The sequence below is a fragment of the Trachypithecus francoisi genome, unplaced genomic scaffold, assembly GCF_009764315.1.
Source record: "Trachypithecus francoisi isolate TF-2019V2 unplaced genomic scaffold, Tfra_2.0 Lachesis_group11, whole genome shotgun sequence".
NCBI lineage: Eukaryota > Metazoa > Chordata > Mammalia > Primates > Cercopithecidae > Trachypithecus > Trachypithecus francoisi.
The window spans coordinates 103805678-103927573 of record NW_022681456.1 but is presented as its reverse complement, the minus strand read 5'-3'; the positions used below and the strand labels follow the sequence as shown (position 1 = coordinate 103927573).

General features: G+C 39.9%; 2 protein-coding genes across 12 annotated transcripts in view; both read left to right on the top strand.

The window, feature by feature from the left end:
• The first annotated feature begins 659 nt into the window (after window positions 1–659).
• Window positions 660–75261, top strand: ARNTL2 (aryl hydrocarbon receptor nuclear translocator like 2). 11 transcript variants are annotated; one of them, XM_033222587.1, is made up of 18 exons: window positions 660–939; window positions 29743–29893; window positions 31614–31715; window positions 37487–37528; window positions 38265–38372; window positions 41042–41199; window positions 46919–46998; window positions 48670–48762; window positions 49911–50028; window positions 50829–50972; window positions 59343–59583; window positions 60074–60180; window positions 60341–60491; window positions 61434–61492; window positions 62254–62362; window positions 65387–65465; window positions 67606–67714; window positions 75037–75261. In XM_033222587.1, the coding sequence occupies exons 1-18, from the start codon at window positions 909–911 to the stop codon at window positions 75087–75089; spliced, it is 1935 nt and encodes a 644-aa protein (XP_033078478.1). In that variant the 5' UTR covers window positions 660–908; the 3' UTR covers window positions 75090–75261. The 11 variants fall into 11 exon arrangements, with proteins under 11 accessions (XP_033078478.1, XP_033078477.1, XP_033078479.1 ...); XM_033222586.1 differs by lacking the exon at window positions 75037–75261 and adding an exon at window positions 69712–70517; XM_033222591.1 differs by lacking the exons at window positions 660–939; window positions 75037–75261 and adding exons at window positions 30406–30479; window positions 69712–70128 and having other exon boundaries at window positions 29764–29893.
• Window positions 75262–118923: 43662 nt separating this feature from the next.
• Window positions 118924–121896, top strand: part of SMCO2 (single-pass membrane protein with coiled-coil domains 2) — a 38239-nt gene continuing 35266 nt past the window's right edge. Inside the window, exon 1 of the mRNA XM_033222585.1 lies at window positions 118924–119105. The gene's annotated coding sequence lies outside the window, so the exon portion shown is untranslated. The remainder of the gene's footprint in view (window positions 119106–121896) is intronic.

Genomic DNA, 121896 nt, shown 5'->3' with positions numbered 1-121896 from the left:
GATTTTCACAATGGCCTTAAGTACTGCCCTGAGGACACATAAGGTGCTGGTTAAGACGTTGGAATTGAGTCCTTGTAGGAAAATTATTACCTTTAGGCCGGTTGCAAAGTTTGATTTGGTGTCTTCTCTACTGTGCCTTCCCTTTACTCCTACTAGATTACCAAGGAATGGGTCTAGGGACCAGTGGGAGGGCAGCAAACCAGTGTATTCTAGACACGTGGCCATAGGATGTAGGGCTGTCAAGTGATCCCCAAAAGATCTTGTTTCTGGATTTACCCAACCGTTCCAGGAGGCAAAACGGCTTCCTCGGGACCCTCTCTCTGTTATTTACACCCTCGTCTCTGCAGCTAAGCCCTTCCTTAAGCAGAAAAGAGCAGAGTCTCTCGTCCAGCACCCTCCTCCCCAACCCAAGCCCCGTGCCCTCCGCTAACCCACCGTGCAAGTATCTTCATTCACCCTTTACCTTTGCCCCGAGGGTCTACAACTGCAATCTTCGGAAAGCTGGGACAAAGCTTACTATGAGCATGGAAGCCTGTTTTCAATAGGGCGGTTGCTAGAAGGACTCAACTGGCCTTTTCGCGCTGTGCCGCTCGCGGCAGGGCTCGGCGGGGCGGTGTCCGCAGCGACTCCGCCCTTGGCCCGGGCCTCTTTCCCGCCGGGGAGCCCAGCGGCGCCCAGAGCGGCGAGCGGCTGGCTCCGCATGCTCAGTAGCCGCGGCCAGCCGGGCTGCGGGGCGGCGTCGGCTGCGCGCCTACGGGCTGCGGTGGCGGCCGCCGCGGCACCCGGCAGGGCCAGCCAGTCCCCGCTTCTCCGCTCCAGAGCCGCCGCCTGGGACAGGGCAGGGCGGGCCCGGAGCTCCTCCATGCTGCCAGCCGCGGGGCTGCGGAGCCGGCCGGGTGGCTCCTGCGATGGCGGCGGAAGAGGAGGCTGCGACGGGAGGTGAGGTTGCCTGCGGCGAGGCGGCGGCCCCAGGTGGGCGCGTGGCGCCTGACGCGTTGGGGGCGTCCCCGCGACGCCAGGTCGGCCCTCTGCCCCGAGGGAAGCGCCTGCGCCTGTCCCCTCGGGCCCGGCATCGCCTACCGAGGGGCGCTGGGACAAGGCCGCCCCGTGGGGCACAGGTGCGGCGTGGCGCCCAGCGCGTCTTCCCGGGGAGCGGGACGTGGGGAGGGGAGCCGGGGTTGCCGCCGGCGCTCAGTACGCCGTGTCTGGGTCCCGGGCCGGGCGCATTGGCGAAAGGGAGCCGGAGGGGGACCTTGCACCCGGCGATGGGAGCATCCGCTTCCACCCGCCGCCGGGCGCCCGCCTTGGCGTCGGCGTGGCATGCACTGCTGAGGGGACTTCCTACGTTTCTTTCTTTTGTGTAAACCAGTTGTCAGCAGCCGTGGACGGAGCTCGGGTCCTGCGAACCCCTCATCTCCGAGCTGAAAATGCTCGCGGCTTCCCAGCTTGAACCGCTGCCCCGCGGTGGAACGCGCAGGCGGGCAGGTGCGCGTGGACGCGGGGCCACACTCCGGTACCGCAGCCCGCACCGCGACAGCCCCTCCGTAAGCGACAGGCGGCTCGTGTCTTTCACCACTGCAGCTTCTAGAAAGCCGTCAGTGGAGTTAGCTTGTTCGATTATGTATTCCTGAGGTATTTTTGTGAATGGAGTTGGAAGTTTGCGGTGCGTTTTCCTTTTCACTAGTATTCACTGGCAGTATTCTGTGGTTTCTTAAAACGGTGCTTTTGGGACCACTGCTCACAATTACGGAATGAATACAAAACAGCTGTTGTTTAAGACAAATGAGAAGCAGGAAAACAGAAATTACTAAAGGAAGACTGGCAGAGAAGTTCAGGGAAGCTGTTAATTCTCTCCTTTCCTTTTGGAATAAGATGGTAGAGTTTCAGATTCTTCTCTGAAATAAGGCAATGAGAGGAGGTGGCTTTCGAAATTCTAATATAATTGTAGGAATTTACATCGTGGGGAGATTTCAGAAATTCGACCATTTGAATATTCCTTCTCTTAGGTAAACCCTTTGTTGAAAATAGAAGATGGCAGGTGTGGTGTTAAGCTCTGACACCCCTTCTGCTCCGTCTCGGGACTGAGCTCTGCCCTTTCCTGTCTGTCACCCAGGTTATTTGAAATCCCTTAGTCTGAGTTCCCCCATCCGTAAAATGGAGATAACTATGCAGTCTTGCCTTACAGGATTGTTAGGAGTAAATGAGATATGAATGCCAATAAAATGCTTAGCCCGATATTTAGGAAATAGTAAGTGCTTCATAAAACATTAGCTTAATGTAGTTACTAATTTACAATTGCAATTTGCTTTGTGAAATTAGTGAGTCCTGTCTGGTCCATTAAGAAAGTGTTGTCCCACGTGAGTTAAAATTGGCCAAACTGAAAGAACGAACAGTGAAAATGCACCTACTAATTCAAAGAAAGACTTTCCCCAGATAAGTGTTACGAACTTATGGCAAGCTTTTAGATGAAGTTTATTGCTATTTTTCTAACTATTTTAGATAAACGGTTTATTGCTCTTTGCATACCAAATGTAAAGTTGGGAATAATAAAAATTAAATTTTCTTAGTTAAGGGTAGTAATGTTTCTGTGGGGGCTGGGAGAGCCCGCAGGTATGAGTACCTAAGATGTCCCAGACATTTCACAAGATGAGAAAACTGAGGCTGGCTGACAGTTATACAGCCAGGACGCGACAGAACTAGAGTTATAATCCATGGCTCTTGCCCATCCTGCTTTCATTTCTTTCCCATCAGACTTGGTGGTGCTAATGAGCAAGTGTGCTCACTTCCAGACACCTGTTTATCTAAAGAGTAGTAAAAATAAAATAAAATTCTCAACGGAGAGCTCTGGGAGGAAAAAAATGTATTTATATTTTTACTATTTCTCCCTATTCCCAGAGGTAAAACAAAAACAGGCCTCTGGGCCAGTTGGTGGCCGTCTACAAAACTAGCCCTAAGGTTTTTTTTTTTTTTTTTTTTTTCAAACAGTGTAAGCCAAACTATGAGTTTCCCCACCCTGTCAGTTTTAGATGGTAAACACCGAAATTGAGCATGTTGCCAGGTGACTGAGTGTCCTCCCGATAAATGATTCCAGAATCCTTGGAGTTAGGAAGAGGGCGGTCTTGGGGAGCAGCACATTTCCAAGACTCACTGCCAGAGATGGTCTGAGGTCGAAGCCTTTGTGGGGCAGCTTTCTCGCCTTCTGTTTTCTTACCAGCTCGTGTTTTCACCTGTGATATTATAAGATCTGACTCTTTAACGTGTAGTTCTGCAATTACAGTAGTTTAAATTCATTTTGTGAGTCAGAAATCAAAAGTCATGTCCAAGTCAACATAAGCTCCTGTTCCTGGCATGGATCCTTGGGCAAAATTTCAGCCAGAAATGCATTACTCAAGATGAACCAGGATGAGCTAATTACTTTTCACATATTTAAGGGGGAGGAAAATAGAGAAAGAAAGAGTGAGAGAGGAGGGAGAAGAAGGAAAGAGGGGAGGTGTGAAGTAAAGAGAGGAGGAGAGGGGAAAGGGGGAAAAGGAGGAAGGAGAGAGTGAAGGAAGGAGAGAGTGAAGGGAGGAGGGGAGGGACTGCCACTCCATGAAAGGTTTACTCCAGGAAAAGCAAAAACTATGTTTAAAATATGTAGGGAAACCAAAATATCAGTAGGATAATACAGTGATTTCAATGTAATTTGTCCTCATGAAATGATTCCCTAGTTCTAAAAAGCATGACGTTCTGTGCTATGAGCATTGAGGTAGCATCCTTTTGAAGTCTCCCTTTGTGTCATGTTCAGGAAATCGTAAATCAGCAAATAACAATTCATTCTAGTAGCCCCAGTTTCAGTTGTCTCCTTTAATTGAAGACCTCCACTTCTCTGCAGTGACTACTGAGTTACTCGGGTGCTTGGGATTTGGGTCATTAGTCAGCATCATCATGGTCATAAGCATTATCAGGGGCCTCAGAGTGTGCCATGAGCCCTACAGGAGGCAAGTGCACCTGATACATCTGCCTGTTTTGTGAGACAGTGATTTCCTGCCCTGGTTTTTGCAAGTTTACTACCTGGAGTGTCTCCCCTGGTTCTCAGCATCCCAGCCCTCTGTAGCCCCTGCCTTGCCCAGTGCCTCACCCCTTCCCGGTGGCAGGAGCCGGTGGAAACTAAGAGCCTTCAGTGTAAGCCCTTATTGGAGCTGGGACTGCAGGTGAGATATGTTCTCTGTAGTGGCATGTAGTATTTCTAGATATTTACTGATAATTTATGCAATATTTAGCTATGAATGCCCTGCCCCACCTGTTTCCTTCTCTTACTCAGGTGCTGTCACTCTTTCTGGTCCCTGACACATACTATTTATATTGTATCACACTAGGCTATAATATCCCATTTACCCACCAAATTTTTTAACTTTAAATATTTTTAAACCTGGCTGGGTGCAGTGGCTCACGCCTGTAATCCCAGCACTTTGGGAGGCTGTGGCGGGTGGATCCCCTGAGGTCTGGAGTTCGAGACCAGCCTGACCAACATGGTGAAACCCTGTCTCTACTAAAAAATACAAAAACTAGTCAGGCATTGGAGGTGCACGCCTGTAATCCCAGCTACTCAGGAGACTGAGGTGGGAGAATCACTTGAACCCGGGAGCAGAGGTTGTAGTGAGCCGAGATCGTGCCATTGCACTCCAGCCTGTGTGACACAGCGAGACTGTCTCAAAAAAAAAATTTTTTTTAAACTTAAAACATTCTTAAACTTCTTAAAATCAGTTCAGTTATATGATGTTAACATTCTCACCTGAAAATACTTAAATGGTTGGCATGATAGGAAATTTGACATTTATGTAGCTAAATTATTTGTATTTCATTTCTCTAGTCTTTAATCTTACGGTTTAAATCTCTAGATGGTATCATTACAGAGAGATTAAAAACAAAGAAGTCTAAAGGAAAAGGAAATGTAAAGAGAATCATTCTACCACTCTATGCTTTGCATTAAAGGATATTTAGAATTGAAAGTTAAGACTATTGTGATAAAACAATAATTTCCAAGACATTAAAGATGTTTTACTTACAACATTTCATACATTTTTAAGTAGATTAGAAATACACTTTATCATATTTTTCAAGGATATCACAGGGAAAGTAAAGAATCATCTACTATCCTTCTTGACCAAAGTGCTTCCACCTTGGCGCCTCTGATATGTCCTATACTCAATTATGTGAAGGGACCTGCCTTTCCCTAAAATAATGTACATTTTCCCACCTCCAGGCCTTTCCTCAGGCTGTTGGCTGTTCCTGGAATACCCCTGCCCTCTCTCTAAATGGGCCTGGAGAATCTTAACCAATCAAGCTTGAAGGCTGAGCGCAGATGTCACTTTTTTGATGTGTGGAGGAGGAGAACTGGTGTAGGAAAATAGTATAAGCTTTGGAACTAGGTCATTGGGCTTGTGATTTCTGATTTCATTACTTGTCAGCTATGTAAACTTGGTCAAATTTGAAAACTTCTCTGAGCCTCAATTTCCTTATCTGTAAAATAGGGGTAAAAATACCTAACTTGGAAGGTTGTTGTGGGAATTAAAGGAGATAATGATTACAGACTGTTTAATGAACTCTGACCTTCAACAAATGATTTTCCCCTTTTCCTCATGCAACCTCCCCAGAACCTCGTCACCCACATTGAAATTATTCTCCCCTCTTATTTTCACACTGTAGTTTTTTTGTGTGTGTGCCTGTGATAACACTTGTGCCTGTTTGCCACAAGTTATTTGGTTTCTTAGCTCCACACTTAAGTTGCACATTCCCAGGTGGCCAGAATTAGTTCTCACTCAGCTTTATAATCTCCAATTTCTTGCACCTATTAAATGCTTAATAAAGGCTTGCAGATTTTGAATGAAGGGTGGTTTGTTTAAGGTGTGGAAAGGGTTAGTTCATTCTTAAAGAATCCACTTACTAGGTAAACAGAGAAGCAGACGTGGATAAAGCAGGAGAAGGGGTTAAAGAGCTTACAAAATCTATTAGGCTAGGTGAGAAATGCAGCCAAAATATTTGTAATGTAAGATAGGAACATGGTACAATATATGGGCTGTTAGGAGTTAGCCCCCTCCCCCACAGTTGGGAGAAATTATATCTGGTTCATGAAGGAGGGAACCACAGAAGGCTTTCAGAGAAAGGGCTAATTTTAGTGTTGATGGAAAGATAACTCTTGGAGAAGCAGCAAAAAAAAAAAAAAAGGCAGGGCGGGGGATTTCTTCCAGGGAACAGAGTAGGCATGAAAATGGAAATCACCAGTGACATGCACAGAAGAACTGATGTTAGTGTCCTTTGGCTTTGGATAGGAAAACTGAAAAATAAAGAATTGGCCCACGGAAAAGTTTCATCATTTTCTCTTGGGCTTCCCCTCCGAGGTCTGCAATGAGGCGTGGATAGTGAATGCAGGCAGCCTGTCTTACACATAGGTGATTTTCCTACTCTACAAAAGGAAAGATACATGCATCTTCTTTTTGGTTCCTGGCAGGCAACAGAGCTTTTAAATCACCTTGAAAGGCAAATTACGGCATATTTCTGATCAGTAAGAAAGCCAGAAAGCTTACTGCCAGATAAGGTTGTCTCTTAGCTCTTAGTCTTCACTCCAAGTTATCTGGGCCCCTTCTTTCTTTCATCCTCTTTTCTTTGCTGAAAAGGGAACTACTACTATCTTTTTTTTTTTTTTTTAACTTTTATTTCAAGTTCATGGGTACATGTGCAGGTTTGTTATATAGGTAAACTCATGTCATGGGGTTTGTTGTACAGGTTATTTCATCATACAAGTATTAAGCCTAGTACCCATTAGTTATTTTTACTGATCCTCTCCCTCCTCCAACCTTCCACCTTCCAATAGGCCTCAGTGTGAGTTGGTTCCCGCTGTGCGTCTATGTGTTCTCATCATTTAGCTCCCACTTTGAGAACATGTGGTATTTGGTTTTCTCGTCCTGTGTTAGTTTGCTAAGGATAATGGCCTCCAGTTCCATCCATGTTCTGCAAAGGACATGAGTGCATTCTTTTTTATGGCTGCATAGTATTCCGTGGTGTATATTTACCACATTTTCTTTTTCTAGTCTACCATTTATGGGAACCTAGGTTGATTCCATGTCTTTGCTGTTGTGAATAGTGCTGCAATGAAATATGAATGCGCTTTATAACAATTTATATTCCTTTGGATATATACACAGAAATTGGATTGCTGAGGTGAATAGTGGTTCTGTTTTTAGCTTGTTGAGGAATTGCCACACTGCTTTCCACAGTGGTTGAACTTCTTTACACTCCCACCAACAGTGTATTAGCATTCCCTTTTCTCTGCAGTCTCACCGGTATATGTTTTATTTATTTATTTATTTATTTATTTGAGATGGAGTCACGCTCTGTCGTCCAGGCTGGAGTGCAGTGGCGCGATCTTGGCTCACTGCAAGCTCCACCTCCTGGGTTCACGCCATTCTCCTGCCTCAGCCTCCCCAGCAGCTGGGACTATAAGTGCACACCACCATAATAGACGTTCTGACTGGTATGAGGTGGTAATCTGATTGTGGTTTTGATTTCCTCTTCTCTAATAATCAGTGATGTTGAGCTTTTTTTTTCATATGCTTGTTGGCCGCAAGTATGTCTTCTTTTGAAAAGTGTCTGTTCATGTCCTTTGCCCACGTTTTAATGGAGTTGTTTGGTTTTTCCTTGTAAATTTAAGTTTCTGATAGATGCTGGATATTAGACCTTTGTCAGATGCATAATTTGCAAAAAGTTTTCTCCCATTCTGTAGGTTGTCTGTTCACTCTGTTGATAGTTTCCTTTGCTATGCGGAAGCTCTTTGGTTTAATTAGATCCCATTTGTCAATTTTTGCTTTTGCCACAATTGCTTTTGGTGTCTTGCATGATGAAATCTTTGCCTGTTCCTATGTCTAGAATGGTATTTCCTAGGCTGTCTTTTGGGTTTTTATGGTTTTGGGTTTTACATTTAAGTCTTTAATCCATCTTGAGTTGGCTTTTGTGTATGGCATCAGGAAGGGGTTCAGTTTCAGTCTTTTGCATATGGCTAGCCAGTTATCCCAGCACCGTTTATTGAATAGGGAGTCCTTTCCCAGTTGCTTGTTTTTGTCAGCTTTGTCGAAGATCACATAGTTGTAGGTGTGTGGTCTTATTTCTGAGCTCTCTATTCTATTCCATTAGTCTATATGTCTGTTTTTGTACCCCTTCCATGCTTTTTGGTTACTCTTGCTTTGTAATATAGTTTGAAGTCAGGCAATGGTGATACTCCCAGCTTTGTTCTTTTTGCTTAGGATTGCATTGGCTATTCGGGCTTTTTTTGGTTCCATATGCATTTAAAAATAGTTTCTTTTGGTTCCGTGAAGAATGTCATTGGTAGTTTGGTAGGAATAGTATTGAAACTATAAACTGCTTTGGGTAGTATATAATCCATTTTAACAATATTGACTCTTCCTATCCACGAGCATGGAATGTTTTTCCATTTGTTTGTATCATCTCTGTTTTGAGTAATGTTTTGTCATTCTCATTGTAGAGCTGTTTCCCCTCCCTGTTAACTGTATTCCTATGTATTTTATTCTTTTTGTGGTGATTATGAATGGGACCACATTCCTGATTTGGCTCTCAGCTTCACTGTTGTTTGTGTATAGGAATGATTTTTGCACATTGATTTTGTATCCTGAGACTTTGCTGAAATTATTTATCAGCTTAAGGTACTTTGGGTCCGAGACTATAGGGTTTTCTAGATAAAGAATCATGTCATCTGCAAAAAGGGATAGTTTGACTTCCTTTCTTCTTACTTGGATGCCCTTTATTTCTTCCTCTTGACTGATTGCTCCGGCCAGCACTTCTAATACTTCGTTGAACAGGAGTGGTAACAGAGGGCATCCTTGTCTTGTGCCAGTTTTCAAGGGAAATGCTTCCAGCTTTTGCTCATTCAGTATGATGGTATGATGTTGGCTGTGGGTTTGTTGTAGATGGCTCTTATTATTTTGAGGTATGTTCCCTTAATATCTATTTTGTTGAGGGTTTTTTAACATGAAAAGGTGTTGAATTTTATCAAAAAACTTTTCTGCATCTGTTGAGATAATCACATGGTTTTTGTCTCTAGTTCTGTTTATGCAATGAATCATATTTATTGATTTGCATATGTTGAACCAGACCTGCCCCCCAGGGATAAAGCCTACTTGATCATGGTGGGTAAGCTTTTTGATGTGCTGCTGGATTTGGTTAAGGCAGCTACTTCTCTCTTTAAATACATTTCACGTTCTTCTGAAAAGCATAAGTACTATTTCATTTATTTCCACGACAGCCTGTTGGGAAGCAGGTATCTGCACTTTCCACATTTATTCAGCATAACGACCTGTGTTGTTCTACCATCCCCATCACTCGGTGTCCTTGATGTGGATATGTGCTCCAGGCATGCTCACAGAAAAGAACCTGCAGCACTTACAGACTTTTCCTGTGCCGTTCCATGGGACAAAGCCGAAGACCCTCAGCCTTGACTTCCAATACAAACACTTAATGAAGGTTTTTAAACAATAAGAAATCCAGTGCCCTGCATCAGAACAAACTCCTAACATGAAAAGAGCACTCGTGGAAACAGCTAAGTATGGTGACATCAGGAGATGTTTTGTTTGTTTGTTTTTAATTTTTTTTTTTTTTTAATTTTTGAGACAGAATCTCACTCTGTCACCCAGGCCAAAGTGCAGTGGTGTGATCTCGGCTCACTGCAACCTCCACCTCCTGGGTTCAAGCAATTCTCATGCCTCAACCTCCTGAATATCTGGGACCACAGGTGTGCACCACCACAGCCAGCTAATTTTGTTTTTTTTTTAGTAGAGATGTGGTTTCATCATGATGGTCAGGCTGGTCTCAAACTCCTAGCCTCAAGCGATCTGCCCACCTTGACCTCCCACAGTGCTGGGATTACAGGCATGAGCCACTGCCCCCAGCCAGTTGTTCTTATTTCAATTCAGTTACAGTGCAGAGGATCTCTGGCTTAGAAGTTACTTGTAAAGAAACTCTCTCTGTATATCAAAATACATAATCTCTTTTTCTTAGAACAGAGAATATAGGGAGAATATGTTATTGTGCCAACAGAGTACTTAAGCTATAAGTGCATTTTATAGAAATGCAGATTTTGAGTTAGATCAGTATACATCTGATCTGTAGATTGAATCTATGCCATCCATACAGTAGATGGGATTGAAATTGATTACTTGACAGAATGTGTTATCAATAGATGTTAAAAGGAATAGAAGATTATCAAGATTAATAGTTGTTTTATTAAAGATCTAGAGAAAAGTTTTGATGAAACAATGAGCACAGTATCCAGCTCTGTCTTCTTTCCTTGAACACGTACCAGCTCCCTGGTTGGAGAATTAAATTTCCTCTCTGAGTTTACATGGCACCCAAAGATAGGCTGTGCTTACACTACCATGGAAACAAACAATATTGCATTGTAGGTAGGCCATCTCTTCTATAACAGGCAACCACTCTGACCTAGAAAAGAGAGACTAAATCCAGTTTTCCGTGCATCATGGTGCTAGTGGCTTCTTTAGGACAGTTCTCCTTCTCTTTAGTTTTCAACTTGAAATGCTAACACTTTTGGCTTATCACTTCCTTTCAACAATAATCATAGCTACCTCTGGGGTATGTAGTCATAAGAAAAACAGCCTGACCTTAGAGGGATGTTCAATTCACACCTCAAAGTTTAGAAGGCATCTGGGGCAAATTATTTAGCAAAAGGTTTAGAAACAATTTTCTTTAGCTATTTCTCTAGGAAGCACATGGAAGCAACTTTAGGTTATGATCATCATTGTCCGTAAGCCATGTTATGTCTAGATCGTATTGAAGCCATTGGGTTTTATTGCTTTTAAAATCTATATCGTGTTTAAACATTGCCCTTAACATCTGTATTGTATTTGTAAAACTTTAACATGTGCTTGTTGCAGTGTCCCGCTTCTTTTTAAAAAAGGCTCTTTCCTTTTTTCTAGAATAATCGCCATTCAGTGAAAAGATACACCAACATATTTATGAACACTGATGTATTTTTTCCCCAAAGTTAAACGGAAGGTGTCTCATCTTGTTGCTACTTGAGTTGTCAGGAATCATGTATCTTTTATAGGCTTTGTGTAGAATTTGGCATATCCGCCTGACTAGTGTGAATCATGATAATGGCCTACATTGTGTCTCCTATTTGCTCATAACCTGCGGGAATTATATTTTGTTGAGCTGTGTTTTCCAGCAGATAACAATGATCTCAGTGTAGACCATCCAAATCTAAATACGTTTTTGTGCCTTTGGAAAAACCTGCTGATGTTGAAAATGTTAAACCCTGCATTCTTCTTTTGTATCAGTCAGGCCTAGAACAAGTTAGGGGACTTTTCTGTGTTGATATGGAACTGAAATTCTGATGAACTGTGGTTTCTTGCTTTTGCCCATCCCTAGATTAGGTATAATGCCTATGAAATGCTGGCCTTTTCTGGAATGCTCATAGTCAGGGAAGCATTCTTCAGTGCTTATATCACTCTGATTACATTCTGCATCACAAATGAGTGCTTTCCCTTGACTCCAGTTTCCTTATAGTCATCATGAGTGTTTCTCCTCCCTCTTTGCCCTGTTTCAAAAGCTCAGCTTCTAGAATTCTCTCTTTGGTTCTGTTAAATAGTTAAAATTCTTAATCTTTATTGAGTATTTACTATGTGCTAGGTGTTCTAAATGCTTTGCATGGTATAATTCATTAGATCGCCAGCAACTTATGAGGTAGGTACTATTGTTAATCCATGTTTCAGATGAGGAAACTGAGGCATAGAGAATTTAAGTACATTGCCTAAGATTAAGGTGGCAGAACTAGGGCTTGAACCCAGGCAGAGTGGCTTTCAGAGCTTGTAACCTTGCCCTAGGTTGCATTCGTTTAGTGTCTGCAAGGCATTTGGATATGGTTCCATTTCTGTGGAGTGCTGATGTCTAAAACTGATCTTCTGGGAGGGAGTGTGGAACACTGGCCTACTTTGACTTTGAGAGCATCTGAGGTCTTTCACCTAATAATTGTGTGATGTTTGCCATGTTTATTAGCCAGGGTTCAACCAAAGGAGCAGAACCAATAGGATATATATATTAAGAGATTAATTGCAAGGGATTGGTTTATGCAACTGTGGGGCTGGCTAGGCAAGACTGAAACCCACGGAGCAGGTTGTCAGTAAGGCAGGCCAAACTCCAGCACAGGCGGACGCTGCTGTTCACAGGTGGAGTTTCTTTTTCCTTAAGGAAGACTCCGCTCTGCTTTTAAGACCGTTCAACTGATTAAATGAGGCCTACCCAGATTATCTAGGATAGTCTCCCTCACTTGAGGTAAACTGATCATGGGATTTAATCACATCTACAAAATACGTTCACAGCAGTGCCTAGACACGTGTTTGACAGAATAACTGAGGACTGTAGTGTAGTCAAGATGACATAGCGAAGTTGCCTTATTTCTCTGAGCCTTGGTTTTCTCACATGCTGAATGGGGATAGTAAACGCCATAGGCCTGTAAGGATTGTATAAAATACGTAAAGCATATGGTGCCTGGCATGTCAGGATTCAGTAAAAGATGATATTATTTGTGGCAGTGGTGGGGATGTCAGCAGCTGCAGCTGTGGTCCTGCCTACAGTAGTGACGTGGTCCTCATTTTCATCACCCTCTTGGTCATTCTTGTTCATGGCAGTGGATGGCTTCCTAACTAGTATTTCTGCCTCAAACTCTTTTAATCCATCCCCATTTTTTTCTCAAGGCTATCATGAAAGGCTTAAAGTGTAGCACACTACTCTCCAGCTTTGAAAAATGTCTTGTTGAAATCCAGGTACACTGTGTTTATAGATTTCCTCAACTGGTGCACACTTCCACTGCTTCCCCCCCAAAAATGCCGCCTGCTCACTTGCTAAAAGGTAGTGCTGGGGAGGGCAGTGGCATCGAAATTCATTCTAAGTGTCTTTCGTTCGTTTTCAGTTTCTGCAGTAATTGAGGATGGGACATGCATGAGAACTGTTTTAAGTTCTGTTTTTTTTTATTCTTTTATTTAAACTGAGATGTAAAGCACAGCTGAGCGTATTATTTCACCACTCTGAACCTAAGTTTTCTCAGCTTTAAGATGAGTAAATTGAACAAGATAATTTTTTTTTATTGTTTATTTTATTGAGACAGGGTTCAGTCTTTTGCCCAGGCTGAAGTGCAGTGGTATGATCACGGTTCACTGCAGCCTCCATGCCTTGGGCTCAAGTGATTCTCCTGCGTCATCCTCTGCCTCTGGAGTAGCTGTTATCACAGATGCATGCCACCCTGCCCAGCTAATTTTTGTACTTTTTTTTTTTTTTGTAGAAACAGGATTTTGTCATGTTGCCCAGGTGGGTGTCCAACTCCTGGGCTTTCTGCCCATCTGGGCTTTCTAAAAGTGCTGGGATTATAGGCATGAGCCACCACACCTGGCTGATAATTTGTTTCCTTCTTTTTCCCTTCTGTTAATCTTTTATTGCAAAGTAAGAAAACCAGATATGTTTTTAGGATTTTCTCCAAATGTTTTTTAGTAATTTTTATCTTTAAGAGAAATTTATTTTTCTAGTTTACTTTTCCATATTGAACCAAATATTTAAAAGGGAGTACTTAATTATAGTTGAATCAAATAATAGATTAAAAAATTAGTGAAAAAACCTTCCACTTTTGTATTCCATCAGATAAGAGACAATGTGTGAACAAATGAGTGAACTTGGAAACCATTTTAGTCTATTGGACTTGGTAACTGTTTTGGTCCTTATTCTGAACTGCTTGTGCAAATCCAACGCATACTAATCTTCCTGCCATGTTTCTGATCTTTCTGTCTTATGAACTTTGATTTACCTTCCTACTTATTCCCACTTCATCTTATCTCCTGAATGTGATGATTAAACCTTTTTTTGAGGCAGAGTCTCACTCGGTTTCCCAGGCTGGAGTACTGTGGCATGATCTCAGCTCACTGCAACCTCTGCCTCCCAGGTTCAAGCGATTCTCCTGTGTCAGCCTCCTGAGTAGCTGGAATTACAGGTGCACATGCCATCACGCCTGGCTAATTTTTGTATTTTTAGTAGAGATGGGGTTTCACCATGTTGGCCAGGCTGATCTGGAACTCCTGACCTCAGGTGATCCACCCACCTTGGCCTCCCAAAGTCCTTGGATTACAGGTGTGAGCCAAAGGTTTTCAAAGTGTTACTCCCACCCTTTGCCATGATTCTCACTTTTCCTATGTGGCTGTTGTCCACCAGTGCTAGAGAAGGCGTTCTGTTCCCATAGTCTACTGTCAGATTGTGGCTTCCAGTTGATGTCACAGTTTTTGAAAATATACTTTAAGACTCTTAAAATTCAAGACTATAGGTGAATAGTTGCGATGGTTTGGATGTTTGTCCCCTCCAAACCTCATGTTGAAGTTTGATCTCCGGTGTAGGAGGTGGGGCCTAATGGGAGGTATTTGGGTCATGGGGTGGATCCTTCATGAATAGGTTAACGTCCTTCCTTGAGAGTAAATAAGTACTCACTCTGTTTAATTGTTTGTTAAAGCTGGTTGTTAAAAAGAGCCTGGTGCACCCTGCCCTCTTGCTTTCTCTCTCCCCATGTGATCTCTGCACACTCTGGCTCCCCTTTACCTTCCACCTTGAGTGGATGCAGCCTGAGGCCCTCACCAGAAGCAGATGTCCCGTGTTGAACTTTCCCACTATTAGAATCATGAGCCAAATAAACCCTTTTTCTTGATAAATTACCTAGTCTCAGGTATTCTGTTACAGCAACACTAAGTGGACTAAGAGTAGCTTAGTATAGTAGTCAAGTACGAGATAAACCCAACATCTTTGGTGTTGAATGTCACACAGGGAAGTGATACGGCTATTTTATGTACATCAAAACTTCAAGGTTATGCGCTGCATTTTCTTCACTAATATGCATAAATGATATCATTTCTCAATAATTTTGGCCTTCTCCTTCATTTGCCCATACCACCAGAGGCATTCAGAGCCTTTGATTAATACCTGGTAGAACTCCAGGATACACAGGAGGGTGTGTTAGATTTTTGAGTTCCATGAAGGATTAGTCTCTTTTGTCACCATCATATCTCCAGCTCTCGGCTCAGCATCTTGTTCACAGTAGGTACTTGAGGAATATTTACTAATTGATCTGCAAGACATTATAGGACCACAGCAGACAAGTACCACTCACCAGGTGGCCATCCATATAGGGGAATAGGCTAGCTTTTTTTTTTTTTTTTTTTTATATCCTTTCAATCAGGTTGTACTGCAAACTGGAAAATGGTTTGAATATATTCTAAGGTTAAAACAGAAACATCATTTTTCTGATGTTCACACCCATGCAGTTGGTTTGTGTTTTATCCTGAGTGCAATGCCCTTAGGATCAGCTAGGAAGAACCAACCTTAGTATGTACTGTGTAAGAGATCCAGGGCATCTGCTGATTTTAAGGCCATCTTCAGTACACAGTCCAGTATGAGCAATACAAGCAAATCCACATCTTGCCTTAAACATGCTCTAAAATATATGTGCATGAGCCACCACACCCAGCCTCCTTTTTTTTTTTTTTTGAGACAGGCTCTTGCTCTGTCACCCAGGCTGGAGTGCAGTGGCATGAACCTGGCTCACTTCAGCCTCGTCCTCCTATGCTCAGGGGATCCTCCTGCTTCAGCCTCCCGAGTAGCTGGGACTACAGGTGTGTGCCACCACACCCAGATAACTATTTGTTTTTTGTAGAGATGGAGTCTCACTATGTTGCCCAGAATGGTCTCAAACTCCTGGGCTCAAGCAATCCTCCTGCCCTGGCCTTCCAAAGTGCTCGGATTACAGGCATGAGCCCCTGGCACCTGGCCTTATTTTTCTGAATTAAAGAAGTAATATGTGTTAGTTGTAGAAAAGGAAAAAGTAAATTAAGAAAAATAGAAGTGGCTTAACTATGTCTTTTATTTTCTGTATTCTGATGCTTTGATATCTGGGACTCGCTGACTTTGGAGGGACTGTTGCTCCTAGGATTAGCCAATACCTAGAGATAGTAAACAATTTGCCCTCGAATGCGCTTTTCAAACATAAACCAGTCCAGAGCCCACTACCGAACCATCTCTTTTATTGAGCTCATACAGTCTCAGCTACTATCCACCTAACCTAATCACCCCAGGGCCAGATACCAGATCCCTACGTAGGGACAGCCCCTGTTCCCCAGAGTCTGCTGAAATTATTCAAAGTAGCCAATTCCAAGCTTGTTTAGCCTGCCTCACCTGTTCCTTCAGAAACCAGAATCAAGACTCTTGCCCTCGGTTCTCTCTCTTCCTCTGACTGACCCAGTGCTTCCCCTGTGGCGCCTTCCGTGTTGTGGCATGCCCATTCCGCGTGGGAACGGTGAGTAACAGTCTGTCTTTTCAGTGGCAATAAATGTCTCCTGAGTGGTTGACCCTACTTTATCTCAAATTTCTACTAATACATTATATTGTAAAACTAAAGTGAACAAGATACCGTACAAAATTTAATATTTTTAGAGCATTTGCTATTTCATAAGTAATTTGAAAACATTGTATTTAAAGACAGCAGAGGATTCCATCAGATAATTGCACCCTAATTTTTTAGCCATTCCCTTGTTAAAGCTGTTAGATTTGTTTTCAGGTTTATGCTGCTGAAGTATTTTTATTAATTTCTTTGTACAAAAGTCTTTATGTATGTCTTCAATAATTTTAGGATAAGTTCAAAGAAATTGAATTGCTAAATCGAAGAACAGCATGTGTTTGTGTCCCTTGATGTAATTTTTCAAATTGCCTTCTGGAAACATTATATACGATGAGCATCCCTAATCTGAAAATCCAAAATCTGAAGTGCCAGAAAATCCTCAACTTTTTGAGTACTGACATGACACCACAAGTGGAAAATTCCACACCTGACCTCATATGACAGATTGTGGTTAAAATGAAGTCAACGTCAATAAACTAGGCGTCGAAGGAACATACCTCAAAATAATAAGAGCCATCTATGACAGACCCACAGCCAACATCATACTGAATAGGCAAAACCTGGAAGCATTCACCCTGAGAACTGGAACAAGGCAAGGATGCCCACTCTCACCACTCCTGTTCAACATAGTCCTGGGAGTTCTAGCCAGAGCAGTCAGGCAAGAGAAAGAAATAAAAGGCATCCAAATAGGAAATAGGAAACTAAGTCAAATTATCTCTCTTCGCTGACAATATGGAAAACCCTGAAGATTCTGCTAAAAGGCTTCTAAGCTGATAAATAACTTCAGTAAAGTTTCAGGATACAAAATAATTGTAAAAAAGTCAGTAGCATTTTCATACTGCTAAGCTGAGCACCAAATCAAGAGTGCAATCTCATTCACAAAATCCATTAAAATAATACCTAGGAATACAACTAACCAGGGAGGTGAAACATCTGTACAAAGAGAATTACAAAACACTGCTCAAAGAAATCAGAGATGACACAAACAAATGGAAAAACATTCCATGCTCATGGATAGGAAGAATCAATATTGTTAAAATGACCATACTGCCCAAGGTGGTTTACAGATTCAGTGCTATTTCTATCAAGCTACCAATGTTATTTTTCACAGAATTAGAAAAAAACTATCCCAAAATTCATATGGAACCAAAAAACCCAAACAGTCAGAGCAATCCTAAGCAAAAAGAACAAAGCCAGAAACATCACACTACCCAACTTCAAACTATACAAAGCAACAGTAACCAAAACAGCATGAGACTGGTACAAAAGCAGACATAGACCGATGGAACAGGTTAAAGAACCCAGAAGTAAAGCTGTACACCTATAACCATCTGATCTTCGACAAAGCTGACAATTACAAACAGTGGGGAAAGGAATCCGTATTCAATAAACTGTGCTAGGATAACTGGCTGGCTATATGCAGAACACTGAAAGTGGACCACTTCCTTTCACCAGATACAAAAATCAACTCAAGGTGGATTAAAGACTTAAATGTAAAACCTAAAATTATTTTAAAAACCCTAGAAGAAAACCTAGAAAATACATTTCTGGAAGTAGGCCTTGGCAAAGATTTCATAATGTAGTTTCCAAAAGCATTTGCAACAAAAACAAAAATAGGTAAGTGGGACCTAATTAAACTAAAGAGTTTCTACACAGCAAAAGGAAGTATTAAAAGAGTAAACAGTCTACAGAATGGGAGAAAATATTTGAAAATGATGCATCCAAAGAAGGTCAAATATCCAGAATCTATAAAGAACTTAACCAGCATAAAACAACCATATTTAAAAAATGGGCAAAGGACATATACAGATACTTCTCAAAAGAAGACATACATGCAGCCAACAAACATGAAAAAATGCTCACCATCATGAATCATTACAGAAATGCAAATCAAAACCACAATGAGATACCATCTTATGAAAGTCAGAATGGCTATTACTAAAAAGTCAGAAAGTAACAGATGTTGGCAAGGTTGTGGAGAAAAGCGAACACTTACACACTGCCTGTGGGAATGTAAATTAGTTCAGCCACTGTGGAAAGCGGTTTGGAGGTTTCTCAGAACTTAAAAACAAAACTACCATCTGACCCAGCAATCCCAATTCTAGGTATACACCCAAAGGAATATAAATTGTTCTACCAAAAAGACACATGCATTCAAATGTTCATTACAATACTGTTCACAATAGCAAATACAGGGAATCAACCTAGATGCCCATCCGTGGTGGACTGGACAAAGAAAATGTGGTACATACACACCAGGGAATGCTACACAGCCATAAAAAGAATGCAGTCATGCCCTTTGCAGCAACATGGGTGGAGCTGGAGGTTATTATCCTAGGCAAATTAACAGAGGAACAGAAAACCAAATACTGTATGTTCTCACTTGTTAGTGGGAGCTAAACACTGAGTACACACGGACACAAAAAGGGGAACAATAGACATCGGGGCCTACTTTCTGAAGGTAGAGGGTGGGAGGAAGGGTGAGGGTTAAAAAATTACCTATTGGGCACTGTGCTGCCTACCTGGGTAACGAAATAATTTGTATACCAAACCCCAGCAACATGCAGTTTACACATATAACAAACCTGCACATATATCCCTTAAACCTAAATGAGATTAAAAAAAAACACACACACACAGTTAAAACCTTGTTTTGTGCAAAAATTACTTAAAATATTGTATGAAATTACCTTCATGTTTTGTGTATAATGTGTATATGAAACGTAAGTGACTTCCGTATTTACACTTGGTATCTTACTAGGTATCTGCAGATATTCCAAAATCCCAACAAAATCCAAATTCTGACACACTTCTCCTAAACATTTCAGTTAAGGGATGTTCAACCTGTACCAATTTTCCTTCCTATTAGAAATGTGTGAAATTATGAGGATGTCTTCTCACCCCTTCCCCTTCTGTAAGGCACCTTTGCCAGCTCAACAAATCATCGGTCTTAATTCATTAAATAGGCAAAAAAAAAAAAAAGATACTTTTGTAATTCAGTAATTACTAAATTAGTAGTAATATGATCAGCCCAAATTTTAAGGAATTAAGAGACATTGTGGAAACAAATCACTGTCTTGTGTATTTCAGCAGTAGGAAGTGAAGTTGACCTCATTTTTATTTGAGCCTCACTGCTATTTCCAGACGTTATTCCTCACTGTCATTTATTGTCTTCATTTTGGTTTTCTTTTTATTGCACTCTCCTCTTACACCTGCTTTTGCTTAGTCTTCTGCTGACCTTCAGGGTGCTGCTGCATCATATTCTTAGAGACATTTCCTCTCTTCCCCATCCCCTCATGTTACACTAGGCAACATGGATCTTCTCTTTTTTAACACGCTCTGTCCTCACTTCACTGCAAACAGTGCTCCATAGACCCTTTAATCAGCTGGAAATTCCTCACCTCTGAATCCCCAAGTCTGAACTTCTCCCTGCAAACCATCGTTTCATGTTTTTATGGCTCTCCCACTGACACCAAATTTCTTTGTCATCCTAATGTTACTTCCAAGCACTCCATTCACTTCCCATTTCCTTTTTCGGCTCCTTCTGTGTATCTCTTGCTTTCCTGCCCAGCCTGTGATCTGTGATGCGCCATTTAACTGTGATGTGATAGACACCACTTACCTGTTTATCTTTTTGAACTTCTACATACTTCGCTGTGAAGTTGCTGGCCTTGGGCAACCCAAAACATCTATTTTCCCTGCTTCAGTTCTCCAGCTGTTATGTGATCATGGACAAAACCACATGCCAGCCGAGCTGTGTGTCCTTGGAATCTAGGATTGTGTGGTTTCCCCTTTACTATTTGGAATTCACGGAAACTAACAGTCTTAAAATAAAAATTCACAGAAAATGAGGCTAAATACATTTGAGTTTATGGAGGCTGAGACAGTTATGCTTTGTCCCAGGGACTTCCACCTGGGTTCCTTTCTCACCATATGTGAGCTTCACTCCCCTAAGATGATTTAATCTTAAGAACCATCCTCAGTACTTCCCTTTTAGACATCTTGCTACTTCTGAGGCCAAGGCCAGAAGAATCAAATCCTTCTGTGATGTTTTAATATCATATCTGAGATGTGATATTTTGGGCTCCTGACCCCTGCCTGAAATGATTTTTGGCCTTCTCTGTCCAGGCTTAGCAGCAGAGCCATATTTCTCCAACCAAGATGGAGAGGTTTTCAGTTATACAGCTTGGAGTGTAGTCTTTATTACAGAAATAAACAGATGAGAGGCCATTCTGTTTAGGCAAAGATGAAATGCGTTATGATGAAAGTTGTAGCTTTTGCTAGGAAGACTAATTCCAGAACTGATTTGCTAGGAGAGAGAACATTGTAAATGTTCCCCCTGCCTTGGTGAGGATTGGCCTCATTAGTGAATAGGGCTGAGGCAGTCCTAGGTAACTATATTAGCTTCCTGCTACCTGGATATAAAGCTCAGACCCCTCGGTATTACATCCAGGGCCCTCCATGAACTAGTGCAATCTACCTTTCAAGCTTGATCTCACATCAGTTTTACATTGTGGCCAGCCATACTGATCTTGCTATCCTCCGATAGTCCATATGCTTTCTTTTCTCTAAGTTGTGTGTATGTCTTACAAAAGTAAGATGTGATACTTAGAAAAGTTTGGAACAATATAGGAAAGTAGAAAAGAGAAAAATCCTTTGATTGGCTACCGAGATGAAACTCCTAGAAACATTTCATTGTGTGTGTTTTTTCTCTCCCTTGCAGACGGCATTATTTTTGTTGTTTTTCCATAGTCTTTCATCCTCCTTTTTAAAACTAAACATTATATAAGCATTTATTTTTTATTTCCATAGGTTTTGGGGGAACAGGTGGTGTTTGGTTACACGAATAATAAGTTCTTTAGTGGTGATTTCCGAAATCTTGGTACACCCATCACCCAAGCAGTATACACTATATCCAATGTGAGGATGGATTGAGCCCAGGAGGCAGAGGTTGCAGTGAGCTGAGATTGTGCTGCTGCACTCCAGCCTGGGTGACAGAGTGAGACCCTATTTAAAAAAAAGTACTAGCAGCAGTAAAATGTAAAAGAGAAAGAATTTAGCACTGAGAAGGGCACAGCATCATTTTTCTGGTATTCTTGACAAATGTGCACAATCTAAATTTAGTCATGAGGGAATATCAGACAAACTTAAGCTGGAGGACATTCTAGAAAATAACTTCCCAGTACCCTTCAAAAATCTCAAGAAAGACAAAAGAAGCCTGAGGAACCATTACAGAGGAAAGGAAACAAAGGACAGGCGGCAGGTGCTAAGTGCATTGTGTGATCCTGGACCAGCAAAGGACATTAGGACAATTGACAACATTTGTATAAGGTCTCTAAATTAGATAATAATTGTATGTCAGTATTAATTTCCTGATCTTGATGATTATGCTGGGGTTAAGACTGACATTATCATTTGGGGATTATTATTGAAGGGTATATGGGAATTCTTTACACTACCTTTGCCAACCTGCAATTATTTCAAGATAAAAAGGTTAACAGCTTTATAATTAAAAATAAAGCAACAACATTAACTCAATGTTGTTTACCTAACTGACACCTTAGGCATCTACAGTGGCTCACCAACAATGTCCACACATTTTTGCTGGGCTAGTTACTTAATTAGCATCAGTAAGCTTCTGGTTTTCAAACAGATTTCATGTACTTTTTTTTATTTGATTCTGAAACAAACAAATGTAGTTTGTGGGAAATTTCCTCTATCTTAAAGAAACAGGGTTGGTTATGTTAAGTGATTTGTCCAAAAAAACCAGTACTAATAAGGTAGTAGGTAGATGGGACCACAAAGATTTTCTGGGTTTGGACTCTCAGAAGTTAAAAAGGCCACTTTTATTTCTCAAGGAAGTAATTTAAACATTTACACAGAATAAATTATTTTTAACCAAAAGTTATTTACAAGATAATGAAAATGTACACAAATTTTAAGATATAGCACACTATTGGCTGTGAAAGTAGGTAATGGAACAAAAGTTTTAAAGTTCTATGAAAATTGAAAAATTTTCCCATCCTGCCATGGCTTCTGTGAATGTGTGTGTGCATATGTGCGTATATGCAACGTGTATTCTCTTTCAACCACAATGCCAGATTCCAAATTTGAACGCCTTTGTAACTATGAGCCTAAACCAAGTGGCTACTTGGCTTCCCTCGGTTATGACTTCCAAACAGCTGCTCATTTCCCATAATTTATTTTCCTCCTTGAGGAATTGATACTAAATAGTAGACCTTTGAAATATTGCAAGATGGATTATCATCACCAGTGAGACAGACGTAGAGTGGAGTGAGATTTAATGCTAATCTCATTTTAAGTAAAATCACAAACTTTCTTTATAAAAAGGCAATCACAATATCTTCACTTAACCTAAATTCTGTATTATTTTGTTGAGTGTTAAAGAACATACATTACATTCACCACTGAGAAGTCACTCAATTTGGCGAGGAAAGACAATATCAAAACATTTTAAATCATATACCTCCACAATGAGTTATATAAAAGCAGGGCTGAACTTCAATTCCTAACACATGGTCTCATCTTCTGCAGATGTATATGTAGAGACAGAAAGTCAAGCAAACTGGAAAGTTAAAAATGAAATTTTTACTCCTTAAATTATGAATCACCTACTAAGAAAAATAAGAATCTGCATCATGGAGATTATTTCCAAAGAACAGATCCTTTCAGCTAAAACTAACTAGTCTCACTAACCCATATTTTCCTTTTGCTTACAGAAAGCCCTTTGTTTTGAATATACTTCTACTGACATAGTCAGAGTCAATGGAACATAGCTAATTATAAGGCAGTACTCCCCACCCATTAAAGAACATAAAGACCTTTAACGCTTCACATTTTTATTTTGTCAAGAGAAGACTATTCTGCCTGTCTGGAGATAATTCACATTTTTTATTTAAAGGTTAATAAGGAAGTAGGATAGAAACATGTGAAGATCATGCTTCCCAGAATGGGAGGCAAAAAAAAAAAAAATCTTCATTTTATTTCTGTCTCTGAACTTATGTGAGGGAAACAATGTGCTTGCAGAGTGTGTGTTGGAAGTAGGGGGAGTGGTTGGGGTCTGGTATTATATATTCCAGGGTATGCTGTAGTTTAACGGGAGTGAATTTTTCCTTTGGGTTTGTCATTTGGTGAAACAAATTCCGTGCACTTTTCTGTGGAGACAGATGGTAATCTGTCATTCAAAATCCATTAGAATGAAGTCTAGAAGCTGAAGCCATATTTGATCTCATGTGGTATGTGGTGATCCTGAACTGGTCCCATTTAGAGAATCCAGGCCTAGAAGTAAGTCTTGGGATGTTGTAGACTGGAAACTTAATTCCCAAGTGCGCTATGGTCACTGGTAAAATTATTCTCCCCACTTCTTTATCGTGAGGTCTATTATACCTGTGAAGATGGTAAAAATAATGTGTGTTGTTTAAAGAAGAAAGATAAGACATTGATCTGTGAAAGAGGTAGAACATGAATTCCTTAGAAGTCCCTGTGTGTCCTTCATGGTCATACCCCCCTTTCTTTTCCTGAAGAGAACCACTGTTCTGACTTTTGTCTTAACTAGCCCCTTGCTTTCTGTATAGGGAGAGATCTCTATACACAAACAAACAAACAAAAAACCTCTGAAAAAAACCAGATATTCCTAAAATTGATTAGTTTTACTTTTTTTTTTTTTTTAGTTTACTTGTTTTTGAACTTTATATAAATTTTTAAAAACATGCAATGTGTTTTTGACTGTGACTTTTTCCCCTCAGCATTATGGTTTTTCGTTGTTGTTGTTGTCGTTGTTGTTTGTTTTAGAAGACAGGGTCTCACTCTGTCACCCAGGCTGGAGTGCAGCACGCTCACTGTAACCCTCAACTCCTGAACTCAGGCGATCCTCCCACCTCAGCCTCCTGAGTAGCTAGGACTATATGTGCGCACCACCATGCTTGGCTAGTTTTAAAATTTTTTATAGAGACAGCATCTCGCTGTGTTGCCCAGACTGGTCTCAAACTTCTGGCCTTACGTGGTCCTCTTACCTTGGCCTTCCAAGTCTTCATGCTGGAATTATAGGCATGAGCCACTGCACCTGGCCAGCATTATGTTATTTGATTCATTCGTGTTGAGTATAGCTGGGCTTCATTCATTTTTGTTGCTGTTAGTATTCCATTCAGTGACTAAGCAATGGACCCATTTTGCTGATGAAAATTTAAAGTTTCCAGTTTTCTCAAGTTTTTGTGGCTGTTGTTTAATTACAAGCAATGTTGCTAATGCATTTCTTACACCTGTCAGCTAATACACAGTAAGAGTTTTTCCATATGCCTAGGACGGCAATGCCAAGTCATATATATGTGTTCACCTTTATTATATATGGTTTCCAAAGTGGCTGTAGCAACTTACATTCCTGCCAGCAGAGCATGAGCCTTTCCATTGCTCCACATCCTCACCAACACTTGATGTCATCAAATTTTTCGATTGTAGCCATCATATATTAGTATATCACTACAGTTTCCTTAGGATTTTCCTGGTTACCAATGAGATTGAGTATCTTTTCATCCATGTGTTGACAACCGGAATTTCTTTTATGAATGCCTATTCAAATATTTTATCCAGTTTTCTATTGAGTCATTGGTCTTTTTCTTATTGATTCAAAGCCATTCTTTATATAATCTGAATACTAACCCTTTGCTGTTTATATGTCTAACAAATATCTTTTCCCAGTTTGTGGCTTGTGGTTTCATTCTCTTTGTAGTGTCTTTTGATCAACATTAACTTAAAAATTGTCACATTTAACAGTCTTTTCCTTTATTGTTTTTACATATTATGTCTTGGGAATTTCTTTCTATGAAATAAAAATACTCTCCCTCCTTTAGAGTTGTCTTAGTCTATTGCTGCTGTTATAACAAAACACCTTTGGCTGGGTAATTTATAAACAACAAGTTGTTATTTCTGACAATTCTAGAGGCTGGGAAGTCCAAGATCAAGGCACGGGCAATTTCACTGTCTGGTGAAGGCTGCTCCTTCTGCTTCTACAATGGTATCTTCTTGCTGCATCCTCACTTGGCAGAAGAGGCAAAGGAATGGAAGGGACAAACTTATCCTCTCAGCCCTTTTACGATGGCACTAATCCCATCTCTGAGGGTGGAGTGTGCATGACCTAATCACCTCCTAGTGGCCCCACCTTTTAATATTGTTGAACTGGGAATTAAGTTTCCACATGAATTTTGGAGGAACACAAACACTCAAACCATAGCAAAAGTTTCTCTATTCTATTTTTGTTTTTTACATTTAGGTCTCAAATTCAACTGGATTTGTTTTTGTATTTGGTGTAACACAGGGAGTCCGGTTTCATCTTTTCCATAGAGAAAACCAATTGATCCCAGACCATTTATTAAAAAGTGATTTTTTTCTCCCACATTGATCTGAAATACCACCTTTGCTATTTAGCAGATGTCCATATTACATGTCTGGGCTCTTTGTTCTCTTCCATTCATCTATCTATCCTCATGCCAGTACTACACTGTCTTAATTACTGTGCCTTTACAAGTCTTGATATCTGATAGGGCTAGTGTTCCCACCTTTTCCTTGGTTATTCAGGACCCATTGTTCTTCTGTATACAGTTCGCATAGTTGTATATTCCACTTGACAGCTTCCACCAAAAAATTAAGTATTTTGAGAGGAATTGCACATCTATTTTAGGATAATTTACATCTTTAGTATATTGAAGCCTCCAATTCAAAAGCCTGGCATAGCTTTCCATTTATTTGGATCTTTCAAAATATTTTAAATAAAGTTTTAGTTTTTTCCATAAAGACCTTATACATTTGTTAGGTTTATTCTTTAGATACTCTGTATTTTTGAGATCATTATAAATTCTATCTTTTGAATATCATTTTCTTACCATTTGTTACTTTGGATAGAAAGGCAGTTGATTTTTACATATTTTTTATATACCGCCAACTTGCTATATCCTCTAACTTTAATGATTTATATGTTGATTATTTTGGATTTTCTATGTAGTCAATCATATCGTTTCTCAATAAGAGCAAAACAATTTTATTTCTTGATTTTATATTTCATTTTTCTTTTTCTTGCCTTACTCTACTGTGAGCTCTTCTAATATAGAATTAAATAAGGGTGTTCTTGTTTCTGATCCTAAAAAGAACACTTTCAATATTTTTCATTAGTATTTCTACATTTACTGAGATGATTGTATAGTTTTTCATTTATTTGTTATTGTAGTAAATTATATTCATTAGTTGCTAATATGAAGGTACTCCTGCATCCCTAGGATGAAACTATCTTAGTCATGATGGATGGTTATTTTTATACATTTCTGAATTTTGTTTGATAATGTTTTATTAAGATTTTTGTATTTTTGTTTATGAATGAGATTGGCCTGTAATTTTCCTTTTGTACTGTCATTGTCAGGTTTTCATATCAAAATTATGTAAGCCTCCTTGACAAAGAAAAGTTGAGGGTCAAAGTAGTCCCTCTTTTTTCATATAGTGGAATAGTTTGTGTAAGGAAGGATATAGGAATATTCAGGTTTTTATTTCTCTTGGTTTCAATTTAGGTAAGTTAAAATTCTATAGAAAATACTCCATCTAAATTTTTAAATATTTAGCATGATTTTTAATGATATTTTATTATCTTTAAAATTTCTTGTGCATGTAAATTATGACCCCAAATTTATTATTTTTTTGTACATTTTTTTCTTTGGAAAATCTTGCCATAAAGTTGTTAGAGTTTCCAATCATTTGGAAGAAACTTTGTTTAGCTTTTTTGATCTACACTCTTATATGTTTATATTCTATTTCATTATTTCTGGTCTTATTTTTATGATTTTCTTTCTTCTAGTTCTTTGGATTTATTTTACTGATCTTTTTCTGATTTCTTAAATTATTTACTTATTAAATTTCAATTTTTCTTTTTTTAAACATTGTTAAAATTTCACTCTAATGCTTATGCATCTCTACACATTTTTGTGTGTGACATTTTATTAATATTTAATTGTAAATATTTTGTCATTTTACATTTGAATTTCCTCTTGTCCCATAAATTATTTGTGGGATTCTTGATTTACAAAGATATAGGGATTTTCTGGTTATCTTTTTGTTACTGACTTCCAACACAATTACACTGAAGTCAGAAAATGTTTTATGTATGATACCAATTTGTCAAAATCTTTGAGACTGATTTTTGGTCCAGTATATTGTCAGTCTTTATAAATGCTCCATAGTTGGCCAAAAACAATGAACACTGGTGTTTCAAGCTGCTAGGCATAGTGCTCCATATATGTGTGTTATATGAAGCTTGCCGATCGTGCCAGATAAATCTTCTACATCATTATTTTTACTACTTGATCTATCAGTTACTGTCAAAGATGTGTTAAAAATATTCCACTATTGTTGTAGACTTATTACATTCTCCTTGTAAATATTGTTACATATTTTCAATCTGTGTTATTGGGTTACAAATTACCTTAAACTTTTTATATGCATATTAATGTGAGAAATATAATTAATTACAGAGGCTCAAATTTAGACTATAGGTTATTTTGGTTCAGTGATTCTGATTTTTATATTTTGTAAAACATTTAATAAACCTCACTTGAGACAAAAAGGATTTTTTAAAATCACACTTAGCAATTCGGAGTTAAAAATATTGGTGTCTCTTGACCTTGTTAACCCATTTCTGGGATACTGTCCAAAATAACCAGAAGTAGATAAAAAGCTTTATGTACCAAAATACATATTTGTACTGGCAAATAAAATAAAATTAAATGTCGGTTCTAACAATAGGAGAGTGGTTAAATAACTGGACACAGCTACATGATAATGTATTATACATCCATTAGAGTCATTTATAAAGAATTTATAATAAAACTGGAAAGTTATTATGTCACAATGATGCATAAATCTGACTATAGTCGATCCCCCTTACCCATGGGGGATATGTTCTGAGACTCCCCAGTGGATGCCTGAAACTGCAGATAATACCAACCTCTACATATATGAATTTTTCCTATACATACATACCTATGATAAAAGTTTAATGTATAAATTTAGCATAATAAGAGATTAACTACAATAATTAATAATAGAACAATTATAACAATGTGCCAGAATCATTACTCTTGTGCTTTGGGGCCACTATTAAGCAAAATAAGGGTTCTTTGAACACCAGCACTGTGGTACTGCAACAGTGGATCTAATAACCTAGCCAGCTACTAAGCAACTTGCAGGCAGGTGACATATACAGCGTGGATATGCTAGGTAGAGGGATGACTGTGGTGTGAGATTTCATCATGCTACTCAGAACCATGTGCAATTGATAACTTATGCATGCTTTATTTCTGGAATTTTCCACTTAATATTTTCAGACCAAAGTTGTGCATAACTGAAACCACAGAAAGCAAACTGCAGATAAGAGGGGACTACTGTATACTGTATGATTTCAATTACCTTAATGATAACTATAGAAAAAAATTCTAGGAAGAAGTATCTCAAAAGCATTGTAACATTAATTGGTGTAACATTAATTGGTGTAACACTGGGGGAAAAATGGTTTTTCCCCCTTCCTTTCTATTTTTCTGTGTTTTCTGCATTTTCTACCATATTCAAATTTCTTTTGCAATATAGGAGGAAAGCCTTAAAAGCATGGACTAAGAAATGCTTATTTAATTAATACTTGAGTGTACACAATTAGTCTTTCATTCTATGTTATGCTGGTTTTGGCTGATATATATATGTAATGTGTGTATATATAATGTGTATATATAGATATAATGTGTGTCTGTGTGTGTATATTATATATATATATATATATATATATATATATATATACACTTTTTTTTTGAGAGGGAGTCTTGCTCTGTTGCCCAGGCTGGAGTACAGTAGCATGATCTCAGCTCACTGCAACCTCTACCTCCCAGGTTCAAGGGATTCTCCTGCCTCAGCCACCGAGTAACTGGGATTACAGATGCCCACATTGCGCCTGGCTTATTTTTGTACGTTAATAGAGATGGGGTTTCACTGTGTTGGCCAGACTGGTCTTTATCTCCTGACCTCAGGTGATCCACCTGCCTCAGCCTCACAAAGTGCTGGGATTACAGGCATGAGCCACCGCGCCTGGCCTTAGCTGGTATTTTTTAAATATCAAGATAGAAAAGTCATTTAAAATGTGTGATATGGATATGTACAAAGTAAAAGTTAATGTTTAAAATAAATGTCTTGTTGTACTCTGCTGCTCGTAGGTAAAGTGTTGAGAGAGGAGAACCAGTGCATTGCTCCTGTGGTTTCCAGCCGCGTGAGTCCAAGGACAGGACCAACAGCTATGGGGTCCTTCAGCTCACACATGACAGAGTTGCCACGAAAACGCAAAGCAAGTGATTCAGACCCATCCCAGTAAGTGAATTTGTTCCTCTAACCCAGTGAGAGCTTTGACTCTAGGGAGAAGAGGAAAATATTCCTTTTAAAATCTTTAATTATTTCCGAGTTCATGGTAACATTTGGAGACAGGAGAGTACTTATCCACTCAACTGCTACCTTTGTCAATGACTGACTTGGAACTTTTCCATCCAGCTCTGAAGAAAGGTATCTAGGAGGGTCAGCTGGAGTCTGAAAGAGACATAGGAACATGAGTTTTATTTGGTTAATGTTTATGGTCATGGCAAGATACTTGCCTTCCTTACTGAAATCCTTATAAACATGAGGAGAACACCTTGGATGTTTGACTTAAAATAATAATGACTACTTCTCACCTTACTCATCATGTATAGAATAACCAACCCTTGGTTATCTGTGGTCAGTTTAATCATATAAAACTCGTGCTTTCCATATTTATTAAGTCAAATTGATAATAAAGTCAATGTTAAGAATACCCACTGTCTCCTTATTTATTTTTGTTACCCCTGCAGCTTCAGTCCTAAATATTCTTTAATGACTTCCCCAAAGCTGGAGTTTATATGGTGAAAACATCAGGGCAAGCCAGGTACAGTGGCACACGCCTGCAGTACTGCTTAGCTACGCGGGAGGCTGAGGTAGGTTCATTTGAGCCCAGATGTTTGAGACCAGCAAGACCCCATCTCTGAATAAATAGGTATAAAATTTAGAAAACATTAAGGAAAAATAAAGATAGCCGTCTAGAGCAACTCATCATAGGCTGGTACTTTAAATAAATGTGAGAGTTGATGACAGTACTCCATCATGAATGAAGGGAAAAATCCTGAGTTGGGAGTTGGAGGTCAAGATAAGGACATAATAAAACATCCTGGCTCTTTTTTGTTGTTGTTGTTGTTGGGGGATGGTATTCAGCTCTTTATTTACAAAGTGGGCCCATGCTGGCTCTTTTTAACTCAGTTCTTCCCAATACACTTTATAATTTAGCTTCAGTTCCCAAGACAGTAAATACTAAAGCACTTCCCACGCCACATATAAAGGATTGGAAGGTTTTCTACTGTTTTTAGTTGTCTCTGTTCCCTTAGTCTCTTCCATTAACATGGATGCTTCTGAAAACTATAGTTGATGAAGTGACAGTCTTTTTAGACTATCTAGCTGTTTTCCATCCTAAATTATCAGTCAATAGCCCCCACTTAACTTGAGCTAAAAGTGACTGTTAGTTCTTTTTATTTGCTTCTTTATTCTTCAGAATCATAAGCACCGCTGTTCTTTCTTGGTGTCTAAATATGATTTCAGCAATTGCAGTGGGAACAGTGAATATAGAGGTAGCCCAGCTTCGTGCCACATGGCGGGGCACAGATGAGACCCTGCAGTGGTTTGGGGGTGAAATGGAAAGTGGGGTCTGTGCAAAAATATAAGAAAGATGCAAAGTACTGACAGTACCGACATTTTTTTTTGTCAGCAAGCAACACTGAAGATTATTTAGGCAACTACTCACATTTTAGAAAAGGAAAAAGCTAGAACTCAGAAATGTCAAGCAGTTTGCCCAGCATCACACAGCTTGTTAGAATGCCTGATTCCAGATGTGGTATTTTCTCCACTTCACCCAGCTTCCTGTCACTGGGTCGCTGGACAGAGTGGACTGCTTTCTCCACTTGAGGACAGGCTTGCTGTCCATTCCCAGAACATCTGGGTAGGGGGTGACCCAAGGCCTCCTTCCTTCCAGGTCAGGAATCATGACAGAAAAAGTGGTGGAAAAGCTTTCTCAGAATCCCCTTACCTATCTTCTTTCAACAAGGATAGAAATATCAGCCTCCCGTGGCAGCAGGTAAGTCCTGGACCATTTTTGACATACTCCCTCCCCTACTTGAAGAGGGCATAGAGTGGTAGTGAAAACATAATACATGTACCACTGATTTGCTCATCATCTATCCCAGAGCTTCTCTTTTCTGCCCCAATGCTTCCTTTATCCTACCAGTTTCCGTTCCCTTTAATGAAATTATGGATGTCAAAGTAGGTGGTGCTGACTATATAGTGTCGTTCCCCAGGACTCAGTGCAGGAAAGCCAGTCAATAGGTGAGGCTGATTTCACTCACATAGCCTCAGAGTGCTGGATATTTTTAAAAACAACGAATATGTGAGAATGTCCACCCTTTCTGTGGCACTGTTGGTTTTGAATGGAGAGCTGGTTCTTTTTTTTTTTTTTTGAGACAGAGTCTCACTCTGTCGCCAGGCTGGAGTGCAGTGGCGCAGTCTCGGCTCACTGCAACCTCCGCTTCCTGGGTTCAAGTGATTCTCCTGCCTCAGCTTCCCGAGTAACTGGGACTACAGGCGCCTGCCACTATGCCCGACTAATTTTTGTATTTTTAGTAGAGATGGGGTTTCACCATGTTGGCCGGGATGGTCTCAATCTCGACTTCATGATCCACCCGCCTCGGCCTCCCAAAGTGCTGGGATTATAGGCATGAGCCACCGCACCTGGCCGGAGAGCTGGTTCTTTAAAAGGGTCTTTGATGAATCTGTGGAATGTAGTCATTAAACATTTATTGGGTTGCTACTATGTGACAGTCAGTAGACAAGGAGAGATAGAGACACAATGGTACAGGAAACTTGTGCAAGTGGAAAAGATACAAACAATTATTTTACATCATCATAACTGCTATAATGGAGACCCTGGGTACTATGTCAGCAAATAAAGTTAGGCATTTAAGTAAGATTTAAATGTTTCCTGGAAAAGTTGACTTAAGCTAAGTTTTAAATGAAAAAGAGAAGTAAGTCTACAGCGAGGTATGATAGCTCATGCCTGTAATCCTAGCACTTTGGGAGGCAGAGGTGGGAAGAATGCTTGAGCCCAGAAGTTTGAGGCTGCAGTGAGCTATGGTCACGCCACTGCCTTCCAGCCTGGGTGACAGAGTGAGACCCTATCTCTATAAAAATACATTTAAAAACAGAAGAGAAGAAGTGAGTCTACAGAGCAGGAGTGGAAAAGATATTTTAGGTGAAAAGAACAACCATGCAGGCATACAGGTATGTAGTTGCATACTCCTGATCAGGAAATGAGTGGTTGTCACCATAGAGCAGAGGGTGCACTTAGAGGGAGGTGAGCTATGAGATTTGAGGGATAAACACGAACTGAGTCATGAAAGATCTGCTGAACTGAAGAATCTGAAAACTGTCTTGACTGCAGTAGGAAAACTGAATAATTCTAAGCATGAGAAGAACTTGATCAGATTTATATTTTTTAAAGAATTGATTGCCTCTGCACTTTTTCACTTGTTTATTATGGTAAATACACACACACACATGTATACGCAAACACACATATATATAAATAACATGAAATTTGCCATTTGAACCACTATTAAGTGTACAATTAATTGGCATCAATTATAGTCAGTATTATAGACCATCACCTCTATTTCTAAAACTTTTGAATCACCCCAAAGAAAAACTCTGTGCCCATAAACAACAGCATTTCCATTCTCCTCTCTCCCAATCCCTTGCTAACCTCTAGTGCATTTTCTGGCTCTATGAATTTGCTTATTCTAGATATTTCACATAAGTGGGAGTCCAAGGCAGTTGGATTGCCTCAGCTTAGGAGTTTGCAACCAGCCTGTGCAACACGGTGAAACCCTGTCTCTACTAAAATACAAAAAATTAGCCAGGCGTGGTGGCAGGCACCTGTAGTCCCAGCTACTTGGGAAACTGAAGCAGGAGAATTGCTTAAACCCAGGAGGCAGAGGTTGCAGTGAGCCAAGATTGTGCCACTGCACTCTAGCCTGGGGGGCAGAGCGAGACTCCATCTCAAAAAAAAAAACCAAAGTGGAATTATATGATGTTTGTTCTTTTGTCTGACTTATTTCACTTAGCATAATGTCTTCAAGTTTCATCCATATTATAGCATGTGTCAGAATTTCATTGCTGTTTATGGCTGAATAATATGCCACTGTGTATATATACCATATTTGATTTATCCAGTCCTCTGTTGATGGGTTATTTCCACTTTTTGGCTATTGTGAATAATGCTGCCATGAACACTGATGTACAAATACCTGTTTTAGTCCTTGCTTTCCATTATATTGGATATATGCCTAGGAGAGAGTTGCTGGGTTATGTGATAATTCTGTTCAGTTTTTGAGGAACTGCTATACTGTTTTCCACGGTGACTGCATCACGTTACATTACCATGAGTAGTGTACAAGAGTTCCATTTTCTTCACATCCTCACTGATCCTTATTATTTTCAATAGCTTGATTATAGCCATCCTGGTAGGTGTGAGTGGTACAGTCTTACAGTTTTCAAAGAATCACCCTGGAAACAGCATGGAGGATGGTTTGAAGGAGGAAGATCCAGTAGGCAGAGAGAACCACAGAGAATAGCTCTTGCCAAGGTTGAGGTTTTCTGAGCTTCAATCAAAGAGAGTGGCCCTGGATAGGAAGGGGAGGGAAAGGAAGGGACATATGACACACTTAGAAGATAGGATCAATAGGACTTCATGATTGTTCATTGGGAGGAGGATATAAAGTGTGCCCACGTTTTCTGACTTGGGCTCCTAGATGGAGGGTGGTATTTTCATTCACTTATATGGAGGCAAAGATGATGAGTTGAGTTCTGGACACACTAAGAATGGGATATTTATAGAACCTTCAAGCAGGAAGATGGACATGAGGATTTGGAGCTCAGGGTGGAGGCCTGGCCTGGAGTTAGAGACTCAGACATCATTAATGCACAAAAAGTACTTGAACTGATGATGTGGGTGACGTCACTGGGAGAAGCTTATGGAGTGGGGAGACTGGGGGCTGAGGATATACTCTGGGGGTGCTGACCTACAGATAGTACAAGATGAGGGGAAGCCTGCCCAGACTATGTGAAGGCATGGCTCTGAAGTGGGAGCGGCACACAGAAATCAAAGGAAGCACGTTTCAAAAAGAGGAACGCCTGACAAGTGGCACATCTGGGGAATATTTTGAGATTGCATCTGCCTCTAACTTTGTCTTTGGTTGATTTAGAAAGAATGCCTACATTTCATTCAAAATGCAGTGAAAATAGTTTTCAAGAAAACTTTGCATTGTGTTTGAAATTCTATTACTGTAATGTAAGGTGCTACACTAAGAAAATGTATCCCAGTAATGTGAACATTATTAATATCAGGAAGCTTATTAAAATACATTTATAAAAATTTATAAAATGTTAGGATTATAGACCAAATTTACTAATTATCTAGATTTGTCCTACAAACAAAAAAAAGGAACTGTTTGACTAACAAGATCTTGCCTTTATTCTATTCTGCCAGGGGCCATTAAATAGAAGAGTATTTGCATTTAATAAGTACAGTATATTTGAATTTCACCAAGGAGACAAATTCACTCAGTGAGTTCATTTGCTAAAATGCCAATGATCAAAGCAAAAACATGATCTTAAAAGGTCAAAGTTTACCTTTTGAAATTGAAGTAATGTACATATATATAGTCAGTCCTTCATATCTATGGGCAACCAACCAAAAATTGAAAATATCCAGAAAAAAAAGCAAGTCTGTACTGAACAGATCCAAACTTATTTTTCTTGTTATTATTCTCTAAACAGTACTGTAGAACAACAATTTACATAGCATTTGCATTGATTAGGTATTGTAAGTAATCTGGAGATGATTTAAAGTGTATGGGAGGATGTGCATAGGTTATATGCAAATACTATGAAGAGACTTGAACATCCACCGGTTTTGGTATCTGCAGGAGGTTCTGGAGCCAGTCCCCCACGGATGCTGAGGGACAATTATATATAATTCCAGACTATTAGGAAGAAAGTTATTGACCCGTATAATTGTTTTCTGTTCATTCCTTTAAGATGGCTAAAAAGAGAAAAGAAGCTGACTTAATCTGACCCTCTCTTTTGCCTCAGAGAAACCGTTTAATTTTATTTGTACCGCCACACAACAGGCTGACAGTGGTGAGAGAAATGACCAGGTATGGTGGAAGGCACACCAGGTCAAGTATAGTGGAAGGCCAGCCTGTGTTGAATAGTCTTCACTTGGCCTCCTACTAGTTATAGGACCTTGGACAGTCATAAACTTTACTCAACTCCTTCATCTGTAAAATGGGGATAGTAATAACTTCATCACTGTGCTGTGAGAATCTAGTGTGGAAATATTTTTGATAAAGTACCATAAATATAAAAGCTCTTCTTGATTGAAATTGTGAAAAGGAAAAGCACCACTTGATTAAGTGTTAGTCTTTGTGGTCTTTTTTATTTGGAATATTTATAAGCATCTCTTTATAAATTTGATTAACTTTTCTATAAGCGTTATCTTTTTTTAAGTAGAAAAATATTAAAACTTCAAAAGAGTTCAACTGAATAAGACAGTTCTAAAGTAGGCCAAACTTTTTTCAAAGCCTGAAAAATGTTCATTGTTAAATATCTGTAAAGAAGGAAATTTGTTAAGATGAATCAGAAGTCTTAAAATATTTATCCATAAATTGTACCCCTAGGAATTTATCCTAGAGTGTAATTGGAGATGCACACATCACAATATTCTTAGCCATATTATTTATGATATTGAAAATATTAGAATGTTGAAATATCCAACAATAGCAAGTGAATAAATTATGATTTAACTAATCAATGGGCTACTATTTAATCATTTCAAATTATGTTCTCCAAGAATATGTGAAACTATGCAGAAATATTCATGTTAGAGTGTTAAATGAGTAAGACAAGACATGAAAATTATATACTATGATCTGAGTTTTATATATTCTATATGTAGAACACACAGAAATATCCACATGGTACCCATGCACCATGGCTAAGTTAAATAATCATTGTATGTATCTACATGTTTAGGAAACGCAGGAAGGAGACATGTTAGAATATTAACTGTGATTACTTCCAGATGGGATTATGGGTGCTTTTCCTGGAATTTTTCAAATCTCTCACAAAACGATACATTTGGAAATATGTCTTTTAAGATTACATATTTTTAAAAGCTATGCAGCCTGCATAATTTTTAAGTGCTGACAGTCTTTTATCACCACCAATGTTTTTCATTTTAGTAATGGTCTGGTGAGTACATTTCTGATACTAGGAACTATACTAATGTGAAAATTAATATTATTTGCAAGAGTTTCCAGTTTTCAATATTTGTTACCATCCAGATGGATTTTTAGGCAAAATAAATTCCTTTTGATTAAAGATCTGGGATTCTTAATTCATTTTCAGGCTGTTTTAATGTAGCTATCATAAAGTTTTTGGTTAAGCCGTCAATGATCTTAATAACTTTAATGTTAATTCTATGAAAAGCTTATTATTGCTTAAGTTTGTCATGAGATCATATCCAAGTAATACACTAATTATTGCTCACTGTCAGTTAACATAACTTTTGTTATCCTTATGGGAATGGTGTTGCCTGTCAGCGTTAGGAAGAGAATGGTTCCTGTAGACGGTAGTAATCATTTCAGGTCATTAGGTGCTCAAGGGAGCATTTACAGCTAAGGGTTTTATAGGAATTAGGATGATTGGACTTAATCTCACATCTGTTTCTCTCTCAAGAACTACAAAAAAGGTATTTCATGTAGTTTGATATTTTATCCTGCTTTTTTGTAGAGTGGAAGATGGTGAACACCAAGTTAAAATGAAGGCCTTCAGGTACATTGACTTGTTGAGATGGTACATGGTGAGTGGAAAGGTACACAAAGGCAAGCCTGTAGCCTAAGGCAAAGGTGACGCCAAGATAGAAGGGCTTGAGGATGAGACTTTTCTCTCTTGTTATGCTCTGAGAAGCAATGTTATCAGGCACCTGTTGTCTTGCTTTTCTGTCTACTTGAATAACATTTTGGCTTTCATGCCTTTAACTTTCTCTTAGAATAGCTTTTTTCAAAAAAAAAGAATATTTTCTTTAAGCAGTAAAGAAAAATTGATTCATGACTTAAACAAATCAGTTACTTATGAGGAGCATCTGACTGTTAGAAACCCATCCTCATAAGTTCTTTGTCAATTATTTCAACATATTTTTTCAACAACAACAACAAAACATTTTTCTCCATCTGGCAACATGGCCTATCAGAGTTTTGCTTTTTCTCCATTTATTTTGTTTTCTGATAGGATTCTGCAAAATACTGCCGCGGTTCAAAGTGGCAGTAACTATACACAAAATTAGGAGCCAGAGCTCTGATGAAGTATTAAGCAGAGAGCTAGCCTCTGGATAATTACACCTTTCCTTAATGAAAGCCTCCAGAAACCTTTTCAGGTGCAGCTCCTTCAAGTAAAGTACCTTATTCAGACATTGGTTCTTTCACCTTGCCCTGGGTTTCCTGGCTCCCAGCATCATCATTCACCTTCTCCACCGTGGGCTTTCTCCCACCCTGCTCTCATCTCTCTCCAGATCCTGGCTCAGAGAGAGCACCCCTTCCTCTGCTGTACATCCTGGAGTCAGGCGTTTCTATCCATCGCTGCTGTCCATGCTGATGGGGAATACTGTTAGAAAGAAGAGGTGATCCTTCTAGTGAGAGTGTAACTACAATATTCTTTTAATCATAACACTTTAATTTTAATCGAGTTGCTCTGTAATCCCAGCTCCTTGGAAGGCAGAGGCAGAAGAATCATTTGAGCCCAGGAGTTTGAGGCTGCAGTGAGCTATGATCATACAACTGCACTGCAACCTGGGCAACAGAGTGAGACCTTGACTTTAAAAAGAAAAAGAAAAATATCTAATTGCTCACAAATAGAACAAAGTATGAGTAGATAACTGAATTTTATGTGAATACACATCTAATTTGAATCCTATCCACTTCATCCAACAGTATGTATTTTGTTCCAGGAGTGTCATTGCCAAGGGTGAATGGTTGGGGCAGGGAGTGTGTTAGCTCCCACAGCCTTCGTTGATGTTCCTCCCTACCCACCTCCCTACTCTTTTATCTGGAAAAATTACATTTTCTTTTATCTAATTTAAAGTCTTTGTAAAAACAGATCAGGGAAGTCTCCCACTTACCCTCTTTCCCATCAGATTGCCCCTAAACTATTCTAATAGAGAAATTCCGGAGTTACTGTGTGTTGTAGGAGAGGGATTTCCAGCAAAGTGTGGCGAGTAAAATCATGTAATTCTTGAAATCTAAGATACACTTTTCCCCTCTATGTTTTATCTTCTGTGGAAATTTCTTTTCGTGGCATCTTCCTGTCAGTTGGCAGCATTTCTTTCTCTTGTGATGCTTTAAATAATCGTGCGTCTTACAATTGGTGGCTCTTAGATTAGATGAAATAGGGGTAGTGGTATGAAAGGTACTGAGGTGGCTTAGAGAGAGCAGTGATTAATCATGTAGTAGTCAGAGAAAGCTTCCCAGAAGAATAACTGAGCTGGATTTTGAAGAAAGAATAGGATTTCTCCAACAGTGTAGTCAGAAGGGACTTTGTAAGCCGGGTAAAGAGGAAGGCGTGGAGGTGAGACAGCATGACATGTGTGAGGATGAGCAGGTCTTCGCGCGCTGCTGCTGTGGGACATTTGGAGCTGTCGGGAAAAGTCTTGAAGAGAGAAACTGGAGATGAAGACATGAGGCGGGTCAGGGAGAACCTTGGCCTGTAATTAGGGAATCTGGCTAGTTCTCTTGGGCAGTGGAAATGCAGTGAACAGTTTTGTGCATTGGGATTGGGTGACTTGATTTGTTTTACTACATAATTCCGGAAGTCATAGGATAGACTGGGAGAGGAAGGAAGGAACAGCAGTTTAAAAGGTTCTGGGGTAATGCAATGAGCCTAAATTAAGATGGTGACAGAGGGGATGGAGAGGAAGAGAAGACATATTTAAGAAATATTTTAAGATCTAGAATCAACAGGCTTTTGTGATTAGTTGGCTTTTTAGGGTGAAGAGGAAGGGTCTAAACCAGGGGTATCCAATCTCTTGGTTTCCCTGGGTCACGTTGGAAGAAGAAAAATTGTCTTGAGCCACACATAAAATACACTAACACTAATGATAGCTAGTGAGCTAAAAAAAAAAAATCTCATAATGTTTTTAGAAAGTTTATGAATTTGTGTTGGGCCACACCTGGAGTGCAGTTTGGACGAGCTGAGTAGTTGTGTTACCAACCAAGATAAACCCTATAGAAGGAATAATAAATCAGGAATAGTACAGGAAGAATTGAAAATGGGGGTACATTGCAGAGAATGCGTTCAGTTTGGGGTTTCCTGAGTTTTAGATTTCTTGAGAATCATTTAGATTTGTAATTCTAGTTCCAAAGGTCAGGAGCTGAGTGAAGTATGAATGAGATAGGGTTATAATAACAAGTAGCTTATGAGTAGCTATAAAGCCTTGTGAGGGAATGAGATCTCAGGGTGAATAAAGAATGAGGAGAGAGTGGTGCTGAGCAGGGCATCTTAGTACACACCAGTATTTAAGGATCAAGTAAGAGCTGGGTGAGGAGCTGAGGAGACTGAGCTGAGCAGGGAGAGTGGAGGAGGACGAGGAGGCAGAGAGGCTGTGGAGACCAGGGGAGAATGAGAAGTGTCAGCAGTGTCAGATTCAAGGCAGGGATCAGCAAGAGATTGCACAAGAGAAGGAGGATCTTCGCTAGGACAGTTTTAGTGGGGCAGGGGTTGTGGAAGGTTGATGTTACAGATGGACAGAATGCCTGGGAAATGAAAGACCGAGTGGAAACTGCACTCTTTCAGGGAGCTTGCTGAGGGGGGAAGACAGTAGCAAGAACAAAAAACAACTAGAATTAGGGAAAGGGTTTTTTTTCAGGGGGGAAGATACTTGAGCACATTAATAGACCCATGATAAGGAGCTATAAAAATAATGAGGTTAAGATGCTGACAACTATTTATGCGAATATCAGAGAATAGTTAGCTTTGAACAAAAGGGCACCTATCTCTTCTCTAATACTGGAGACAGGTAGAAAAACCACCTAGGCTCTCAGACAGTTGTCTTCGTTCTTAAAGATTTCAGAAAATGAGGTAGGGAGGGACTGACCAAGGGCAGCGAGTTTTATGAATGCTATTCCTGGTCTCAGCAGCGCTTTCCTCTTCCCTCAATGACAACTGCAGGGCCCAAGTTGGGAGGAAGAACAGTGTGTGCCTGCTGGGCTCAGCATCTGCTCCACTGAGCGCCACCGGGGGGGTCTGGAGGTCTGCCAAATGTTAAATATAAAGGAAGTTCCTTTTCCCTCTTAGAGAAGCTCATAGCCAAACCGAAAAGCGGAGGAGAGATAAAATGAATAACCTGATTGAAGAACTGTCTGCAATGATCCCTCAGTGCAACCCCATGGCGCGTAAACTGGACAAACTTACAGTTTTAAGAATGGCTGTTCAGCACTTGAGATCCTTAAAAGGTGAGTTTGACGACGGCTTCCACAGTTAAGTGAAATCTGCTCTGTCACTGAGGTCTCTGATTGGTTCGCTTTGCTGTCAGCTGTTGAGGTTCTATCCAGGTGTGTCTTTCAGCTTTATGGGTATTCACTGGCATTTGTCTATAGTCTATGTGTGGAGAGAATACTGAATTGGATGTCAGAAAACTTGGTTCTGATAAAAGCTTTATCTCGAGCTCACTATGCAAACTTGAAAAGTATTTACATTTCAGCTTCACATATAATATGAAGAGAATATCACCTGCCTTTCATACCTCTCAGTTCTTTAGAAGTTCTGAAGTAGAACTGGGCATGGTGGTTCATGCTTGTAATCCCCATACTTTGGGAGGCTGAGGTGGGTGGATCGCTTGAGTCCAGACTTCAAGACAAACCTGGGCAAAAAATGCAAAAATTAGCCAAGAGTGGTCATGCTTGCTTGTACTGCCAGCTATCTGGGAGGCTGAGGTGGGAGGATCGCTCGAGCCTGGGAGGTGGAGGTTGCAATGAGCAGTAATCGTGCCACTGCACTCCAACCTGGGTGACAGCCTGTCTCAAAAAAAAAAAAGAAAAAAAGTTCTGAAGCATAGTGTTAATTATTAAGTTATTGAGAGATTTCTGTCCTTCAAAAAGAAAACTTCCTTAAACTCTGCAGTTTCTCTTAAGGCTTCATTCAGATTTATCAGTAGTACCTTAAAATGCATCACACGTTGCCATTCCAGGGTATCCTCAAATATGTGAGACACTGGGGGAAGGAGGTCCTTGCCAATGCCTCTTGGTGTGTGGGTCATCATTTCTGGCTTTAGCAATTCCCCAATTTGAGCTTGAATTTTAAATCAAAGTGTAATAAATGTGTATATGTACCTGTGTATTAGTCCATTCTCGCATTGCTGTGAAGGAATACCTGAGACTGGGTAATTTATAAAGAAAAGAAGTTGAATTGGATCATGGTTCCACAGGCAGTGCAGGAAGCATGGTGGCATCTGCCTCTTCGGAGGCCTCAGGGAGCTTTTACTCATGGCAGAAGGCAAAGCGGGAGCCGGCATCTTACATGGCAGGAGCAGGACCAAGAGAGGATCGGGGAGGTGCCACACGCTTTAAACAACCAGATCTCATGAGAACTCACTATTGCGACACAGTACCAAGGGGAAAATCCACAAGCATGATCCAGTCACCTCCCACCAGGCCCCACCTCCAGCACTGGGGATTAGTATTCGACATGAGATTTGGGTGGGGACACAGAGCCAAACCATATCAATATGTGCAGTAGAAATCACCCCTGGTTTGGGAATAACCCCAGCCCAACTTGAGAGACAGGGTGATGGAAGTGGAATAGAGTTTTTGATTTATCAATGCTGATAATGTAAATTTGCGTGGAAAAGATAAGACCTGGACAAGTAGCAAGCTGAAGACTCCAGAGGAGACTCTGCAAGTGCAGATTTGTAAAGATCTAGAAGATTATAGTAAAATTTGGCTCAAAAATCATAAAAAGGGAGTGAGCAAAGGATGACTAAGGGTCTTAGTTTAGATCTCAAACACTGCCAGGAAAAGGAAAATATATTTCAGGGTAATGGAAATTATCTGGGCACCATACAAGGACTTGACCAAGTCAAGTTAAGCTGGCTAAGAGGAGAGCAGCACTAACCTGGACTCCTGGTGCTTCCTGTTGGGAGCGTGATGGGAGATCTTACTTTCGTAATAGTCTGTTATGAAATAAGCTTCTCTTTTACCCACAGCTGAGGCTTGCAATATTTTCCTTAAATCCTTCAGCAATGAAAATTTACAGGCTCAACTGAGGTCATTTGATTGCAACCCTAAAATTAGCTGAGTATTTTCACATTCACAGTGTCCTAAGGGAGGAGGACCTAAGGGAAAAGCCATGAATCAGTCGACTAGTTCAACAAAACATGATCTGAGCATCAACCACATTCCTGTTCTGTGCTGAGAATATAAAAATTAATGAGGCAAGGTCTCTGCCCTTTAAGGGTTTGTGATCTGACTAGGAAGACTGACTTAGGAAGAGATTGTCAGAGTCTAGTGTGATGAATGTTACAGCAGTGATACGAGTGAGAGGAGAGGCTGTGGAAACTCGGCAGGGAGGAGTTGAGTCCAAAGGAGATTCCTTGGAACAGGGCCTAAATTTTGCTGTCAGCTCTGCTAAGCAGAGGTGACATGGTTAAGAACTCATCCCCGCAGTCTGACCAGATCCTTTGGTCAGTGCTGCTCACAGCAAGATGATTTAAGGCAACTGGATCTGCATTCCAGGGTATTGTGGCAGCATCCCCACACTTGCTTGGCAAAAGCTTAGAAGCCATATCAACAGAGGGCTGCCTGTGGATCATGTTATTTTGGTCCATAGGATAATTAGGTTAAAGGCAGAAGGATGGTGATGTGATTTTTTTCACTATACCCTACAGCAGTGCTTTTTAAACTATCTGAGTGAAGAACAGGTGTTTCTTCCATCCACCACCAGTTCATTGTAAAATACAGTTAATTATGGAAAAATGATCATGGGTTTGGCTGTCACAGCAATGTTACATTTTTATAAAAACCTCTAAATGCTTATTCTTAAATTCTGCATTCGATCTTACCAGTTTGCTGGTAAGAAAACCATTGGTCTGCAGACCACATTTGGAGTAGCCCTGCTCTGCAGCATGAGGTCCTGTGTCTGCGATCTGATTACCAGGCGGGGCAGTGGAGCGTGGTGATTCACGCATGTGCGTACTGAAGGCAGACCTTGTGGTTCAAATCCTGGCTTCCTCCCTTCATAGCTATGTGACTTACTCAAGTTATTTGACATTCTAATCCTCAGGTTTCCGCATCTGTGAAATAGGGACGATGCATTTGCCTCCTGGGACTATTGTTAAGAATAAAGAACAGAAACCAAACACCGCATGTTCTCACTCATAGGTGGGAATTGAACAATGAAGTCACTTGGACATGGGAAGGGGAACATCACACACCGGGGCCTATTATGGGGCGGGGAGGGGAGGAATGGCATTGGGAGTTATAACTGATGTAAATGACGAGTTGATGGGTGCCGACGAGTTGATGGGTGCAGCACACCAACATGGCACATGTATACATATGTAACCTGCACGTTGTGCACATGTACCCTAGAACTTAAAGTATAATAATAATATAAAAAAAAAAGAGTAAAGAGTAATGCATGTAGAGTGTAGCACAGTGTTCACTAATAGTGGGGGTGGGGTAAGAAGAGGAGGAGGAATTGTTACTGTCATTTTGATCTTGTTTTTTAACCCAATGAACATTGTGAAAAAAGTAAGTGATCATGTTGCCTCATTGGTTTTTGCCATGGGAACTCTGAGAGCCAATGTGTGGACAAGTGTGTGGAACACCACAGCGTGCATTTACGGGCCGGCCTCTACCATGCCTCAGCGCTGCTCTCACTGCCCTTGTTTTCTCTTGAGCACATCCCCACTCACTCACTGAGTCAGGGCTCACCTGTGCTGGCTGATTTACACTGACGGGGTTTCCCAGCCCACTTCTGCCTGGTGTGCTCTGCCAACCTTGCTGCAGGCCAGACCTGAAATGTCATTACCTTGCCCAGAATCAATTTGTTGCTGTTCCCTGACCTAGCACTCAGAATCTGCGTCCTTCATTCCTTCCTCAGCTCCCTCCCAAGCTGCTGTGTAGTAATATTAACAAGAAGTCATTGGGAGAATTGCCTGAGCCCTAGGGTGAAGATAGATTCCAACAGAAAAGATTTTCTTTTCCCTATGCCAGGCTCTTAAGAGTGCTATGAGTCTGAGAAAACTGTACTGAATCATAGCACGAGGCATTTTGACTTTCTGCCCCGCCTACTTACTTTGCCACCACCACCACTTAGTTCATTGGTGAGTTTGGGCCACAGATCCGTCCAAGGGCCAGTGTGTGGTTAAAATGTCTAAGGATGTTACCCCACCTTTCCCCTGCAAAAGCAACTTTTCTTACAGTACCCAGGAAGAGGGGATAGGAGTCAAGAAGTTTGGGGAATATAAGGAAGGGAAAATTGACTGACTTCTGAATCATCCTTGCCCTGGGGATGGCTTGCTTGGCATTGTTGACTGTGTCATATGCCCCCTTGTGGCCTTGAAGGGCTTTGCGTGTCTGGGTTGGTGGATTCCCTTACTCCTCTCAGGTCAAACATTCCCCTTGGTTTTGGCCTGATAATTCCTCATCATTTTACAAGCTCTGCAGCTGCTTTAGAGACTTCATTTTAATATAACTCCGTGCTAAGGGCTGAAAATGAATTATTTCATTTATATTTTATACATTTTTAAAATAATGTATTATCAGAATAGAGGTCTCTATATTGCCATTAGAGGGTTTTCTTACTGGAAAATCTCATGAATCCATAACACTTGTTTAGAATTCCAGAATATCCCCTTTCAAGATAACTCATATGATCAACTTTAATTAGCTGAGACATTATGTAAATAACTGTAGTAGTTCCCCCTTATCCATGGAGCGTACGTTCCAAGAGCCTGGTAGATGTCTGAAACTGTGGGTAGTAATGAACCCTAGGCATACTTTTTTTCCTATGCATATATACCTATGATATAGTTTAACTTATAAATCAGGCACAGTAAGAGATTAACATTAATAATAAACTAGGACAATTTTAGCAATATGCTGTAAAAAAGTTATATGTTCTCTCTTTGGCTCTCTCAAAATATCTTATTTTTGTTGTTGTTGTTGTTTTTATGTTTTTTTTTTTTAGAGACGGAGTCTTGCTTTGTCGCCCAAACTGGAGTGCAGTGGCCGGATCTCGGCTCACTGCAAGCTCCGCCTTTTGGGTTTATGCCATTCTCCTGCCTCAGCCTCCGAGTAGCTGACTACAGGCGCCTGCCACCTCGCCCGGCTAGTTTTTTGTATTTTTTAGTAGAGACGGGGGTTCACCGGGTTAGCCAGGATGGTCTCGATCTCCTGACCTTGTGATCCGCCCGTCTCGGCCTCCCAAAGTGCTGGGATTACAGGCTTGAGCCACCGCGCCCGGCCTAAAAATATCTTATTGTATTGTGCTCACCTGTTTGCAGACCACGGTGGACCACAGGTAACTGAAACCACAGCTAAGGGGAGACTACAGCATATCAATTCTTGAATATTATTTCATGTACAGTTTATTACAATGTTTTTATATATAGCTCTTAATGTGCATATTTGAATATAAAGGAATAAGTAGTTCCAAGAATTCACAATCTAAAAGAAAGAAATTTTAATCAAGTGACAATGAAGAAAGAAAATGATTAGCTGAGCATAGTGGCTCACACCTGTAATCCCAGCACTTTGGGAGGCTGAGGTGAGTGGATTGCTTGAGGCCAGGAGTTCAAGACCAGCCTGGCCAACATAGTGAAAATTTGGCTGTAATAAAAATACAAAAATTAGCCTGGCGTGGTTTTGCATGCCTGTAATCCCAGCTACTCAGGAGGCTGAGGCACGAGAATCACTTGAACTCAGGAGGTGGAGGTTACAGTGAGTTGAGATGGTGCCACTGCACTCCAGCCTGGGCAACAGAGTAAGACTCTGTCTCAAAAATAAATTAATTAAATGAAAATGAAAAAAAAAGAAAATGATGACAGAAAATGTCTTAGAATTTGCCAAAAGAGAAAATAGCAGCAGCAGCAGCGGCAGCATTGCTAATGTTCATTGAGCGTGTTGCCCTCTCTACTGTATTTCCAATAACTCTTGGCTCCTTTCTTTTTAGGCATGACAAATTCTTATGTGGAAAATAATTGTAGACCATCATTTATTCAGGATAATGAGCTCAGACATTTAATCCTTAAGGTAACTGAAGATATATTTGTCTAAGTTGTATATGTGCTTTCATTGCTGTTTGAATACGAGGCAGATTTTCTTCCATTTGCTTCCTGTTTAAACATGCAAGACTCCATGTTACACCATATTTCCTTTAATATAGAAATTTAAAATAGAGAAGTAGCCATGTGTTACTAGTTTGTGTTAATGAAAGTAGAGACAGAGGATAGGCACTTTCTACACTACAGAGCAAAGCTTGTCTTCAGCGCTAAGCATGTTATACTACCCATCTCTCACACATAGGATCTATTCGCCATGATCACCACCTCCTTCAAAGCCATCTGCCTGACATCCTGTTCCCTCAGGATCCTGTTCTTCTCGGAGGCCAGTCATTGCTTACTTAGAGTTGTTAGTGCTTTGACATTTCTGTCCTCATCATTTCCTGTGCATGGCTTTTCAGATTCACCGGGCTAGAGGGGAAACTGTGATCATGTGATTGGCTTCTCATGCCCTCAGAGGTGATAAATGTCTTGGTCATGAGCTGTGTGACTACTAGGTTTTAAGCGATAGTCGAATTAAATAGAAAGATTCTTCACACACGTTTTTGTCCATTTTTCCTTTAATTAAAAAAAGCCACTCTTTTATTTGAACAGCTGAACTTAAAGATAGCATTCCTGGCAGGGATATAAAGGATATTGTGTGGATAAAAAAATTTTTGAAGGTGGCAAAATGTACGATTTGCTTTCGAAGCTTTCTGACCAATCTGTACATACTCGTCAGTTACACCTTCATGGAACCCTGCTTCTGCCCTGCAGAGCATGCCCAGCAGGACTGCCAGGCTCTTCCTATGTGGCCATATGTTCCCACTTCCATGCAGGCTGCTTCATGGGATTTGCTGGGTAGACCTTATGAGAGTAGCTGACACATTAGTTTAGAATGAGTGATGCTTTATTATTATTCAAAAACTATAACTAGGTGTACAGTGCGATGTCTTCATTGCTTCCTTGTCCCCAATCTGCACAGTCCTTCTACCTCAACACATCCACAGGTAATCGTTGTTCTGCATGCAGTATAGTAGGATTTGGTAAAGGTAATTTTATTTCATTATTATTTTTTGAGACAAGGTCTGGCTCTGTTGCCTAGGCTGGAATGCAGTGGTGCAATCTCAGCTCACTGCATCCTCTGCCTCCTGGGCTCAAGCCATCCTCCCATCTCAGCCTCCTGAGTAGCTGGGACTACAGGCCTGCACCACCATGCCCAGCCAGTTTTTCTATTTTTCGTCGAGACAGGGTTTTGCCAGTGTTGCCCGGGCTGGTCTCAAACTCATGAGCTCAAGAGATCCACCTGCCTCGGCCTCCCAAAGTGCTGGGATATGGGCTCATTTAGTGCTGTATATAGGCTCATCTATAGCACCTGGCCTAATTTTTTAAGAAATGTCTCAAGTAAATATTCCACAGCCAAACTTTTCATGTCCAAAACATTAATTTAGAATAAGATTTCAGCATGACGTTCTTTATAAATCGGTTTGCATCTTAAGAACATTTCTTAAAATTAATTTTACTAGCTCCATGAAAACTAGCTCAATAAAACTACTCTGTTAGTTTTATTGCCACAATAACTCCCTCAGAATCTGAAAGTGTATGTGTGTATAAGAGACAGACAACATTTTTAAATATTCACTTTTGTTTTCTTAAATCCTAGACTGCAGAAGGCTTCTTATTTGTGGTTGGATGTGAAAGAGGAAAAATTCTCTTCGTTTCTAAGTCAGTCTCCAAAATACTTAATTACGATCAGGTATCCAGACCTCATGATTCCATATTCTAATTGGAGATGGAAAACACACCCACACATGTGCACGCAGACACACCCACACACACAGGTGACTGACAGTTTAGGGTATCACTTAAGTTTCAAGTTAGTGACGTGGAATCCAGTCCTACTGGGCACTGACTTTTGCAAAGAAGAGGCTCTTTAGAGACTTACTAGCTCCTCAGGGGCATGTAGGGTTTCCCATGATTCAGGGTTTAGTCCTCAGCTTTTCAGATTCAGAAACTTGATCCGCCTTGGAGAGTTCTTGTTATAGACTTATATTAACCACACAGGTTTTTTTTAAGAATGAAATATCTAACTGCCAAACAATTCAGCCTACTTGTATCGGCTGGTCCATTAGTCCTGTTGTCTATAGGAATGTTTGCTTGGGTAATACAGGAATTCAGAAGGGGGTGGCCACTGTGGGTCAGGGAACGCATCACACATGAAGTAGGATGTCTGTGAGGCTTGTCAGAAGCGAGATGTAGAGAAGGGGAGGAAACATTTCAGGCTGGGAGAAAGAAGGGAGTCCCGAAGTCTAGGGAGTCAAAGGCAATTTGGCTGGAGTGGCCAAGGGATAGGGAAGGGGTGGTGAGTTCTGAGGAATGGGACTATATCAGCAAAGGCATAGACCTGGGGATGCTGTGCATAGTGGAAGTGGTGGAATGGGAAGTGAGAGGTATTCTGGGTTAGATTTTACTTATCAATAGTATGGTAATTTTTTAAACAGTATGGTAAATGTCTGGTAAAGTCACAGATATTCTGTGATTTCTATATTATACTATCATGTAATCTCTTTTTTTTAACAAGGATAAGAAAGTTCAAAATAAATCACAATCATTTACAAGTATCATGTTAGCAATGAGTTAGTTACAAGATTTAGCGGAATACTAGCAATTAGTGTTTGTATATGGTTTGTGTATATCCAGGGATGGTTCTATATGCATGTATTTTTTTCTGTCTACAAGTATCACCCTGCTTTCAACACTAAGTTCATGTCACATAGTGTCGTGAACATATCTTTGAGCTTGAGAAAAATCAACCTTTAACAAAAAAGGACATTTATTGTATGCATCAAGAAATGTAGAAAAAGCATGGTACTGATTTTAAATGAATGTCTACCTTATGAATAGGCTAGTTTGACTGGACAAAGTTTATTTGACTTCTTGCATCCAAAAGATGTTGCCAAAGTAAAGGAACAACTTTCTTCTTTTGATACTTCACCAAGAGAAAAGCTAATAGATGCCAAAAGTAAGTGTCCATTTCTGCATGCTTATTATTTTATGTAAATGTAGTGATCACCTAAAAGTTTAGCTACACGGTGTTTTTAATATAGCTAACTAAGCTTTTATCAAAAGAGAATTACTTTGTAAACTTTACATCATAGTTAATATATATAGCTATATAGAAAATTCCTATATTCATACAGACATATACAAACACAAATGCATTCATATGAAGATGCTTTGTTTGGGGAAAATATGATCGCTTCATATTTGCTGTTTTTCATATACAAATAAAATCTTTACAAGAAAGTGTCATTTTGGATAAAAAATTGCTGAAGTTCCCATTATTTAGCTACATGCTAAAAGACAATTATCCTCTTTTGTATATGGATTAGGTCTTTTCTGTATGAAAGACCTTGTATAATTGCGTTTGGGAAGTGTAAGTATTTTTTCTTCTCTGAAAATGCCTAGTACCAAGTAATTATGTGAAATATAAAACAATTGATTCCTGTAATAGTTGAGGTTTTTTTCATTTTTTAATTTAATTTTTATTTCATTTCACTTAAATTAACTTTGTTCTTTCCCATTTGGGGAAAAAAGAAAGATAAATTGCAAATGTCTATAAGTTATCAAAATGTGATTGCTTGACAAATACATTTTTTGGGTGTGTTTCACTTTAGGGTTTACTGTACAATCATGGCATTGCTTTAAAAAACTATTTCCTTTCTCAATAATAGATGATCAGAAAATGTTAGAAGATAAATTTCAAAATTATTTGACAATATTCTTTTCCACCTGTTCTCTCACCCCCTTCTGCTACAAAAGCTGGTTTGCAAGTTCACAGTAATTTCCACACTGGAAGGACACGTGTGTATTCTGGCTCAAGACGATCTTTTTTCTGTCGGATAAAGAGTTGTAAAATCTCTGTCAAAGAAGAGCATGAATGCTTACCCAACCCAAAGAAGAAAGGTATCATTTTGAAATGTCAAGTGATGCAAAGCGTGGATATAAAATTAATGTCCTAAATATTTTCTGTACAGAAAAATAAAATATATGGTCAGGGGAAATATTTGAATCCAAAAACATCTTTAAAATAAGATTTTTTTAAACCAAAATTACTTAGATTGGTTCATCATATCTTTCGAATTTATCAGGTAATTACATATTGTCTTTGTTACCCAAGATTTTAATGGTATTATTGAAATTGTAGTTTGGGGCCTATCAAATGGGAAAAAATCACAAGAGATAGAAGTAAAACTTTTGCTATGAAACTTCATTATTACTCTTTAAAATATAAAAGTTAAATGTTAAAAAAAAAAGGCAATAGTACAAGAGCCTGATCTGACTAATTTTGGTGAAAGTTTCTTAAGATGTTCCAGGTATGATTTTAATTTTTTATGAGATGTTGATTCTTTGGTAAATATCTCATCTGTTTTCTTATGATCCTTTGCTAGATTTGTCTTGCAGATATTTACTTTTTGAATTGATTAGTCATCTATTTAACTTAATTGGGAAATTTCGGGGACTACAAAATGTCTCATGACTTTTTTGCCTAAGAGCATATTAAGCTATTAGATATAGGATTTCGTAGGCAAATTTCAACATGGGATTTGCTTTCCTATCCTTTAAAAGGATATTTATATGGAGCCACAAAATTCAATTTATTTACAAGTTTTGGTCAGAATATTTTTTGACAAACACCTAAAATGATAATTGCTAATACTCATTTATTTAACACTTACCCTGTGCCAGATACTGTGCTAAGTGTTTTAGTCCTCATGAAAATACTATTCTTTTTTTTAAATTTTTCAACATTTATTTTAGATACAGGGACTACATGTGCAGGCTTGTTGCATGGGTATATTGCACTAAGGTAGTGAGCATAGTACCCAGTAGATAGTTTTTCAACCCACACGCCCTTCCCTCCCTTCCCCCTCTAATAGTTCACAGTGTCTGTTGTTCCCATGTTTATGTCCTTATATGCTCAATGTTTAGCTCCTACTTATAAGTGAGAACATGTGGTATTTGGTTTTCTGTTCTTGCATTAATCACTTAGGATTATAGCCTCCAGCTATATCCACATTGCTGCAAAGGACATGATTTAATTCTTTTTTATGGCTGTGTAGTATTCCATGATTTATATGTTTATATGTAGCCCACTTTTCTTTAATCCACCATGGATGGGCACCTAGGCAGATTTCATGTATTTGCTATTGTGAACAGTGCCGCAATGAACATACAAGTGCATATGTCTTTTTGGTAGAATGATTTTCCTTTGGGTGTATACCCAGTAATGGGACTAAAGATTCCTCCCCAAGTTGTATTTTCTCCTAGCTTCTTTCACAGTCTTATTTCTAAAAAGAGCCCTGCACATTGGCTGTGCTGAGGGGAAAATGATTGGGATAAACCTGAGATCATTGTCTGACAACAATAGATGTTGGTGAATGAACAGTTTATTGAGTGCCTACTATGTGCCGGGTACTATGCCAAATGCAAAGGACACACTAGGGAGCAGGCAGACAAGTACTGCTGTAGTGGACCTTATGTGAGATGGCCCTCATATGCTACAGACCACCAAGAAACATGTAAACTAATAAGTAGGTAGTGGAAAGTGTGATGCGAGTGACATCTGTGCTGAATTAATAGTAGCTTTTGAATACTGAAAGATTATTTTCTCAGTTTTTTGTTGCTATTCACTTTGTAACAGTTACAGACACAACACACTTGTGCAGTGGTACAGTCATAGCTCACTACAGCCTTAAACTCCTGGGCTCAAATGATTTTCCCAACTCAGCCTCCCAAGTAGCTGAGACTACAGATATGTATCACCTCATCCCTCTAAGTTTAACATTTTTTATAGAGATGGGATCTTGCTATATTGTTCTGGTTGGTCTCAAACTCCTGGCCTCAAGCATTCCTCCCACTTCAGCCTCCCAAAAGGCTAGGATTTCAGGTGTGAGCCACCATGCCTGACTACAACACACAAGTCTGTCTGCAGACCCTGGACATTAAAACTCAGGCATCCCCTCTTTCCAGGAAACGATCCCCAATACCCTCCCAACTTTGGTGGCTTGCATCCCAGGTACCCACATCAGTAATCCTGAGCTTCTCTCAGATTTGCTGCTCTTCTACACTGTATTGAAATTACTTAACTTTTTGATACTTTCCTCCTGCATTGGAATGAGAGCTACATTTCTGTCTGTTGTTTCTGGCCCATGATAGACACTCAATAAACACTTTCTGAAGGCATAAGTGACGATCCTCTTGTCCTTTGTTCCTAGCTGACTGACCTCATAACCACTCTCAAATCCACATAAACAATTATAAATTAAATGAATGAATATACATTATCATCTTTCTCTTTTACCTAAGGAAGCAATTTCAGTGTATTTTTTAGATTTTGTCTCAAGAAGTTTTTAGCAAATGCTATGGACTGAATTGTGTCCCCAGAATTCCTATGTTGAAGTCTTAATTCCTGACATGATGGTATTTGGAGATTGGGCCTTTGGGAGATAATTAGGTTTGGATGAGGTCATGAGGATGGGGCCCTCATCATGGGATTAGTGGTCTTGTAAGGAGAGGCACCAGAGAGCTTTTGGTCTCTGCATGAATGCAGTGAGCAAGGAAAGGCCATGTGAGCACACAGCAAGTTGTTGGGTATCTGCAAGCCAGAAAGACAGCCCTCACCAGAACGCAGCCCTGCTGACACCTCCATCTCAGACTTCCAGCCTCCAGAACTGAGAGAAAATAAGTTCCTGGTGTTGAAGCTACCACATCTGCTATTTTGCTATGGCAGCCCAACCTCAGACTGCAAACAGCTTGGATCATTTTCTATACCATAGTTCTCATGAGAAAGAAATCTGAAAAGTCTCTGCCCTGAGAACTAAAGGCATCTGGGCCTTGCTGAAAATAAATGTCTGTTAATTAAATTGACATTTTAAAATTTGGCTTCAAATATGGAACTAGAAGTCACAAAGCAATAGCAGGACTCCACCTTGTCTGGGCTTCTCCTCCTTTCTGTCGCCTTGAATTCTTCCTCTCATTGTTTTGTGAAATTCTAGACAACACATGACTGAATATATACAATCTTGGAGGATTTTCCTAGATATGGGAGCTCAAGTCAGTCACTGATGATAATCTTGGACATCTAATAATCTGCAGTCTTTTAACCCTTTGCAAAGATACAAGAAGGAAAGTGGGATGTCCTCTATAGAATTCTGTAGCCCTGCTATAGTATTTTGAAGCAGTTTTTAAAATATTCAATTTTCAAACAAAAATGCATGTGTATAGTCATACATTTAAGAAAAAAGAACAACTATGCAACATTCTTGAGAATGTGCTAATCAAATTTTAGTCCTTCCATAGGGTTCCTAAAAGGATTTTTTTATTGCAAGTTTTACAGATTTATAGAAGAAGTAGGAATGATTTCTTTCCTTTGAAATACATGATAATCTTACTGGGAAAATATAGATATTTCAAGAATATCTGGCAAATGGTCAATTAGAGTTAATTCGTAGTTGAATTCTGAGAGGAACTAAAGGAACAAATAAATTTTTGAGTCGCTCTGATGTTCCAGGTTCTTTTTAACCTTTAAATCACTTTTGTGGCATGCCGTAATCTGTATCCTACTCACTAGTCTCTGCCTCCCAACAGCTGTGCTGTAGGACAGAGTAGAAAGGGCCTGGGCTCTGAATTCAGTAGGGTTTTAGTGTCAGGTCTGCTGCTTAACAATTGTGTGACCTTAGGCAAGTTTCTCCTAATATATGGAAAATGGGTGGGACGGGGTGCATTGTTCTCCCCCAAAGTTTGTATGTTGAAGCTCTAGGCCTCAGTGTGACGATATCCGTAGTTAGAGCCTTTAAAGATGTAATTAAGGGTAAATAAGGTTATAAGGGTAGACCCCTATACAACATTTCTGTTATTTAAGCCACCCAGTCTGGAATTTTGTTATGACAGCCTGAACAGACTAATACAGTGGGTAATAACAGCATCTCCTGAGAGTGTGGTTGGGAATACCTGTGGCTCATGCGGTGCTCGGCTCCTAGGAAGCACTCAATAAATAGTAGCTATTTGCAGCTCAGAAAGAAGAGAAGAGAAAACGAAAGAGAGAAAGGAGTGAGTGAATAATTATTAAGATTCTACTATATGCCAAGCATGTTGCATAATTACCCAGTTTAATCTCCCTAACAGTTCTGTGCAGAGCATCCCTGTCTTGCAGATGAGGAAATTGCACTTTTAGAAGGTTGTGTAATTTTTCTAAAGTCACATAGAGAGTGACAGAGTTAGCAATCTGGCTTTAAAATCTGTATTCTTTCCACTATGCCATGCCACCTACTGCATTAGCTTCCTAGATGCCAAAAGGTTTTAGTGAAAGAGACTGATGATTTTCGCAGCAGACACATAGTGAGGGAGTGGGCGCCTGCTGTAGGAATGTGTTCCTGCCCACACAAGGATGTTCACTCCCATGCCAGGCTGGGCCACACAGATGCCTGCACACAGAGGCAAATGTCTTTTCAAAAAGGAGTTTTGAATCTGCTCAAGCCCTGGAACCAAGTATTCACTTAACAGAGTTCTGCACCAAAGGCACAGGCCTAAGCAATGGTAAGGGAATGTGTCAGAAATCAGTCCTTGCAGGACCTGGTTTGAGACCTGCCTATAGACAGCTGGTCCAGGATAAGGTAACTGCAGAATGTAAACCCTGATTGCCACCTGAATTACCTTGGTGAGGGTCATTTTGTCTTCTGCTGTAACCAAGGAGAGTGTCTGTCAAGTGAAATTACATGTTGCATACGATCGCTTTGAAATTACTCTTTCGAATAGTAATTAACTAGTGGAATTCACTGTGATTTTATGTATGTATGTATGTATGTATGTATGTATGTATGTATGTATTTATTGAGATGGAGTCTTGCTCTGTCACCCAGGCTAGAGTGCAGTGGCTTGATCTCGGCTCACTGCAACCTCCGCCTCATGGATTCAAGCAATTCTCCTGCCTCAGCCTCCCAAGTGGCTGGGATTACAGGCACGTGCCACCACACCTGTCTAATTTTTTGTATTTTTGGTAGAGACAGGATTTCACCATTTTAGCCAGGATAGTCTTGATCTCGTGATCTTGTGATCTGCCCACCTCGGCCTCCCAAAATGCTGGGATTATAGGCATGAGCCACCGTGCCCGGCCAATTCACTGTGTTTTAAGACCCCTCAATATTAATGATGAAAGCCTGTGGTTAGTAAACGTGTTTTCCTTCCCTTTTACCATGACATGTCAGTTACATTTAAACTTAGAGGAAGACTAGAGAGCAGCCCTTTTTATTTTAATTGAAAGCTGAATTTAAGATTTATGGAAAGGTCATTTCTCAGGATTTCTCAAGATGAGTTACCCAAGTTTATTTCTGATTTTACATTATGTTTGAGATTTTACGTCATAAAAGATTTTTTAAAAATAACATTGACGTTTTAAAAAATTATTTATATCCTGAATCAAACCTTCATGTCATGGATTCAAACTCCGAAAAAGCGTCTAAGGTAGGAGACAATTTCTTGGGTATCTGAACTTGTGAAATTGCAGGCCGATGAAGGACGGATGACTGCCACCAAATGTCTTAAGCGTTTCTTAAATTTATCTTTGTGAGATAATTGTGCATGAGGAAGAAGCACAACAGTACACCCAGAATCCACTTGTTTCTTGTGCACGTATGACAGATGCTATCTGTCAGTGCCCTGTGGCGTATCCCCCCAGCACCCACCACTGCAGACAGGGTGTGCCACTGGCCTTCAGTGTCCAACGCCAGGACTCTCTGCCTGACCTCTTCCTCTGGTCTTTGGAGCCAGTTCTGCCTGTGGCTCCAGGAACTTGCAGGTTTCAGGTACTTTATTAGCTTCCTTCTCTTCCCTGTCTCACTTCCCAGTTCCCTGCCAGTGTTTCCTGGGACCACCCTTCAAATTAACTTCTTGTATTTGAATCCTTGTTTTGGATCTGCTTCCTCAAGAGTTTAAGTGAAGACAGCAAGACACCAAGTTGACAGACCTAGCCTGCAACGTGTTGAGGAAATATTTCATAAAGGATTTTGAAAGGATGTCCTGTAAATTAAGGCAGTGTTTAGGGTAATACAGGCTTTTTCTCCCTCCCCTCACCGCTACACACTTTTGGGAAATCATGGAGTAGATGACACTTGAATCTAGCCTGTGGAGCTGATGTAAGTAAGTAGTTTGGCAAGGATCAGGCCTCATGACTCCAATATTTAGATAAAGAGCTAAAGAATTATTGGGATAAGAATTTTTAACCCACTTCCCATTTGTCCTAAGAATACGCACTGGTAGCGAGCTGTATTTTTTCTTTTCTAAACAGGAAATGAATTAAATGGGATTAAAAAAAAAAAACTTAGATAGCTGATCAAATGAATTGCAGTTGATAGAATTACACAATCCCAACTAGAAAATTGCCAACTGAATAAATGTTCACAGTGAGAATTGAGGGACAGTTCAATTTGGAAATATAGATAGTAACCTGTTGTAAGAGAGAAATAAATGCAACAAGCTAGGTTCTGTGTGATGAGATTACATATATAAATAAAAAATATATTTTCTGAAGTCTCTATTTTCAGTAGAGTGGAATATTTTTAGTCAGTATCATTTATAAGTTTGCAGGAATGCCAAACCTGATGTATAAGCCCTTTTATTTTTAACTGCCATCTGGTTTTGTTAATATGAATGAAAACCTTTATTCATACTTACTCAATTTTAATTCCTTTGAGGTATCTGGATTGTTAGGAGGAGGTAGAGCCTAGGATGACCCCCAGATTTCTCTTTGAACTGCCTAGGTTGATCATGGCCAGGAAACAGGGTAGGGAATAAGTGATAAAGACTGCGTTTGGGTTGGAAGAGATAAGGAGTTTTGTTATTTAGGGCATCTGTGGCCTGGGAAGGGAGTGGTGTTTGTTAGATGTTGGATACAAGGTTTTATGCGTGGCTTACAGCCTGCCCTCTGTTGCCTGCTTTATTTTCCAGTCTTTCCCACTGCAGCATATGCTTCAGCCGCATCTGACCGCTCTCTCTCAGTTCTCACTGGTCATTCCCTCTCGCTGGAACACCTTTGTACCCCTCCCCTTCTGTCACCCAGGCAACTCCTATTTGAACATCTTTGGTGACAGAGCACTTACTATCAGCAAATGGTGTGGCATTAGTGGTTTAGAAAGTGGGCTCTAGAACTAGCCTGAGTTTTAACCCCAGCTCCATCCTGTACCTGCTGTGACCTTGCCATTAACTCAGTTTCCAAAGACAATGGAGATGCTGGAACATCCCACAGAACTGTTAAGATTAAATGAGTTACACGTTTAACGCACTTAAAACAGACTGTGACACATAAAGTGGTCTCTAAATCTTTGCTATTATTGTTAACTACTATCTTATATGACAATTCATATCATTCTATTTAAACGAAAATTTAAAGGATTTATTGTAGTGGAAGTTTTACCAAATAGTGCCAATTTAAAATGTTCATTGTTCCAATCTTTTCTAAAGCTTACCATAAAAACAGCTGTTTCAAATAATTTTTTATCAGGCTTTTCCCCTACTTTTTAACCTTTAAATCACTTTTGTGGCATGCCGTAATCTGTATCCTACTCATTGTTTATGCCAGTATTGGATTTATTGTTTGCTTAAACATGATATTTGAGCATATAGAGTATTTCCAATTTTTTATTATTTTGGTGGACATGCTTGACAAGCTTCTTCCTATGAGTTAATTGCTTGGGATTTTCCTAAAAAGTGAAATTTATTTTATTTTTATACTTCTCATTATAAATTTCTCCAAGTGTTCTTTAAAATGTTTCTATAATCTATTATAACCGTACATATCTATTAACCATTATAAGCACTAATATAAGAAATTTAAGAATGCATACATAATGACTTAAATGTCTTTTTAAACTTTCGAATATAAGTTACAATATACCAAAAAACTTAATAAGCTGAAAACAGTATTACAAGGGCACATGAGGATTAATATTTCCAACAGATGTAAATGACTGTAATTTTAAAAATTGACTTGGAAATGTATTAAGTCATAGACCTAGTTAATACTAAAATAAAGCAACCTGTTTGCTTTTTCATGTAGTACATACAATTTAGTTCCTGAGAAAAATAACCTATTAATAATAAAGTCATGAAATAATCAAAATTGATGATATCTTTTCAATGGAATACCATTCCCCTTTCATATTTTAGCATATTTAAAGAGCATTTTATAGCACAATTATAACTATTGTAGATGTCAATATAAGAAATTTAATGATTTATTTATAATGATCTAAATGTCCTTTTGAAAAATCTTTGAATTAGAGCATAGAAAATTCTATACTATCCACTGCACTGGTTACTTGAGAAGCTGGCCTCCAAATATTGTTGGAATGGAAGAAGAAAGGAACAGTAAGAAAGACAACAGTAATTTTACCTGCCTTGTGGCCATTGGACGATTACAGCCATATATTATTCCACAGAACAGTGGAGATATTCATGTGAAACCGACTGAATTTATAACCCGGTTTGCAATGAATGGAAAATTTGTCTATGTAGATCAAAGGTAAACATTTACATGTTATAATAATTAGAATTCAATAGGATGTTTGAAGCTGTTAAAGACGTGTCTTAGTAGCACTGCTAGATTTTTTTTTTTTTTTTTTTTTTTTTTGCTGTTTCAGAACAGAAAATAAAGTTTAAATGAAATAAGGATATGGACATGTCAGTAAATTTGTTTAAGCCAACATGTAAACTTGGAAGAATGTCTCTTAGCCAGTGGTGCAGAAACTGGGCATGGTCTGTGGCCATGATTTTACTGGCAAAAGCTAGTAAGAGCACAGCCTGGATTGGGTGGAGGCCTCATGCCTGGGTGTCTGTTCTGTGTTGCAACTCTAGTCTGGGTCTAGGGCAGCCTACAGGAGCCCAGTGATGTGCATGGTCACTCATCCCCTACCCCGTGCACTTCTTTACTATCCTGACCATATGTGGGCCTACAGTCTTCTGGGAGGGAGTACACTCACCACTTCTGAAGTTTATTTTTAATTTAAAACCAGGGCAACAGCAATTTTAGGATATCTGCCCCAGGAACTTTTGGGAACTTCTTGTTATGAATATTTTCATCAAGATGACCATAGTAATTTGACTGACAAGCACAAAGCAGGTAGGTATGCATTGAGCAGAAGACATTTTGGGGAATTCAAAATGACAGCTTTAACTCTTAATTTCCCATTCCTGTGAAATTTGAAATTTGAATTATTCCTCACAATGTTGATTTTTATAGTGGTAGACTGTTATGCTGATAATTATCTTTTCTCATTAAGTTCTACAGAGTAAGGAGAAAATACTTACAGATTCCTACAAATTCAGAGCAAAAGATGGCTCTTTCGTAACTTTAAAAAGCCAATGGTTTAGTTTCACAAATCCTTGGACGAAAGAACTGGAATATATTGTATCTGTCAACACTTTAGTTTTGTAAGTAAATTTTTATGTTAAGACCTTTATATTGATTTCAAATGAGTCTCTCTGCTTTTTTCCTCTCATCTTGCTAAACCATTAAAACCGTATGATCCTCTGGCCTTTTATTATAACTTGAGATTTATCTTTTGAGTAAGTCATTTACTGTTCAGTGACATTAGTTCTCAGAATTAAGCTAAAAGTTTTCATTTTTGTAATATATTTCTTCTTACTTGATATAATAAGTGAGGGTAAAGGCATTTATTCAACCATTTTCTTCCTACCTTCCATGGCCATTCAGTAAACAGTGCAGACATGGATTTCAACTGTGCATTATTGTAAGAAATTGTTTTGTCCTCCCTGTCATTTTTACCTGCACATCTTGTAAGTCTGGGGTGCCACCATGTCTGTGTAGGCATGCCCAGCATGGGGAAGAACAGATATCCAACCCAGGTGTTGCTTTAGCAAGCCCTGGTCTGTCGCTGTGTCAGCCTGAAGGAAGAGCCAAGTTTTCCCGATTTTATAGTAGACTAGGATGGCCTCATTCTAAGTCTTACTTTATGTCTGTAAGTTTCTCTTTGATATTGCTGTAAGGTTTCCTTGAACCAGTTGTTTCCATATCTACAATCCTGAGTGAAAAATAATTTTAAAAAAAGTTTAATACCTCCAGTATTTTCCTGTCACCCATCCCAGTAATCTTTGCCTACTTATTATTAATACATGAACTGAGAGTTTGTTACTGCGAGAACACATACTTTATAGGGGAATGGGGCATTTGGCAAATGCCATGATACTTAGTACATTAAGACCTTGATTTCTGGTGGTGATACTAACAATATGTGTATATAAAACATAAATGGGCCACAAATTGACAAATTAAATATACAGAGCTTGGTGTAGTTGCTGTAACAGTTTCGTTCACCTTAGAAAACAAATCATCTATGGTGTTTTTAATTCTAGGGGACGTGGTGAGCCTGGAGAAGCATCATTTTTTCCTTGTAGCTCTCAATCATCAGAAGGTAAGCTTAGTTTTAGATGATGGAAGACTTATTACTAAGACATATTATTAAGACTATTATTATCTTTCTCTGGCCTGGAGAGGGGAAAATTTGAAGGTGAAATTAAAAGCAGTTCTACAGGTTGGGTTATAGGAATCCCAACTTTGGTTTAGAAGAGACTAAGTTCAACAAGAAACAGATATCCCATTTAAACCCCCAGAGGTATCACCATATCCCCCTCAAAATTTCCACAGTGCTTTGCTAACATTTCTGTTATAATCTTGCATTGTACTGCAGTTAGTTGTTCATTCTACTTGCTTTCCAGTAGACTGAGTTCTTCAAGAGCAGGAATGATGTTTTATCCATTATTCAGCCCTAGCAGCTAACATTGTTCCTTGTCACTTGGACAAATGAATGAAAAGTATTAGGGGGAGTTTTTACTTATCTGTGTTAGTTTTTCACAGATAATTTTTCACAGGAATATATTAATGTATTATTTGTAAAAATAAAAATCCTAGGTAACATTGAAGTAGTATTGCTGTGGAGGTTAAAGTGGGAAGAGACTGGACTCAAGGGTTACAAGTCACGATTGTGCCCTCAGTGACTTTCTACACATTTGATTCAAAGAGCATCATGAATTACATTTGTAATGCAAAGATGAGTGTTTTCTAACATTTTTGGATGCAGCTAGCCTGTTTCTGTTAAGGAGAGAACTGTGAAATTATTTGAATTGAAAGAAAGATAAAGTCCTTAATTGAATTTCTCCTTTTGCTGTTACTTAGAATCCTCCCGACAGTCTTGTATGAGTGTACCTGGAATGTCTGCTGGAACAGTACTTGGTGCTGGTAGTATTGGAACAGATATTGCAAATGAAATTCTGGATTTACAGAGGTAATGTTTTATTGCTACAAATATTTTCAAAAGTAAAAATGTCGTATTTATAAAACCAATATACAAAAATCAGTAGTCTTCCTATATACAAATGATAACTGGTTTAATATAATGGAAAATATTATTTTTACAGTAGCAACAAAAAAGATAAATTTTACAAGAAATCTTCATACCAACATGAAAAAAAAACTTTAAAATTCACAACGGTACATAAAAGATAACTCAAATAACTTCAGATAGAAGCTGTTTTTCAACAGGAAGACAGAACTGTAAGAATGTCCTGTTCCTTAAACTAAACTGTGAATATAATGTGGATCTAGTCAAAATAACCACCGTGTAGCCGGGCATGGTGGCTCATGCCTGTAATCCTAGTACTGTGGGAGGCCAAGGCAGGTAGATTGCTTGAGTCCAGGAGTTTGAGACCAGCCTGGGCAACATGGCAAAACCCCATCTCTACCAAAAAAAAAAAAAAAAAAAAAATTAGCTGGAGATGGTGGTGCACACCTGTAATCCCAGCTACTTGGGAGGCTAAGGTGGGAGGATCACTGGAGTGGGGTGGAGGGAGAGGGGCTGGTGGGGCAGCGTCAAGGCTGTAGTCAGCTGTGATCCTGCTACTATACTCCAGTCTAGGCAAAAGAGCAAGACCCTGTCTCAAAAAAAAAAAAAAAAAAACCACCATGCATTTTTTTTGGAATTGAACAGATTATACTAATCACATTAAAGTATCTAGAAATTTATGAAAAATAAGAAAGTAATAAAGTGAGACTAATGCTATCAGCTATTAAAATACGTTATAAAGCTATGACCACTGAAACATTTTGGTGTGACCCACAAATAGATCAATGTAAAATATTATATTTCAGAAACATCATCAAATGCACATGGACATTTATTATATGGTAAAAATTACAAGTGACATCTTAAACCAGTAGGTAGAAATGAATTAAACATTAAAGGGCATTATGATAACCGTATAACCATTTGGGGAAAAAATAAAGCTAGACTCCAACTTTATTCTTTACACTAAAATAAATTCCAGATAAATCAGAGCTCAAAGTAAAACTATAAAACTAAAGTTTTTCAAGAATACGTGTATGAATTTTCGTATTCTCAACTTGAAAAGTCCTTTCTAAACATCACAAAATCCAGAATTTATAAAGAAAAATATTTGGTAAATTTAATTGTATGCAAATTAAAACCTTACACGTAACTATATCATTATAACAATGTTAAAGGAGAAATTATAAACTGGAAAATATGTGGATTTCATACAGTAAAATAGACAAACTATCTTAATGTATAAAGAGTTTTATTGTATAAAGAATAAAATACGCTTTATATTAAACCTTATGTATTTAATTTTATATATCTCTCTATATTAAACATTATAGTATATAGAATAGTTATTACGTTTTTTTAAAATTTTCTTTTGAGGCAGGGTCTTGCTCTATCCCCCAGGCTGGAGTACAGTGGTGCGATCATGGCTCACTGCAGCCTGGACAACCCATGCTTAAGCGATCCTCCTGCCTCAGCCTCCCAGGCAGCTGGGACTACAGGCGCACACCACCACACCTGGCTACCTGGCTTATTACTTTAAAAAAAAATGACACAATAAAAGGCTAGGTGCAGTAGCTCATGCTTGTAATCCCCAGCACTTTGGGAGGCCAAGGCAGAGGATTATGTGAGGCTAGGAGTTCAAGACCAGCCTGGGCAACATACCAAGACCCCCATCTCAAAAAAAAAAAAAAGAGATTAGCAAGGCATAGTGATGCACAGCTATAGTCCCAGCTACTTGGAAGGCTGAGGTGGGAGGATTACTTGAGCCCAGGAGTTCAAGTCTGCAGTGAGCTAATCATTATCATTTTCCTACTGATTAGTGATATTCACTGCCTTTTCATGTGTTTATTGGCCATTTGTATATTTTCTTTGGAGAAGTGTGCATTCAAGTCCTTTGCCCACTATTTAATCAAGTTGTTTGTTTTGTTGCTGTTGTTGAGTTGGGAGTTGTTCACATATTCTGGATATTAACCACTTAGCAGATATGTAATTGGCAAATATTTTCTCTCAGTCTTTGGGTTGCCTTTTTACTCTGTTGATCAGGTTTTTTGATGTACAGAAGTTTTAAATTTTTATATACTCCAGTTTATTTATTTATTTTCATTTGTTGCCTGTGCTTTTGATGTCATACCAAGAAATCATTGCCAAATCCAATGTCATGAGGCCGTTCCACTATTTCCTCCTAATAGTTTTTAGTCTTAGGTCTTAAGGTCTTAAGGTAGAATGAATAAGTCTACAGATCGAATGTGCAGCATGAGAACTAACTATAGTTCATAATGTTATATACTGAAGATTTGTTAGGAGAGTAGGTTTTAGGTGCTGTCAACATACACATACACACAGGTAACTGTGGGAAGTGATGAATATGTAAATTTATTTAACTGCAGCAATTTTACTATGTATATGTACAGTAAACCATCGTATTGTACACCTCAACATCAGCTGCCTTCTTGGGAACACATAAAGACATAAAGTTGTGTTTATGCCATTTTGTTCTCTATGTATGTGTTTCATTGATTTTTACCTCAGGATGACCTATTGTAGTCAAAAGATGGCACATTTTCCACTTTAAAAAGGTTCCAGAATGTTAGTAAATCTTTCCTTACTCTCACTTCTGCCATTTAGTATCTTGAGGAGGAGCTGATTTTTGACATGAGCACCTGTTTTAAACTATGCTGTGTTATTCTGTTATTTTAACATAGGCTATATTGACAGATGATATGATTTACTCAAGAGATTTTACCTCAGAGCTTTATTTTTCTACTTACTATGGAGTGTTTTTCAGCATTCCATAGTCAAAAATAAGCCTGGCACCTAGAAAGTCAGTATAATTTTGAAACCTGCTATGATACTCAGTTTCAAGCTCCTCACTGTATTTTTATTAGTAGATTATTATGTATTTAGAGGAGAACATTTCCTTCTAAAATATGTAAAAATTAAAAATGTTTTATGTATCACTTTTTAAAGGTTACAGTCTTCTTCATACCTTGATGATTTGAGTCCAACAGATTTAATGAACGATACTAACACTGTGAACTGCAGGAGTGTAAGTATACTTGTAAATGATAATATTCATGAAATAAATGAACAATAAAATTTGCCCCTTGTTGATTATTTCTTTTAAGAAAAGAAGTCATTCTGTCAGGAAAAAAAAAAAAAAGAACCGTTTTTGTCACTCAGTGATTTTTAAGTGGCTTTGTTGCATAGTAAAGAGTGAAGTTGCTGTGAGCATAGTATCTGAGTCCCAGTTATGACACTTACTGGGACATAATCTTGGGCTTTTACTTAAACTTTCTGTACCTCAATTTTCTCATTCGTAAAGTAGGAATAAGAATATCATTGATCTCCTAGAGGATTGTGAGAATTAAGAGCTTAAATACATAAACAAAAACTGTTATAACAGTGCCTAGCACACAGTAAGTGCTCAATAAATGGTAGCTCTTATTATTGTTATTGTAATAGGTTCCAATTTAGTAGATTAAAGCTACTCCTTGAGGTTTGAAAAAAAAGTTTAAATAATATAAGCCATGAGATAAATACCACATACTACTTAATTCAATTGAACAAATACTAGCTATTTGAAATGCATTATTGTATATACAAAAATTACTAAACCTAGTGCTATCTGGAAGACTAAAATACAATATAATTCTAATTTAGCACAGACAACAAAAAGCTCTAAAGCAGATACGTAAATCAAGCAGTGTAAGACTACAGGAGAAAAGAGAAATTTTATCTGACCAGGGACAAACAGAAACTTGAAAATACGAATATCAGAGCCAGGCATGGTGGCTGTGCCTATAATTCCAGGTACTCAGGAGGCTGAGGCGGGAAGATCACTTGAGGCCAGGAGTTCAAGACCAGCCTGGGCAATATAGTGAGACCTCCTTTCTAAAAAAGATTTTTAAAAATACTAGCCAGTAATGGTGGCCCATGCCTGTAATCCCAGCTACTACAGGAGGCTGAGGCAGGAGGATCACTTGAGTCCAGAAGTTTGAGGCTGAAGTGAGCTATGATCACACCACTGCACTAGCCTGACTGGCAGACTGCAACTGTCTAAAAGCAAAAAAAGAAAATATAAATGTCATGTCTTTTTACACAAATATCATGTCTTCTGCTTTATTATTTTTTCATTTACTCATACAGTTAGCACATGTTTATTGAGTATCCATTTTGTGCGAGGTGGTATGTGAGAAACAGATTTATGTGGTAGTAAAAATGTCTAAGTAGTGTACATTATGTAGGCATTCTATAGATAAAGTATGTCAACTTAATAAGACAATATAGGCAAGTGATTTCCTATTTTATGAGCTACATGGATTATTAGATTGTTTGGCCTGTAACTATATAACAGTATAAGAACTTTTCAGTAACAGCATTTGGTTTAGTATTTCCCACTCCAAAGCAGTATTTCCCATAGTAGTTTTATATGAGGTATAGTTTTGCCATCATTTTATAAACACAGAAAGAAACTTTGACCTGAAGCATTTGTGGTCATGAACTTTTTCTTCTTCATCCAAAACTGTTCCTTACGTATGCACCTTCAGTTATGGCTCTTAATGCAGGCTTTGGAGTCAGGTAGACTTTAGTTAGAATCATGGCTTCAGCACCTTGGGCAAGATGCCCTCTTTAGGCCTCAGATTTATGATGTGTAACATAGCTGCCTCACAGTATCTGAGAAGTGAGATGAGACGATGCGGGTGGAGAGCTTGGCACATGGTACTCGGGAAAAGCAAGCTTCCATACTGATGGTGGTAGTTGTGGCACTGGCGGCTGGCCCATGTCTGATAACTGCAAAAAGTATTTACCTTGGCCTGGCACAGTGGCTCACACCTGTAATCCCAGCACTTTGGGAGGCCAAGGCGGGCGGATCACGAGGTCAGGAGATCCTGGCTAACATGGTGAAACCCCATCTCTACTAAAAATACAAAAAATTAGCCAAATTAGCCAGGTGTGGTGACACATGCCTGTAATCCCAGCTAGTCAGGAGGCTGAGACAGGAGAATCGCTTGAACCCGAGGTGGACGTTGCAATGAGCTGAGATCATGCCACTGCACTCCAGCCTGGGTGACACAGCGAGTCTCCATCTGAAAAAAAAATAAAAAGTAAAAATAAATAAATAAATAGAGTATTTATTCTTATTCTAGTAGGAACCTCACTGTTTATTACTCTGGCTGTCTTTTCAGATGTCGAATAAGGAGTTGTTTCCACCAAGTCCTTCTGAAATGGGGGAGCTAGAGGCTACCAGGCAAAACCAGAGTACTGTTGCTGTCCACAGCCATGAGCCACTCCTCAGTAAGTTTTCTTTGGGAACTGCTGACCATTTTCATTATCAAAATCCCCCTCTTAATCACTGTGTTTTCAGGCACAGGAAAGTTCAAGAGAAGCAGACAGTTTTTAAAAGTAAGGTTTTTTTCAGTTGAGCACATTGGCTCACACCTGTAATCCCAGCTCTTTGGGAGGCCAAGGCCGGAGGATTGCTTGAGGCCAAAAGTTCAAACCAGCCTGGCACACATAGCAACAAACCATCTCTACCGAAAAAAAAAATTGTTTTAATTAGCTAGGCATGATGGCTCATGTCTATAGTCCTAACTACTAGCCCGGATGACAGAGTGAGAACGTCTCAAAAAAATAAGTAAATAAATAAATAAATAAATATTTTTTCATTCAAGATTCTAAATAACAATAATTGTACTCAATCTTAAAATGGATGCTACCGTTGGCCAGGCATGGTGGCTCATGCCTGTAATCCCAGCACTTTGGGAGGCCGAGGCAGGCAGATCACGAGGTCAGGAGATCGAGACCATCCTGGCTAACACGGTGAAACCGTGTCTCTACTAAAAATGCAAAAAATTGGCCAGGCATGGTGGTGGGCACCTGTGGTCCCTGCTGCTTGGAAGGCTGAGGTGGGAGAATGGCATGAACCTGGGAGGCGGAGCTTGCAGTGAGCCAAGATCGTGCCACTGCACTCCAGCCTGAGCGACAGAGTGAGACTCCATCTCAAAAAAAAAAAAAAGATCCATTCTCAAGAATTACCAAGAATTCATAAAGGATAGAAGTCAAAAAAGTTTAAGATGTAATCATTCATTTTAACAATGTTTATGCAAAGTTCAGATAAGTAAATTGAGTAATGTGGTATTTTAGTCTGTGTTATGCTGCTGTAACAGAATACCACAGATGGAGTAATTTGTAATAAACAGAAATTATTTGGCTCACAGTTCTGGGGACTGGGAAGTCCAAGAGTATAGTGCAGGCATCTTATGAGGACCTTCATGCCTCATCTTTCCATGGTGGAAGTTAGAAGGGCAAGAGAGCGTAAGAGCAAGAAAGCAAGATGTGGGAAAACTCTTTTATAACAAACCCACTCTTGAGGTAACTAACCAACTCCCACAATAATGACAGTCCGTTCATGAGCGCAAAGGCCTCATGACCTAATCCCCTTGTATCAGGCCTCACTTCTCAACACCGTTGTGTTGGGGATTAAGTTTCCAATGCATGAATTTTAGTGGACAATTCAGACTATTGTATATAGTTTCATATCCTCCATGACTGACATTGCTCTGCTAAAGCATACACTAAAGAGAAGCAAAGGTCTTAAAGGAATTTGGATATCCACTTTAAACACACAGAGAGTCATATATTTATTATCTGAAGTTCCATTGTTCTTTGACACATATATGCAAACCTTCGGTTAGTCTTTATCTGCATTTTAACCCTAATTTCTAGAACCTCTTATCTCTAAATTAATTATCATCTCCATGGTTCCTACTTATTTCCTTTTTTGATAAAAATCTGATTTACCTCCCTTTTGTAAGAAAATTCCAAAGTTTTAGAAGATGCTTTTGTCTTAAGCTTCTCATTTCAGTATGAAGCAGATAGGGTTTTTTCACAAGCAGATTACATTTTCTCCTTCCAGGATTTGCACACACACACACACACCCCCACACACACACTAAATCTCCTAGCTTCCTTCCAGCTCTCTGAGCGTCTGTACCCTTTAGCAGTGTAATTTCCTATTAGAAAACTCATAGACTAGCTTACCTCTCTGTAACAGATGAATTAGGTGCAATTTATCTGGCAGAAGATTGTTATAAAACTAGGTAACCCATTTAAAAATATATCAGCCGTCTGCAGCTTAAGATACATACTTTGCCTTCAAAAACACATTTTATGGTTTTCTAGCCTTGCTTTGCCATTTTTTAAATCACAATCATTCTTTAACCTCTAAATGTGTGAAACGTATGACTTTCTTGATCACCTTTACTTACACAGGCCTGTGTTTTAATTCATAGGTGATGGTGCACAGTTGGATTTCGATACCCTGTGTGACAATGATGACACAGCCATGGCTGCATTTATGAATTACTTAGAAGCAGAGGGGGGCCTGGGAGACCCTGGGGACTTCAGTGACATCCAGTGGACCCTCTAGCCTTTGATTTTTAACTCCGAAAATGAGAAACATTTTAAAGCATTTTATTTACGAAAAACTGTCTCAACTATTCTTCAGTACTGTATTGATATTGTTTGTATCTTTTATTAATGTTCTACCAGTTTTTATAGATTTGCATCTTATTGTCACAGGGATGTGGGGAAATATGTTTTCCTCCCAAGAGAACCAAGTTTGTTATAGACTCCTTTATTCAGTGAAATGGCTTATAATCCACTAGTTGCCATATTTTTGCTAAAATATTTCTAACCAAGAATACTACATACCTATTGTTTTGGCTTTGTTTTATTTTTGATGCAGTTTTTTTTAGTTGGGGTAATGTAATATATTGATATTTTCCTTTGTGTCTAAGATTGATTTATAATAGTAGGTTTGTATAATTTGGAACATTTTCCATTCCTTGCGAATTTCCTTAATTGAGGATAGGGCTTACACACTTTAAGAAAACAGTGAGTACTTGAACATTTAAAGGGACAGTGCAATTTATAGTCATAATCACATTGAATACTGTATTTGATCTTTGGAGACTTAGGCAAGCACAGAGCTGGGATATGTATGCTCAGTTGAGCACTTTAAGATGAATTTTAAGTGAGATGATTTATTACTTAAAATGCAGAAAGTCAAAAGAGTTTCAGTTTTCCTTACAGAAAAGGAAGGATCTTGGGCCCTAGATCTTGGGGATTAACCTTTGCATGTAAGATTTACTCTTACTAGGCCGGACGTGGTGGCTCACGCCTGTAATCCCAATACTTTGGGAGGCCGAGGCAGGCAGATCACTTGAGGTCAGGAGTTCAAGACCAGCCTGGCCAATATGGTGAAACCCTATCTCTACTAAAAATACAAAAAAAAAAATTACCCAGGCATAATCCCAGCTACTTAGGAGGCTGAGGTGAGAGGATTGCTTGAACCTGGGAGGCAGAGGTTGCAGTGAGCCAAGATCGCACCACTGTACTGCAGTCTGGACAACAGAGTGAGACTTCATCTCAAAATAAATAAATAAATAAGATTTACTCTTAATATAATCACTGAAGATCTCTATTATAGCTAGATTCGGTTTTTGACATTGAAAAAATACGTAGGGATAGATTTGTCCTAAAGGAAAAAAGTAGGCCTGGGCAGATTAAATGTCTTGTGTAAAGTCACACATTGAATTCATAGAGTTTTAAATGTGTAATGTATATAAACCAGTTTCTTTATACACATTTGGGAAAACATTGGTCTCACTGGTTAAATGATTAACTAACTGACCTAGGAGCTAGTTGTAGCTTTCTAGGTAATTAGGTAATTACAGTTATTATCGCCTGTAACCAAAGGTAATGAAACAAATGACAAGTACATTTTTAAAATTATGAGGCAATGAGAAATAATTTTAAAACCGATTTTCTAGTTATAATTTAAAATTTGGAGAGCATTTTTTAACAGTAATTAATCCGGAGATGGCTCAAATTCAGTATAAGAATTAAGATTATTTAAAATACTGCATGTCTACCTTCTCGGGGATCATACTTTATAACACTTTCCGCTTCGGTATCTCTTCATAGCTTGCCAAGTATGCTCCCATATATTCTCTCTTGTGCCTCACAAGTGAAAGTCAGATAGGCTGGGAACTCATGCGGCAACCCTCACACTTCAATGTGGGCTTCAAATCCAGTTTCCTGTTCTATATGGTGCTACATCTTTCCAGCAAATTTCCCTCAGAGCCCCTCGCCAAAGCAAAGCATTTTGACCCTGCATGCTATTTCTTTAGCTGTAGGTGATAGATTAGAACTTCTGTCAGACATGTTAATGACAAACATACCAACAGACAATAACCAAAAACAAATGTTCCCTTCAAGTGTGAAATGTGCAGGGGCTGCGTGGACAAGGATGTATTGGCACCCTGACCTCTTGAACTGATACAGTGTCCCAGCAATGTTGGAGGGTCGGCACCATTCCTGGTCTGACACTCGAGGACCTGAGAGACATCAGGTTTAGAATAAGCCAGAGAAATCCTACGCGATGGGGAGAATTGGTGTGCAGCAGCCTAAGCATTATAGTTAAGTCTAAGGAAATGTGGAAGATCCCCTGTGTTCTCTAAATTGGGCAGGGGGGCCTTCCTACCAATAACACTTTTTAGGGGACTGAACCATTGCGGGTTGGACTTGGCTTCCAAAGAGTCTGCCTGAGCCAGGAGTGCCAGGGTAGGCCATCATGGCTGGATGGCCTCAAAAGCAGATGGGGGCAGACCTGCCCTCCTGATGCCAGGATTTGAGAGGCAGAGTTTCTAGAGGCAGACCAGTGCTGCCTCAGACAGTGGCAGTTTTTTCTCTTTGCAAGAGAAGGGGCTGTTTGATTCCATAGACCAGTGGGCAGATAGCCAGTTGAATACTCTGTGCATGGTTTGATCCTTTATTAGTTCACTCTAATATTTTCTGTAGATCCTTTTGTCCTGGACTCAGAATCTAATCCATGCATCGTATGATACCGTCGCTCTCCTAAGGTTTGTGTTTCCTTCAAAATGTTTTAGTTTTCTTCAACTAAATTTGATTTTTGCTGTTGGACATGACATATTTTTGTGGCATACACTATGTTACTTTTTTCTCCTACAAATCAATTGTTTGAACTTTGGTGAGAAAGAATATATCCACAAATTGCATAAAAGTATCATAAAAACAGTACTGTAGACTTTTTTTTAACCCTAAGAATTACCACTACAATAATGTAGTGGAGTGGGAAGAGTGCCTAGAATCAGAAGACCCTGTTGAGGCTGAGTTTAGCTGTGTGACCTCATGCAAGCCATTTAAACTCTCTGTGCCTCAGCTTCCTCCTTTTTAAAAGGAGGTTTGATCTCTATGTTTACTTCCAACTCTGATTCTGGGATTCTAATCCACAGGACTTGGGCTTTAGGGTGGAACCTAGAACTGTGCTGTCCAGTGCGGTAGCCACTAGCCACATGTGGCTGCTGAGTACTTGCAGTGTGGCTAGCACAAAGTGAAGTGTGCTGTCAATGTAAGATACATACCAGATTTTGAAGACTTGTATTACCAAAAGAATGTAAAATATCACATTAATAATTTTATATTAATTACATGTTCAAATCATATTTTGGATATACTGAATTAAATAAAACACTAAAATTCTACTTGTATCTTTTTACTTTTTGATGTGGCTAGAAAATAAAATTATACATGTGGCTCAGATTATATTTCTATTGGACAGCGCTGCTCTAGAACATTATATTAAGTGGTTAATATTGAAGTAGACCAAAGTTTATACCATAAGGATATTTTTCCTTAAGTACCGTGTTTGAAGAACAATTATTTATTGATCCTTGAATCTGTAAGATCAAATAACAAGTCTATCCATGTTACCAAATTTAAACTTTTGAAAATAATAAACTTTAAAGTATCAGATATTTTATTACAGGATGATACTTGGAATCAAGTGAAATGAGTTATATGGTCATCACCAAATTTAGAAATCTGTCGTGAAACAGAAAGACAAACAGGAAAGTACAGAATAGAGACTTTTAGTAAATAAATGGAATTTAAAGGGAAGTGTTTATTTACAGTGTCACAACAGAAAAGGAGGTCTTTGTCATCATAGCCATCGAGGGATCTCCATAAAATCTGGGGCACAGGCACAAGAAATAGCCAATATTTAGTTACCAGACCATGTTTAGTAGTGTCCAGGTTCAGTCCATGCTGCCGAGAGGTATCTCCCCCTCGGGTAGGTCATTGCTGGGCTCTGGAATTGGAGACTCATACTTGCCCAGCACAATGCTATGGGCAGAGAGGCCGACATCTATGATTAACTAGAAGCCGTAAAGAAAAGCTGCTAAGTGGCCACTAGGTGCCACTTTTCCATTTTTATAATGCTTTGTTTTCATTAGCAGATCTTTTTTTTCCAAGCTCCATGGGGCCTATGAGAGGCATGTATGATTTTTGCACCTACAATAAGTCAGCCTGTCTGGTGAGAGTTGTTTTATGAGAAATGCTTTCCAAGGGAGGTCTAGGAAGATCCTGACACATAAGAACTTTGGCTTAGGGAGCTTTCCAGGTGTGGTGCCAATAAAAACTGACCTGGAAAGAAACCTGTCCAGCATGGAATATGCTTTCTGAACTCACTTGAGAGTATGTGGTGTACGTCACTGCTCATATATTCTTGAGTTTAGGTTTGTCTTTTATACAATTTTTAGCTCTTTTCCAGTTCACTTGCACTTGTCTGTATATTGGTATTTTTAAATTTTTGTGGTAAATAATGAAAAGAGTGAAATTATATTTTTATAATTACTCATTTGTAGTTTTTTTTTTTTAATTTAATAAACTTCCTCCAAAACGTATGCCCTTAACTACTTTCTAATGTGGAAACATAGATTAAGGAAACCATCCAGTGCCCTCAAACCACTGGCCAGAGGGGTACATTGGACTCTGTTACTATATATGTTTCTGGGTGTGTTCCCCAGGGTATATTAACTGCTACAACAACTGCAAAATCTCAGTGGTTTAACCAGTAAAGATTTTCTTCTGCTCACATCAGACTCCAACATCATCAGCCTTATCGGACCCTCTGACTCTCTCCTCCTCCCTTTCTGCCTCTTCCTTATTTCATCTCTCAGCTGTGCTTTCCTCTGAGGTGGTTTTGTGTTTTGGTAGACCCTCTCCCCATGACACTCAGAAGTTCCAAGCATATATTGTTCTTAGACCTGACAATTTCAATGGAAAGAGAGCCTCTCTTTTCCTAGTAATTCACACGCAAATGTGCATTGACTGGGCATCTGGATCAACTTGGTCTACCTGGACCTTCCATTGGGCAGTTACAGTACCTACACTAATTCTAGGGCGTCAACCATCATGAATTACAAGGTTCTATTGTCTCTTCTGCAGATAACCCGGTCCTCCCTCTGGCCCCAGGCTGTCTGGCTGTTGGCATCTGACATCTTCTCCCCTTCAAGGATGCCTTTAAAGTTATTTTAATTTATTTAATCAGAATTAAAATGTTAGAAAGGGAAGGCAAAATAAGCAGTAGGTTCTTTCCAGGTCAACAGGCTGGAATATACAGATTGGCCAGGCTGTGATACATACCCAACCTTGGGTTGAAGGTTGGCAAGGCAGCCCTGTTGGAATCCCATAAATAACATGGGGATCTCCCATGGGAATCTTCCAACACATTGGACTCTCCTCTTCCCCAGGTCTCCTGCTGCCAGCACAAGAGGCTGTGAAGGTGAAGAGGATACAGATTTGAGATTAGTATTACAGAAGCAGAATGGCAAGAACTTGAGGACCAATTGCATATGGGAAATGTTGAAGCAAAAGCTGTGAATAATGACTCAAGTTTCTGGCCCCAGGGGTCTGCATTGCAGTGCTGTTCAAGAGGTAAGAGTTACACGAGGAGAGACAACTTTGGGGTAGAAGATGCATCAGTTCTAGACAAGCTGTGATCATCCAGGTGATGTCTAGTAGATAGTTGGATATGTGAGTATGGAGGATGGGAGATAGATCTGAGATGAGCAGCACACTGAAGCTTTTGAGCCTCAGTTTCTTCATTTGTAAGTAGACTTCATTTGTAAATACCCCTGCAGAGCTTTAGTGAGGATTAAATTAGCTTACATAAAGTGCTTATCACATTGACAGTAATTTTAACAATGATCATTATATATATATTATATATGTAATATATATAATATATATTATATATATAAGCTCTACAGTATGATAATAAATGTTGGAAATTAGTGTTATAGAGACGCTTCATTAAGTTAGTAAAAAATTCCTGAGACTATATAGCAAACAATATATAAGTAGTATAACAGCAGTTTAAGCCTTGCAAAAGTTTAACCCAAATAACAGTAGAAATTCATAACCAATGGGAAAGCGTTAAGTACCTAGAGAACCCAATTGAGGTAGGGTGTTTGGGAAGACGTATGTCTACAGCACAAAGAAGTAAACAATTTTGTTTGCTAAGGGGGACATCTATAAGGCATTTTAAAAGAAAGTTCAAATGGTTCTTAATAAATGACACCATTTGTTTCCATTTAAGGACTTATTTATCCTGTGCTATGCTCTTAGAGACAATTGAAAACACCACAGTCCCTGCTCTTAAGAGACCACAGTTTAGTAAAGACAGTGGAAAGCAGTAACTATAGAATACGATAGCTGCTACTTTAAAGGGATGTGCGGAGTGCTAATAGAGTATGGGAAGGCCAGGCTTTAACTTTGCTTGTGAAGTCGTCAAAATATGTTACACTCTTGCAGTTTTTCCCTATTTATCCAGACCAATGGTTCTCACATTTAGTTGCATCAGAATTACCTGGAGGACTTGTTAAAACACAGATTATGGATCCCTTTATGCCCATAATTTCCGATTCAGTTGGTCTGACTTGGAGCTTGAGATTTTGCATTTCCAATAGGTTGCCAGGTGATCCTGAGGTATCTGGCTTGGGGACCACACTTTGAGAACCGCTGATCTTGCCATTCACAAACAACAAATGGACGTGTTCACAGACCTCTTATTCTAGGGCTCTTCTGAGGAAAGTGGAGTAGGGAACAGAGGGCCTCAGGGTGGACAGAACATACTGCTTATTTTGCCTTCCCTTTATAACATTTTAATTCTGATTAAATACATTAAAATGAACTTTAAAGGCATCCTTGAAGGGGAAAAGACATCAGAAATAGCCAACAGCCAGACAACCTGGGGCCAGAGGGAGGAAGGGGTTATCTGCAGAAGGGACAATAGAACCTCCTGTAATTCATGCTGGTTGACTCCCTAGAATTGGTGTAGGTATTACAACCACACAGCGGGCTCTTCTTGCCTGCTGCCCAGATAGAACCAACTTATCAAGATGGGGAAATTGCAATAAAGAGTTTAATGCTGAGAATGATGGTTTCCAGCTTCATCCAGGTCCCTACAAAGGACATGAACTCATCCTTTTTTACGGCTGCATAGTATTCCATGGCATATATGTGCCACATTTTCTTAATCCAGTCTCTCATTGATGGACATCTGGGTTGGTTCCAGGTCTTTATTATTGTGAATAGTGCTGCAATAAACATACGTGTGCATGTGTCTTTATAGCAGCATGATTTATAATCCTTTGGGTATTAATGGGATTATACCTATTAATAGTAATGGGTATAGTCCATAATTAAATGGGATTATACCCATTAATAGTAATGGGATGGCTGGGTCAAATGGTATTTCTAGTTCTAGATCCTTGAGGAATTGCCACACTGTCTTCCACAATGGTTGAACTACTTTATAGTCCCACCAACAGTGTAAAAGTGTTCCTATTTCTCCACATCCTCTCCAGCACCTGTTGTTTCCTGACTTGTTAATGATTGCCATTCTAACTGGTGTGAGATGGTATCTCATTGTGGTTTTGATGTGCATTTCTCTGATGGTGAGTGATGATGAGCATTTTTTCATGTGTCTTTTGGCTTCCTTACATGTCTTCCTTTGAGAAGTGTCTGTTCATATCCTTTGCCCACTTTTTGATGGAGTTGTTTGTTTTTTTCTTGTAAATTTGAGTTCTTTGTAGATTCTGGATATTAGCCCTTTGTCGGATGAGTAGATTGCAAAAATTTTCTCCCATTCTGTAGGTTGCCTCTGTTGACTCTGATGGTAGTTTCTTTTGCTGTGCAGAAGCTCTTTAGTTTAATGAGATCCCATTTGTCAATTTTGGCTTTTGTTACCATTGCTTTTGGTGTTTTAGACATGAAGTCTTTGCCCATGCCTATGTCCTGAATGGTATTGCCTGGATTTTCTTCTAGGGTTTTTATGGTTTTTGGTCTAACATTTAATTCTTTAATCCATCTCAAATTAATTTTCATATAAGGTGTAAGGAAGGGATCTGGTTTCAGCTTTCTACTTATGGCTAGCCAGTTTTCCCAGCACCATTTATTAAATAGGGAATCCTTTCCCCATTTCTTGTTTTTGTCAGGTTTGTCAAAGATCAGATGGTTGTATATATATGGTATTATTTCTGAGGCCTCTGTTCTGTTCCATTGGTCTATATCTCTGTTTTGGTACCAGTACTGTGCTGTTTTTGTTATTGTAGCCTTGTAGTATAATTTGAAGTCAGGTAGCATGATGCATCCAGCTTTGTTCTTTTGGCTTAGCATTGTCTTGGCAATGCGGGCTCTTTTTTGGTTCCATATGAACTTTAAAGGTGTTTTTTTCCAATTCTATGAAGAAACTCATTGGTAGCTTGATGGGGATGGCATTGAATCTATAAATTACCTTGGGCAGTGTGGCCATTTTCACGATATTGATTCTTCCTATCCGTGAGCATGGAATGTTCTCCCATTTGTTTGTGTCCTCTTTTATTTCGTTGAGCAGTGGTTTGTAGTTCTCCTTGAAGAGGTCATTCACATCCCTTGTAAGTTGTATTCCTAGGTATTTTATTCTCTTTGAAGCAATTGTGATTGGGAGTTCACTCATGGTTTGGCTCTCTGTTATTGGTGTATAGGAATGCTTGTGATTTTTGCACATTGATTTTCACAAGGACAAAAAAAAAAACAAACACCACACATTCTCACTCATAGGTGGAAATTGAACAGTGAGAACATTTGGACACAGGAAGGGGAACATCACACACCAGGGCATGTCATGGGGTTAGGGGAGCGGGGAGGGATAGCATTAGGAGATATACCTAATGTAAATGATGAGTTAATGGGTGCAGCACACCTACATGGCACATGTGTACATATGTAACAAACCTGCACATTGTGCACATGTACCCTAGAACTTAAAGTATAATAATAATAAAAAAGAGAGTTCAATGCATACAGAGCCAGGTAAATGGGAGGCTGGAGTTTTATTGTTACTCAAATCAGCCATCCCCAAACTTTGGAGGTGAGAGTTTGTTAAAGATATTTCTGCAGGCAGAAGGCTAGGGAATGGGGAATGCTGATTGGTCGGGTTCGGGATGCAATCATACGGGGTTGAAGCTGGTTTTTCTTGCTGTCTTCTGTTCCTGGGTGGGATCGCAGAACTAGTTGAGCTGGATTACCCTTGTGGGTGACACCAGCTGGTTCATCAGAAACATCTCTGAGCACCAATGTTAGGTTTTACAATAGTGATGTTATCCACAGGAGCAGTTGGGGAGGTTGGGAATACTCCCAAGCCATAATTTCTAATCTTGTAAATAATTTGTTAGTTTTACAAAGGCAGTCTGGTCCCCAGGCAAGGAGTGAGTTTGTTTCAGGGACGGGCTGTTAGCACCTTTGTTTCAAAGTTAAACTATAAACTAAACCCCTCCCAAAGTTAATTCAACCTACACCCAGGAATGAACAAGGATACCTTGGAAGTTAGAATCAAGATGGAGCTAGATAGGTCAGATTTCTGTCACTGTCATTATTTTCCTATGTCAGATTTTTCTCACTGTTATAATTTTTGCAAGGGCACTTTCAGAACGTGAGCCTCAATCTTTTTGTTTGGCTGTTTTGGTTGTTTTTTGTTGAGGAGGGGAGGCAAGGCAGAGAAAGCTGTGTCACACCTTTTTAATCTTAATCTTGGCCACCCTTTTTTTTTTTTTTTAAATACTCAGCCACTAGTCACTGTGGAGGACTCTGTCCATTGCTTAAGGCATTGTGTGTTGAGGGAGTCAATAAAGAGTTGTCTTAAATTCTTGTCCAACTGTGTGCCTCTGGCCTTGGAATTACAGTTTCTTAGACACTCCTAGCTCTTGACTGACTTTAAGGCAATGCTTCTCACATTTACTCCTGTCCAGGAGGAAATCTGTTACGTTTTACCTTGGGGGTACATACATCAAATAAATTACTTTTTTTTTTTTTTTTTTACATAACTACACTAAAATGAGATGCCTACATTACATAAACTTAAAATTTAACAGAGCCCTTGAAAATTGTATTTAATACTTTGTTGACTGAGCAATCACCCAAAAGGCTTCTCATCTACCAGAAGGGACATGTAGACCAATATCACATAATTAGCTGATTATTAAATTATTTGGGAGCCCATAAATGTTCCGTTTGATTTAGCAAAGTTCAAGTAAAACACAGTTATAGTGTCTGAAATATCTATTATTGGGGGAGAAAATGGACACATAGATTATATGTAAAATAATAAACGAGTAAAAAGACACATTCTATTTCTTTGTAGTAACATTTTAGTAGCAGATTGCATGTTTAATTGCTTTTTCTGATTGTAAAAGAACTTTACATTCATTTTTGGAAAATTCAGGATTATATAAAGGTGCTAAAAAGAAAATAAAAATCACCTAATAAGAAATTTGGGCCGGGCGCGGTGGCTCAAGCCTGTAATCCCAGCACTTTGGGAGGCCGAGACGGGTGGATCGCGAGGTCAGGAGATCGAGACCAACGTAGCTAACACGGCGAAACCCCGTCTCTACTAAAAAATACAAAAAACTAGCCGGGTGAGTTGGCGGGCGCCTGTAGTCCCAGCTACTCGGGAGGCTGAGGCAGGAGAATGGCGGGAACCCGGGAGGCGGAGCTTGCAGTGAGCTGAGATCCGGCCACTGCACTCCAGCCTGGGCGACAGAGCGAGACTCCGTCTCAAAAAAAAAAAAAAAAAAAAAAAGAAATTTGACCACCTAGTGAAAAACCATAGTCAATGACTTGTTTTTTCTAAGACCACCAGAGCGGGCGCAAAGGAACCAGCGACTAGGCAAGGGTAGGAGCAAAACTGCAAGTTTATTTTGGTCACCTAGCTTCAGGGGAAGAAGGTGGGTAAGGAGAGGTCTGTTGGCCTCCGGCAAATGAGGCCCCCAGAGTTCTCCGTGCTGCTCTCGGACGGAGTTCCGGCAGTCCCGACCGCAGTGGGGAAGCTGGGAAGTCCGCGCGTGGCACTGGTCCGCAGCGGCTTTTCTGGGAGTGGGAGGGCGATAGGCGGGGCACGGGCGTGTCCGGGGGCGTTCCGCAGGTGCGCCCAGGTAAATCTTGGTCTCTTCAGATTGACGTCACCTGGTGCATGCCCAGTTGGTCTGCACCTTCCCGGGCGTCGGCTGCATTTTCGCGCGCGCGGGAAAAGTTGGAGGGGGGGGGGATGAAGAACCCGGAAGTGCACCATCTTGCCTCCGCTCATCCAAACAGTCAACACTTGGCTATTCTTTCTCTTTTTTCAAGGCCTTTATATTCTAATGATTTTTTAAAAGTTAGAATCCTACTGTTTAATACAAAAAAGAATAATGAAATTGTACAAAGTAACACATATATTGGTTAAAAGTCAGATAACATTTAAAATCATAAAATTACAAAAAAAAGAAGTCCCCACCTTAGCCCTAATTCTTGTTCTCCAGAGCAACCACTTATATCATTTTTTAGCTGATTATTGTACTTACAGTTATGTTTCTAGGTATGCTTTTATTGTCACTTCATGAGTGGCCCAGAATGAGTATAGAATAGGAAGTCAACAATTCATTTAAATATTTCTTTATTATGGAGCATTTATGATGTCGGAAAGTTTTACTGTTACGGGTAACATGACAGCTAACATCCTTCTACACACACACATGCTGTACACCTCTCTTCTGTTGTTTAGAATGAATTTCTTGGAGTGCAATTGCCAGATCAAAATTGCCCAATTGCCATAAACACAGTTTGCATTCAGCATTCTTTCCAGAGTTAATTTTATGTGGTTAAATATGTTGATTTTTCTTGCTTAATTTCTTTGTTTTTATGCTTAGGAGGGAAAACTTCTCCACCCCAAGATCAAATAAACACACACCTCAGTTTCCTTCTAGGTGTCCTGTGGTTTTGTAGTTTATACTAAAGTCTTTGATCTAGCTGAAGTTTATTTTGGCCTATAATAAGATACAGAGTCTATTTTTCTTTCCAAAATATTATGCCCTTTCTCCACAACTCTCCAGTGACTATTCCTTTCTTTTCCCACTGATTTGAAATGCTGCCATTACCATTGATTAAGTTCTTGAATATTCTGGTACTCGTTTTGAAAGGAAGTAATGGTGGTGGTGGGCAAGGAGTTGAATTAATGTGATTGTCTGTTCTTTCACCAGTACCAAACTGTTTAAGTTAATAAACACAGTAGAGTTTGATACTGATCTTTCCATTATGTGATAGTATGTCACTTTTTCTTCTCTTATTTTCTGAAAAGTGTTCAAACTATAAAATATAGTTCTATATATTTGTTTGTAAAATATTTATAAGACAGCAGAGGGAATAGTGGCTTTTTCTGACTTTGTTTCCTTTTAAAGTTTTTAATTTATCAGACCACCCATCAAACACTTCCGTCAATGAGGCAGGAGAATTGCTTGAACCCAGGAGGTTCCACTGTGTTAGAACCAAACTTTCAGAAACAGTTTGGCTGTGTTAGCATTCCTTTAAACTTTTGTTATATATAGAAATCTAATTCCAACATGTTTATTCTTGGAACCATCTGCCAATGCTACAATATGAATTCTCTTGCGTTGTTGAAATTTTGAGGGAATAAGAATAAAATCAAACCTTTATTAAATACTTACCATGGCTGGCACAGTTCCTAAGCCTATTACATGTATTAATGTAAGCCTCCTAACAATCCTGAAGATAAATGCTGGTATTATCCCCCATTTTATACACAAGCAAACTGGGGCTTAAGAGTTAAGTAACTTAAAAAGGTTACCCCACTGCTCATAAGCAGTGGAGTTAGAATCCAGACCCAAGCAGCTCGATGCATGCTCTCAACTGTGATTTTGATAAACCTTTGACTTACTGTGCGCTCTCAGGGACCCCAACCCCCTGAACTCAATGCACAGCAATTTCTTTTACAAAAGATATTTAATTGTGAAAAAAACACGTAAAATTTACTATCTTTTTTTTTTTTTTTTTTTTTTTAAGACAGCTCTGTTGCCCCAAACTGAAGTGCAGTGGTGCGATCTCAGCTTACTGCAAATTCTGCCTCCTGGGTTCAAGCCATTCTCCTGCCTCAGCCTCCCTAGTAGCTGGGATTATAGGTGTGTACCACCATGCCTGGCTAAGTTTTTAAATTTTTAGTAGAGATGGGTTTTCGCCATGTTGGCCAGGCTGGTCTCGAACTCCTGACCTCAAGTGATCCGGCCTCCCAAAGTACTGGGATTACAGGCATGAGCTACTGCACCTGGCCTAAATTTACTACCTTAACACTGCTGAATCACACACTTAGTGGTTAACTATAATTAGTTAACCACTAGATTTGCAACAGATCTCTAGAATGTTTTTATCTTGAGATTTGCAGCAGATCTCTAGAATGTTTTTATCTTGCAAAACTGATACTCTATACCATTTCCTCTTCTCCTCAGCCACTGGCAACCACCATTCTGCTTTGTTTCTATAAGATTGAATACTTTAAATACAAATACTTACGTGAAGTATTTGTCTTTTTGTGACTGGATTTCTCTTAGCATCATAGCCTCAGTGTTCATCCACGTTGTACCATGTGACAGAATTTCCTTCTTTTTTGAGGCTGTATAATATTCCATTGTAGATCATGTTTTTAAAAAATCCATCCATCCATTGAAGTACATTTAGGTTACTTCTACCTCTTAGCTATTATGAATAATGCTGGCAGGAGCATGGGTGTGCAAATATCTCTTCAAGATCCTACTTTCAATTCTTTGGATTGAAAGTGAGATTGCTGGATCATATGATAATTCCATTTTCTTTTTCTTTTTTTTTTTTTTTTTGAGGTAAGAAATCTCCGAACTGTTTTCCATAGTGGTTGCACCATTTTACATTGCAATCACCAGTGCATAAGGGTTCCAGTTTCTCCACATCCTTGCCAACTCTTGTTACAACTCTTGTTACACTCCTATTGTTCTGTTTATTGGATAGTGGCCCTCCTAATGGGTGTGCAGTGATATCTCATTGTGGTTTTAATTTGCATTTCTCTAATGATTAGTGATGTTGGGTGTCTTTTCGGATGTTTGTTGGCCATTTGTATATCTTCTGTCCTCTGCTTATTTTTAAATCAAGTTATTTGGCTTCTTTTTGTTGAGTTGTAGGAGTTTTTAAAAATATATTCTGGGTCTGGGTGCAGTGGCTGACGCCTGTAATCCCAGCACTTTGGGAGGCTGAGATGGGTGGATCATGAGGTCAGGAGATCGAGACCATCCTGGCTAACACGGTGAAACCCCGCTTCTACTAAAAATTCAAAACATTAGCCAGGCGAGGTGGCGGGCGCCTGTAGTCCCAGCTACTTGGGAGGCTGAGGCAGGAGAATAGTGTGAACCCGAGAGTCGGAGCTTGCAGTGAGCCAAGATCACACCACTGCACTCCAGCCTGGGTGACAGAGCGAGATTCCATCTCAAAAAAAAAAAAAATATATATATGTGTGTGTGTGTGTATATATATATATGTATATATATGTATTCTGGATGTTAACACCCTATCAGATACCTGATTTGCAAATATTTTCTCACATTCCATAGGTTTTTTTTTTCACTCCACTGATTGTCTTCTTTGATGTGCAGAAGCTTTTAAGTTTGATGCAGTCCTACTTGTCTATTTTTGCTTTTGTTGCTTGTGCTTTTGGTGTCTATTTCCATCTCAGTTGCTGAAGCACGTGTCCTACTTATTTGGGAAAAAATACATTAAAAACTTTTAACAAATGCCGTGAAATACATTTTGAAAACCTTAGGAAATTTCTTGAAATATGTAGTATGAAAATTGTATTTGTAAATCAGTACTCAGTTCAGCATTGTAAATATGAGAGGCTAATTTATACATCTATATAAGAAGAAGAAATGGGAGACAGAAAAAAAAGAACTATCCTTGTTCATATCTAAAAGAGGGATAGCAAGCACACAGCATTTGTACCATATCCTCTCCACATCCCCAGCAGATGCGGCTAAAGAAATATCACGCTTTTGCTTGCTGAACCCAAATGGGCTTCAGAACCCTTCTCAACACAGAGCTCCAGGCAGCCATTCACAATCAACTGAGGTGACAGGCTACATGAAATCTGTTTGTCATTATGTCTTCAAAAACACTTCCAAAAGCGTATTCATTAAAGCAGAATTCTCCAAACATGCCACGTTGGAAAACAGTCATAGCCGCAGATTCACAATGATTACAAGCATATTAAACTCACTGAGAAATCCTCCCAGACAAAAATTATTTCACTGATTAATCCTCATTTTCTATATTGTTTCTATTAAAATACTGTGAAATTAGATTTGTATGAAACAGTATTAATGAAACAGTTCTCCAGTATTTGCCATAGAGTGGCCATTTATAACATTGGTGTCAGTTCTCTGGAAAATGTTAGTCAACTTTATTCTGCATCTTAACTATCTTGTGAAATTTGGTCTCCAAGAAAATGTGTAATTTTTAAAGTTTAAAAAACAATAAAAAATATAAACATACATGTACACACATATGTACGTGTGTGTGTATGCTAGCATTTTCAGGAATACAAAGCAACTAAAAAAGATCCATTCTCTTTTATCACTAGATTTAGAGGACTGGTCTCTAACAATACAAGAAGGAAACGTTAACAGCATAAGAGTATAGCTGCAAAGTTGACTAATATTATGTGTGGCAGCTTAAGGAGAAAATAATGTAGCCATTCCTCAGTTATGGAAACAATCCAAACTTTATAGATAGAGGACATTTTAAGGGAGGGGGCTACCTCTAAGTCAAATAAGTGGGCATCTGCTCTAGAGATGAAGGGGATGCTCCACACCATGGACAGATGCAGATGTAGACACACACACATATACACACACCCACACACACATACACACACATACACAGACACATACACACAGACACATAGACACATATACATACATACACAGATACACACACACATACACATATACACACCCACACACACACACATATACACACACATACACAGACACATACACACACAGACACATAGACATACATACATACACAGATACACACACACATACACACACATACACACACACACACACATACACACACATACACACATACCATATTCTTGACCAGGAATAAACATTTCAAAAGTTTCAGGAGAAAGGAAATTCTAAAACTCTACCCAACTTTAAGTGATTGTTTTAAACTGTAATGATTACAAATATTGAAAAACTAAGCCACAAAAGGAATGAAGTCATTATTAATTGGATATCTAGCTGGTGTTTTGCACAGATGAGAAATCATGGCTGCTTAGGCCTACTGCCTAGAGGCCGTTCTTCCTTTAACTCAAGATTATGTATTTACATAGATACAGTTTTGGTGAGCATTTGTTATTAAAATATTTCTTCTCAAGAGGTCACAGAAAATAAAGTTATTAAAAATCATACCAACAGTGGCCGTGAACATGCAAGATTGCAAAACATCTTTTGGAGACATGGTCTGGCTCTGTCACCCAGGCTGGAGTGCGGTGGTGCCATCTCAGCTCACTGTAACTCCCACCTCCCTGTGCAAAACATCTTAAAGCTTAACGTTCTCCAATCTCAGATGTGTGGTCACAAGAACAACCATTAGAGAGTAACATACTATGTGGTTCTGAAAAGTAAAGAGCTGATTTCTGAAACATAACCTAGCACCAAAACAGAATCCATCAAAAATAAATGTCGGAATCTACAGTGGTTCCCAATATCAGTCCTGGGACTGATAACATTAGTGTCACCTGGGAGCTTGTCGGGAATGCAAATTCTTGGGCCCGCCCTGAGCCCACTGAATCAGAAACTCTGAGTATGGGGCCCAGAAACCTTTAATAGGCCCTCTCGGTGATTCTGAGACACGCTACTGTGAACTATTGCTTGCTTCGTGTCTGGTATTAGCTTGGTCCATTTTATCTAGACTTGTTGAGGCTTATTCTTTGTGATCTTGGTAATATTAGAATTTCCTCAAATTGAAGAGCAAAATGCAGAGACAGCTTTCCAAATATAACATCTAATGAGCAGCCAAACCATGACCCTCCTATTGTAGCAAAATTGAGTACAGAAGTTGTCTATATATTTTTAGAACACAAAAAGAAGATATGCTAGCATTTTCAGGAAAACAAACCAACTAAAAAAGTTCCATTCTTTTTTATCACTGAATTTAGACAATTCGTTTACAATTTAAAAAAAAAAGAAAAAAATACTGCAAAGTTGACTAATAATATCTGTGGCAGCTTAAGGAGAAAATAATGTAGCCATTCCCCAGCTGTAGAAATAATCCAAACTTATATAAATAGCAAGAGGACATTTTAAGGGAGGTGGTCCTCTAATTCAAATACGAGAGCTTGTTTGCTCTAGAGATGGCACCATGGGCAGCTGCAGTGACTGAGGGAGTGTCTGTAGGAGGCTGTCTGCTACACAGAGGCGGCACCTGCTACCAGGCCATGGAAGGCTCCACTCACAACCATCATCCAAGGGGCTCCTGAAATCTCCCTGTCCTCTTGGAGACCTTCACATTCTTTTTCATGGCAGGATAAACTGTGCTGAGAAGCCGGGGTTCCCTAGGCAGGCACGTTTTAAACTACTGGGTAATATTCCCATTTTGGAAAGTGCTTCACAGTTTTCAGGTGACAGTGACACATTTTCTGGAGCAGGGTTTCTCTACTTTGGCACTACTGACATTTGGAGCTGTATAATTCTTTGCCATGGGAGCCTGTCCGGTGCACTGTTGGCTGCATCCCTGACCTTTATCCGCTAGATGGCAGCAGCAACCCCCAATTGTGACAACCAAAAATGTCTGCAGACAGGGCGGAATGTCCTCTGGGAGGGTGGGGTGCAAACTCCCCACCCCCATAATGGAGAACCACTACTCTAAACTCTAAAGAGGTAGAGTCTTCCTTTCTTTCTGTTAAAAGGGACAGGAAAAAAATTCTCCTGTTTGTTCTTTGTCTTCATTAATGCCACCACTCATCTGATTCCTATTTTGCTTTGTTACCCCTTCGTTCTCTCTCTCTCTCTCTCTCCCCCACCGCCCCCTCCATCCCCCCCCCCCGCTTTCTTTCCCTACCTAGACTGGTCCTCCAAGGCTATCACTTCGCTTACTCTTTGACAGTGTTCTCAACCTCCTGGCCCCATTATCTTTGGCCCTACTGACTCCAAAAGTTCCCAGCTCTGGGTCAGTTCAGCTCTCTGGTGACCCCATTTCTACACTAGAGATACCAGGCATCTCTGGAGAAAGTCATAGTTCTGTATAAATTCATGGTCTCCCTACCAATGAGCCTCAGCTAGCCAGCATGAGGTTCTTGTTTCTCTTTACCCACTTCCATCTTTTCCATTCCTACTGTCTTATTCCATTTGGGCTGCTATAACAAAAATACCATAGATTGCTTACACAACAAACATTTATTTTACACAGTCTAGAGGCTGAGACATCCAAAATCAAGATACTCTCAGACTCAGTATCTGATGAGGATTCCACTTCCTGGTTCATAGACAGCTGTCTTCTTGCTGTGTCCTTACATGATGGAAAAGGAGAAGGGTTGCTCTCTGAGACCCCTTTTATGAGGGCACTAATCCCATTCACAAGGACTCCACCGTCATGACCTAATCACCTCCCAAATGTCCCACCTCCTAATACCATCACAATGGGGTCAGGATTTCAACATATGAATCAGGAAACACATCACAGGATGGGTCTAGCACAAGAGGAGAGAGGTAGAAAAGAAAAGAGGAAGAAATGAAAAGAAAGGAGAGAGTGAGGGAGGTCAGGGATAGAATGAGCTTCCAGGTGCCTGGCTAAGGTTGACTCTGTCTGAATTTAAAAGTAATGACATGGATCAAGTAAAGGAACGCTCCATCCACTCCATCCACTTGACCCAGATGTATCAAGTAAAGGAAAGCTCCATCCACTGACCCCGAAGTATGTTCCTGGTGAGCTAGCTAAGAGTAAGGTGGTAAAATCATGCCCCTCCTGGTAATGGGCTAGATATAGGCACAGAGGGCATGATGGTAGAGCTACATATATTTATGAAGCCAGTTATCTTGCCCATTCCCTATGAACAGCAATTTCAAACTTTTTCCCTATCTTCAAACTGTCCATGTCACCACATTGTCCTTACAAGAGATGACTATGCATATCACTTCACCATGTTGACCATGAAAGTACAGCAGAAACCCCCTTATGGGATGTGGTTGGGATTACACATTGTTACATGAACTGAAAAGGTTTATTAAAGCAGGAAATCACTAAAAAAGAAACATATGTATAACGTATACATTTTATTTTAACTTAAAACATAAGTGGGGCTGGGTGCAGTGGCTCATACCTGTAATCCTAGCACTTTGGGAGGCTGAGGCGGGAGGATCACTTGAGCCCAGGAGTTCCAGGCCACAGTGAACTATAATGGTGCTACTGTACTCCAGCCTGGGTGACAGAGAAAGACCTTGTCTCAAAAAACAAAAACAAAAACAAAACATAGTGGGCATCCATTTGTTAATCATCTGAGACTTTGTTAATCTCCAAGACCTTTTGGAGAAGGTCCATAAATTGGAGTTCTGCAAAAATCATGACAATGATTTTTCATTGATGATGTCCAATTTGGACTTTTTAGGTAAAGCAATTCAGGTGAAAGTCCTACTCAGTTTTGGGGGTTCTGTTTTTTTTTTTTTTAATCTAAACTTTTATAGTTGATTTTGCCCACACCTACTTTGACCCAAAAAAGTAGCAACTCACCTTTTAAAGGATTTTCCCAAAGTGTAGCTTTCATTTAGTTTGATTTTATTTCACTCGATTCTATTTTAAATTGAGTTCCTTCAGCTCACGTTGTTAAATTTTATAAGTACAACTGGCATGAACAGGTCACAAAGGGAAGGGGGTTCTTTAGGGGAGAGAATCTGTGCACAGAGCTCTCCTGCCATAAAGCAGTTTCCTTTTCCTAAACTGCCAGTTCACCTGCATGCGCAGCTCCAGCCTCCTTCCTGTCAATATGGTAAGGGAGGAGACCACCCTTCATATCGTCTTATGCCCAATTTCTGCCTCCAAAGAAAGAAGAAGTAAAAACTAAAAGGCAGAAATGAAATCCACAGGCAGACAGCCCAGCGCTGCACCCTGGGCCTGGTAGTTAAAGATCGACCCCTGACCTAATCGGTTATGTTATCTATAGATTACAGACATTGTACAGAAATACACTGTTAAAATCCCTATCTTGTTTTGTTCCGATCTGATTGATCTAATTCTCGGTGCATGCAGCCCCCAGTCACGTACCCCCTGCTTGCTCAATCAATCACGACCCTCTCACATGCACATCTTTAGAGTTGTGAGCTGTTAAAAGGGACAGGAATTGCCCACTTGGAGAGCTCGGCACTTGAGATAGGAGTCTTGCCGATGCTCCCGGCCAAATAAACCCCTTCCTTCTTTAACTCGGTGTCTGAGGAGTTTTGTCTGTGACTTGTCCTGCTACAATGGAAGAGAGCTCCTTTTGTCGAAAGACCCCTTCACCTGGGCTCTGCATCCGATCTCCCCTCAACACCTCGTGTCTGTCTCCCTCTCTTGTATCTTCAACATCTCCCTCTTTTCTTGGGCATTTAAACCTACTCTGTTTACTCTGATTACAAACACAATCATCTTTAGGCCCCCTGTCTTTTTTTTTTTTTTTTTTTTTTGAGATGGAGTCTCGCTCTGCTGCTGGGGCTGGAGTGCAGTGGCCAGATCTCAGCTCACTTCAGCTCACTGCAAGCTCCACCTCCCGGGTTCACGCCATTCTCCTGCCTCAGCCTCCCGAGTAGCTGGGACTACAGGCGCCCGCCACCACGCCCAGCTAGTTTTTTGTATTTTTTAGTAGAGACGGGGTTTCACCGTGTTAGCCAGGATAGTCTCGATCTCCTGACCTCGTGATCCACCCGTCTCGGCCTCCCAAAGTGCTGGGATTACAGGTTTGAGCCACCGCGCCCGGCCTAGGCCTCCTGTCTTTCTCCAGTGACCACCCTTCTCTTCACAGTTGGGTTTTTATAAGACTTGCCTACACTCCCAGGCTTCCTGCTTTCACTTCTCTGATTCACTTCTTGTCTCACCTCCTCCACTGAAATGCTTCTCAAGGTCACCAGTGACCTCTTTGTGTTCTCTAACATTTGTTTCTCTGGAATGTTAGTCACTGCAGACCACTTCTTCCCTTTCTCGAATCTTCCTCCCTCAGCTTCTGTGATATCTCACTTCTGGTTTTCCTTTAACCAGCTGGCCATTCGAATGTCAGAGTTCCTTTAGGCTTCATCCTAGGCCTGCTTTCTACTTGCTTTATTTTCTGTGGTTTCATCCACTTCTATAGCTTTACTACCATCAATTGATGATGACTCTCAAACTTATTATTCCATTCTGATCTTCTCCTTAACTCCAGAACAACGCAGCCAACAGCCTACTGGTCGTATTTATTAATATGTTCCAGGGAGACCTTAACCTCAACCTGTCCAAAATGCAATTCATCACTTTGCCTTTCTTCCCCAACCTGCTTTTCCTCTATTGTCCTTATTTTTCTGAAGGGTACCAATATGTGCCCAGTTTCCAAACCAGGAACCTGGAAGACATCATTCACTCATTTCTCCCTTTTACTCTATACATCTGATCAACTACATTAGTCATCCATTCAACAAACATTCATCTATCTATATCAATCCTTTACAGGTTAGACTTGCCGGTTTAGCAAATACAGGAGATTGGAGTTTCCAGTTCCAAAATGGCCACACAGAAGTAAGCTGGCTCTTCCCCCTGCCCCCCACCCCCCCACCATTTCCCCCACAAAACAAACAAACAAATATATAGGACTGAGATTTTCACCAGCAACAAACCAGAGCTCAAGTATGAGGATGAGACAGCTCCTGTGGCGACAGAGAAATGGAAGAACTCTGAGACAGTGGTAGGAGAACCAGACTTCTGCATCTGCAATGCCCCTTCCACCCCATTCTGCAAGACATGAACCACATGGAAAATCCCCCTCCAACTTATGGTTCCTGCGCTGGAAAAGTGAAATTGAGGTGGTTAATAAGCTTCCTCACCTTTTTGGTTTTTCTGGCAGGAGACCTGTTCTTGCCTTAACCTGCAATTAGCATTAGGACTGTTTCATGGGAGAAATATCCCTAAGGATAGGCAGAGACAAATAGGGAGGCAGGGCTACCATCTTCAGCCCAGAAACTCTGCTCTGTAACTTGGCCAAAGGAGACCGGATAAAAGTGGCTGTAGGAGGTATGTTCCCCAGGCCCCCTGGGCACGAACCCCTAGCCAGCCTTCCTACACTGCTGGGATAATCCCTTTGGGACCTTCCCCGTTTGGGACAGGCAGTGCTTCAGAACATTTATTATAGCCAAGGTGAACCTGAGCTTAAGGCCACTTAGAACTGAAAAGGAGGCAGTGACTTGAATAACTAATCCTTCAATGCAAAGACATAGACATATACTCACAAGAAACAAAAGAAAATGGGAAACCATGACCTTGCCAAAAAGACAAAGCAAAAATCCAGTGACTGACCCGAACAAGATGGCAATTTGTGAGCTCTCCAATCAAGATTCAAAATAGCAGTTTTAAGGAAATTCAGCAATCTCCAAGATAACACAGAAAGACAGTTCAAACATGTATTAGAGAAATCTAACAAAGACATTGAAATAATTTTTAAAAACTCAAACAGAAATCTTGGAAGTGAGAAATACATTTGCTGAGTTGAAAAACTCTAGAGACTCTCAACAGCAAAATGAACCAAGCAGAGGAATCAGTGAGCTTGAAGACTGGCATTTGAAAATACATAGAGAAGAAAAAAGAAAAAGAACAAAAAGGAACAAAGACCACCTACAAGATACAGAAAAAAAACTTCAAAAGACCAAATCTAAGAATTATTAGTGTTTAAGAGGAAACTGAGGAACAGCAAAAGGTAGAAAGCTTATTCAAAGAAATAATGATAAAACATTTCCCTAAACTTGAGAAAGATGTAAATATGCAGGTATAGGAAAGTCTTAGAACACCAAACAGATTCAACCCAAAGAAAACTACCCCGAGGCATTTAATGGTCAAATTCCCAAAGGCTAAAGATAAGGTGAAGATCCTAAAAGCAGTGAGAGGTAAGAAGTAAATAATATATTACAAAGCTCCAGTTCATCTGGCCACAGACCTCTCAACAGAAACCACAGAGACCAGGAGGGAGTAGAAAAACATTTTCAAAGTGCTAAAAGAAAAAAGAAAAAAAAAAAAAACCTGTCCACCGAGAATATTGTATCCGCAAAATTGTCATTCACATTTGAAGAAGAGATAAAATCTTTTAGAGAAAACAAAAGCTGAGAGAATTCGCCAACACCAGTTCTGTCTTGCAAGAAAGGCTAACGGTAGTTCTTCAATCTGAAAGAAAAAAACACTAATGTGCAAAGGAAAACTATTTAAGGTATAACATCCGCTGGCAAAGTAAATACACAGACAAACCCAGAATACGCTATTACTGTATTTGTGGTGTGCAGTCCACTTGTAACTCTAGAGTGAAGCCCAGAAGATAAATCTAACAAAAACAACTAAGACACAGCAACCTGTTAAGAGATAGGCAATATTAAAATAAATTGAGACAACTAAAAGTCAAAATGTGTGTTGGGGGTGGTGGAGTTCAAGTGTGGAATTTTCTGTTGGTTTTTTTTTTTTTTTTTTTGCCTTTGTTTCTAGTGTTTTATTTGTGATCTAGGATAAGTTGTCATCTCTTTCTTTTTTTTTTTTTTCTTTTTTTTTTTTTTTTTTTTTTTTTTTTGAGACGGAGTCTCGCTGTGTCGCCCAGGCTGGAGTGCAGTGGCGCGATCTCGGCTCACTGCAAGCTCCGCCTCCCGGGTTCCCGCCATTCTCCCGCCTCAGCCTCCGAGTAGCTTAATCCCAGCACTTTGGGAGGCCGAGGCGGGCGGATCACGAGGTAAGTTGTCATCTCTTTAAAATAACTTTTATAGCTATAAAATGTTTTTTGTAAGCCTCATGGTCACCACAGCATAAAAACCTATACTAGCTTCACTAAAAATAAAAAGCAACAATTTAAAACATACTACTAGAGATAATCACTTAACCACAAAGGAAGAGAGGAGTCTCAAAACACAGAAAACAAGCAACAAAATGACAGTAGTAAGTCCTTACTTATCAATACTAACACTGAATGTAAATTGTCTCAATTCTCTAATTAAAAGGCATAGAGTGGCTGGGGATGGTGGTTCATGCCTATAATCCCAGTAGTTTAAGAGGCTGAGGTGGGCAGATCACTTGAGCTCAGGAGTTCGAGACCAGCCTGGGCAACATGGCATAACATGTCTCTACAAAAAAATATAAAAATTAGCTGGGCATAGTGGCACGTGCCTACAGTCCCAGCTACTTGGGAGGCTGAGATTGGAGAATTGCCTGAGCCCAGGAGGTCAAGGCTGCAGTGAACAATGGTTGTGCCACTGCCCTCCAGCCTGGGCAACAGAGTAAGACTCTATCTCAAAAAAAAAAAGGCATTGAAGAGCTGAATTGATAAATAAAGAATATTTAACTACATGCTGCTTTCAAGAAGCCCACTTCGCCTATAAAAATGCACATAGACTGAAAGTGATAGGGTTGAGAAAGCTATTCCATGCAACTGGAAACCAAAAACAAGCATGAGTAACTATACTTATATCAGATAAAATAGACTACAAATCAAAGACTATCAAAAAAATAAGGATGGTCACTATATAATGATAAAGGGGTCAATTCAGCAAGAGGATATAAAAATTATAAACATCTATACACCTAACACCAGAGCTCCCCAAAATATAAAGCAAACATTAATAGGAAGAGATAGACGGCAGTACCATAATAGTACAGGCTTTAACACCTCATTCACAGTAATAGATAGATCATCCAGACAGAAAAATCAACAAGGAAACAGTGGGGTTAAACTACACACTTTATCTAATAGGCCTAACTGGCATTTACAGGTTTTACCCCATTGCTGCAGAATGCATAGTCTTTTCATCAGCACATAGAATAGTTCTCAGAATAGACCATATCTTAGGTCTGCATAAACTCAAAAAAATAGAAATCATGTCACATATCTTCTCTGACCACAATGGAATAAAACTAGAAATCAATAACAAGAGCAGCCTTGGAAAATAAATCAAACATGAAAATTAAACAACATGCTCCTGAACAACGAATGGGTCAATGAAGAAATTAAGAATGAAGCTTAAAAATGACTTGAAACTAAGGAAAATGGAAATACAACATATCGGAATCTATGTGATACAACAAAAGCAGTACTAACAAGGAAGTTAAAAGCAACAAATCCCTAGATCAGAAAAGTAGACTTTAAATAAAGAACGTAATGATGTACCTCAAGGAATTAGACAAGCATGAACAAGCCAAATCCAAAATTAGTAAAAGGAAAGATATAATAAAAATCAGAGCAGAAATAAATGAAACTGAGACCAAAAAATCAATGAAATGAAAAGTTAGCTTTTTGAAAAGATATAATCAATCTAGTCTTTAGCTAGATTAATTTTAAAAAACAGAGACTCAGATAAATCAAATCAAATCAAATAAATAGAAATGAAAAATGGGACATAGAAACTGAGACCTCAGAAATACAAAGAATCATTGAGACTGTTATAAACAACTGTATGCCAACAAATTGGAAAAACCTAGAAGAAACAGACAAACTCCAGAACACATACAGCCTACCAAGATTGAACCATAAAGAAATAGAAAACCTCAACAAACCAGTAATCAAAGCCATAATAAAATGTCTCTTACCAAAGAAAAGCCTAGGAGTTGATTATTTCACTGCTGAATTCTACCAACCATTGATTCATTTATTTTTTGAGATAGGGTCTCACTTTGTCACCCAGGCTAGAGTACAGTGGATGGCTCACTGCAGCCTCAGCCTCCTGGGCTCAAGTGATCTTTCTGCCTTGGCTACCTGAGTAGCTGCAACTACAGGCATGCGCCACAACACCCAGCCGATATTTGGATTTTTTTGTAGAGATAAGGTCTCGCTGTGTTGCCCAGGATGATCTTGAACTCTTGAGCTCAAGTGATCCTCCCATTCTGGCCTCCCAAAGTGCTGGGATTACAGGCATGAGCCACGGTGCCTGGCCTCTACCAAACATTCAAGGAACTAATACCAACCCTAATCAAACTATTCTAGAAAATTGAAGAGGACATTCTTCCAAATTCATTCCATGAGGACAGCATTACCCTGATACCAAAACCAGACAAGAAAATACCACGAAAGAAGAAAACCACAGGTCATATCTCTGATGGACATAGATGCAAAAATCCTCAACAAAACACTAGCAAACTGAATTCAACAGTACATTATAAAAACATCATTCACGGTGATCAAGAGGGAGTCATCCCAGGGATGCAAGGATGTTTCAACATACACAAATCAACACATGTGATATATCACATTAATGGAATTAAGAACAAAAACCGTATAATTATTTCAATAGATGCCAAAAAACATTTTAATAAAATTCAACATTCCTTTATGATAAAAAGGCTCATCAAAATGGGTATAGAAGGAACATACCTCAAAATAATAAAGGCCGTCTATGACAAACCCATGGCTAACATCATATTGAATAGGGAAAAATTGAAGGCCTTTCCTCTAAAGACGAAAACCACACAAGGATGTCCACTTTCACCACTATTATTCAACATAATACTGGAAAGTCCTGCCCAGAGTAATTTGGCAAAAGAAACAAAGGGCATCCAAATTGGAAAGGAAGAAGTCAAATGAGCCTTGTTTGTACATGACAAATCTTACACCTAGAGAAACCTAAAGTCTCCACCACAAAACCGTTAGAACTGATCAATTCAATCAAGTCGCAGGACACAAAATCAACATACAAAAATCAATCATATTTATATATGCCATCAGTGAACAATTTGTAAAAGAAATCAAAACACCTAGGAATCTAACCAAAGAAGTGAAAGATCTATACAAGTAAAACAATAAAATTCTGATGAAAGACATTGAACAGGACACAATAAAATGGAAAGATACTCCATGCATGCTCATGGATTGAAAGAGTTAATATTGTTAAAATCACAATGCTACCCAAATTAGTTTACAAATTCAATGCAATCCCTATCAAAATACCAATGACATTCTTCACAGAAACAGAGAAAACAATCCTAAAATTTATATGGAACCACAAAAGACCTCAAATAGCCAAAGCAATCCTGAACAAAAAGAATAAAGCTGGAGGCATCACACTACCTAACTTCAAAATTTACCACAAAGCTATAGTAACCAAAGCAGCATAAAAACAGACACACATAGACCAATGGAACAGAATAGAGAACCCAGATATAAATCCATGCATTTACAACCAACTCGTCTTTGACGAAGGCACGAAGAACATACAATGGGGAAAGAACAGTCTTTTCCAAAAATGGTGCTGTGAAAACTGGGTAACTATATGCAGAAGAATGAAACTAGACCCTTATCTCTCAACATATACAAAAATCAAATTGAAATGGATTACCGACTTGAATCTAAGACCTGAAACTATGAAACTACTAGAGGAAAACATTGGGGAAATACTCAAGGGCCTTGGTCTGGGCAAAGATTTCTTGTGTAAGACCTCAAAAGTATAGGCCATCAAAGCGAAAACAGACAATTGGGATTACATCCAGCTAAAGAGCTCCTGCACAGCAAAGGAAACAACTAACAAAGTGAATAGACAACCCACAAAATGGGAGAAAATATTTGCAAACATCACTAATTATCAGAGAAATGCAAATAAAAAACACAGTGTGATCATATCTATCAGCTCAGTTAAAATGGCTTGTATCAAAAAGACAGCCAGTAACAGATGCCTACACGGACATGGAGAAAGGGGAACCCTCATCCACTATTGGTGGGAGTATAAATTAGTACCATCACTATGAAGAACGGTGTGGAGGCTACTCAGCACACTAAAGATAGAACTACCATATTATCCAGCAATCCCACTCCTGAGTATATATGTGAAAGATAGGAAATCAATATATCAAAAGATAGCTGCACGCCCATGTTTATTGCAGCACTATTTGCAATAGCCAAAATAGGAAATGAATCTAAGTGCCCATCAATGGATGAATGGATAAAGAAAATATGATATATATACACAGTGGAATATTATTAAGCTATAAAAAAAATGAAATCCTGCCCTTTGCAGCAACATGGATAGAAATGGAGGCCATTATGTTGCGTGAAATAAGCCAAGCACAGAGAGACAAATATCGTATGTTCTCACTCATATATGGGAGCTAAAAAAAGTGATGTCTCATGAAGACAGACAGTAGATTGGTGGTTACCAGAGGCAGGGAAGGGGAGGAGAATAAAGGGAAAACAAAGAATATCAATGTATTTATTACTACTAAACTGCATTTAAAAATGGTAAATATGGCAAATTATATATGTATATTGTACCTCAATAAAATTTAAAAAAATACAGGAACCCAGTTTAATTTGAATTTGAGATAAAACATAAATTTGTTTTAGAATAAGTATATTCCATGCACTGTTTGGCATATAATTATATTAAACATTTTACTGTTTACTTGAAATTCAAATTTAACTGGGTGTTCTATATTTTATCTGGAAACCCTATTAAGAGTTTTGAATTTCAATAATTCATATCACAACCTTAGTTTAGAATTCTAAAATGTGAAACAAAAGCCACAATTTCAAAACTGAAAACTTGCAGCATAAACCATATAAGCTCAATTTGTTACAGCTGCAACTCACTGAGACCCATGTGTCCCAAGATAAGGCCACAGACAAATCATTTTAACAGTTAACTCCACAGGGACCCATGTGTCCCAACAAGCCCACTTACCATTCCAGAAGTGTCTTAGCTCAGGCTGCCATCACCAAATACCATAGACTGGGTGACTTAAACAACAGAAATTTATTTTCTCACAGTTCTGGAGAATAGAAGTCCAAGATCAAGTGCTAGCATGGTCTGTTTCTGGTGAGGGCTCTCTTCCTGGCTTGTAGATGGTGGCCTTCTTTTTTCTTTTTCTTTTCTTTTTTTTTTTTTTTTTTTTAAAGATAGTCTTGCTCTGTCACCCAGGCTAGAGTGCAATGGCTTGATCTCAGCTCACTGTAAGCTCTGCCTCCCAGGTTCAAACAATTCTCCTGCCTCAGCCTCCCAAGTAGCTGGGATTACGGGCACCCACCACCACACCCAGCTACTTTTTGTATTTTTAGTAGAGATGGGGTTTCACCATATTGGCCAGGCTGGTCTTGAACTCCTGACCTAGTGATCCACCCACCTCAGCCTCCCAAAGTGCTAGGATTACAGGCATGAGCCACTGCACCTGGCTGATGGTGGCCTTCTTAATGTGTCCTCACAGGGTGGGAGTTGGGAAGCAGGGATTGGGGACAGAGGAAGCAGGAGGGGAAGGGGAGAGGAGGATGGAGAAGGGAGAGAGAAAGCTCTCTGGTGCCTCTTCTTATAAGGGCACTAATCTCATTATGAGGGCCCCACCCGCATCACCTCATCTAACCCTAATTATCTCCCAAAGGCCTGATCTCCAAACACCATCACATTGGGGGGTGGGTCTTCAACATATGAATTTGGAGGGAAAAACAATTCAATCCATAACACAGAAACTTACCTAGTTTATAAATTGGATCAATCCCTGACAAAATGTCACAGATCAATTTCCACTCTGAAAATACCCCATGACTAACCAGCATCCTAACCTCCCCACTTTGAGACACTATGGGACTCTATCAAGATGATGTTGATCCTCGAGTTTAATAAGAGCCGATGTGGGTTCTGTGACATCATCATCTCTCTGCTTCTGATTGGTCAACTATCCTCTCTCTCTCCTCACTTTTCTCTCTCTAATCCAGTGGTTCTCAAACATTAGCTGTACCTGAGTCCCCTGGGGAGCTTCTGAAACCTCAGGCTGCTGGGCCCACTCCTGGAGTTCCCGATTCAGTAAGTCTGGGATGGGGCCTGGGAATTTGCATTCCTAACAAGTTCCCTGATGCTGTTGCTGGTCCAGGGATCATGCTTTGAGAACCTCTGCCTTAGTGATCCTCTTGAACTGTCTGGGGTGGGGGTTGGGGCGGTGGCTTTACATTGGCATTTTATAAAGTTCCCCACGTGATTCTGACATGGAGACAGCATTGAAAACACTGTTCTAATGCATATTCCACACTGTAGTCAGTGTGCATACAGATTCGATAAAGGAACTCATCGGCTTAAAACAGTGAAAGGCATCTCACTGCCCTCAGTGTCTACAGCCCCTTAACAAGACTTATGGGGCCCTGTATGATGGATTTCCATTTACTTCACTCTCGCCTCCAACCCCTTCTCGAACTACCTCACCTCCTCATGCCCCAGTCCAGGATTACTGGCGAAACCACAGTTCCCTGAAGATGATCGTGATCTTTTTCTCCCCAAGTCTTTGCCCATTCTGCATCTTTACTGGGGAAGCTCTCACCACCAACACACCTCTCTAGCTGGCTAACCCTTTCTTGCTCTTTAGAGCCTTACTACTAACAGCGTGATCCATGGACCAGCTGCAACAGCCTCTTCTGGGAGCTTGTTAGAAATGCAGAATTGGCCAGGTGCGGTGGCTCACACTTGTAATCCCAGCACCTTGGGAGGCCAAGGTGGGAGGATCGCTTGAGTCCAGGAGCTTGAGACCAGCCTGGCAACACAGCAAAACCTTGTCTCTACAAAAAATACAAAAACTTAGCCAGGCGTGGTGGTCCACGTCTGTAGTCACAACTACTCGGGAGGCTGAGATGGGAGGAGGTCAAGGCTGTAGTGAGCGGTGATCACAGCCTGGGAGACAGAGCAAGACTCTGTCTCAAAAAAAAAGCAGAACTTTGGGCCTCACTCCAGACCTCCTGAATCAGAACCCATATTTTAACAAGATCCTAGAATGATTCACATTTACAGTAAAATCTGAGAAACTGTTTTCAGGCTCCTGTAGATGTACTTTCTCTGGACTGATACGTCTGAGTCCCAGAAACTCAACTAGGTGCCTCTCCTATGTGCTGCCACCGCAACCTTCCCTAGCACTTAACACATTGCTCCTGACCAGAGCCTAGTGGCCTACAAGCTCTGCAGGGACAGGAACTGTATCTTTACGCATGCTTGCATTCTCCACTCCAGCACAGTACCTGGCACATAGCAGATGCTCAAAAATAGTTATCAATTAAATACATGTTTTTAGAAACAAATAGATAAATATTAGCTCTCTGGTTAGAGAATTTTGGAGTTAAGTTCTTGATTTACCATTTACTAGCTGTAGGACCCTGAACAAGTCACCCTCCTCCCAGAAGTTGTTACTCATTGTTAAGTTGAGAATATTATCAAGTTGAGAAATATATCAACCCTACAGGGTTGCTATCAGGATTAGTGATGTAATAGATGTAAACCCAGAATGCTATATCTGCCAAGTCAGAGTTGGCACAATAAAGAAGAATGCCCTCCGCCTTAGTTCTCCCAAGCAGAAAGTCTTTACTGAGTTGGGTAGAATACTACTTGTTGAAATAGAAAGGGTGGCCACACTTGAGCTTAATGCCATTTTTCTTTCTGTTTTCCCCCAACTGCATAAAAGTAAAACCAAATAAACAAACCTGAGAACTGAGCTGAAATCAATGCCTTTCTCAGCATTGTGTCAGGAGAACAAAACTTAAACTGGGGCCAGCAGACCCTTAAGCTCCTTAAGCCAGGCTCTGGGACCCTTGGGATTACATTTTTAAAATCCTCTCTCCAGTTCCAAACAAAAGTAAACAAGGGAACCTTTTATAGTGTGGTTCAAGGTGAGGCAGTAAACAAATGAGCTTTAAGCAGAATAATCAGCTTAATATGTACTAGCTGGAGGTTAACATTTGCATTGAGAAAGGTCTTATGGTCTTTTTGGTAATTCATTCGGAGTTCACTCTCACATCCTCTACCCTCATTCTCCAACCACATGATTCTCTCAACCCCTCAATCTCCCACTCCTACACCTACGTAGTCTACCAGTTGGCCAAATAATGAGAGACGAATGGAATTGTCAAACCAGAATCAAAGGGATAAAAGACGAAGGGACTTTGAAAGAGGAGAAAGAGAAGACAAGCAGAGGGAAACTGTCCATCCACTGCAGACTCAAGTGTTTGTTGGCTCAAAAAGTTGAGGACTAAAGCCACCCTAGGTCTCAGCCACCCTGCAGGCTTTGTGTGGGTGAGAAAACTTGACCTGATTATATGGTCCTAAGTGTGCTAGACTGGCTAAACCAAAGACTGTTGTATAATAAATCATGCCACCCCTGCACCCACTTCCATGATCACAGAGAACATAATGCTGGCGTTGTTAGATAAGCTGCAAAGGTCATCAAGATGTTTCTTTGAACTACCACACCCAAACCAAACACTTGCTCTGATCTTTGGATAAATAACATTTGAATGAACAAACATTTCATACCTTCGTTATCTTTATCTGTGAAAGGGACAAAATCTGTCACCCGCTGCATACTTCTGAAAACATTATAGGAACAAGTTGACATACTTTCTCAATGATACAGAATTCTCTGCAAAAATTAAATTATTAAAATTAATTGTGAGAAACACAGGAAACTGCTTATGGAGAGTTCAGAGTAAGAGACTGACAGAAGGGAGTAATGAGGCTTCTCCTCCATTTCCTTCTTGGAAACTTTTTCTGCACAGAGAAAATATGGTTGAAAATCTATTGTGCCTTGGATTGAGTTAAAGATAACACCCAAGGATTTATACAGATTTAGCTCTCATCTGGTCCCTTGAAGTGGGGGTGGAGGGAGTCAAAATATCCACTATAAATCCATTGAATAATGCACTGATAACCCAAATTATGTCCCACTCCCCTCTTGGCACATTGGACTTCTGTTTCTCTGGCTGGGTATTTCCATTTGTCCTATAATACAATGACAGGCTCTTACAATGCCAGTTTTCCCCCATTGGAGAACCAAAAGGAGGGGCTGAGCCCATTTCTTGGGCTTTAATCCCTGGCTACATGGGTCCAGATCTCTAGCCAAGCCCTTCCTGTAGGACTGTTGAAAGACTCGAGCAGGGAGCCCTGCCTTTGCTGCCTCCCTTTATTCGTTCTCACCTCCGTCCATGCATCGGCCAGATTTAGCTCATGACCTCTACTCCAATCATAATGGTCTCCTCTTAAGTCAATCTTATCAAATGCTGTGAGGAATGAATTCTGTGGGCCACATGCAGGAACACAGCGTTCTTCCCGGCTCAGCTCTGCTGCTCTCTCAGGGGAGAGGTCTGTGGAGCCTCGGGCTGCCTATCCTGTTCTGAGGGTCACACCTGGTCACTGAAACATATTCTCCTCAAGGCTGTTGACCTTCCTTTCTTGATTCAGGCCTTCCAATCCCTACCTTGGGAAGGAGGCAGGCACCCTATTTCTCTGGCCCTTCTCCCTCCCTGCCCACCCCTACCAACTAGGCTGGGCTGCCTGACAAGCACCACGTGACCTCGCCCGTTTCTTCTGATGCCCAGTTTCCACTGGACCTCTGTGTCCTCATTACAAATGAATTTTATCAACTAGCTGGGGCTTCTTCTCACCTAGTTTGTTAGAATCCAGCACTAGTAAGTCTAGGAGTGTTCCTTCAGTGCAAACGGTGTGATGAAGGTGAATGTAAGTTAACATTGATTTTACCCTCAGCGGCTCCTGGGAAGCCGTACTTCAGGACTGATAAATCAGCACGAGGAGGATCACAGCCTAGAGTTCCCACAGAGGGAGCAGTGCTGCCAATCTTTATCTAAACCAGGAACAGAGAATCCCTCGATTACCTAGGTGATGTTAGAAAGAATGCTCGTTGGTGAAGGACTGTTCCTAGAATTTTTCTAAGTAACTATTCCTATAGCTATTTAGAAATTGACTTTCAAGAATATTTGCCTGTCTGATAAAATTAAGTGATAAAAATTCTTTATTAAGGTAAAAATGGGCTGAATCTTTTTAGGTGGTGTTTTCTTGATCTTTCTGTGTGATTGGCTTCATACAGTGAGTACTGCAAAGGGGTGTCCATGAACGAGGCTATCCTGACAGGGAAAGGGTTGCTGCCCTGAATAATTCCTTTGGGGGAGTGAAAGAGAAATTTTAGAAACTTTACAAGACACTGGTTTATTCCAAAGAATTCTAGATTTTGATAAACTTTACAGATTGCCAAGCCAAGGCTCTCATTCACCTTTTCTCATGTAAATAATAGAAAGATACAAATATATCTGTCATTTATTTTACCACTACAGATAGTTGTTTGCCATTTACTGTTTGTTCTCTGTCCAGAATTTCAGATTGCAGTTGATTTTCATTATACGTGGTAGTTCTGTTCTGTAGTCGCTGTGAGCCCTGAATTAGCAAATGCAAACTGTTACTCCCAGGGGAAATACAGGGTTAGGCTCTTTCTAGCCTCTAGTCATATTTTTTTCTTTTATCTTTTGGAGCCTCAGCCTGACGTTCGGGGGAGAGGGAGGCCCTGGGCTGGATAGCACTCCCCATTGGGGTTATAACAGTCATCCATTTCTGTCTCTTCTCTTTCTCCCAACCTCCCCATGCTGGTCCCCTCTCTAGTCATATTTTTTTCAAATGATCAATATGTAGCCTTGTTTTATGTGTGTTTCTATTTAAAGACACTGTGCTCAATATTTACTGTTGTTGCATTAACATCCAGTTCACAGCCAACAGCACTATAACATATGCCTGAACAAGGTTTATCTAACGCGTGTATTTTCTTCACAAAGCACCTCACAGCCTTCCTGGGCTTAAGAACACTGGACAGTGCCTCAGCACTACACTTGGAGTCCACTTTAAATGAATACGTGCATTGTATGACTCAAACTTTTTGCCACTCTGCACATGTCTGCCTCAACAGCATGAAGCATATTTATTTGGGGGTTGCAAATAAATCGTACTTAGTAGGTGGATCAGCAAATATGCAATCTGTGAATAATAAGGATTAGTGAGGAATAATGAGAACTGTGCATACTCTTGGTTCCACGGCCACTCCTGTCCCAACTACCTTCATTCTTGGCTTCTCTTCTAGAATCCTCCTGGGCCTGTCTTCCTGAAGTGAAATCCATAATAGGAACCTGTTATTACCACTCTTCAAGTCACCTTATATCTACCCCTCTCGGCAGGGAATATCTGTGAACTGGCAGGAGTGGGATGCATTAAATTCAATCATATTTAAGAGATCATAGCTGATAGGACACTGTTCCAAGGATATTTACAATTTTGTAAGGGCCTGTTCTTTAATCATACTGAGGAATGAAGCTTTATCAGAAGGATTGCAGAGTCATAGGGTGGACACTAGGGAAAGTGGGGGTAAAGAAGGCTCACTTCTTTTTTGTATAAATTGAGTTTGTATAAATTTTGTATAAATTGTACAAGTGCAACTTTGTTACATGCATAGATTGTGTAATGGTCAAGCTTTTAGGGTATCCATTAACGAATAATATACATTGTACCTGTTAAATAATTTCTCATCATCCACTCCCCTCCCACTCCTTCACCCTCCTGAGTCTCCATGGTCTATCTTTCCACATTCTACCACATTTTTAATCCAATCATCCACTGATGGACACTTAGGTTTATTCTGTATTTTTGCTATTGTGAATAGTGCTGCGATAGACATATGAGTCCAGGTATCTTTTTGTTTTTGTTGAAACAGAGTCTTGTTCCATTGCCCAGACTGGAGTGCAGTGGCATAATCATGGCTTACTGCAACCTTGACCTCTTGGGCTTAAACAATCTTCCCACCTCAGTCTCCCAAGTAACTGGGACTATAGGTGTGCACCACCACACTCAGCTAATGTTTTATCTGTTGTAGAATTGGATCTGACTATCTTCCCCAGGCTGGTCTTGAACCTCTATGCTCAAGCAGTCCTCCCACCTCAGATTCCCAAAGTGCTGGGATTACAGATAAGAGCCACTATGCCTAGCCAGGTATCTTTTTGATATATTGATTTACTTTCCTTTGGGGAGATGTCCAGTAGTGGAATTGCTGGATTGTATAGTGGTTCTCTTTTCAGAAGGGTCATCTCTGATATCACATCACTAAGGAACCACCTACTATGTGAATTGGAGCTTTCTTCGTAGGCCCATGGTTGTAAAATTGTCCCATGAAGTCTATGGTTCTGGAGTTCTGTTTGATGCCAACAATCTCAGAGCATTAGAGTCCATGGCCCACTCCCCCTGGGGGTCTCACTGAGCATTTCAAGTTGCTGTCCCAATGGCCAAAGGGAGACATACCTGTAGATTGGCCGCAAGTTCTTAAGCAGGTAAAATTCTGGAGTCAAGCATCCATCATATCATACAAGATCCCTGGCCATGAGAGTACCTCCTCCAGGAATCAGCTAGATGGAAAGACATGTTCCGTGTCAGCCCCCCAAATGTGGTCCAGAGAATTCCTTGTGGCTTGGGTACGCTTCCTATTGTTCAAAGTTTTATCATGATGAAAAGACCGTTCTAACCAGAGCCTGCTGAGATAAAAGCTGCTGCCCCATCCTGTGCTGGGGCATGTGAGTGCTATTTCAGTGGCTGTGTCCACAGCTCTGAAAATCTATACCTTGGATGAAAGCCCAGCTAGAGAATGGAACGTTCCCTTATATATATTCTCTGAAAAACTGTCACATATGCTCAGACATGAAAGAACAGAAAGGCTGATCCTGGCAGCTCCCCACGCTGCAGAATTTCAAAAATGCCTGCGGCCTCACCAAAATGAACTGACTGAACAAAAGGAAGTGGAAAGAGTGAAAGGAGACAGAAGGCTGGCCGATATGGTTGCCTCTCCTCCCTCCATCCCCAGCCTCCCTCCCTCCAGATGTTTTTGCTGAGCTTCTGTCAGCCTTATTGGCTTACCCTTTAGTCCCTGCCCCAGGGAGCTGAATTCAAGCAAGTACAGCAAATGTTGCACAAATCAAGAAAAAAGGCTGCCTTTTCCTGTTAACTAACTTTAGTTTTAGTTTATTTTTAAAGCAACACATTGTTTTCCTAATTATAAGACGTGCCAAACTTATTGCAAAAAAAAGAAAAGAAAAGAAAAGAAAACTGCAGGTAAGCAACAAGAACAAGTGTCAAAAATCAAGTATAATCTCATCATCCAGATAAAACCATTGTTGACATTTTTGTTTCTTTTGGCCTTTTCCTATGAATCTTTTTTTTTTTTTTTTTTTGCGGGGGGAAAGGACAAGGTCTCACTCTGTCGCCCAGGCTGGAGTGTAGTGGCACAATCATGGCTCATTACAGCCTCAACTTCCCTGGCTCAAGTGATCCTCCCACCTCAGCTTCCCGAGTAGCTGGGACCACAGTCATGCACCGCCATGTCCAGCTTATTTTTAAATTTTTTGTAGAGACAGGCTGCACTATATTGCCCAGCCTGCTCTCGAACTCCTGGGCTCAAGTGATTTTCCTATTTCATCCTCCCACAGTACTGACATTACAGGTGTGAGCCACCATACCTGGTCCTCTTTGTGAATCCATATGAATAAATATGTTTCCAATGGGATTACATCATGAATATTGTTTTGTATACTGCTTTTTCGCCTCACTTGGCAATATATTCCAATCATATCTTCAGAGCACCATTTTTTTTTTAAAAGGACACCTCTGCATCCAATTATTTATAGGATGATAATGGGCGATAGGGTTGGAGTTTTAAAATGTTTCCAAGTGAACGTTTTGCAATTCTCTTTACCTGCCTTTTCTATGGTATGAAACACTGCTTAATTCCTATTTTCTATATTTTGGATTGGCAAATTTCTTTTTTTAAATTATACTTTAAGTTCTGGGATACATGTGCAAACATGCAGGTTTGTTACATAGGCATACATGTGCCATGGTGGTTTGCTGCAACCATCAACCCGTCACCTACATTAGATATTTCTCCTAATGCTATCCCTCCCCTAGCCCCCCACCCCACAACAGGCCCCAGTGTGTGATATTCTCATGTGTTCTCATTGTTCCACTCCACTTATGAGTGAGAACATGTGGTGTTTGGTTTTCTGTTCCTGTGTTAGTTTGCTGAGAATGATGGTTTCCAGCTTCATCCATGTCCCTGCAAAGGACATGAACTCATCCTTTTTATGGCTGCATAGTATTCTATGGCAGACCACCATTTTTAATAGCTGCATGGCCTTCTGTTATCATAATTCTTTTAATCAATTCCTATTGTTAAACTTTTACATTATTTCCAGGAATTAAGTTGAAAATACATAGAAAGTATTTAACATCCAGGAGGGCCTGGACCCGCCACTCAGGATGACCAGGCTGTTAGACCAGAGCTGGGTTCTGGAGGCCCCAGACTGTTCCAGGCATTAACCTTGGTGTTTGAATGGTAGGGCCTAATTTCATGGGAGGATCCAGGAGGTGGGCATGTGGGGGCATTTGGGAGAAGCACTCCAAGCAGCATCTATGTATCATTCATAATGAAAGATTTTTTAATATTTTAACAGTCTGGTGGGCATATTGGTGCAAGCTTTCTAACTATCAAAATATGTAGTACTATTGCAAATAGAATAGCTGTGAATATCTTTATAGAAAGGTGTCTTCACAAAGATCTCTGATTATCCCTAGAGGCACATTTTCTGGGTCAAAAGATAAGATACATTTATAGGGCTTTTAGTATAAAATCACAAATTGCTTTCAGAAGAACACAGTTTATAAGTTTACCAGGCTTATTATCTTTTTGATCAACTTTACCATTAAAACCTGTGCACTGTGGAGTAGGTTTTTTGCATCTCAGTTTCTCTTGCCCCACCAAATCTACTTGTAGATATCTGTCCCCCAAAACAAAACAACAAAGTCTTGTATGTGCAAAAAGAAGCACAAACAAGGACATTCATTGTAGCATTGTATGTAATAGGAATAACAGCTCCCAAAATTGAAAAGGAATAGGAGGAATCAATGGCTTATATACTTTAGGAAAATTTATGTTATGAAATAGTATGCAATAATTAAAAAGAATGAGGAAGATGTATAAGACTAACTTGGAATGTTCCATGACATATTAAGAAATAAAAAGTTTTAGGAGAGAACATGCAGCATGATCACAGTAATGTTATATACAAAGAAGTATTGGAGGCCAGGTGCAGTGGCTCACACCAGTAATCCCAGCACTTTGGGAGGCCAAGGTGGGCGGATCCCAAACTCCTGAGGTTGGGAGTTTGAAACCAGGCTAGCCAACATGGCAAAACCCCATCTCTACTAAAAATACAAAATTAGCCAGGCATGGTGGCGCATGCCTGTAATCCCAGCTACTCGGGAGGCTGAGGCAGGAGAGTCACTTGAACCCAGGAGGTGGAGGTTGCAGTGAGCCGAGATCGCGCCATTGCACTCCAGCCTAGGCAACAAGAGTGAAACTCCATCTCAAAAAAACAAAATAATGAAGAAGTATTGGATATATAAAATACATTGTATGAGTATAGCTCTGCATCAACACATGGATAAATGTCGTTGGGAAGAGTACACTTCAAGATATTGATACCTCTGGGGTGAGAAGTGGAATTATAAGGCAAGTAAAGTGTTTCGTCATTTTTAAAGTCTCTATATTTTTATACTGTTTGAATTCTTATAATGCAAAACTGTTCTTAGTGTGTAACCTGGTCAGCGGAGGGGGAGGAATGGGGTCTTGCTATGTTGCCCAAGCTGGACTCAAACTCCTGGGCTCAAGCAATCCTCCCACCTCAGTCTCCTGAGTAGCTGGGACTACGGGTGTACACCACTCCACCTGACTATTACGTGGTTTTTAACAATTATTTAAAGTATAAAATAAAAGGATTAAAATCAGTTTCTTCCTTTTTGTTTTCTCTTCCTTTTTATTTTTCCTAGGAGAAGAATCATTTTTTTCCCCAAACTTTTAAGTGAAACTCCACTGATGTATAAAACCTACCATAAGTGCTGGTCTAGAGCTGGGGTTCCCAACCCCCAGGCTACGGACTGGTACCCTGTTAGGTACCAGTTAGGACTGGTGACCTATTAGGAACTGGGCCGCACAGCAGGAGATGAGCAGCAGGCAGGTGAGCATTGCTACTGAGCCCAGCCTCCTGTCAGATCCGCAGAGGCATTAATCTCATAGCAGCACAAACCCTACTGTGAATTGTGCATGTGAGGGATCTAGGTTGTGCTCCTTATGAGAATCTAATTAATACCTGATGATCTGAGTTGGAACAGTTTCATCCCAAAACCATCTCTCCCACTGTCTGTGGAAAAATTGTCCTTCACAAAACTGGCCCCTGGTGCCAAAAATATTGGGGATCGCTGGTCTAGAGGGCAGAGGTTGGCCACTCCGATCAGTTTCTCGTCTTGTTGGTGGCAGGCCTAACAACCCTCCCGTGACCTGGCTCCCCAGGCCACACAAATTACAAACCAGCTTTGAAAGCCTGAGATCTGTGCAATCCCCGGAGCCTCACATGTGATTTAACATTTTACTGTCACTGTCTTGACATCCTTAATAATTTTTGAAGAAAAGACCCTACACTTTCACTTCTCATTGGGGCTCCCAAATTATGTAGATTAGACACTCTCTGAGTTCTCTTTGTCCCATTCACAAAGTCTCTTGCACATATTAACTCATTTAATTCTCAAAATAGTCTCATGTGCTTGGTGTCATTACATAGTCTTTTGTGAGTTTTCACAGTATCAGAACCACTTACCACCCAACCCAGGAATGGGGTCTTGGAAGTCCCAGCCTCTGCCTGAGAAGCATTCTGAGCAGCTGTCAGCATCTGGGTCTTGAAATCACAGCTTTGAATGACTGAAGGTTTCAGGCAACGTGTGGGCTCAAGTCTTTGCAGTCGAAAGCATTCAATGCTAAGCACACCAATAGCACTTTCATTGCACAGTGTTTCTTTCAAAGCACCTTCCTGATTTCTGTACAAAGTCACTGAGACTACAGGTGAAGTCAGAATCTACATAAGACTTAATAATTTAAAACTTTGTAACAAGTGCTTCTGGTTAAAAATAAAATGTAGTATCTTTTTGTTATCTCATCTTAGGGGAGGTAGGATGGTTGATGTTTTAGCTGGAAAAAGAATGTGAGAAAATCTGTATTCTATCTCATTGTTTTTTGTTTTGCACCAGCAGAAATATTAAAATTTTCTTCTCATTCCTCACGTATTTACAGCTTTTTCAATGTCTCCATTTTTCTCATCTGCTGTCAGCTGTATTGTTAAATGTCTGAGAAAAAGTTTTGTATGCAGAAAAGACTAATTGTATCTGCTTGTGCTTAAATTAATATGCAATTATTTAAATCACACATTTTAAAACCTAGTTTTTAATCTAAATTTAGCTTAGGCATGTTTGTACTCTATAAATTTATTTTTATTAAAAATAAAGGAAGCATTACTTTCACACATTCTTTGATTAATGAGTGTTCAATTAATGAATAAATTAAACAGATTAAATTCCTCAAACAATTAACCTCATTTACCGACTGTTTAATTAAACTTCCTGAAAGAGTTTAAATAAAATTTATACATTTCATGTATTTTCCTCTCAAACATTTCAAATGCCTGAAGGGACTTAGAAGCATAAGTAAAATTTTCTAAGCACTTACGCGATTCTTATAAATGGAATAAGTCAACTTATAAATAGGGGAAATAAAGGTTTTTTGAAAGTTTAAATAATGTCGACAATTAAATTTAATATTATCTGTATTAGATTTTTGTGAGTGATAGGCACACCTAATTAACATGGCTTAAAGATAAGGTTTTATTCTTCTATATAAAAATTCCTGGCCTGGCACAGTGGGTCACGCCTCTAATCCCAGCACTTTGGGAGGCCAAGGTGGGCGGATCACCTGAGGTCAGGAGTTCCAGACCAGCCTGGCCAGCATGGTGAAACCCCGTCTCTACTAAAAATACAAAAATTAGCTGGGCGTGATGGTGTGCACCTGTAGTCCCAGCTACTTGGGAGACTGAGGCAGGAGAATCTTTCGAACCCAGGAGGAAGAGGTTGCAGTGAGCTGAGATTGCATCATTGCACTCCAGCCTGAGTGACAGAGCGAGATTCTGTCTCAAAAAAAAAAAAAAAAAAAAAAAAAAAAAAAATCCTGATTTGAATGGTAGACTGGATAAAGAATATGTGATATATATGTACCACAGACTACTACACAGCCATAACAAAGAACAAGACCATTCCTTTGCAGCAACTTGGATGGAGCTGAAAGAATTGGAGCTGGAGGCCATTATCCTATGCAAACTAACACAGAAACAGACAACCAAATACCACATGTTCTCACTTACAAGTGGGAGCTAAACATTGAGTACATATGGATACAAACAGGGAAACAACAGACACTGGGAACTACTTCAGGGTGCAGTATGGGAAGAAGGTGGGGATCAAAAACTACCTATCAGGTACTATGCTTATTACCTGGGTGACAAAATAGCCTGTACACACAACCTCTGTGACACACAATTTACCTATATAACAAATCTGCACATTTACCCCAGAACCAAAAATAAAAGTTTAAATAAATAAATAAATAGAGATTCATGGTTTGGACAGGGAACATGATTCTTTCAGCTGTCTGCTCTTCTGTCCCAGTTGGGGTATCATTAGGGTGTGGGCTTCCTCATTGCCCAAAATAGCTGCTGAAGCCATCACACTCATACCCTCACATCCCCACCAGTGAGGAGGAGAGGGGGAACAAAGGGCATGCCTCTCAGTTTAAGTCGCACATGACACTTCAGCCTAACTCACATTGTCCAGAATTTAGTCACCTGGAAATGAAAAAGAGGCAGGAAAATGTGGTTTTTATTCTGTGCAGGCACGTATTGGGCTAAAACCTCAGGAGTCGGTTATGACAGCAAAAGGGGAGAATACATATTGGCAAGTAAATAGCATAAATATCACAAGTTTGCATCTGCCTTTAAATTAAATATCACAAATCTAAAATTAATTTTAACTATTTTTAAAATTAGATCTAAATCATATGTAGCGTGTATTACCACTTCCCAGCTGCGTGACTTTTCTGTGAGACCATCTTTATCTGTAAAATGGAGACAATGATACCAACCACATGAGACTATTTTGAGAATTAAATGAGTTAATACATGCAAGGTGTTCAGGACAGTTATTGGTACTTAATAAATAGAGTTGACCCTTGCACAATGCCAGGGTTAGGGGCACCAACCCCCCACACACAGTCAAAAATCCATGTATGACTTTTGACTCCCCAAAACTTAATTACTAATAGCCTACTGTAGACCAGAAGACTTATCAATTACATAATCAGTGAATTAATACAGATTTTGTATGGTATTTTTATTATATACCATATTTTTACAATAAAGTAAGCTAGTGAAAAGAAAATATTATAAAGAAAATCATAAGGAAGAGAAAACATATTTGCTATGCATTCAGTGGAAGTGAATCATAAAGGTGATTCATGAAGATCTTCATCCTTGTCATCGTCACGTTGAGTAAACTGAGGAGGATGAGAAGCCGGGGGTTGGTCTTGCCGTCTCACGGGTGGCAGAGGCAGAAGAGGCAGTGGAAGCGAAGACAGGAGAGGCAGGCACGCTCGGGGTAACTTTTATTTTCAAAAACCCTCATATAAGTGGACTCTCACAGTTCAAACCCATGTTATTCAAGGTTCAACTATTCTACAAAAGCCTTAGCTCTGGTTACACAAAGGAAAAGAAATGAGAGTCAGGGGCTTGTCTTGGAAAACTCACACCAGTGCCCAGAAACCACTGGTTCCTTTCCCAACAGCCCAGAAACCATGTCCTGACATCAATTTCAAGCCAGGTTTTAGAAAGGAAGACACAGTTTCTGTGCAAGGGCATGATAGACCAAGTCAGTCCTGGCACAGAAGTCCTCGCTAACTCCTTCCTGCCAATGGGCTTGTCTGCCTTCCTGTCTTTTTCCCTTTTCTTTCCTCCTTTCTGAAATCCAGGAACCACCCCGCCATGTTCACGTGCCTGATATAAAGTGGTGTAATATTTGCATAGAACCTATGCACATCCTCCTATGTATACTTTAAATCAGTTCTAGATTACTTCTAATACCTAAGACAATGTAAATGCTATGTAAATATTGTTTTTAAACTTTTATTATTTTATTGTCGCATTGTTATTTTATATTTTTTAAGTTTTTTTAGCTTTTAGGTTCGGGAGTGCATGTGCAGGTTTGTTATGCAGGTAAATTGCATGTCACAGGGTTTGGTGTACATACTATTTCATCACTGAGGTAATAAGCATGGTAGTCAATAGGTAGTTTTTCAATCCTCACCCTCCTCCATCCTCCACCTTCAAGTCGGCCCCAGTGTCTGCTCCCTCCTTTGTGTTCATTGTACTCAATGTTTAGCTCCCACTTACAAGTAAGAGCATGCAGTATTTGGTTTTCTGTTTCTGTGTTAGTTCGCTTAGGATAATGTTTAAAAATATTTTGGATCCCGCAGATAAGGAGAGTTGGCTGTACAGATATGATGATGAATATTTATTTATATAAATGTGTCTTCCACCATTGCCTTCTATTCTGTTTAATTGGTTAAAACATTCATTGAATTACAATTACTTTTATACAATACAATTTGTCAGACAAACTTTCTTTGCATCAACTTCTATATACATTTAAATCCCTTACCTTGGCGTTTCAGAAAGCTCCCATTCCCTGGAAAGCTTTCTTCCCTATTCTTCATTAATCAGAACAATATTTGATTCAGGTCCCTTTTACCGCGTGAAACTCTTAGAAAGTATTAGAAAAGCCACGCTACCCTTCTGTAGGCATTGTTTCCATAATTCTTTCTCTACAATCCTGTAGCACTTACATATGCCATTACTTGCAATCAATGTGTACTAACTGCTGTTGTTATTTATCTTTATCTAAACTGAAGTTAAAGACTGTTTGGACATCCTTTTATTCCCTGCCTCACTTAGCACAAAGCCTTAGATTTGCAACTGATGAGTATTTGATAATAGAGATGAGGTTGCTGTTACCACCACACAAGGGGGCTTCACAATGATGTTTTTTTCCTAAATATCTATGAAGCCCTGTAGGCACTACCTGCCCTAATCTCGTTCATTCGACGTGCTAACAATTTCTATAGTTCCAGCTCCCACATCACTCTTGCTTAGAGTCTAATGGGAGAGTTTCAGCTTCCAAGAACTTTCTTTACTATCATAGGAAATGACACCCTCCCCCTTACTCCCTTTCTTTCTCTTTCTTTGAACTCAATTTCCTTAAAAACAGTGATTTTATCATTTTACTAGAGGGCTAGAAGCCAGGGACTTCCCAGATGTAAAATGAATAATATTCCCTTTCTCGTGGAGGTCAAAATCTTTGCCGCCTGAGGTTTTATGTATTTGACTCCTCCAGACTATCACTTCTCTTTTTAATGCCTACTGTGTTCCAGGAGCTGTATGTACAATTAAGCCACTGCATGCCTACAGTAAGCTGCAAGGTAGCTATTTGCCTATTTTGTTGATGAGGGAAGGGAAGCTCGGAGGCATTCAGTAGCGTGCAGATATCTGTCTGTCCTGGCACAGTTTAAAGAGATGCACATTCAAACCAGAGTAGCCTACTTAACTACTAGTTTCACAACAATAATTGAGAGTAAATTAAAATATTACAAACCCCTCCAGGGAAAGGTGCTCATTAAAAGGTTTAGATTTCTGTGAGAATATAAATCAACACATATTTACTCCCCTCTAAGTTTATTTCCTGAAATCTCTGGGCTTATGGTTTTCTCTGGGATCCCACACCCTTCTTAAGTGTCGTGTCTCAGGATTCACTGGGCAGGGGGTGGCCTGGTGGCTGGCAGGTGGGACAAGCTGGGACTACACCATCCCTCCTACTGGAGTGGAGCAGGTGTTGGGGTTAGACCCAGCTGCCGGCCTGTTTCTGCAGCACCAAGAGGTTACAACACTGGATGAGAAGAGGTGGTTCAGGAAAGCTGTCAAGGTCAAGGTCATGAGATCCAAGATGCAACTATGGGGATGCCCTGTGATTGTGGGTGCTGCTGTTTGTGATTCTTCCTGTAGGCTGGAAACTTCACTTACATTCTCTATAATTTTTATTTATTTATTTATTTATTGAGACAGAGTCTCGCTTGCGTTGCCCAGGCTGGAGTGCAGTGGCGATCTCGGCTCACTGCAACCTCTGCCTCCCAGGTTCAAGCGATTCTCCTGCCTCAGCTTCCGGAGTAGCTGGGATTACAGGTGCTTGCCACCACGTCCAGCTAATTTTTGTGTGTTTTTAGTAGAGACAGGGTTTCACCATGTTGGCCATGCTGATCTCGAACTCCTGACCTCAAGTGATCTGCCCACCTCAGCCTCTCAAAGTGCTGGGATTACAGGCGTCAGCCACCATGCCGGGCTTCTCCATAATCTTTAAAAAGGGTTTCCCAAAGCACAATCCATGAAACACACTGCTTTGAGCACAGAAAAGGCTCTGGGGTCAAATAAGTGTAAGAAACAAATGCACTGTTCCCACCCCACCAGGGAAATTAGATGACTGAAGGCTCTCAAACTGTGAAAATAAGCAAAAAACAACAAAAATCCCTTGCAATCAACAAGCCATACCACAGGCAGTTAAAATATGAATACGTAATGAGTAATGTGTCATGAGAAATTCTCAGAAATCTTTATTAAAAAGAAAGGGAGAGAGAAGATGGCAGCTCAAATACAGAGTGAAGAAATTATTTTTTCCTAAAAGAGAGAAAACAGAAGCAGGTTTGCATACAGAAGCAAAGCAACAGTGCAGAGGCAGAGCCTGAGTATGTCAGAATTATACTTATACATCTGTTTCCTCAAAGAAATTGGGAGCTCCCAGCAGAATGCCAGCACGGGCACTCAAAAAGAGTGCAAACAGCATTTAGAATTAATGGAATAGAATCCCCAAAAAACAACAAGGGTCTGAATGAAGGGAGCCTTAGGAAAGAGAGTGGACATGTGCTTTCTCTGAGATAGAAGGGGAGTGGGAGATGATGAAGGAAAACGCGGGAATATTTTGAATGGAAAAGAGGCTACACACAGGAGTTGTCAGTGGAGAGAAGATTCTCATCAGCTGGCCTTGATCAGTGCAGTAAGGCAGAGGCAAGGTCACCGCCCACAGAGGGAGTTGGCAGAGTGGGAAGGAGCTGAGGAAGACAAAAACCAGCTGTTGGGACCCATATATTTTGGAGTCAACCAGAGACACAGAAGAGGCCAGGCGTGGTGACTCATCTCTATAATCCTCGCTCTTTGGGAGGCCAAGGCAGGAAGATTGCTTGAGCCTAGGAGTTCAAGACAAGCCTGGGCAACATGGTGAGAACCTGTCTGTACAAAAAACAAAAAGATACAAAAGTTAGCCAGGTGTGGTGGTGCATGCCTGTAGTCCCAGCTACTCGGGAGGCTGAGGTGGGAGGATGACTTGAGCCCAGGAGGTTGAACCTGCAAAGAGCCATGATTGTGCCACTGAACTCCAACCTGGGCAACAGAACGAGACCCTGTCAAAAAAAAAAAAAAAAAGAAAGAAAGAAAGAAAGAGAATAGTTTGGCTGAGTAACTGTGAGAACCCAGTGTGTGAAGTGTGTTCTATACAGTGGTGCTTTAGGGCATGGCCCCTGGAGCCAGACTAACTGGATTTGGGTTTAAGTCCAAGATCCCTTCCTTTTCAAAGGTGGTAAGAATTAAATTAGGTAATATATGTAAAACACTTGGAAGACTGCCTGGCACATTTGTAATCACTCAGCAAGTAGTAGCTATTACTATTATTGTTATTATTTTGTGATGGAACTAGTCATAAGAATTTTGTGATTTTTTCCTAAAGAAATGTAAGGTCGCCTAGAACAACCAAAGGTAGGAGCATAGTCATGGCGTAAGGAGGGGACTGAAGGCTGGATCCTAGCCCAGCAGGCACTGGGGGAGGGCTGTTGATGGGGTCTGGTTCCTAACTAGGTAGGGCGTGCAGTACATACCATAAGAAGAAAGGTGACACATCTGAACTTGAGCTTTTGGCTGAAGAAATACTCAGGGTGATAACGAGACCTAAAATATTGCCATAAAAAAAATCATGCCTACCATGTATGCATTCATTCCATTCCTTTGACAAAATTTTTTGAGTACCTACTGTGTGTCAGCCACTCTACCCGAAACTCCTTCCTCACCTGGTGCCTTTAACTTCTCAACAAGCCAGTTAGGTAGATCTTAGTAAACCAATTTTTCAGACAAAAAGATTAAATTTTGACCCAAACCAAAAAGCTAATAAATGGCAAAACCAGGTTTCAAACACTGATGTGATTCTAAAGTTGATGTTTTTAAGAACTGTTCTGTATTTTATCTCCATGGTGCTAAATGTTTTTGATAGGTGAAGAGGAATGTCTTAAGAGCAGGGGCTTAGGAATTGTAAGGTCAGACTGTTAGGCCCTTTCCATGGGTGCTGAGTTCACTAAGAATAATAAGAGATGATGTGGTAGAGAGGGAAATGTGAACCTGGCACTGAAGTCCTGGAAGAAGGTGAAGGTATGTTATAAAAGTGTGATAATAAGAGGAAGTATGGATTTCAAAGGAGATGAGGTCACAGAGGTATAAAGTAGGAGCATCCCTGGTTTGCAAGAAGATCTAATGCTTGGGCCCAGTGTAGTGGCTCACGCCTGTAATCCTAGCATTTTGGGAGGCCAAGATGGGTGGATCCCTTGAGGTCAGGAGTTCGAGACCAGCCCGGCCAACATGGTGGAACCCCATCTCTACTAAAAATACAAAAATTAGCCAAGCATGCATGTAATTCCAGCTATTCAGGAGACTGAGGCAGGAGAATCACTTGAACCCTGGAAGTGGAGGTTGCAGTGAGCTGAGATTGTGACTCTGCACTCCAGCCTGGGAGATAGAGCGGGAGTCTGACTCAAAAAAAAAAAAAAAAAAAAAAAGGAGATTAAATGCTTGCTCATTACTGCTGAGTGAGTGAGGAATGAGTAGAAGAAGACATGTCCTTCCTTCATTGTCGGTCTTTGAGCCTCTGTGGGAAAGCCAGATGTTCGGTTCAGGTGAGAGATGAAAGGGGCAGATGTGGGGGAAGAAGCTGAGGTTGGAAGAGCATCCCAGAACACCATATCAGAGGCCAGGAGATGGATGGACAGAGGGGCTGCGGTGGAAGAAGGACTTAGTTTCCAGAGTTAGCAAGAGAGGTGAGGAGGCCAAGAGGCAGGCTAGAAGGGCAAGGTAGAAGCCAGTCAGGAGAGCGCCGCACACCTAGAATCTTGTGAGAGGGGGTTACAGGCTCTGCATTCCAAGTGAAATGTCATAAAGGGAAAGAAAGTCCAGCTGCACACTTACATGCCTTGGTGTTTACCACTCAGATGGCTTCCTGTCTGCCTTTGGTGCTGAGGAAAGGAGGCTCTGGCACCACTGAAACAAGAAAACCTGACGGTTGCTAGTCTATTCCATTGGACTCATAGATGTTTGGGATTACCAAATTGGCAAGAGCAAAGCTATCTCCAGGTATATACTATTCCACAGCGTACCATCTCATTATGACCTTGTCAGGAGCCTGTGGTGACATCAGATCCCTGATTATTAGTACCATGGCTTTGACAAACTTCTGAGATCCCAAATTGTCCAGGTAGCAGGAACTGAAGAGGGTGATCTGGGTGGTCAGGCCTGAAGAAATCACAATGTAAGTTAGCGATTTCATCAACCGTCTTTTAAAATAGTTGATTGTTCCTTGTAACTGAAACTTACGCTTCTCTGAATGTGTAATTTAAAGGTTTTTATAGGATATGGGGGAAGGAGGAGATATTCACTCCAGTTGTACCAAACAATCCTAGAAAGCCAATGGGGTAAACATACAGGAATGGAGACATAGGGCGTAGGGAGAAGAGGGAGTCTATTTTAAAAGGTCTAGAGTATTAGTAACTCCCAACTTTCCTATGTGTATGAATTACCTGAAATCTTGCTAAAAGGCAGACATTGGTTCAATGAGTCTGGATAGGAGGACCTAGTAGCTGCATGTTTGGCAAGCTCCCGGGAAGCGCTGAGGCTGCTGGCTTGCAGACCACACTTTGAGCACAAAGGACTTGCACTATGTAACTAGTCAAACATTAGCTTCAAAAGATGGATTGTTTGTGAGGTAAGACGGCTGTTAGCCAACCCATTAAGACATATTAGGCATAGACTTGATGTGTAATAGTAGGATGATTGCAAAACTTAGAGTCAGAATTTGCAGCTTTTCATGCTGATTCTACCATTTTCTAGCAATAAAACTTTGGACAAGTCCCAGGTCATCTCTGTGTTTCAGTTTCTTCCTCTGATAAAATAGAGATGACAAGAGGTGCCATGGTTGGCCAACCACAGGGTAATTGTGAGGGTCAGAGGAAACAACTTAGTGAAAGTGCCTTATGAACTGAAAGTGCTGCATGTGTGTAAGCATTATTTTTATTACTTTGTTATTTGAAGTGAAACCTTACTAATGCTCCTATTTCCACTGCTTTTATTTTAATAAATAAATCGATAACATTGGCAAGTGTTTGCTATTTACCTGATGCCATGTTAAGCACAAGTTTACTCCTCACATCTCTAATAATATTGGTGTTACTATTGTTAGCCCCATTCTACAGAGGAAAAAGTGAGGCCCCCACACAATAAGATAAGGCCCAGCTGTGAAGTGTTGATGCTAGATTATGAACTCAGGTTGACTCTCCAAAATTTAAGCTCTTATTTACTGCATTCGACTGATGGATTGTAGCAAACACTCAACATCATAGAAGAAGGTGATAGTCTAGACCAGAGGTTGGCATGCTTCTTCTGTAAAGGGCAAGATAGTAAACATTTAGCCTTTCTATGCCAAATGATTTCTCTTGCAGCCATTCAATCCTGTCATTGCAGTGCAAAAGCAGTCATAGACAATTTGTAAAGGAATGGGTGCGGCTGTGTTGCAATAAAATGTCATTTCTAGAAACAGGTGGCAGGCTGGATTTGGCCTGCAGGCCATAGTTTGATGATCGTTGCTCTAGAAAATTCTGAGTTGTCCAATATGGTAGTCATTGGGCACGTGTGGCTGTAAATTCAGTTCCTCAGTTGCATTGGCCACATTTCAAGTACTCAATAGAAACATGTGGCTAGTAGCTACTGTATCGAACAGTGTAGAGAACATTTTCATCAACACAGAAAGTTCTATTGGAGAGCCCTGGTCTAGATCATCTTTGGAGGTGGGAGGTGGGGAAAGTCTTTTTAATCAGTAGCTGTGAGGACGTGGAAGCTCTGAGTCCTGGCTTTACTTCTTATATCTGATTGTAAGTAAATCACATCATCTCCCATAGACTCCATTAATACACACATAAAATGGGAGTAATACCCTCTGTTCACTGTTGTTGTGGGAACTGAATGAGAAAATATGTGAAAGGCACTTCGTAATCTGTTAGGGGCTGCACAGACATAAGCCATTGTTAGGATTCTAATTGTTATGTAAAATGTGAGAGAATGTATGCAGGCAGAATTTGGGTAGGTGCCTGAATTGACCATGTTTTCTTTGAAATCACTCTTGGGGGAGCCATTGAGATGATAGAGAGTTATCAGAATAAGGAAATGTTATTATTTTTATGGTTCTATTTTTTGGACCAGAAAAACAGTAAAGTTTAAGGTAGATCTCAGTGTCTGTTCACTTTTCAGAGCTTGGAATTGCCTTTGTAATGCTTCACACCCTCAGGAAACAGACAAAACTGTCCAGAAACAGACAAAACTGCCATGAAATTGGCAGGCCATAGTGACCTTTCTGAGGGAGATCAAAGGTTTATTTTTTATCACATTCAAAGTTAAAAAGCGTGGCGCCATCACACATCAGAGGTTCTAGTTCTTTCCTGATGCTTCTCTTTCACAGGGGCCCCCTTTATACCACACAGGTCAAGAGCAAAGCTCAGTTCTGGCACAGAATGATCAACCAAGCCATTGTTTGTGCAAATGGTTTTAACATCTCTGTGATTCCCAGGGCATCCCTTCTCCCTGGTTCTTCCTCCCCGTTGCTAGTCCCTGCCATAAATCACCCTTACAGAAAAAGGCCTTCTCTTCCCATGAGTCTGTCATCCCCTCTTTTCCCTCAGGGTGCTGGGAGCCAGGCCACCCTCTAGTTCTAGGCCAATCTGCTGTTACCACTCACTTGAATATACAGAAGAGAAGGTTTCTTCTTGTTTGACCTGGACACACCCTTCTGATTTCTGCCTATAACTAGGAGTTACGTTTTGCATCTATCCTTTCCCTATAGCTTTTTCTATGAGCCTCCCAGAGCCTATCTCACACA

Coding starts and splice junctions, on each gene's coding strand:
- ARNTL2 (XM_033222586.1), top strand. CDS start 909: ATGGCGGCGGAAGAGGAGGCTGCGACGGGAG. Junction 50,973..59,342: donor ACCCAACCCAAAGAAGAAAG/GTATCATTTTGA, acceptor TCTTTGAATTAG/AGCATAGAAAATTCTATACT. Junction 59,584..60,073: donor TTTGTCTATGTAGATCAAAG/GTAAACATTTAC, acceptor ATTTAAAACCAG/GGCAACAGCAATTTTAGGAT.